At 57.3% G+C, this 109,831-nt stretch overlaps 31 protein-coding genes across 31 annotated transcripts; 14 read left to right on the top strand and 17 right to left on the bottom strand.

The window, feature by feature from the left end:
* Positions 1–622: 622 nt before the first annotated feature.
* Positions 623–1,245, top strand: SLS55_008828 (uncharacterized protein; the record flags this gene model as incomplete). Its single annotated transcript, XM_066780233.1, has 3 exons — positions 623–730; positions 789–1,186; positions 1,242–1,245. 3 exons carry the CDS (start codon positions 623–625, stop codon positions 1,243–1,245), a joined length of 510 nt encoding a protein of 169 aa, XP_066629462.1.
* Positions 1,246–6,205: 4,960 nt separating this feature from the next.
* On the bottom strand, positions 6,206–8,294 carry TFB1 (RNA polymerase II transcription factor B subunit 1; the record flags this gene model as incomplete). Its single annotated transcript, XM_066780232.1, has 2 exons — positions 6,206–8,067; positions 8,156–8,294. The coding sequence occupies 2 exons, from the start codon at positions 8,292–8,294 to the stop codon at positions 6,206–6,208; spliced, it is 2,001 nt and encodes a 666-aa protein (XP_066629461.1).
* Positions 8,295–12,918: 4,624 nt separating this feature from the next.
* Positions 12,919–13,913, top strand: SLS55_008826 (uncharacterized protein; the record flags this gene model as incomplete). Its single annotated transcript, XM_066780231.1, has 3 exons — positions 12,919–13,001; positions 13,055–13,499; positions 13,563–13,913. The coding sequence occupies 3 exons, from the start codon at positions 12,919–12,921 to the stop codon at positions 13,911–13,913; spliced, it is 879 nt and encodes a 292-aa protein (XP_066629460.1).
* A 265-nt stretch (positions 13,914–14,178) lies between these two features.
* Positions 14,179–14,518, bottom strand: SLS55_008825 (uncharacterized protein; the record flags this gene model as incomplete). The annotated part of the gene is made up of 2 exons (XM_066780230.1): positions 14,179–14,282; positions 14,350–14,518. 2 exons carry the CDS (start codon positions 14,516–14,518, stop codon positions 14,179–14,181), a joined length of 273 nt encoding a protein of 90 aa, XP_066629459.1.
* Positions 14,519–15,311: 793 nt separating this feature from the next.
* On the bottom strand, positions 15,312–16,229 carry SLS55_008824 (uncharacterized protein; the record flags this gene model as incomplete). The annotated part of the gene is made up of 1 exon (XM_066780229.1): positions 15,312–16,229. One exon carries the CDS (start codon positions 16,227–16,229, stop codon positions 15,312–15,314), a length of 918 nt encoding a protein of 305 aa, XP_066629458.1.
* Positions 16,230–16,759: 530 nt separating this feature from the next.
* SLS55_008823 (uncharacterized protein) lies at positions 16,760–19,270 on the bottom strand (the record flags this gene model as incomplete). The annotated part of the gene is made up of 5 exons (XM_066780228.1): positions 16,760–16,791; positions 16,928–17,286; positions 17,350–17,559; positions 17,818–17,861; positions 17,912–19,270. The coding sequence occupies 5 exons, from the start codon at positions 19,268–19,270 to the stop codon at positions 16,760–16,762; spliced, it is 2,004 nt and encodes a 667-aa protein (XP_066629457.1).
* A 1,345-nt stretch (positions 19,271–20,615) lies between these two features.
* On the top strand, positions 20,616–21,762 carry SLS55_008822 (uncharacterized protein; the record flags this gene model as incomplete). Its single annotated transcript, XM_066780227.1, has 2 exons — positions 20,616–20,728; positions 20,916–21,762. The coding sequence occupies 2 exons, from the start codon at positions 20,616–20,618 to the stop codon at positions 21,760–21,762; spliced, it is 960 nt and encodes a 319-aa protein (XP_066629456.1).
* A 3,011-nt stretch (positions 21,763–24,773) lies between these two features.
* On the bottom strand, positions 24,774–27,564 carry SLS55_008821 (uncharacterized protein; the record flags this gene model as incomplete). Its single annotated transcript, XM_066780226.1, has 3 exons — positions 24,774–24,798; positions 25,309–26,201; positions 26,473–27,564. The coding sequence occupies 3 exons, from the start codon at positions 27,562–27,564 to the stop codon at positions 24,774–24,776; spliced, it is 2,010 nt and encodes a 669-aa protein (XP_066629455.1).
* A 1,043-nt stretch (positions 27,565–28,607) lies between these two features.
* Positions 28,608–33,215, bottom strand: CDR1_5 (Multidrug resistance protein; the record flags this gene model as incomplete). The annotated part of the gene is made up of 2 exons (XM_066780225.1): positions 28,608–29,031; positions 29,086–33,215. 2 exons carry the CDS (start codon positions 33,213–33,215, stop codon positions 28,608–28,610), a joined length of 4,554 nt encoding a protein of 1,517 aa, XP_066629454.1.
* A 2,724-nt stretch (positions 33,216–35,939) lies between these two features.
* On the bottom strand, positions 35,940–38,653 carry SLS55_008819 (uncharacterized protein; the record flags this gene model as incomplete). The annotated part of the gene is made up of 2 exons (XM_066780224.1): positions 35,940–38,347; positions 38,401–38,653. 2 exons carry the CDS (start codon positions 38,651–38,653, stop codon positions 35,940–35,942), a joined length of 2,661 nt encoding a protein of 886 aa, XP_066629453.1.
* A 1,113-nt stretch (positions 38,654–39,766) lies between these two features.
* CDC24 (Guanine nucleotide exchange factor for Cdc42p) lies at positions 39,767–43,069 on the top strand (the record flags this gene model as incomplete). The annotated part of the gene is made up of 5 exons (XM_066780223.1): positions 39,767–40,291; positions 40,346–40,906; positions 40,959–41,247; positions 41,381–41,518; positions 41,577–43,069. 5 exons carry the CDS (start codon positions 39,767–39,769, stop codon positions 43,067–43,069), a joined length of 3,006 nt encoding a protein of 1,001 aa, XP_066629452.1.
* A 2,130-nt stretch (positions 43,070–45,199) lies between these two features.
* Positions 45,200–46,857, bottom strand: SLS55_008817 (uncharacterized protein; the record flags this gene model as incomplete). Its single annotated transcript, XM_066780222.1, has 2 exons — positions 45,200–45,640; positions 45,724–46,857. 2 exons carry the CDS (start codon positions 46,855–46,857, stop codon positions 45,200–45,202), a joined length of 1,575 nt encoding a protein of 524 aa, XP_066629451.1.
* Positions 46,858–47,400: 543 nt separating this feature from the next.
* On the top strand, positions 47,401–47,868 carry SLS55_008816 (uncharacterized protein; the record flags this gene model as incomplete). Its single annotated transcript, XM_066780221.1, has 2 exons — positions 47,401–47,711; positions 47,766–47,868. The coding sequence occupies 2 exons, from the start codon at positions 47,401–47,403 to the stop codon at positions 47,866–47,868; spliced, it is 414 nt and encodes a 137-aa protein (XP_066629450.1).
* A 335-nt stretch (positions 47,869–48,203) lies between these two features.
* Positions 48,204–49,377, bottom strand: ALG3 (dolichyl-P-Man:Man(5)GlcNAc(2)-PP-dolichol alpha-1,3-mannosyltransferase; the record flags this gene model as incomplete). The annotated part of the gene is made up of 5 exons (XM_066780220.1): positions 48,204–48,209; positions 48,397–48,540; positions 48,598–48,876; positions 48,948–49,192; positions 49,257–49,377. The coding sequence occupies 5 exons, from the start codon at positions 49,375–49,377 to the stop codon at positions 48,204–48,206; spliced, it is 795 nt and encodes a 264-aa protein (XP_066629449.1).
* A 1,893-nt stretch (positions 49,378–51,270) lies between these two features.
* On the bottom strand, positions 51,271–51,771 carry ATP9 (ATPase complex subunit 9; the record flags this gene model as incomplete). The annotated part of the gene is made up of 2 exons (XM_066780219.1): positions 51,271–51,623; positions 51,705–51,771. 2 exons carry the CDS (start codon positions 51,769–51,771, stop codon positions 51,271–51,273), a joined length of 420 nt encoding a protein of 139 aa, XP_066629448.1.
* Positions 51,772–55,177: 3,406 nt separating this feature from the next.
* RBT1 (SERTA domain-containing protein 3) lies at positions 55,178–60,980 on the bottom strand (the record flags this gene model as incomplete). The annotated part of the gene is made up of 4 exons (XM_066780218.1): positions 55,178–56,844; positions 57,124–58,054; positions 58,253–60,783; positions 60,965–60,980. 4 exons carry the CDS (start codon positions 60,978–60,980, stop codon positions 55,178–55,180), a joined length of 5,145 nt encoding a protein of 1,714 aa, XP_066629447.1.
* Positions 60,981–62,549: 1,569 nt separating this feature from the next.
* Positions 62,550–62,962, bottom strand: TRX1 (thioredoxin trx1; the record flags this gene model as incomplete). Its single annotated transcript, XM_066780217.1, has 3 exons — positions 62,550–62,745; positions 62,806–62,910; positions 62,958–62,962. The coding sequence occupies 3 exons, from the start codon at positions 62,960–62,962 to the stop codon at positions 62,550–62,552; spliced, it is 306 nt and encodes a 101-aa protein (XP_066629446.1).
* A 2,578-nt stretch (positions 62,963–65,540) lies between these two features.
* Positions 65,541–67,850, bottom strand: SLS55_008811 (uncharacterized protein; the record flags this gene model as incomplete). Its single annotated transcript, XM_066780216.1, has 1 exon — positions 65,541–67,850. The coding sequence occupies one exon, from the start codon at positions 67,848–67,850 to the stop codon at positions 65,541–65,543; it is 2,310 nt and encodes a 769-aa protein (XP_066629445.1).
* Positions 67,851–70,336: 2,486 nt separating this feature from the next.
* Positions 70,337–71,884, top strand: NUF2 (kinetochore-associated Ndc80 complex subunit nuf2; the record flags this gene model as incomplete). The annotated part of the gene is made up of 4 exons (XM_066780215.1): positions 70,337–70,411; positions 70,468–70,734; positions 70,788–71,702; positions 71,765–71,884. 4 exons carry the CDS (start codon positions 70,337–70,339, stop codon positions 71,882–71,884), a joined length of 1,377 nt encoding a protein of 458 aa, XP_066629444.1.
* Positions 71,885–73,223: 1,339 nt separating this feature from the next.
* SLS55_008809 (uncharacterized protein) lies at positions 73,224–74,662 on the bottom strand (the record flags this gene model as incomplete). Its single annotated transcript, XM_066780214.1, has 5 exons — positions 73,224–73,257; positions 73,308–74,046; positions 74,101–74,263; positions 74,318–74,526; positions 74,596–74,662. The coding sequence occupies 5 exons, from the start codon at positions 74,660–74,662 to the stop codon at positions 73,224–73,226; spliced, it is 1,212 nt and encodes a 403-aa protein (XP_066629443.1).
* Positions 74,663–75,420: 758 nt separating this feature from the next.
* On the top strand, positions 75,421–78,173 carry RDI1 (rho GDP dissociation inhibitor; the record flags this gene model as incomplete). Its single annotated transcript, XM_066780213.1, has 5 exons — positions 75,421–75,520; positions 77,509–77,624; positions 77,681–77,884; positions 77,937–77,985; positions 78,043–78,173. 5 exons carry the CDS (start codon positions 75,421–75,423, stop codon positions 78,171–78,173), a joined length of 600 nt encoding a protein of 199 aa, XP_066629442.1.
* A 937-nt stretch (positions 78,174–79,110) lies between these two features.
* On the bottom strand, positions 79,111–83,328 carry RPO41 (DNA-directed RNA polymerase; the record flags this gene model as incomplete). The annotated part of the gene is made up of 1 exon (XM_066780212.1): positions 79,111–83,328. The coding sequence occupies one exon, from the start codon at positions 83,326–83,328 to the stop codon at positions 79,111–79,113; it is 4,218 nt and encodes a 1,405-aa protein (XP_066629441.1).
* A 655-nt stretch (positions 83,329–83,983) lies between these two features.
* On the bottom strand, positions 83,984–86,106 carry MDV1 (Mitochondrial fission protein; the record flags this gene model as incomplete). The annotated part of the gene is made up of 3 exons (XM_066780211.1): positions 83,984–84,259; positions 84,314–85,954; positions 86,011–86,106. The coding sequence occupies 3 exons, from the start codon at positions 86,104–86,106 to the stop codon at positions 83,984–83,986; spliced, it is 2,013 nt and encodes a 670-aa protein (XP_066629440.1).
* Positions 86,107–86,462: 356 nt separating this feature from the next.
* Positions 86,463–87,397, top strand: ARO7 (chorismate mutase aro7; the record flags this gene model as incomplete). The annotated part of the gene is made up of 3 exons (XM_066780210.1): positions 86,463–86,533; positions 86,624–87,239; positions 87,320–87,397. The coding sequence occupies 3 exons, from the start codon at positions 86,463–86,465 to the stop codon at positions 87,395–87,397; spliced, it is 765 nt and encodes a 254-aa protein (XP_066629439.1).
* Positions 87,398–87,874: 477 nt separating this feature from the next.
* On the top strand, positions 87,875–88,682 carry SLS55_008804 (uncharacterized protein; the record flags this gene model as incomplete). The annotated part of the gene is made up of 2 exons (XM_066780209.1): positions 87,875–87,882; positions 88,229–88,682. 2 exons carry the CDS (start codon positions 87,875–87,877, stop codon positions 88,680–88,682), a joined length of 462 nt encoding a protein of 153 aa, XP_066629438.1.
* A 467-nt stretch (positions 88,683–89,149) lies between these two features.
* Positions 89,150–89,767, bottom strand: POA1 (ADP-ribose 1''-phosphate phosphatase; the record flags this gene model as incomplete). Its single annotated transcript, XM_066780208.1, has 1 exon — positions 89,150–89,767. One exon carries the CDS (start codon positions 89,765–89,767, stop codon positions 89,150–89,152), a length of 618 nt encoding a protein of 205 aa, XP_066629437.1.
* A 335-nt stretch (positions 89,768–90,102) lies between these two features.
* Positions 90,103–91,046, top strand: RIP1 (Cytochrome b-c1 complex subunit Rieske, mitochondrial; the record flags this gene model as incomplete). Its single annotated transcript, XM_066780207.1, has 4 exons — positions 90,103–90,388; positions 90,496–90,584; positions 90,638–90,788; positions 90,865–91,046. 4 exons carry the CDS (start codon positions 90,103–90,105, stop codon positions 91,044–91,046), a joined length of 708 nt encoding a protein of 235 aa, XP_066629436.1.
* Positions 91,047–91,625: 579 nt separating this feature from the next.
* SLS55_008801 (uncharacterized protein) lies at positions 91,626–92,698 on the top strand (the record flags this gene model as incomplete). The annotated part of the gene is made up of 4 exons (XM_066780206.1): positions 91,626–91,698; positions 91,774–91,813; positions 92,034–92,137; positions 92,205–92,698. The coding sequence occupies 4 exons, from the start codon at positions 91,626–91,628 to the stop codon at positions 92,696–92,698; spliced, it is 711 nt and encodes a 236-aa protein (XP_066629435.1).
* Positions 92,699–93,612: 914 nt separating this feature from the next.
* Positions 93,613–94,961, top strand: SLS55_008800 (uncharacterized protein; the record flags this gene model as incomplete). Its single annotated transcript, XM_066780205.1, has 4 exons — positions 93,613–93,768; positions 93,830–93,949; positions 93,996–94,295; positions 94,347–94,961. The coding sequence occupies 4 exons, from the start codon at positions 93,613–93,615 to the stop codon at positions 94,959–94,961; spliced, it is 1,191 nt and encodes a 396-aa protein (XP_066629434.1).
* A 2,161-nt stretch (positions 94,962–97,122) lies between these two features.
* SLS55_008799 (uncharacterized protein) lies at positions 97,123–98,268 on the top strand (the record flags this gene model as incomplete). The annotated part of the gene is made up of 2 exons (XM_066780204.1): positions 97,123–97,255; positions 97,391–98,268. 2 exons carry the CDS (start codon positions 97,123–97,125, stop codon positions 98,266–98,268), a joined length of 1,011 nt encoding a protein of 336 aa, XP_066629433.1.
* A 7,133-nt stretch (positions 98,269–105,401) lies between these two features.
* On the top strand, positions 105,402–106,622 carry SLS55_008798 (uncharacterized protein; the record flags this gene model as incomplete). The annotated part of the gene is made up of 3 exons (XM_066780203.1): positions 105,402–105,577; positions 105,625–106,458; positions 106,511–106,622. The coding sequence occupies 3 exons, from the start codon at positions 105,402–105,404 to the stop codon at positions 106,620–106,622; spliced, it is 1,122 nt and encodes a 373-aa protein (XP_066629432.1).
* Positions 106,623–109,831: the final 3,209 nt, after the last annotated feature.

Below are 109,831 nucleotides of genomic sequence, written 5' to 3'. Positions count from 1 at the left end.
GGACACGCAGGCCTGTTGCCAGTGACAGCCACAGGGTCCCGAGGAGCTGGTAGCTTGTTTCCTGGGTGGGGTTCTGAATCTCGCGTGCCCGTTCTGCCGCGCCCAGCAATGGAGACGCAACCCAGGGGCGATTTATCTTGGGCAAGCCACCAATGCTTCGTCTAGTGAGCGTCACACCTGGAGCACTCTTGGTCATGGAACCCTATCAGGCCACCCTGAGGCAGGCACGGACCGCGCGGTTGGTAACCCTCTCAATGTGTAGCTTGGGCGTCGATGCATCCATGTCTCTGGATCAGCTGGATAACATCCTATTGCTCATCATGGTCGTCACCCGTCGGGAGCGGTAGATGCTGCATGGTCACGATCTGCGGATCTGCATATGCGTGCTGGACCAATATGGCAGCGGCTGCCCCGTTGCTGCCGGCCGGATGTTTTTAAGCGCAGGGCGGCACGCCCGAGTTGAGCAGTGAGACGAGCGAGTGCCTTCGCAACTGCACGCTTCGGCTGTTCGCCAGGAGGTGCAGCAGACCACCATTTAACCCTCAGAGACCACGCACTCGGCTTCAGACGGCACACCGGAGCCTGGCAGCAGCAGCGCTCCCAAGACACACCCCACAGCAACATGGCCTTGGCTCGACTCGCACCAAGCAGGACGAAAGCAGACTTCTTCCAGAGGTTGGGCCTTTCGGAGGACAACCCGGCCCACAAGGAGCTCTACGAGCTGATGAAGGTGCGCAGTGCACGGACGGGTTCCTGGCGAGGCGGGACCTTACTCATCAGACGTGCAGGAAGAGGCGGCCGAGGGACGAAGGCGTACCAGCCAGGATCCATCGAATCTGGTGCCGCAATGTCGCTCCGACCCCACGGTGCAGCCGCCATACTCGTCGAACCAGATAACGGAGACAGCGATGCACCGCGAGGTGCTGAATGTGTACCACGCGGCGAGCGCGCGGACGCGGCCGTATTACCAGCAAGGCCACTACATGGACGGACGCAACGAGGACAACTGGATCATCCGCTGGCTGCTGTGGCACGTCTTCCGATACCGTGACAACAGGAACCGGCACCGAGGTAGTGGCGCATCGTCCAGCGTGACTGCCAGCGAGACTGACGGCCCAGGTGCTGCAGTGCCATCCCAGGGCGGATCTCCGGACGGCAACAACGGCGGGGGCGGCTCGACGGGTGGGTACATGATCGCGCCGGAGAGGCGTTTCACGTGGCGTCGGGAACAGACAACGCAGCTAACGCACCAGGCAGAGATGTATGACCCCGTCCGAGATCTATGAGGCCTGCGGGCTGGGGTGCGACGTGCCTGGGGCTCACCGGGCGCAGGGCGGCGGCAGGGTAGGCTTCCGGGGCGGGCTTGGCGGGGTGTTTTCTGCGGCGGGCGGATGGAGGTGCAGCGCACGCGTTCCAGGACTGTCCTTTGCTTGTTTCTATTTCTCTTCTGTCTCCTTGCGGTCGTTCTCTCGACTCCCACTCGGCACGATCTCTATGGAAAGGCGAACTTCAATGGCGCGTAGGAGCTCTTACGAATGCATGGCCTTCTTTCGTCCCACTCGAATTCCTTGCTCCTGCATGCATCACTTGGCCACAGTCCATGGCCGGGCGCGGCTTCCGTCGTCTCTGGCAGGGAGATGGCGCAGCAGCTGGTCGAAGGCGCGGGTGGGTGTTGAGACTGGAAACGGGGGGGTGGACTAACTGGAACAAAACAGCAGCCAGGTTGGAAGCTTGGGATCGAAGAAAGGCAGCAGAGGGCTCGAGACGAGACGCATCGTGCGGCGGCGGACTCGGGCCGGCGGGCTCAGGCGCAGGTGGACGGGCCTGGCGTCGACCCACCCTGGCCAAGTTCCAGAGTTGGGGACCGTTGCTGCTGAGGGCCCGGCACCGAGCTTAAATCAACTTCGGCGCGCCAGAGCCCGCAGCGCCTCGCCGACGCAAGGGCGCCCGCGGTGCTCTGCTCCATTGCGGCGTGGCCTGGCGCGCCTGGCAGGAGCGGGTGAAGGGGTCGGTTGAGCGGAGCAGGCGTGAGTGAGCGGAGGGCCGGCGAGAGGTTGCTGGCAGCCTGGGCGGTGCCACGGACGCTCACTTCTCAGGCTGGAGGGGATTGCGGGCTTCTGACGTCGGTGCCCGGTGGCTTGTGAGAGGTGAGGCCGGGATAGTCGTCAGTGACGGGCGACGGCCCACCCGTGTCGCGGCGAGGCAGGCACGCATGCCCCAATGCTGCACCCGCCGAGCAGCCTGCGGGTTCTCTGTGCTGCTCGCATCTCTCGCGGCGTGCGCACTGGCAGCAGGCGGCGCTCAATCAGTAGCAAGAGAGGGCTGCGCCTGCTCTGGTGGGCCGGCGCCAGCAGACTCGCCCCTGCCGCAAGCACTCGACCACACCACCGTCCCATGTGCCCCCGGCCCGGCGTCTGCTGCTCAGCAAACACCATGCTGCGTCCACCGCGCTGCCGCCGGCGTCACCAGACATGCCAAGCTCAGCACCCCAGCCAGGCGTCGTACAGAAGCAATGCGGTCAGAACGCAGCAGGGGTGCCACGCGCAGCCCGGCATTTTGCTCGCCCATGTCCGCCGCACAGCGCCTTCGCCCCAGCCGTTGCGCCTGCCTGCATCCGCCCACAGCCCCCGGCGGCCCTACCATGGCTCTTATTTCCGACCCTTCTCGCCGCTCTCCATTGGCTCCGTCCGGCGCCGACGACAAGGGCGCCACGCGGCCGAACCCGTGCTGTGTGCTTTCCCACGCGTGGGCATGGACGGGGCGAGCCTGAAGCGGCCCGTTGCCTCCGCGTCATGGCAGTCGCCTGCAGTGAGATGCGACCCGAAGCTGCGGCCTCCGGGACGCCTCCAGCACTTCCCAGTCCACGGCCAGCACATGGGCCAATCCGAGGGCCTCCTCAGATTTGCAGGGGCAATTGCACGTTCATGGCACGGGTGATGACCTCAGACATGCAGCCCGCCGTTGGGCGAGGCGTCCAGCCGACCCGGCTCGCCTTCCAGAGGGCACGTCATGGCTGCTGGGCACCGTTCTGTTGGCGTCAGTATCGAGGTGGGATGCCACTACGACCGCATCCATGGAGTCCGACAGCGTGCTGGCGCGGGCCAGCACGCAAGCGGTGTGGGGTATCTGCTTGATGTTTCTTTTTCTCCTACACGCCGAACTTACCGAAACCGTTTGCTGTCCACCGCCGTCTCTGGGTCCTGACAGCCGCTGCTTGGCCGCCCGTCCGTCTCCCACAAACCGGCCCCAGGCTGCCCGGTTGGAGTGCGCGAGGGCAGATGCTCACATGCTGGCACGAACGCAGCAAGTCTTGCGACGGCCCGACGTGGCGACACATCGCCGATTGCTGACTTGGAAACAACAAAACAACAACATTGCGGATGGGTAAGCGAGAATCGGCCGGTGAAAACGCCAAAAGCGTGGTTGCTGCAAACAACGCCGCAGCATTATTGCCCTCTCCGCGCATCCGCGTCCCCGTGCCCGTCAAAATGAGCATTATATCGAGCCACTAGTGCACATCGAGCCCACTTATCGACCCTCTCTTACAATATACAGCGCACATATCGTCTAGCCTCCAACAGCCTACGCGCGCCAATCGACTCACTCGTGAATACTCGCTCCTTCCCCCCATCCTTGTGGGACGAATGTCAACCATGGCTCAAGTTTCCAAAATCGGAGCGTATCGACGTACGATTAGAAACAGTTAGATCGCACTACCTTGTGAGAGCTGTGGTTGGCAGTGCGCTCTGGTGCTGCATGCCGTACGACATGACGGACAGGGAATCGGTTGCACCGTGCATCTAGCGATTCAGTACCTCGCAGACTCGGTGGGGTCATTCCCAGTTGTTGTACCTCCCCTTTGGGGCATGCAAAATGCTTTTATCCGCCATTGGAGATCCGGAGGAAATCTTGTACCACCAAGTCCGAAGGTCCGTCTTACTGCCGCCGCCGTTGCCCCGCCCAGGAACCACTCGCACAGGACTCTGGCCTTTTGTTTTCTGACACTGTCAAGGATCCAACTGACTTGCTCCAGACTGTCATTATGTTGATCGCAGTGTATCGCCTTTCTGTGCCTCCAATTGGCAAAAAAGCCTGCTATAATCACCAATGAATATGATGAAGACAGCTTTAGCGAGTGACGCTGCATCGTCTAAGCGAAGCACAGGTCACATGCTAGGCGGCTGCGCCGCACCGCTCTATCTACCTACCGGAAGTCGAGATCTCGGGGGAAAGGCTATGTAGAGAGCTTGTGTTCGTACCTTGGCGATCGTGGGTTTCGATCAGCCGTCCAGGAGAAATGGCTTAAGCTGAGGAAGCCTCAGGCGCAGCGAACTGTGAGTCAGTCGATACTGTACAATACCGCCGCCTAAAGCTCCTGTCCTTACCTGGTCCTGCGGCAATAACATCTCGGGACCATCCTCTCGCCTGCAGTTGGCTGCGCGTGTTTTGTCCCATTATCGTTGTGATGCAACAAAATTTGGCCGCGTGACCCAGCTGTTGCTGTATGTATGGTCCCACTCTGCTCTGACTGTTACATTATGTGGGTCGCTAGAATCCTTCCTGCCAGTAACGATCTTGCTCTCCAGCTCAGCGTCGTCACACATGCATCCATTTCCTTGTCACAAAGGTCTCTTGATGCGTTTCAAGCATGAAATAGCGCAATCAACCTGAACCATGAACTCGTATCCCATTCCTTCCTTTCCCGAGTGTTGTAGCACTCTCCCATTGCAGAGCTGGCCCACACGCATCTCAGATACACTAAGATCATGCATCGTGGAGAATGTAATGAGATGCATCAAGGTAACTGTTTCCACCTCCTCCGCCAAAGCGTAAACGTTTTCTGCAGATTCTCCGCGGAAATCCTCTTGCCGGCGATACTCAGCTACCCTCCGAACTACGGTCCGATGCCGGTGCTTCCGTAAGAGTACCAAAGTCACCTGATTAGACATGGAAATCCGTAGCAAATCAGAGCTTTCCAGTTCTGGTCTCTCGACTTGTTGCATGTTTGTATGCAGTGGATTATTCATCTAAGGGGCAGTTCGGGGTGGTACGAACATATGGGACAACACTATGCTAAACCACTCTTGGATCCCCTGACCAGACCATTTGTTTGGCGATGCTGGGGGATCTTCAACCTCACAACGACCTCACAACCTATGAGAAAGCAACTAGGACAACGCAGCGGCATGTTGTAAGACTCTCAGCCCCGCCAAGTAAGTGGTCAATGGTGATTTTCCCATGTGGCTTAGGGTAACATGTCTGTTCTATGTTAACTATAGAATCTCGAGGGGCAATCTAAGGGAGCAATATATTGAATTTACGTATGGTGGTCTGCCAGAGACACTACGTGGAGATGCCCATCATTCTTTTCCTTCTTTTCTTTTGATTAGCCTCTAAGCCTGCTTACCTGCTCGGAATACCTATTGGATCCTCCAAAAATCCTTTACTATCATTGAATATAAGATAAGCTGCGCGTACTGGCTTAAACAAAGTATCGTAAGATGCAGATTGATTTTCGTCCCAATTTGGTCTAGCTCGTTAATAAGCGACTACCCATACCATCCCCGAGCTCGACGACACGTACTGTCTACATGCCTACTTGCCACCAAGGCGCACAGCTGACCGTAACCCGTGACAGTGAACGATGCCCATTGATCTTGAAGAAGAAAAGGCCCACATAACAGCGGATATAAAGTGGGTGCAAATCCCCAATTTTCTTTTATTGTCATTAAGTGCCATTTCGCACGCCTATACTCATACATTTAAGGACTAGGAAGGCAGAGGGTGTTTGATAACCTTATACTCCCCACAGCGTCGACGAATTTGTTTTCGACACTTTATTGTAAGAATAAAAAACAAAAATATTGGGGTAGCCAACGCCTACGCTATGCAAAAGAAAGGTAGTAGGAAAGAGATGCTTTGTGCGCTGAGACTAGACTTAGTAGAGAATAAGCCTGGGTAAAGGAGCCGACCTGAGTACAGGTAGTGGTTTGAGCAGAGGACGTGACTTGATGTATGGCAGCAGTAGATGGCCCAGCGTGTGAAGAGGAGGCAGTATGGAGAGCTGAAGCCACCAGCGCCCCCGCGTGACCCGTCCACCTGTCGACGCCTTTTCTCCGCCTCCTGAGCTCGCAATCGCCACATTGCCAGCCATTGTATCGAGAGGACGGGAAGCTCGCAAAGCCCAAGTGATCCCCGGTGCCTTTTACGCCACCGCCGCACCCGTAGCTGCCGCCTGGGCCTGCTGCGCGAGCACCATCTGCTTCTTCAGCTCCTCTCTGTACGTGTTGACAGCCTTCTTGACAGCCTCGATCGTGGGCCGCATGACGCTCTCGACAGCCGCCCTGCCGCCCTTGAATGCACGCTCGTCGAATCTTGCCCGGCGGCCGGTACGCGCCGCCTGCTGCTCGGCCCTTTTCTTCGCCTCCGCCATCGTCAGCTGGCGTTCTTTCTCCGCCTCCTCCGCCACTGCCTTGACCCGCTCGATCGACCGCTCCAGCGTTTCGACCAACGTGCCTAGCTCGCCTGCGCGGTCCGCATCACCACTGGCGTACACGGCCCAAAAGTAGTGCAGGAACTCAACCGTCGTGTTGTGTGTCAGCGTCAGCGCGTTGATCGACCCCTCGCTGAGTCCGTACCCCGTCTTACCGAACTCGACCACCGCAAACGTGCCCAGCGGTGTCGAAATGTCGTTGTTCTGCGCGCGGCGCTGCTTGACGGCGGTGAGGATCTGCGTCGTCGCCGCGCTGCGCGCTGCTTTGGTTCCAATCCGTTCCCGGGCCGGCTTTTTGGCGTCCTCGTCACTGTCACTGTTGTCGTCCACGTTGATGACGCCTTGTAGATTGATGCCATTGCCACCGACTTCAAGGCTTCCGCTATCGAGTTCGCGACGAAGCGTCTTGAGAACATCCGACGGCGCTTGCTTTGCGTAGAGTCGCGCCTCCGCAGACGACTTGTTGTCACGGGCGAAGAACTGCCTCTGATCCTTGATCTTGAGCATGACGCGGTTGTCCTCATCACTTCGTTGCAAGTCTTTCAGCTGCAATTGCTCCCAAGTCGCCTCGTCCATACCCGCTGGTGCATGGGGGTCCACATCTGCCGGTGAGACGTCTGCCATCATATGCCCACTGACTCGGTTTAAACTTCTCAAAATGGGAACCTTATCATGCCCGCTCGGCCGCATGGTCATGTCTGGTTGGTTGCCCTTGCGCTGGCTGTGATTCGACTCGTTGCCCTCAATGTCCAAGAAATGGGGAAAGTTCTCCACGCTCAATAGCTTCGCCTTCTCATTCTCCTCGGTATCGTTGAGGTACTTGTCGAACTTGGGGTTCGTCGGGTCCATCTCCGTGATCTTTTCTCCCTTCAGCCTCTTGTACAGCCTGCTGGCAAAGAAGGCAGCGAAGAACTCGACCTCGCCCATGGGCGGCACCAGGTCGTTGTACGCCTTGCGCACCAGCGGGTGCTGGTTGAAGATGGTCTGGATCTGACCGCGCGTCAGCGTCGTCTGCGGTGTGCCATCGTCCCTGATTTTGAGCTTGATGGCCGACAGCGCGTTGATCGGGCCGTGCTGCTGGCTCAGCTGCACCGCGTGCGCCCGTAGCAGATGCGCCCGCGTCGACCAAAACTGCTTCGAAAACTGCGAATGCGAGATCGACTCGGGCTTGCCTTTGAGCGCCTCGTAGAACCGCTTCTGCGTGCTCAGATCCTTGCTCAGTAGCGACCGCTGCAGCTCCACGTCCCCCAAAAGTTGCACATCCGTGTACATGGCGTCACCGTTTCCCCTTTCCGCGCCACTGCTACCGCTGCCGCTGCTCGCCTGCCCCGACACGGCCTTCGCGATTGCCATAGCCGACGGCGGGCCTGCGTTGTCGGGCGCCGGGACTGGCGTCGGGGCATTTGAGGCTGCCGCGCTACGCGCCTTGGCGGCTTCGATGGCAGTACGAAGAGTATTCGTGATGGCGACTTGGTCGTCACGCGCAGTCGCGGAGGTGAAAGCGAAGACATGGGATTCCGTGGCGACAATTTTGATGGAGACTTTGGCGCTCGTGGCGGGCGTTTGCTGCAGGTCTGCACGCACAGAAGCTCTCGGTCAGTATGTACTAACAGCGCCTCTGCTGCGCGTCGCCGGCAGCACTTTGTCAAGGGCGGGACGCACTGGTGATGTCGGACACGGCGATGGTCAGCGACGGCGGGGCGCCGGGGGGAGCGGCGGGGGTCCAGAGGACGGTCCTACTGTCCTTGGACACGGAGAGAACGCCATCCTGCTTCTTGTACGAGGCGGACACGCGGGACATGCTGTTTGGGGGGAGAGGTGCAAGTCCGCACGGCGGGCCTGCGATTGCTTTGTCTCGGATGCTGCGAGCTCGACTCAGGCGGACGCGTTGCGGATGATCTGCGGTCTAAGGCTGATATTGTCCTATCACACGCGTCATAAGTGGCTGGTGACCCCGTGAAAGTCGTGGCCGCTGAGACCCTGCTTGTCGGCGACCACCTCACAGCTTCCATTAGCTGATGTCATGAACCATGGCACGCAAGGCAATGCCTTCTTGATTGTTACGCATTAGGCAGACGCTCTACCACTTCACATTCTTAGAGATCTCTCAGTACCATACGTACACCCAGACCCTCCAACCGCTAGAAAAAGGCAGCAACAGACTTCAGCCACCGCAGTTACTTCAGGAAAATGATTCCAGGGCTCGGATGGTGATCCACGAGATCGTGGTGCGAATAGTCCACTCCAGGTCGCGAAGGTCACTTCGGACATTGCCGCAAGCTTGCGCAATCTTCGTCCTGTGAGGTCTAGCTAAACTTGCTGCACCTTGCCAAGACTGTTTTACTGCAAGGCACATAAGAAGCATGTGTAAGCAAGCCAGGGTAGAAGTGACTAGTGCTCCGCACCCGGTGAAGCCAAACGCCACATGAGTACCAGTAAGGCACTCGTCCAGAAAGTTTGGACGAGGGTATTCGAGCAGGCTTCCCACGAAACCAAAGCCGGGAAGATTCTTGAGCTGTCGAGGCGGTTGCCAGTCCATTAACAGGAAGGGCATCGTCTGCGGAATAAACAAGTAGAGTCCGTAGTGGACCCAACAAATGCCATGGAGAAAGGTCTCGAACAAGACGCCAACGGCGAGTTCGATCATAAAGGACACCGTGCGGTCAAGGTAGTGGCCGAATGGTGCGAGACATGAAATGCCAGGCGAAGCGGTAAAGAGAGGTACGTTGCCAGTGAGAATGGCAAGGTTTTGCCACATATGATGGCCCACCGTACGGGAAAGAGCATAGAAGGCATCACGCTTCCTCCAGGCCGTACGAGAGTAGTCCAAGATGAGCTCTGCTCGGAGGCTCTCAAATAGCAGTCGGATGAATGTCGGAAGGAATGCCTCGCGCCAGTTGTTGAGATTGAGTAAGGTTGTGAGACTCTCGGAATAGGGCCACAGCTGGAAGACGACGGTGATGACCGCCAATAGTGAGCTGAGTGTATCAAAGTTTGTCCCAATCCACCGCAACATTGTTGAAATCATGCGCCTGCCAGCGTCGCGAGTTGTTGCAAAGGACCGATACGACCCCATCATGACAGCAGTGCACTGACACCAGACGGATGTACAATGCTCAACATCGTGGCTCTTCATGTTCAGAGCCGTGCACATACTGCTGTAGTTGGTTGTACCATTTGTGCGTCGTGTTCCGTCAGTATGCCACCCCATAATGAACGAGTCGTCTTCCCACAGTGAGAAGCACAGATGGCCATCCTTCCCATCCCGACGGGAAACTTCTTCAAGAATTATTGTTTGCAGAACACTAGTCACATTCAATGAAGTTACGTCATCCGAGAGAAGCACTCGAAAGTCAAGTGGCATGTGGATGACCATCTTCTCTAAGCATGGGAATAGCAGAGAGAGTTCAACCAGACTGGCTAGGTCCGTACGAAGGATTGCCCGGTTATCTGATGCGTTGGTGACGTGACTCGGGTCGCTCAGGAAACGTGGAAAGTACTGTATCTGACACTGTCGGAGATGGTTGAAGAAGACGGACGGCTTGTGCATACTGAGATTTGGGATACGCTCGGTGAAGAGACCGCTGATGTACATCTGGACGGGGAATCTGGCGCAAAGCTCGTGCACGAACTCTTTTTTGATACGAGAGTCCATGGTCATGATGGCCTTGGGATATTGCACTTGAGTCTTCGGGGCAGGTCCGAGCCAATACTCAATGTTGGCAGCAAGTGTGTCTCCCCGTTCACGTCGACCCGCGCGACGAGTCATTTTCCAGGGGCAGTCGATGACGGTCCAGGTCCGTTCGTATACCATAAGTCGTATCTCCGCCGGTAGACGCATAAATGGAACCGGGTCCTGGTATGGCGGTGGTTTCTTTGATAGTGAGGACAGGATTTTGCGTACTGCGGAGGGAGTAGTCGCGAGGTCATTGATCTTTATTGAAGCTAATGTGGAAGAAAGCGGAGTAGGCCGATCGGAGGCTTTGGCATCTGTTGCTAGGCGCTTTTGAGTGGAATATGTAGAAAGCGAGTCGAGCTTGGCCAGGATTTCCCTCGGCGTGCCCTTCGAAGACTCTTCAGTTCGTCTTCCGAATAGCTGGAGGCCTCCGCTCCGGGCTTGGTTGTTCGTTGACGGGGCCTTCCCAGTGTTACCGCGCCTGCGACGCATAGGAACCGCAATTTCGTTCATATCCGTAGCTGTGTGGCTGGACAAGTCTCCCATGCTGGCATCGCTAGAGGACGGCAAAGTAGCTATTGGAGTGGCTGTTCCCGAGACTGGCGGCGCAGCGTAGCGGTATAAGGCGAGGTGGATGGGGTCGAAGTGGCAATGGGCAAGCTGAACTCCCACGCGTGATGGGTTGCTCGTGCCGGAGGCTGGGATAACGAGACCACGCTGTCCGGAGGCCCGTATCCCAGGAAGAAACGCAAAGTTGGGGTCGGAGCCGGGTAAAAGAGGAAAAGTGTCTTGTGCGAGCAATGCCACGGTGGAAGAGATTGGAAACTGCGAGACGAAGCTGGTTTTGATGGGAACACGCCGGGGTGACAGCGCGAAGCTTTGCCGCCCCACCAGGAAAGCACATGGAATGGAAAACGGAAGGCGCCACAGCTCTGAGCCACTCCGAAGCACGATGTTCCTGCATGGGCAGTTGAATCCAACATCCGGACGCATTTGCGCGCGTTCAAGGCTCGCACCTACGTCCGGATATTGGATTCAACTACCTACATAAGTAGAGTATAATACCTCTCAGGAAGATGTGCGTGGGCTCAATTCTTTTGCAATTGGTGTGGCGCGCCTCTTTTAGCCACCCGCGGATCCCGCTTCGCCGGCAGCAAGCTCAAGGATGTGCTTTACCCATTCTCTCTTCTGATGCTCTGCTATTACCATGCACATTGCCGTGGCAATAATGCACTGATATAGCTGTGTTTTTGCCACCTGTTCTGGGCTCCACGGTCCTCTTCCAACACTGGTTTCAGCGACATCATCATGCAGTTCCCGCTGGATTTCGACAGTTTCATACTGGCCTGGGAAGTACAGACTCAAGAGCCAAAGCAGTTCGCGGTCACGAACTTCCAGAGTCCCGGACTTCCTAGCTGCCGGTGAGGACGTGTAAGTAGCTAATACAACTTCTTTAATCTCTTCGCCGCCTCCACACTTGTTCGTCACTTCGTCCATCCCAACAGTATGGTCACTTTTAGCGACCGGCTCCAAGTCATGAGATTCAGATGCGGGAACCCTAACCGTGAGCTTCAGATGGTTGAAACGGGTGAAAGCGCCGCAAAAGCCTGGGTGTTGGACGGTTCCAGTACCCTTCCAGCTGAAGTCCAGGTTCTCGTAACAAAAGTTGTATCTCCGGGTACGTGGTGAAAACGGAGAGTCCCAAGTAAGGTTGATCACAGTGGAGACTTCCAGTGGCTTGCGTTGATTCGAAAATGAATGCTCACCTTCTCTTCTTCGCTCGTTGACAGATCGATGGTAGTTCTTTCCCGAATCCCCCCAAAACCTCCCCTCTCTCACTGGATAGCCCTGCACAAAGCCACTGGAGCCATAGCCCCCTTGCTGGACGGAGTCGCGTCTGTTCGCGTAGCCGTTCTCAGTGCCGACCACCCCCCTCGGATCCACGACACCCGGCTCATCCAACCCATCACAAAACTGGATTTGCCATCTTCGCCACAACCACGAGTTGTGGATGAGACAGAGCGGGGCACCTAGCTTGGACTGGCCAAGTCGAAGTGTTCGTGGCGGATGACGAAAGCAAACGCGAGGCTTGTGGACGAAGAAGCCTGGCGCCTCCGTTTCGGAAACATTTGCGTTAGGCGGGCGTGATTTCTCCAGTGTCTTCTTTTGTCGCTGCTCTCTGATGTATTCCCTTGTCTCCGACCAGGTTGGCCATGGTCTGTCCTTGTGGTCGTCACGCTCCGGGGTAAGACGATGGTGGAACTGACCGTTGTGGTAGACGTGGTAGACGGAAACGTGATTCTCGAGCTTTGGCAGGGTGCGAGAGATGAGTGGAGTTTCGGGGCCTGCACGTACCACAACAGGCTGCTCCTCCTTCTTCCCCGTCACCCTTCTCCAGAAGCGTGCCATGGCGTATGCTCAGCAAAGGCGAGAGAATCGTGTCGACACCGACGTGGGTGCAAGTGCTGCAATGCATCGGCTGGGATCGGGGCCTGATAAAGGCGCGGGCATGGTTGCGTGCGGCGATCAGCAGGCATGGCGGAGGATTCTAGCGATTGGACGTGGGTGTGTCTCCAGCTGCACAGCCGCCGCCAAAGCTGCGATTAATAGCAGCGGCTGAGTAGCGACCCGACGATCTGGAGGAGCGGCGATCACCTCCGCAATCTTGGCGTGATTGGCCAGTGCGAGCGAGACAAGCTTGCCGGCCACACAGCCCGCACACCTCGCAAATACACCTCCGCAGCCCACCATGTCTCGACGCATTGCGACCTCCTGGAGCAAGCAGCTGCCCCAGTTGCTGCAGACCCAAGCAGGCACAGTCTCATGCCTCCCGTGCGTGCTAATCGAGGCCCCGCCTCTGCCCACCGCTCACAGTAATCTAACAGCACAAGGGCCAGAGGTGCCTCCGCGACGTCATATCACTTCCTCACACTCACACCCGTGCCGTCTCCGCTGCCTTCTCAACAGCAACGCCGCCTCCTCTCCGCCTCGCCGTCCCTCCGCAAGAAGACCGGCAAGTCGAACCTCTCCAACGCCCGCTCCGACAGCTCCCCCCCGGTCGACAATGCGCACGTGGCTACGGCAACCGACGATGCGTATGACCTGTCGACCATGGAGTCACAGATCCTGCGCGCCATGGAGCGTCTAACGCATGACCTGTCGGAGCTGCGCGCCGGCGGCCGCTTCAACCCGGAGCATCTGGAGAAGCTCAAGGTCACGCTGAAGCCGACCGGCAGCGCCCTCGACGCCAAGGAGACGCACCCTCTCGGCGACCTGGCTCAGGTCATCCCCAAGGGCCGCATCATTACCGTCGTGGCGGGTGATGAGGAGGTATGAGGCAGAACTATCATGTGCTCGAGGAAGCTTTGCTGATTTAGCGATCTTGCTGCACAGTACATCAAGCCCCTTATGACGACCATTCAGGCCTCGCCCTACTCTCTCACGCCCCAACATCCCAAGCCCGACGCGCCGACCACAATCACGGTACCCATCCCGCCGCCGACGGGCGAATCGCGCAAGAAGGCACTTGAGGCCTGCAAGATGGCCGAGAACAACGCGCTGCAGGCGGTTCAGAACGCGCGGGCGTCCCACCAGAAGAAGCTGCGGGCGCTCGAAATCGATAAGAAGGTGCGGCCGGACGATGCGAAGAAGGCGAAGAAGCTGATGGACGAGACGGCCAAGAAGGGCCAGGACGAGGTCAAGCACATCGTCGAGGGCGCGAGGAAGGTGCTGGAGAGCCAGTAGAGCGTAATCCGGCTTTTTGTATATCTACGCACAAGGATTACAGAGCTTCCGATCTACATTGCACGGTAGTAGCAAGGTATGTCAAGCGGACTTTTTGTTATTGTAAGAGAAACACCATACGGGACAGCAGCAGGCCATAAATCAAATAATTCATTGGGTATACCGTATGAAAATCCACAGCATCATCCCGTCACAACTGCATCGTCCTCACTCCATCATCCCCACTCCATCATCCCTTCTGGGTCATGCCTACTACCCCAGCGTCTCAAGCGCGTTTCTTCTGTCCGATCGCGCCGCCACCCTGGCGCTGCTGCAGAGCGAAGAAAGCGAAAACCGCGGCGGCAATAATGCCCAGGATGACAATATTGTCTGTAAGAACATCAGCAAGGCAACATTCACAGCAAGAAAGGGGGAGGAATATCGCCGGCGAACTTACGCAGCAGGAACGAAAGCGCATCCTGAACCAGGCCGGCCAGCTGCTGGAAGAAGGTGAAGATGACGGCGGCGACGGACTGGAAAGCCGAGAGGATGCCGTTCAACACATTGCCGATCAGCGCGAAGAAGGAAGACAGGAGGTTCTCAAACGACTGGACGATGCCCGTCATGGTTGTTGTCGTCGCTTCGGAAGGTTTGTCTTGGTTTAGGGATTCAAAGTGTGGTGAACTTGGTTGTAGGGAGTAAGGTTGCTTCGATGCGGGAGATAGGCGAGAGTGAAGAGGAGGTTGAAGAATGCGGCGGAGTGGAGGTATAAAAGAGAATACGCTGCGCTCTTGTCGCACCTACCAGGCACCTGGGTGGAAAGGGCGAGCGCGCATGCTACGGCAGAATTATGTCATTTCTCTGGCCTTGGTAGCCACGACCTTGACGCGTTTTCAGCTGTGACGAATGAGCGCGAAGTCACGCGCATCGAGTTGGGAAGGAGCGACGTGCACATACAATACCTGTTTTCATCGGAGGCACGCCGTTTTGTTGTCGCAAACTGGTTGGCTTGCATTGCGACAGCAAAGGAGGGTGTGACGTACATAGGGCTGGAGATGAATGTTTCCGAATGGATGGAACTATGAGCAAGGATACCGGGTGGAATGCGGGAGGGTTGCGCTAATGCCAGTGGCGTGCTAGCTCAGGAACAAAGGGTCCGACCGATCAGTCAGTAGGTCTTATCACAAGCATCTTCACTCATGGAAATCCAGACATCAGATTCAACGACCTACAGAAGTTGGTGTATATTCGGGGAAGCTCATTCTTTTCGCAGGCGATTGCCGACAGCTCATTCCACAGGAGTCGAGGCCCAACAGTAGATATTACGAAAACGGAAGAGATCCGAACTAAGTAAGGACACTCCAGAGCGAAGAAAGGCCCAGCGCAAGCTGTGATCATACATACGCTGGAAGCTCATCCTCAAACCAGAAACTCCTTGATATTCCTCACCACCTCCTCCGGCGCCTCCTCTGGGATGTAATGTCCGCTCTCCACCGCCCCGCCACTCACCTCCCCCTCACACACCTTCCCCCACTCCTCTAGCGCCTTGAAGAACCTCTCAATTACTCCCTTTTTCCCCCACAACACCCTCATATCACACTTAATCTTTCTTCCCGTCTCCCTATCCCTCCTCTGCTCTTCGCAATCCACCGTCGCAGCGGCACGGTAATCCTCGCAATATGCCGTGACACTACCCTCCCTCTCAGCGGCGCGCACGTACTCCTCGAAGGCCTCAGGCTTGAAGAACGCCATCCCTTTACCCTCGGGGTTCTTCGCGCCCACGGTGAACATGGCCAGCCACTCGCGCGCCCTCGTCGCGGTCATGAACTTCTCGGGCGCTGGGTGCTGCTGGATGAGGAAGAACCAGTGCCAGTAGGCCGTCGCGAAACCGGCGTCCGTCTGCTCGTACATGGCGAGCGTGGGGCAAATGTCCAGTAGTATCATCTTGCTGACGGCGTCCGGGTGGTTCACCGCGAGCTGGTGCGCAACACGCGCGCCGCGGTCGTGGGCGCAGACGAAGAAATGAGAAAAGTTTAGGTGCTGCATCACTGCGATGCAGTCGCGCGCCATGTGCGTCTTGCTGTATAGCGCGTGGTCGGCCGTCGGCGGCGGCTTCGATGAAGCCCCATAGCCGCGGATGTCGATGGCGACGACCGTGTACGAGGACGTCAGCTGCGGCGCCACCAAATGCCAAATGGCATGCGTTTGTGGGAAGCCGTGAATGAGGAGTAGAGGAGGACCCTCGCCGCCTTTGATGCCGTAGATCTTGATATTGTTGACGGCATCTGTTGCTATCTCGAAGTGCGTGAAACCTGGGAACAGGGTGTCGGACGTCATTGTGTGGAGCGGTCGTTGGCGGATTAATTGGGAAGGTTGATCGGCAGCGTCGTCTATCGCTCGATCACCGCAGTGCGCCGGGGTTATTATATACCTACTGCATGTGTCGTGAGGAGACGGAAGGCCGACTTCGGTATGACGTGCGCTTCGGCCCCTGCGGTTGGATGGTGGGGTCAAGCATTGCCCCGCTTCATCGTTGAGCCGAGGATCTCACACTGTGCGGGAAAAGGTACCACCGCTGCTGACAAGCATTTCCACGCAACCTATGCTCTCTACGGCGTTTCTTCCCAGCGGAGAGTATAATAGAACATCGCCATATTTACGGATCCGGCGTCAAGCGTCAATTTTCAGCCGGTGGTGTGTTTGAGCATCTGTCCTACTGACACAAATGTCAATGTCTTACTTGATCTCTTCCTGACAGGTACCAGTTATTCTTGTGACGGCGGGCTTTCTGGTTTTAAGGCCTCCCGCCGCACGAGGATTGAGTTTTCGCGGATATGAGCCACAACTCTTAGCCCTTTGGAAGAGACTCATGCAGTAAATCCGTTGTATGAGAAGTCACCTACGAAGAAACGTGTCAGTACACTTTTGTGCTATGAGCCAAAGTCGAAAGAGTGAACTGGGACCAAAATAACGCAAGGTAGGCACGTAGACAGGGAACAAATGAAGAATTATCACGGAAGTCGTTGCTGGCTTACCGTTCAGTGTTCCCCAGGCGACCGAGCCGAATAAGTCCATTTCATTGACAGAAGGATCGTCTAAAAGCGGGTCCTCAGCTTGAGTATCCGAGAATGCGGTGTACTCGGGATCGCTAAAGATACTGTCGACTGAAAAGTTCTGTGGTTCAACGCCAGGGGGTGTGAAGATGAAGTGGCTGGCCGAGAAGGGCTGGGCAAATTGCTGTTGAGGAGTCGACCCTTGAGAGCTCGAGCGCTGGGAACCGTCTGGAGACTGATGAGAGCGGCTGTGGTGCATAGTTGCAGCGATATCTGGCATGTTACTAGGATTTCGGCTGCTTGCCATGCCGTGATATTGGTTGTGAAGTTGCGAGTGTTCGCTGTGTGATACCGTCAGCCTCCATTGAGTCGCGATGGGAAGTTCAAGCCGTTCGGAGACATACACGTTGGCCATGTATTGCTTCGAAACCCGAGCACGTTTAATGTGCTCCGAGTCGTCCGATCCCGACCTCTTTCCAGGATTTGGGTGAACTTTGGCATCATGACTGTGCTTGAGCTCGGCAAAGAGCCTCGTTAGAGTCTGGTAGTATGTCATGGCACTCTTCCAGTGATCCTTCATCAGGCGAAGGAGCCGGAGGCATTGAGAAATCTCCCTTCAGAGGAAATTAGTACCAAACTCACGCTAGCGACATGTTGCCATGTTTCTGTAGACCAGAAAGTACCCGGGGCAGGGACTTACTTGAAACCTTTCTCTACGGGGTAGAAATGAAGTTGGCAAGCAAACACCAAGATGAGGCCCGCCATCCAACCCGCAGAGAGCAGTTCAGGAAGAAAGAAAGGCTGTCGTAGCTGCAGTTGCATTTCTAACGCGCTGATGATTGTCCGACTTGCCCCAATACATGCCTGCATACTTGCAAGGAATTCGGGTGATCTTGTTGGCAAGGATAGACATGGCCTATTGACAAGGAGCAGCAGCTGCTGGTAGAGTACTGTGAACAAAGGGACAAAGCTGGGCACGGACTCGTCTGAAGGCTCTCCACGAGGAAAGATAACGGTGTCTGCAGAAGTGAGCTTCATGGGCAGCGAGTTATACCAGCTGTGAATGTCGGCAGTAATGTAGAGAATTTTGGAATGGTCGACTGAACGAACATGAATGGATTTGTGGAAAAGCTCGATTGCGCGACCCGTAAGCTGGCTGTAGCCCACCAGGCCTACGAGGACGACATCTTTGTGAGCGGGCTCATGAGTATTGCCTGGAGTATCACTTCGCGTTGCTGTGTTGGCGTAGCCAGAACGATCACTCCTACAGGCCTCGTGGTTGGAGGGCGGCTGTTCGTGGAGAGAATTCGAGGACATGCCCGACGAGGCAGAATGCTCCCGTGAAAGACCATCTGAGGCGTTGGACGAGTAGGACCTCAGTGAAGGAGGCTTATGGTTCTCCCTTCCCGGCATGCAAACATCAATGTCTGAGTCCTGGAAGCCGAGGGGGATGCCAAGTCCTTGGCTCAGGTAACGATCCAGAATGTATGCGCTCCAAAAGATACGTTTCCGCAGGTCTCTGTCGTGTTCTGAGACCTGGGAGTAGCGATTCGGACACCTGTGGAGGCCGGCGTGGAACAGGGACTTGTTGAGCATGCCGCCGACAGCAGAAGCCGATCTGAATGAACCAGCGCAGACAAAGTACAGTTGTGCGGCAAACAGGGCTTGCAGGCTGTGGAGGTCCTGCTTTGTGGCCAGTGAGCTCAGAGAAAAGATCAAGCTCTGGGAAGATTCGATGCGCGAGTGACGTGGGAGGTAGTCTTTGACCATTCCGGCCTGGGCGACGTTGAAGATGCACTGGGCAATGATGGCCTGACAGCACCTGTGGCGGTCAGGCTCGTTGGCCGGCGGAGGAGGAGCGGGCTTGGAGGGGTCGTAGAGGCACTCGATTTCCCTGACGAACGAAGGGCCGTGGACGAAAGGAAACAACGGATGCCATAGCTTGAAGTACAGGACAAGCAGCTTCTTGGAGATCTGCGGGTCCGGGGCGCGGCCAATGCCGGGAGGGGCGGCATCGTACGAAGGGCCGCGGGGGATACAGGTGGTGGAGGTATGGAAGGGAGCGAGGCGGGAGGGAGAGGCGGAGCGGTCGTCGTCGGCGTCCTCGTCGAGCAGAAAGTCCTCGAGCGGATTGGGCCCCTCTTGCTCGGGGTCGTGCAGGGCGGGCGAGTCGGAGCCGTGGGCGCCAGGATCCTTGGAAGCCTTGAAGGCGTGGCGGACGGTGTTGACGAAGTAGACGCCGGTGGAGCTGCCCAGGAAGTTGCTTTCGTCATTGTCACGGGTGCGCAGGGTGCCCACCTCGACGATCTGCATTGGAGAGCCCATGGCTCCGCGGGCGCAGGCGGCGAGTGGGAGAGGCAGGGTCAGCGAAGATGCGGCGGGGAGGGCGGGCGGACATGCAGGGCTCGCGATGACAGGCAGACGCTACGGCGGCGACGTTTAACCTGGACTTGAGCTTGGGGAGCTGGGCGGGCTGGCCCGTGAGGAGGGCTGGCACTGGCACTGGCACTGGCACTGGCACAGATCGGGACTCAAGAGCGGCGCGCGGTTCGGCGGCGCGACAGGCTCTGCGCGCCAATGCTTTCTAACTCTGTCTTCCCATCTCCGCGGGCCGGGCAGGCAGGCAGCTGGCTGGCAGGATGCAGGATGCAGGATGCAGAATGCAGAGATGCAGACGCAGAATGCACCACGCTTCAACTTTGAGCCGCGCACGCCCGCCGACCAGGATGTCGCATGCCCTGCGGTGGGGAGAGCCAGGCCCGGGCCCACCCAAACGCACCGAGACTCTGTCTTGAGATCCCACAAAGAACAGCAACCCATCTGGCTGCGCCCGGCCCGGACGCTGCCCCAGCCTAGGTAGCCTCGCGCTGCCGCTGCCGCTGCCACCACTGCCGGTCGCGACTGGTCAAACGGAACCAAGGGTGGCGAACCGCCGATCCGTTACACGGATGCACCTCCTCCATCTCTGCGCGCCATGCGCTACTACACATACGACGCCGCCGCCCGCCGCTCCGCCCTCCACGTCGAAAACACGCTGTTGCTAGCGGCAAGCGGGCGGCGAGGCCTAGCCCTCCCAGCGCGCCAGCTCTGATGGGGGTAAGGCTACCATCCCGCAGATATTACACCACACCACACTTATTATAGGCAGCTGGATCCTACATCTGGACGCGTTTGCGCGTGTTCACTGGACATAGTCGCGCCGTCGATGGAGCTTGCCTGGACCTGGAGCCGAGGACGCGCCGGCTGCGGCCAGGACCCCGTCGCTGAGTAATGACCTTCCGGCCTGAGGCATCGATGAGGCTCCCAGGCACCGTGGTCCTGTCGCCTTCACATGCGCCGTGTGACGTCTTCGACACGGTCCCCTGCGTTGCGGCGGTCGGCAAACACAAGACCGATAAGGCGCTGGGGCGAGCCGAGGCTCACGATAACCCACGGGATCCAGTGCCCGAGCCATAGACAGGCCACTTCTTCTACGCCCGTACTTGCACCATTGCTTGTGATCTTCTCCTTCCCGTCGACTGCCTCTTTTCCCATCGTTGCTGCCCGCGTCTCTTGTCTCTTTTCTCCCCCATAGATTTCTGTTTCGTTTAGACCCTGCCCTCCCACGCTCGCCCAATAGCAGGCCAAGAGATTAGATTAGACATCGCCAACGCGTCGCCGACCACCCACCATGCCCTCCAAGTCTGGCGATTACGCCGCTGTCCGCGCGGACATCAAAAATCTCCTGAAGCAGCCCGAGTACGACGATGGCTCCGCCGGCCCTGTCCTTGTGCGTCTTGCATGGTATGCCTCCCTTCCCCCCGAACCTCCGCATGCCCGATTCCCGCGTTGCCTTGCGGCTCTTCGACCCTGCAAGTTGCTTGATCCAGGGGCAGCCGCTTTCCCGAACGTTCCAGGCTTTCGATTTTTCCTCGTTCTACCCGCACGTGTTCGCCCCAGCACGAGATTCTAACAATAGACCACGCCACAGGCACTCGGCCGGAACATACGACCTCGAGACCGACACGGGCGGCAGCAATGGCGCGGGCATGCGCTACGAAGCCGAAGGCGGCGACCCGGCCAACGCGGGCCTGCAGCACGCGCGCGTCTTCCTCGAGCCCGTCAAGGCCGCGCACCCGTGGATAACCTACTCGGACCTGTGGACGCTGGCGGGCGCCGTGGCCGTCGAGGCCATGGGCGGCCCCGAGATCCCCTGGCAGCCCGGCCGAACCGACTTCGTCGACGACAGCAAGCTGCCCCCGCGAGGCCGCCTCCCCGACGGCGCGCTGGGCGCCGACCACGTGCGCCACATCTTCTACCGCATGGGCTTCGACGACCGCGAAATCGTCGCCCTCAGCGGCGCCCACAACCTCGGCCGCTGCCACGCCGACCGCTCCGGCTTCGACGGCGCCTGGGTCAACAACCCGACCCGCTTCTCGAACCAGTACTTCAAGCTGCTCACCTCGGTCGAGTGGAAGGAGAAGACGCTGCCCAGCGGCATCAAGCAGTTTGCCTACTACGACGAGGACTCGGAGGAGGAGCTGATGATGCTGCCCACCGACGTCGCCCTGCTGCACGACGCCGGCTTCCGCCCGTGGGTCGAGAAGTACGCCAAGGAACGCGACGCCTTCTTCGCCGACTTCGCCCGTGTCTTCCACAAGCTGCTCGAGCTCGGCATTGTGCGCGACGCGGCTGGCGCCGTGCTTAACACCGACAACGTCAAGGGTGGCTACGTCTCCGCCCCGCGCAAGAGCCACCTGCCCGGCGCCCCCGCCAAGTCCAACGAGGAGGCCGAGCCGCTGCGGAAAGAGAATGAGCGGTTTAGAGCCAGGCTGTAGAGTGAGGAACGGAGGGAAGACACTTGTCCGCCGCGTTAGATTTCATTCGTTAGTTTTCTGCCTAGAAGAATATTATATAGACGCCCTCAAGAGGTCGAGTAGACGGGAAGATACCATCTAGATCCTAGAGCATAGAATAGAAGGTGATGACTACAATGATGACGTAGAGCTAGTTCGTCGCAATAGACAAATGTATAAGCTTCTTTCACGACATCAAAATCTATAGGCGCCGTGGATAGTTGCATAACTTGCAGTCGCTCAACTCCATAGGCAGTGCAAGACTATACCTGGTCATATCTATGTAATTCCAAAGCCTACATATGCGTCCGGATATTTGCTTCAACTGCCCACACTCGGAGGAGAGCAGTATCCTCCGTAGTAAGGGTGGTGGTTGTTAGAATAACGCTTTTGTCTCTTGCAGATCCAAGGTAGATCAAGCAACAAGTCCCTGGATCAAACTTGTGATAACATCCTCCGCCTTAGCCGACCTGACTGTGCAGCACCTTTAGTCGTCAAGCAGGAGAGTGCTTAGATGGCTGCATGTGATCATACAAACAGCGGTTAGCACATCCCAAGCAAATGTGATCTAGGCAAACCAAATCGAGAAATTGAAGGGCTTACAAAAGTGCAATCTCAACAGTCAGGACTGTGACGAATGCCATGGCGCAAGTGCAACTTCCAGTCGGTGCGCACAAAGCAGGCAAGCAAGGCTCGATGATCCCCAAGATAGTGGTAATGATCGTTCCCAGTAGTAGCAGAGTCATGAACGTGACGAGGGCTAGAGTGATGTTGGCCGTGACTTGGATGAATGCTTGGTTGAGCAGCGTCGGTACAAGTGAGCAGATCCCAGTAAGAGCCCATTCGATAGATCTGATACCATCTAGTGGACCTGTTAAGGACGGATCAAAGGATGAACGATCCCAAGTATATTCATCGAACATCAGGGCATGTCCCCTCCGGGGTATTGTGGTTGGATATCTGATGACGGAGTGACTGGTGCTGGGGATGATTTGCTGTCGACCAATCTCAGCCTCTTCACCCCAGAGGTCCGCGCTCGATCCATCTTTCCATATTCTATCGCAGTGAGGGCATTTAGAAACGTGAACATGGCCAAGGACAGGCTTGAGGTTGTGGGTTCTTTCACAGCCCCCAGCCCGGCCCTTCAAGCGTCCTTCCTTCACATCGATGATGAGGTTCCAAGGAGCCACCAGCAACGTCAGCTTTTCCAGGGTTTGGCGTGCTGCAGGCGAAAACATGGATTCAATGTCATGAAAGGTGCTCAGAATGATGTTCTCGGTCTCGAAGCGGCAGAAGCGAAGAATGAACGTGAGTTCTTCCAGCAGTGAACACGTATCCAAGGCGTTGATAAGCTTGCGAAGTCCGGTTCTGAGAAGAATGAGGTCGGCCTCGTTGTCATAATGGAAACGGAGGTTTCGGGCCCTCGTAAATACAGTAGGTCTGCACACAACCCATTCAATGTTGCAGCGGCGGACGTGCTCTAGGAACAAGGTCGACGGAGATTTGATAGGTCCGGCAAAGAGGTGAGGCCCATGCTTGACTTCGAAAGTGATGTTGAGAGGGAATTGCCGACACAGCTCACCCATGAATTCCCCCCTGATGAAAGAATCCATGTGAAGGACTACCTTCGGAAAGCATACCCAGGCGTTGAAATGAGGGCCAATCCAGGCTAGATCATTCGAAAGGATCCTTCGTTCGTAAGGACAGTGGGAGAGGTACCAGACCTGCTCGTAAATCAATTTGCGTACCTCTGGCGGCAGCCTCAGGAACAAGGCGGGATCTGGAGTACGGCGAATGTGCGGGAGAGGTGAAGATGGTGTGAGCCGGTGCTCTGTCGACACAACAGAGCCGTCTTTTGCTGTGGGCGGCTTTGCGGAGCGAACGAGTTTTGTGGTCAGCTTGGTGCGCTTGGAAGCGCGCTTCTCCGAGCTCGAGCGAGCATATCCAGGCGACTTCATTGCGATACAGACTCAATTGAGGGTGCGACCTGCTATGTGGGCTCGGTGAGTGGCGGGTGTTGGGGCGCAAGGGCGTTTGCAGAACGGGAAGGAAGTACATGCACGGCACGTGCACAAGCGTTTGGTAAAGAAGGAAGCCGCACGCTGGCAGCTCGCCCGGCCCATGCACTAGGTGTTACGTCACTGCGTCGCTTGTTACTTCCTATCGCCAATTCGAGAGCTTGGATATCAATTTTGAAATGCGCGTAGTCGTCAGTTTCATCCTTCCAGCCCGCTTTGTCTCCGCTGAACCAGAGAGAAACCCTACGTCCTTTGTCATGCATAGCTGTCTTCCGACTTTTTGGAAAGTCCAACTCACAGACGGTGGAGTCGATACAGTCCACCTTACCGGGTTAGGTGGCCGAATGCCTTTTTGCGGAATGCGTCGAAGAAATGACCAGAGCTGTAGTGGTGTGGTGCTGCTTTCGGTTGAACATTCTGCGCCTGATGTGACGAAAGGCACCGACGTCTACGTTCGACGTTGTGTCTCTACCCTGTCGAGTGTGTTGACAGTGAAGTTTTCTGAGGCCGTGAGAGAAGATTTTGAGGAACTTTGAGCTGCTGCTCCCCGTAGCGTTGAGCTTGGATTCGGGTCCACCACAGTTGAAAGCTGCAAATTGAGGGTTCCCCAAGGTGAAGAAGGCCGGAGAGTGTGGCAGCGCAGAAAAAGAATCTAGGTTGAATGAAGGTGCAAAATAGTGAAGCGCGGCCGGCTGAGAGAAGCCGTAGAGGTTGCCTCCGCGTGGGGGTACGGCGGGTGACAAGGAATTACCCACCCGCATCTGCCTCGTAAAAGAATTCTGATACGGGATGGATTATTGAATACATGATCCGGATGTAAATACGTATATTTACGTCCGGGCTTTGTATTTATCTGCATATAAATATCTTAATGCGGCACCTGTGTACGGTGAATAGAATGGAGGGCCTCGAGTACAATCCAAGATGTGGGTAGGCCACGGCCGGGTTGAGAAAGAGTCGAACCTAAATATATGATTAGCCAGGTAGCAGAGTTTCATTTCTGGACGTGTCGCGAAGTAACATGGGATATAGTGAGGGGCGATTTCTTCTCAATTGCAAGGATATGATGCGTTGCTAAAGTATGCCGATTCCCAAACACCAATGACCATACCACCTAACACCTGCATGATAGTGACCAGCCGTGAACCTAAAATCCAGCCTGCCGAAATACCATATGAACACCACTATCCAATGAAACCATCAAGTACAATCACCTCGCAGCCAGTACGATAGCACCGTTACTCAACACCCACCACCACCACCGCCGCAACCGCCACCGCCCCCACCCCCTCCCCCACCACCACCACAGCCACCACCGGCACCTCCACCACAACCACCGCCTCCACAAGCTCCAGCCCCTCCCACACCACCACACGCCGCACCCCCACAGCTACCACCAACACCCGCACACGCGCCACCGGCACCGATCATGCCGCCACACGTGCCCTGACAGCACCCACCGGTCATGCCCGACCCAGTCTCCGCGTAGCCCGGATCGCCGCCGACGTACCCAACGCCTCCGAGCGGGTACATGCCGTAGCCGTAGCCGACAAACGGGGCGCACGCGCCATAAGCGTAAGGGTAAGCGGAGCCATTGTCCTTACCCTTCTTCTTGTCGTCGCCGCTGCTGCCAAGGTCGCGCGCTGTGGGATCTTTGGCGGCGTGGGCGGCGTAGTACTCCTCGCGCACCGGCGGCTCGCGGCCCTCTTTTTTGGCGCGGCGGACGGCTGCGGCGAAGGCCTTCTCGAGGTGCGAGCGGCGGGAGGCGGACCAGGCGTAGCTGTTGTTCGTGCGCACCGAGTTGTGAGAGGAGATGTGAGGTCCGGAATGCGGGTCGCTGGGATGATCGGCGTCTGCCTCATGGAGCGAAGCGGAAGCGGAGTGGTTGGTGGTTCGAAATAGACGGGAAAGCGGCGTTGTGTGTGATTCGCGGATGGCTTCGCAGTACCAGCAGGTACACTCGGAGTAGGGCTCGCCAAACAGGCGTTGATACGTCTTGCTGGTCCATTCGAAGGACTCGTCGAGCTTTGCTTCTTCGACCTTGTCATCGTGGTCGATGAAGACGCCATTGCAGTTGGTCTGGCAGAAGTTGTAGTAGTTGGATGGAAGGGTTTGATGCGTATGCCAGGCGAGGTCGACGTCGAGGGTTGGTACAGCCATCTTCTTAGGATACTCTGCCATGATTCGGAAGAAATTCTTGTACTTCCTGAGTAGGCGTTCAGCGGTCGAGTAAACCGTTGGCGAGAAGAGCCAGCCGATGTTATGCATCTTCTCAATAAAGGTTCCCTGCCGAACCACTGCGCCGACAAGGTCGATGCCAAAGATAGAATGGTTCTTCCAATAGCGAGACATCATTCGGCGAACAGACACGCGCTCGCGCGGGGTAGGACGGCCTGCTGTGCCCTAGTAGCCTGTTAGTGATTTTCTTCTTTCACGAGAAGCCATGGTTGCGACAAACCGAGCTCCATGAGGAGGTAATTGTCCTTGTGGCCAGTGCGTCTTGAAGAACGATTCTCACAGTGTTCATATTCGCACCGGGGTCGCTCTTCAGATCCGTGGCCTCGAGGAGTTTTATATGGCATGCGGGTTGCTTGATCCAGCCACTAGCAAAGAAGGTAGGTGGATTGAAATTTCTCTTCGGACGAGGAGGTGGCCGGCCCTGGTAATCTAACACCGTACCACCCAATGGCACATCCTCCCTCAGAAGGCGTGCGATGTCTTGACGGAACTGCCATACCTCCAGGGTGTCAGGCGTAATGGTAGACTGACAGCTAGGGCAAGTCTGGGCGAATTCACCGTCGGAATAGCCGTTTCCAGGAGCAAACTCGACATCGTGGCCATGGGGAAAGCCTGCGCCGCGTGACCAGGGAATAGACAAAAAAGTCGCTTGCGTGCAGAAGGGGCAGCGAATTTCCTTGTCAGACGGATCGTCCAGATTATCCCAGGAGAGTTGGGTGTTGTGCCTCCACATGGCCTTCACGGGCTCACCGACATCGTAATCAAAAGTGGTATTGTCTATGCAGGTATTGATGTCGGCCCACGGTAGACCAGTGGCCCAGAAATCCAAACAGCCATGGCGCAGGCAGTCCTCGAAGAAGATGCGGGGGTTAAGTGTATGCGCATGCCAAACCATGAGGACGTCAAGCGGTGGTAGGTTCTCCGGGAAAAAGTTCCGAAGTCGCTCGCCCAGGAAACCGGCGGTTTCATGTAAGGTGGGGTCTTCGAGAAGCCGAGTGCCGGTGATGGGACCTTCCATCTTGCCGCCGGTAAGCTTGGGGATATGCTCGAGGAACCACTGCTCATAACGCTCAACGGCACGCGAGACGTAGACTGCCCATCTCTTTTCGCGGACCTGCTTGATCTTGTACTTCAACTCCTCGTCGACGGTGCCGTCTTCGGGCTCATTCTCCTGGTCGGGCGCCGTCTTTTCGTACTTGGGGGCCTCGGTGGGAGGGGTAGGGGTGGCGATATCGAAGATGCCCTCGGAGGTTTCGACGTCCTGGCGGAGATTGTAGAAGGCTTCCAGCAACTTGAGATGCACAATACATTCGTCAGGGGCGGGCACGCCTTGCCTACGAAGCGGGTCGATATTCAGGCTCTGCAGACGGGAAGTGAAGTCTGATGGCAAAGCAGGAGCCTCGTTCGACGGACCATCGGTCTGCTGCTCGCCATAAGCAGGCGGCGGCACGGCGGCTGAGGAGCCGGAGCGAGAATGGCTCGAGACAAACGAGTCGCGGGGACTCTTCTCCGTTTTGAGAAGCGGCATAGTGGTGCGCGGAAGCGAACGGGCAGTTAATCCATAGGTGTTCGCAGAGGAGGGCGATTGATTTTTCTGCGAAGGGGGCATGCCAGCTGGCGGGATTAAATGCTGCGAGGGTCGCGGGTGCCGTTCGGGCACTAGTGGCGACGACGTTTGCGCTGTACATGATGCGAATCCTGAAGGAGCGGGGACGTGGTGGAGGGACGGACGATCGATTGGCGGATGGGGCGGGTGGGGGCTGAAACAGAGGCACCGGCACACCGGCGGCGACGAAACGAGCAGTTGCAGCAAGGCTTAGCAGCGGGTACGGGCGGGCAGCGCACCCCGCCGATCGCAGCGCTGAGCCTTGTGGCCTTGTGAGCCCTGCCAATTTTAGCTGCACCCCGGCCAGCCTTACGTGCCACACCGGCTCCTCTAGTCCGCACGGGGTCCCCGGTGTGGCACAGAGGCCCGTTTCTTTGTCTGTCGCTCCTTTACGTTCACGGCGCATTGCAGACGAATTGTGTACCTAGACATGATGCACCATACTAACGTGAGTAGTGGTATCAGATGTCTAGGTCCACTTATTGAGGTTTGATACTCACGTTGGCGTCCGCATGTTCGCTCCGACTGCCCACATGGGTAGCGTTCCACGTGGGGCACGGAAGGATCAAATATCCATTTCCCAACCAACTGTGAGTATATGACGTCATCTCATCACAGCAGCCCTCTACTGTGTAAGTTCCACCCTCCCGTATGAGAACATCTCAACGAGGCAGATGCGGGTGGGCCAATCTCTTTATCACCTGCAAAGAGAATGGCTGGTCTTCAATCATCTTTGGATTACCATCTCATCGCCTGAGATCTACCAATCTATAAGTCGGAAATGTCCAAGTAGACACAAGTAATAACCCTTGACGAGATCCTCCCAACGCCGCGCTGTACTTCGGCTTTGCCCCACATGGCGGGACTTGATGCGTTTAAAATTCATATCTTGAAAACAAGCCTGTCTCTCAGACACAGAAGACAGGGAAAAGAAAAAGAAAATCAACAGCCTCTCTAACCATCCACTACTCCTGCTTCTTCTTGTTGCTCTTCTTGGGCACGCGAGCGAGCCAGTAGATGAAGATGGCAGCGCAAACGTTGAAGACGCAGTAAATCCACATGATGCCGAAGTTCCTCCACGCATCCTTGAAATAAATGTCGACTTGCGCGAGGAACTGGTTGGTCGAGCTCATGGCGCAGTATTGGCAGTCAGACGTCGCGTTGGGGTTGAGCATGTAGCCACCCCCAGTAGCCAGGCTGTACGGCTGAATGTATTCGTAGCAGGTCTGGTCGCCCGCGGGATCGAAGCGAAGGTACTCGTTCGACGCGCACGTGACCTCGGAATCGGCGACTGCGGTGGACAACATGCCCGATACGAGATATGTGAAAGGCGACACGTAGTACATGAAGATCCAAAACCCGGGGAGCTGTTCCTTGGTGGCGAGGACACTGTGACACTGTTAGCCTCAATTCGCCATTAGAAGTCTGCACCTGACAACTTACCCGCAAAAGATGAGCGTCAGCATGAAGAGCAAGTTGGCCATGTTGCCACCAGCCTCAGCTGCCTCCATGCCAGCAATGACCATGTCGGTGAAGGTGCTCGTGAACATGAGGAAGGCCCAGATCAGCAAGAACATCAAGGCGCCACGCTCGGTAACAGCGCCCTCCGCATTCCTATAAAGCCCGATAGGGTAGTACCACGTGAAGAAGAGAAGAACAGCAGCCAACGTGTTCCAGGGAAGCTCAACAATGATCTGAGAGAGCATGAAAGCCTTCCACGAGTACGTCTTGCTCGGGCGTTCACGCACCTCATATAGCGCACGCTGGGTGACGAAGTGAGGCATGATTTGCTGGACGAGGTTGCCGAAGATGGTCATGAGCATGAAGATGGCGAACATCTGGTTCTGGAGACCCTGCTGCGAGTTCTTGGCCTTGAAGAAGGAGAAACCGACGAACAGACCCGAAGCAACGACCAGGATGAGCTTGGAGTAGATGTACGACGGCGTGCGCCAATACTGCTCGAAGACACGCTTGGTGACCTCCCAAAGCTGGAAGCCAAACGGCGCGGCGAATTCGCGGAAGCTGGCCTTTTCATCGCCGGATGAAGGCTGAGTCTTCTGTGGAAGCTCCTCCCTCATCTGCCTGAGCTCGTCCTTGACAGACTTGTACTCGGCGCTGTTGCGCCACGCCTGGTGCCAGTCGACTTCGGTGTGAGAGCCAGGAGCGGCGCCAATAACTTCGAGCATCCATTCAGCGGGATTGGCCTCGGGCGGGCAATGAGGAGCGCCGTTGCGCTCGAAATAGTTGGTCAACACCTTTGAGTTCTGTCCAATTTCGCCGAAGTAGACGGTCCTGCCACCCTTGGCCAGGAAGAGCAGACGGTCGAAACGCTGGAAAAGCATGGCCGATGGCTGATGGATCGTACAGAGGACGGCTTGGCCGTTCTTAGTGAGCTTCTCCATCAGGTCGCAAATAGCCCAGGAAGTCTGGGAGTCGAGACCGGAGGTGGGTTCGTCCAGGAAAAGCAGAAGCTGAGGCTTAGCCGCGAGCTCAACACCAATGGTAAGCCGCTTGCGCTGCTCAACATTGAGACCTTCACCGGGAACACCGACAACGGCGTCGGCATACTCCTGCATGTCGAGAAGCTTAATGACCTCTTCAACGTAAGCAAGCTTTTCCTCGCGGGAGACGTGGGCTGGCTGGCGGAGCAGGGCACTAAAGTGCAACGCTTCACGGACAGTGGAAGTCTGGAGGTGCAAGTCCTGCTGCTGGACGTAACCGGTCTTGCGCTGGAAGGAGGCATCACGCTGGCGGCCGTCGACAAAAGCATCGCCGGTAATGACACCCATGGTGACACGAGTTGCGAGCACGTCCAGAAGCGTCGTTTTACCGGCACCAGAGACACCCATGAGAGCAGTGAGAGTACCTGGCTTTACCCAGCCGTCGACGTGATCAAGAATGCGTCGGTCTTCACCCTTGATCTTGATATCATAACACATGTCCTCCCAGTGGAAGATGGCAGTCTGCCTCTGAATGATGGCATCGGCATTGTCTGTCTTTTCGGAAACGGGAACACGGCCTGCGGGCGCGCCTTCGACGTCATTCGCCGTCTTGGCTGTAGCGGGAATGTGGCCACGGCGGAAAAGCAAGACTTCACCCTTCGACTTCTTAGCCGAGATGAATTCAGTAGCAGCAAGATAGAAGGCGAGCAGGCCGATCATGAAAACGAACTCGATTCCCAGGTTTCGCCATTTATGTGCGTGGTAGTATGCGTACGAAGTGTTGATGTACGTATCACCGTCGACGAAATCCTGGCCTGGCTGTGCTCCTGTGGTACCGCAAACCATGTTCGATGGACCAATGTTCTCGTAGCCCGGAATCATCCGGCTTGGGACAAAGGCCGACGGCTTGCAGGTGAAATTGCGGTTGTGGAACTCGTTGATCATCAGAGACTCGAATCCATACGAGATGGGATCCAAGTAGTTGATCCAGCGAGACCAGCCCAGCATGTACCGTGTCGGAATAACAAAGCCAGTGTAGATGACGAGAGCAAGAATAAGCACAGCTGCCGGTGCCATGGCCTGGGACAGTGTGCGGGAGACGGAAGCGATGGTGCGGAACATCATCGACATAACCAACGTAAGGATGAACGAGATGAGGAGGAAGAAGAAGAACGCTCCCGGTTCGCGACGGAGGTTAGTCATGAAGTACAAGATAAGGTTAAAGCATATCGCATTTCCAATCTTGTAAGGCATGTCCGTAAGCATCGACGCATAGGCCTCGGCCGAAGGATGGTACAGTGCGTATCGAGAATGCTTCTCCACAATCGGGCGTTGGGCATAGAGTGTCAGAATTTCCAGGGCGGAACCGAAGGCGTTGAACAGAACGGCGAAGAACAGGAGAGCACCGCGAGAGTAAAAACTCGAGGCGTCATCTGGAAGGTTGTAGAAGACGGATCCAAGAATAAGCGCCATGACCGTGTTGCCAAAGATTTGGGTGATGGTCAAGCTGGGATCGCCTCTGAGACGCTGGAAACCACGCCACAGACACAATTTGATCTGGCCGTTGTATGATAGCGTGTACGGCGACTTCACGCGTTGGCGCTTTGACTGTTGTGCCTTGCGAGACTCCTTGAACTTCTCAAGGTACTCGCCTCCGATGGTATACTTCTTGTCGTACGCTTCGATATCCTTGAGCAGCTGAGCGCGAGTCTGGCTCTCCTTCCAGCGTGCGGCGAACTCTTCGGGGGTGCGGGGCACCCTGTTCTCCCAACCGGGACGAACAACGCGCTCCTGGGCAGAAGTCATCGAGGTCAAGAAATCGGCAGTGGTCTGACGATCAGGGCAATCGAAGCCCATGTCGACGAAGTACTGCTTGGCCTCGCCGCAGCGGCCAAAGAAGATCTGGTAACCCTCGTAGAGAACGGCGACCTTGTCAAAGGTATCGTAAGCAGATTGGGGAGCTTGGTAGATGGCAACGCAAGCGGTGCACCCCATAAGATCAGTCTGCATGCGCAGAGTCTTGCAGAACTCAATGGCGTTTGCTGAGTCAAGACCACGAGTCGAGTTGTCCCAGCACTGGAGAGGGGCCTGGCTGAGGGTGGCCTCGGCGATAGAGACGCGTTTGCGCTCTCCACCGGAGACACCGCGGACGAAGTCGTTACCAACACGGGTATTGATTGTGTGGGAAATGCCGTACATGGCCATGACAACGTCACGCATGTGGTTAGCATAGGTCCAGGGGTCGACGTCTCCGGGGGTGCTGCGGGGAGCTCTTGCGCGAGCGGCAAAAGCGAGGGTGTCGCCAACGGTCATGTTGGGGAAGTGAACATCGACCTCGGCAGTGTAGATGGCCTCGCCACGGAAGTAGTTGTGCATTTCGTGGGCGGAGATGCCCTGGTAGTTGATGTAGGAGTCCTTGTCGATGTTGAATCCGTGCGTCTCTCCAGAGATGGTCTTCAGTAAGGTGGAGCATCCCGAACCAGGAGGGCCCAGGACGACAAGCATTTCACCGGCCTCAACAAGGCCCTCAAAGTCGCGGAGGATGTCGATCCTGCGCTGGCCCTTGCCCAGAACCTGGTTGACGAGGCCGGGAATGTCCATCAGGACATTGCCAACGCTTTTCTGATAGTCGGTGGCATTGCCGTGGCCAAAAACATTCAGGTTCTTGTAAGCGATGCCAGCGGTTCTTTCGGGGTACCTTTCAGCGTCGCGCGACCGGAGGTGAAGCAGGGCCTTGGCCCATGCGCGAGCGTTGAAGTTCTCTCCATTGGGATCGAGGGACGAGTTGGGTTCGGCCTCGGTGAAGGGGTTCTTGCCGATGGCGGAGTATTGCGAAGCATTGGTGTACTGGCGGGCCAGAGAAGTGACCTGGCGGACACGCTCGTTCTCGGATTGGCTGTCCGAGTCGGAGCCGTTCTTCTCGTCCTCAGCGGCCTCCTTGGCCTTGGCCGAGGCGGGGGTGCGGCCGCGGGATTGGGATCGTGTTCTCGTGGTGGCTAATGTGGTGGCCTCGCTTCTTTCGTGGGCGATTTCCTGCTCGAGACGCTGCGGCGAGGAAGATGATTGCATGGGGGCACCGGCGCGCTGCTCGGTGCCATCGTTGCTGCCAAACGCGCCCATGAACGACGACATGGTGGCGGTGGAGCCGTGGGAGCAGTCAGGGCTCCCTTTGTATTAGGTAATTAGTGGTATGGGGGGCAGGTGGTGCAGGTGGGTTGAAGCCGAAGCTGGCGGATCTGGGGTAGCGAGAGACGAGAGAAGCCGAATGTATTTATTAGGATGGGATCGATGTATGTACACGCGGGCCAGGGAGCCTCGCAGGCCTCGGGAGGAGCGACCAACGCTCTCCGGGCTCGCTTGATGTGCGAGGATGCGCCGCCGAACGGATGGCGGAATCAGGCCTCTCCGGGACGCCACTAGCCCGCGCGCTAGCCGTGCAGGGACGCCGCGCCGTGCTCGAGCGTTGGCACGGCAGATGACAGAAGATTCAACAAGACACCCTCTTTCCGCATCTACGTGGGCAGCTGGATCCAAGATCCGGACGAAAATGTGCGCATCCAATCCCGACTTTCACGTCCGGATCTTGGATTCACTGCCCGTCTCCAGGAGACAGATGCTCTTGCGGCCCCTGTGCTGGGGCCCGCGAAGAAACCACGCCAGAAACTTCCGCTGCACGCATCCCGGCCGCCCATCGTCGGGTGCCCTGTGCGCGGCCGGTTCCTGGACATCCGGGTCCGCGGTGAGCTCTAAATCCTCCAAGGCAGCAGAGCTTGCGAGCACCCGCAGAAAACACCTCACCGACCCCCCCGGGCCGCCTGCTGCTCCCTCGCTATCACCGCGTGTTGTCCGCCCCACGCATACTCCCTCCGGGTCAGCACCACCCGGTCCCGCGCTGATGATTCATTGTGAAGGACTGCTACATGCAACCTTCAGCTTACTCTGCTCTCGTCCGCCTTGTCCTCCGCAACACAAGACTCCGGGCCGCCCTATTCATATCTCTCTTTTCTTGGCTATACCTCTTCTTCGCCCTCTCGTCCGGGCCCGACATCGTGCTTTGTCCCTGCCATTGTCGAATGGTGAGTGAGTCCCGCACTCGACCAGCGCCTTCTACCTTTTAAGCTTGTCTGCACCTCATCGGCCAGGCCGAAAGACTCGCATTCGCATTCCAGACCCTCTCGCTTTGTTGGTCCCACGCGGACGAAAACGGCGCCAAAGGGGGGCCGCCCCACCCTAGCCCTGAAGGCAGCAGGTCAACTGCAGCCGCGCTGCTCGCGTCTGGGTCCAGATCGGACCCGTGAGTCAGTGCGCCAGTGTCAATGCTCGTACTCTTGCGCCTCTTATTGGCCAGCGGTGCGACTGCCGGCTGCGCTGGGGCAATCATCTCTGAGCTTTTCACAAAGCATTTCCCTCGTGGCTTGTTGTGAAATTGGCGTATCTCTTTTCCGTGGAGAACTGCGCCGTCGGTGTGACAGTCGCGCGCAGGCTGCGGTCCCGCCGTAAGGCTGACTTGTTGCATGAATCTGCAACGTTACCGGGGCGGCTCTTGGAGATGATGTCAGCCCGCCACTTTCAGCCGCGGGCGCACGGATTCCGGCCCTAGCTGGGACAACCGTCTCGAGATGGCAACCCTTGGCCCCTCCGCAGTAAATCGGAACAAAAGAAGGTTTGTTCGAGAACAAGCGCCCCAAGGGACAGGCGACGATCCGGTTTTTGCGGCGTTAGGAACCGGGTAGATCCTGCGCGGCATGCTGTCAAATGACGCGTGCTGCTGTGGCGTCCGGCTGCCGGACCGTCGTGTGCCGAAAGGTGGCATCTTCCGAGCTACCAAGACTTGTCGCTTCCACCGCCCTGGAATTCCGAGATCTCTGCCCTCCACGTTGAGAGGAGTCGGCGGCTTGTTGCGGTGACGAAAGGGGCATCTCTTCGTTCATCCCGCCACCGATGCGCGCACCGGCATTGACATTCGACGATACGCGCATACGACGCATGAACATCTGGATATGCAGTCGATCGTGGATCCGCATGGTGTTCAGACAAGCACAGCGGGTTGCAAAAGAGTTGAGCCCACCTATGCGTGTCTCACAGAGATATCGAACTATGCTTAATCAGGTAACAGGGTCCTGCGTCTTGGCGTGTTTGTACGACTTTGAACTCCCATCTGCGTGAGAGAACGTATGGAGCGTCTTTTGTGGGGCGTGGGAGGGATTGACTTCTCCTTTTTTTTGGTTTTTGGGCTATTCACTGTACAGGCCAGATCTGCCGCGAGTATACTTTTTTTTTTTCGGATCTGAACTCCTTCGTCCCCGTTTCTACCCGCCCTCCATTGACTTCGGACGAATATTGCCGGACATTTGAGCTTACTCATGAGATATCGGAGTAGGATTACAGGGGAACATCCACCCCACCAAGGCTTGGAAAGTTCCATGAGCGACCACCTCGGCACCGGATACTTTCTGATGCGTTGGCCGGGCTCCATCATTCGCGCGCATCTGCTCCAACCAGCCTGAGAGGAATATATTACTAGGTAGTCGTAGAAGTGGACACTAAGCAAACTGGGCTGGGACAACCCCGTGCATGCCACTACTGCTTTTTGGTCAAAGTTGAGACAGGAAGAGTAAACGGCGGCAGACGCTACCTGCCCTACAAACCGGAAGCATGATTCCGTACTCCGTCCCGCGAACCCCTTATCCAAGCAGAGGTGTCCTAAATCCTCAAAATCACAACAGAAACACGAGACCGTACTAAATGGAAATCATGCAAGAGCCCTCCCATTCCCTCAACTTTTCCTTCTAACAACTTCTTCTCATGACAACAAGACATTGGCCCCGGCGGTAACCCCGACCGTGGACCTCATTGCTAGAAACCTTCGCCGAAGAACCTGCTCGCAGCTATAACTTCCTGGTCGCCGTTGGCAAAGTCCCAGCCAACAATAGTCGGGTCTTGGCTGCAGCAGATGATGCGTCGAGAATCGAACTGCAACTTGAAAACACGAGAATTGCTGCCTGTTGGGTTCACTGTGCCGCCTACAAGGGGGACGTGGTGATGGTGATGATGATGGTGACCGTGCTGCTGGTTACCATTGTGTGCCGGTTGCGCAGGTGGCTGCGCATTGCTACCAGGTTGAGCGGCCTGTCCCTGTGGTGCTTGCAGGGCCTGTGCTTGCTGTACCAGCTGCTGAGCCTGTTGTAGCTGCGCAACTTGCTGTTGTATCTGCTGGATATTTGCTGGCTGGTTCGGTGCGGCGCCGTTCTGCTGCTGCTGGACTTGATTCTGTGCTGCTTGTGATGCTGCAGTCAGGGCCGCCATTTGCTGTTGCAATTGATGGCTCAGACGTGCAGGGGCAGGGCCTCGTCGTCTACTTCCACCAGCATTGGCAACTGCCTCGCTCTGTAGTAGGCGTTTGTGAGCAACCCATTTCCCGTCCGGAGCTTTCTTCCAGATGATTATGCTCTCGTCATAAGAGCCGGAAACAATGCGTCCCCAGCGGCTACCCCCACCACCGGGCGGAAGTTTTGCGCCATATGCAAAAATCTCTCTGGGATCCCGCGATCCCGCGTTCCTCCTGCGACGTTCCTCCCGGGTGAGTTCCGTCAGCGCACCTCTTGCTCTAGCTTCGAAGTACTGCTGGTCAACAGCACGAGCCTCGGCCTCGAGCTCTTCCTCATTGCCCGGCATGTCTCCAAACTCGGCTTGCACGGTGCGGACGAGATTGGCGTGGCCTCGGAGGCAAGCCACCTCTGCCCCAGTAGCCCTGTCAAAGATACGTACTGTCTCGTCAGAACTGCCAGTAACAATGCGACGACCATCAAATTGTACGCATGCGATGCCTTTGGTGTGCCCGGGAATGGTCTTCAGGCAGGCGCCTGTATGAACGTCCCAAACCTTCACTGTGCGGTCGCCAGAAGCAGACACAATCTGGTCGTCGTAACACTGTATGGCATTGACTGCAGCACTGTGGCCATCGAGAGTCATTAGCAAGCTGAATTCTTTGAGCGGCTTGAAATTCAAGTGCTGGTTTTCGAGTTCCTTGTCAATGTTGACAATGTAACTAGGGAATCGAGCACCACCATTGCTCATTCTTGGGTAGTCTCGGTCAGTAGGAATGAGTTGCCTGCGGTTCCATACTTTGATGGTTTTGTCCTTGGAACAAGTGATCAGATAACGATCGTCGAAACGCAAGTTGAGAACAGACTCGCTGTGTGCGCGCTCCAACTTCTTGATCATTTGTCCGGTTGAGAAACGCCAGATGATGACGTGGCAATCACTGCCACCAGAAACCACGATATCGTGCTCTGGTCTTTCGTCGAATTGTAAGCAGAGTACAGAAGCATCATGGCCTGACAGCGGAGCCACAACCAATCTCTGCGTTTCTAGATCCCAGATGCGGATGGTTTTATCGCGGCTGCCACTGACGACGTGCTTGGCTGAATGTTGTATGGTGTACACGCACTCTTTGTGCGACTCGTATGGGTGTGACGGATGAGGCAGTTGGAAGTTGGTGTACCTGCCAGCACCCCAATTCTCTTCCAACCTGCGTTTCTGCTTGTAAAGATACTGCCAATTGACCATAGGATCGCCGAACGAAGACAATATCAGGGAGGGCCTGATTGGCGGATAGAGAATGTCCGCAGGTGGTGGTGAGGCAACATCTTCGATGGCAAACTGTGGACGAGACTCCAACCGCCGAGCGAGGTCGAGAACTCTTTCTTCTGAGGGAGACTCTCCCGGCTGCTGGCCGTCGTAAGCAATGTCTTGCATGCCGTCTTCGCTACGTGCAGGGCTGTCATCAGCCTCGACAACGCCATGCTGTTCTGCCCAACCTCTTGCATCGCCATCAGCCACGGTAGCGACAGGCCCGCTCTGTGAGCCGTCACCGAACAAGTGCCGCTCTCTGATCCGCTTTTTGGTGTGCATCTGCTCGAGATCGGCGTCACCGCCACGGACGCGCGATTTGCGTTCCTTCATTATTGACCTGTTCGCTTTCTCATGCTCCTCAAAAGTCCTAATTTGGCGAAGGTTGGCTGTCCAGCCTTCCGCACCAAACATGCACTTCCACAACTGGCTGTCCAGAGCACGTCCCCGCCATGCTTTCGACAGTGTCGAAGTCTTAAGCAGGGTTTCTGGCTCCAGATAGGAGAATATTTGAAAAGTGATCTCGGGCGGAAGATACAAGACCGGGTCGAGATGGAGTCGGGAGTTCAGTCGTTCGACAATGGCGGCTATGGATGCAGTGCGCAGCGACCGCAGGATCTCGAGGGCGAATTCTGGAACTTGTCAGCGTCAGGCAGCCTTGCGCGAGCACGGGCACGTGGCATACCTGATCTATCATTCTCCGGCAGACTCAATATCCAGCCGGGGAGCGTGACGCCTGAGGCACTCTCCTCCGCGGCTTCGGACAGCTGGGGCTCGCTGCGCATGGCGGTGTCGACCTCGCTTTGGCTGCGCGTGTCCTCGGAGAAGCCCTCATCGAGTTTGAAGGGGGTGCCCATCTTGGCGCTGGTATAGTCGTGGAGGTACGGGGCCTGAGAGGTGAACGGGCCTTGGTTCGGTGTTGCGGGCTGGTCGGCCATTGTTTGGGGGGTAGAACGGACGGAACGGTTGCGTTCAGAGGCCGCCGAGTGCCCTGGGCTTCGGTTCATGCAAGCGGATGTGGACGACGCTGGCGGCGGGCTTGGTGGGCGAGCAGCGGTGCGCGACGTCACCGGGGCGCGGCGCAGGGCTGGTGGAGGAGCGGGAGCGGGCGGGCTGGCGCGGCGATAGTAGGGCGCGGAGGGTGAGTGCTGCCTCCGTGCATGGGTGAGGCCTGAGGCAGCCAGGGCCAATCACAGTGGCAATGTCAGCGGCGCCGGCGAGCGTAATGCGCCCGGTCGCGACGGCAGAGCGCGGTGAGCGAGAATAATTGACGGCGCGTGAGAGAGAGCTCTGGCCAGCAAGCGCACGCGGCAATGGGCAGCAGTGGGCAGCGGGCGCGCGATCGCCGAGTCGGATGAGGGCACGAGTTGCGTCGGGCAGAGAGCCGCTGGCTTACTGTGTACTACGCCCGGCAGCGGCTGGGCTCTGCTCGGGGCCATGGGCGGCGAGCACGCGACGGGGCGTGTTGGGCGCGCGCTCACCTCGCAACCAGCGGTCTGCAGCAGCGTCTCGCGGCCGCCTACGATCTTTCGCCCTCGTCGCGCGCGCTCTGCGTCGTCTGCCGCTGTTTGCGCTGCCCGCGGCCACTGCCATCCCACCCTCGTCTTGGCGCTAGGGCCCCATCGCACAGCTTTGATCCCTCGGCGGCTTGCACTCCCAAGGGGCACGCTGAAACCGCGGCGCTCACCCGTCCAGGCCAGCACCAGCAGCACCTCATCCCCTACCCTACCGCTGCGCTCGTCCATCACCACCTCGCCGCCTGCCCGCCCGCTCGCACCCACGCGCCCTGCAGCAGCCCCCAGCTTGACCGCACGCCTGCGACCCCCAGCGACCTCACCGCATCGCCGACTCCGACCTGGCGTGAAGGCGCTGCCCCGGCGCCCTTCCGCTGCGAGGTCTCACCTCACCACCGCACCTCAAACCTCATTCCTCTCACCCCAGGCACGGTGATGATGGAGGTTGGAGTTCATGGGCCTTTGTCTCGAACCCACACCACACCCATTTCGACTGCGCATTCCCGCCTCCACAGCGCCGGCGGGCCCACACCCCTCATGCCGAACTCAAACCATGCGAGCTTCTCGACCTATTCCTCGCGGACGTCCGACTCGTCCCAGGGCACCTCCACCTCGACCCTGTTCCCCCCGCCACCCCTGCCGACATCAGCTCCTCCCGCCAACGGCGGGCCCATCGAAGCCGCCAACAATGTCCTCAACAAGCGCGGCGACAAAGAGGCCTCGCTGTTCATGATTTGCTTGACATTGTCGCGTCGACTGCGCACCGTGCCCGGCTTCGCAGACATCATGCGCGAGGAGGAGGAAGCGGCCGACGAGGACACCGACCCAGTCACATTGCTGTGGAGGACATTCCGCAAGGGCTATCCCTTGATGACCATCTACAATGCCCTCGATCCCGACGTGCGCCTCGAGGTTGACAAGAACAAGGTGTCGGAAAAGAAGCGCGAGCAGGCCGCGACCTACAAATTCCTGTCGGCATGCATCAATTCGCTGAAGTTCCCCTCGGATGAGTGTTTCGTGATCAGCGACCTGTACGGCGACGACACGACCGGCTTTGTCAAGGTATGTGGATTTTACAGAATCGCGCATCGTGTGGCGTGATCTAACATGTACTAGGTGGTAAGGGTCGTCAACCGCGTCCTCGACATTCTCACCAAGGAAGGCATTATCAGCGGTGACATGGGTGCTGGAGACGGTGCCGATTCTGACACAACTACTACGACGAAGCGGACGCAACGCCAGCACATCATTGACGAACTCGTCAAGACCGAACGGACCTACGTGCAGCATCTCGAGCTCCTGCAAGAGTTCAAAAAGCTGGTGGAAGAGAGGGGAATAGTCACCGGCGATGCTGTCCACTCCATCTTCCTCAACCTGAACGCCTTGCTTGACTTCCAACGCCGCTTTTTAATTCGCGTCGAGCAGACAAATGCGCAACCAGAGTCGGAGCAGAATTGGGGCAGGCTTTTCGTGTTATACAAGGAAGCGTTCAAGGTGTACGAGCCGTACATTGCGAATCAGAAAAAATGCGAAGAGACGGCAATGGCGGAGTTCGAAAAGTTGAAGGAAACTGGCGGTACTGCAGAGCTTCGTCAAATGGTCGAGTCGCCGACTCATCTGACATCATTCTTGCTCAAACCCTTCCAGCGCCTTGCCAAGTATCCTCTGCTTTTAAAGGTGCGTATTATCTCCCGCTCTGGCGCTGGGCAAAACACTCATTGTTTCACAGGAGCTTAGAGACAAGGGTGACCTCGATGAGGAAAGGCGTGACGACATCTCTACCGGCATCGAAGCCGCTTCTGCTGTGCTGAAGAGAACGAACGAAGCTGTCGACCTGGAAGACCGCAAAGAGGCACTTGAGGAGTTGAAGAGCCGCGTCGAAGACTGGAAGGGTCATCGCATTGAAGGGTTCGGAGATTTACTGCTCTATGGCACCTTTACCGTTCTGAAGGGTGATGGAGGAGGTGGCAAGGACCAAGAGCGAGAGGTGGGTCACCCTACCCTCGAAACACTGGAACGTTGCAATCGAAGTCCATCGCGAACTTTCTCGATACTTCTGCAGCCGTTCCCAAGTCTGATTGGTGACTGCTGACAACGACGCTTTTTAGTACAAAATCTTCCTGTTTGAAATGATCCTGCTCTGTTGCAAAGAGCTCAATCCCAACAAACAGAAGAACAAGCTCATGAGCAACAAGCAACTATATGACAAGAGGGGAAAGCCCAAGTTGCAGCTCAAAGGTCGCATCTTCATGCAAAACGTTACCGACGCGATCTCAACAGCGAAGCCAGGTAAGGCTTCCGGATCCGGGAAGCCATGTAGCAGTCAGCTTACACCTGATCTTTTTAGGGTCGTACACATGTCAGATTTTTTGGAAGGGCGATCCCGGTATTGAGAACTTCGTAATTCGATTTACCACCGAGGAGACCCTGAAGAAATGGGTGCACCAAGTCGATCAACAGAGGAGACAGTTCAAGGACACCCAGAGATCGAGCAGTACCACCAAACATTCGACGACGTCGGCAACAGAATTCACCTACATCAGAGACCAAGGTCCCATCGAAAACCCCTATGCCGAAAACGACGAAGACGATGAAATAGACGTTGCGGAAGTCACGAGCGGCTATCCTGGGCAAACCGATTATTCACTCGCTCAGAACGAGTCGACTATTACGGGCCGGGCCCGATCCGCTACTGGCGAGAGTGGTGTCAACCCTCTAGATACATCTCGGCCTTCAGAGCCTACAGGTGCGAACAACCGCGCTCCGCCACCTCGATTCCCCATGGGCGCTCTGCAGAATCCGCCACTCACTCTTCGCACTCAAGCTCTTCATGCTGGTCACATTTCACCCGGCACCGGTGGACCCATGGACTCGTACTTCTCCCCTAGCCTCGAGTCCCCCATGTCGACGCGCACGAGCTCCTCATCCGGCATGTTCCCGTTCCCACGCCAGCAGCTTCCCAACGGGTGGCATGGGGACGACAACAATCGTTTCACCGCGCCCGCCATGGCTCGACACGCCTCTCGCGACGCTTCAAGTGGGTCTCACATCAACGGTCGGAACGCAGTAGGACGACCATCTCTGCCACCAAATGCAGCTTCCCAAAGTGCTATGAACTCACAAATCCGCCTTCGTTCAGCTAGTAGTCCCGACATTCACAACCACCTTGTCGGCGCACAGCGACGTACTCCAGGCGGCTCCGTACCAGACGTTCCCCCCTTCCCTACCCACTACGCTTACAATCCTGGCTTGGTGAACCGGAGCCAGAGTAATTCCCCGAACATCCCTACATCCATGCCCCGCCAGCAGTCCCCGAACATCCAGAGAGAAAAGCAAGCGCTTCGTACGCCCGGTTCCGAGATCAACCTCCACTTCGATTATCCCGATGCCAACGCGCGGCAGGATTCGCGCATTACGCCAGGGTCGTCAAGAACTGCGACGCCAGCATCGTCGTTTGAACAGGCAAGGGCGCAGACGCCGGCGACCGAAAGGCCGGCCTCGCCGACGCTGCCGTCAGCCCAGCCATCTGACCTTCCGATTCCCTCACAGTTGAAGGTTAAGGTGCACTGCCCGTCGGCAGGGTCAACCATGACGCTGGTCGTCAGCACCAACATCAGCTTCCAGAGCCTCAAGGATCGCATCGATGCAAAGTTGCAGCGCAGTACCAACGTGAGTCTCAGTTCTGGACAAGTAAAGCTTAAATATCTCGACGACGAGGATTACGTCAGCATTCAGTCGGACGAGGATGTCCAGATGGCGTTTGAGACGTGGAAGGAGCAGCAGCGAGATCAGCTCCTTTCCGGCCAGCTCGGCGAGATTGAGCTCTTCTGCCAGAAGTGAGCTGCTCGGGTACAATAGGCACTCTACCTTTCGATCGATTCTCCTGCGCGCGTTGCTTTTCTATCCGCGATACGCTCCTCATTTTCCGGCGTCTGGCTTCGGGTGGCTGCCATTGCAGATTGCATCATTTTCCGGCGCTCAACGGGCGCTCTGCGGTTGCTGTTTTTCTCTGCGGTGTGTCCTTTGCTTTCTTTTTTTTTCCTTCTTCGCCAGCTCGACAATCTGACTTTTTCCCGGGCGGACGTCGTCACTTCGCCACTGGTCGATCTATGCCGGAAGATTATGGGCTCATCGCATGAAGAAAGGGGTTGTGTTCCAGGGAATCCGGATTATCGACGCAAAAAGAGATACCACTTATCCGGACATGAAGTATGCACGGGACGGGGATATGAGAGCCTTCATCAGCATCTTCGGCTTCATTTTTTATTTTCGCTTTTCTACGCGACCTTCTCCCGTTGAGTCGAAGTTTGCTTTCCTTCTTTCCGACACGCCGCGTGCCGGACTGCTCGCACTTATCAGGTCGCGGCTTCCGCATGGTCTGTCTTCGGTGTCGGCCTCGATGGCCCACCCACCGCTGGACGTCATCCACAACGTCCGTATGAGGAAATTCTTGGATTCCGTGGGTCGATGGAGGATGCAGAAGATATTCGAAAGCACGATGGGTGCTGGGAGGCGAGGGGATTCGAAGTAGAAAGGGGCCCGAAAGCGGGTACGCGGTGGGCTGAATCGGCCCTTACGGAAAGCGAATGAATCGCACAGAGATACGGCCATTAGCGGAAAGCTGTGATGAAGTGATGATGAGATGAAATTCATGGGTGTTATTTGCCAGACTCCGGCGTCGCGCGCATGTCTCTGTCGTCTTACCATTCGCTTTCCGTTGTTAGACCCGTTCTTCGAGAACGCTGCGTCATCACTCCCAGGAGAACTGTCGACTCCTGAACGGCTGAGGGTAACGGTGTTTGGTGATCTTGGTGCCTGGCCAGTTGATTTTTCCATCTCATTTACCGGCATCTTTGGCTTCTTTCTAACCTCAAGGTGAAAGATTTCAAAAAAGAAAAAAAAAATTGTACCTGTTATTTTGGAGCCACGTAGAAGCTTAATAGTTTTGTTAAACATACCCTTCTGCTTGCTTTGACTGCCCTGCTTCATGAACATGCTCCCGTGAAGGAACATTGGTGCCACGGAGTGGCTCGGATGAGAGTGGGAGGGGCTTGCCTACCGCTCTCCATTCCACGAGGTCAGAGCGAGGTCGATCGGATACGCAGCCATGCCGGCGGGCCCTCACATATATATCCTTTCCACCCCACGGCTCTACCGGAAAGCCGATGTATGCGCTGCCGGCGGCGTTTCCGCCATTAAGATGCGTGTCTTAGTTTTCAATATTCCACCGAACGCGAATGTTTTGTGTTATTTATGGGAGTGATACTGCACAAGCCACGGATTTATTGCTCCAACTAAGAATGTGAGGGTTGGATCTGGCGGGCATGGAAGTACGAAGATGCAACTCTGAAATGGTTGAAAATCTCCAGTACCACGCGCATCTGCTTCCGTATCTTTTCTTCATCAGGAGAAACCGGTGGAATTTGTTTTGCTAATGGGAACGGGCGCGTGAATCGAGACGAGTGAAGTGCCACGCGTTGGGCGTGCAGTGCAGCTCATTCGGATCGATCATCACGGCCTCTTTCATTAGTGCCAAGAAGGAAAGAGGAAGAATCATACATAAGATTATCTGCCGCACAGGACCGAAGTCAGGGAGCGAATGGAACAAAACAGAACAGGCGTCTTGTACGCTCCTTCATCGAGTCCGGACTAGACACAAAGCGCGTACCAGGTGACCCTAGTGCCCGACAAAATTCGCACAACGGAGCTGATATTGCCAAGAAAACTAGACTGGCTCTGCTCTTCGGGCCATTGTTGTATATATGCTTAGAAAATTTGTCTGCCCTCCAATGGATCCCGGCATTGCAATACTTGCAGATGTATGGCGCGTAGTATGTACATACGTTGATTGACCACAATACTTACTTCCCCTTCTCTCGTCAATATTTGAAAGCTTCCTTTCCCACGAAAGAACAATTTGACGTACTCCACGGAGCCCAGATCCTACAGCAAACAACTCCCCCGTCAGCCTCAGTCTCGCGACCTCTTCACCTTCCCCGTCGGCAGCGCCCACCAACACCCCACCATACCCACAAACGCCGCCACGCAAACCGGGTGCAACACCCACGTCCCGCTACCCCTCACCTGCGCCAGGGCGCCCGTCGCGAACGGGACGACGGCGCCGCCGCTGCTCCCCGCGCCGGCGATAAAGCCGACGCTCGCCGTCATGATGTCGCGGCGGTCGACGAGCAGGCGGGCGAAGACGGTCTGGGCGCACGGGTAGACGGGCCCCAGCAGCAGGCCGCAAAGCGCGACAAAGATGGTGTTGGAGATCAGGTTGGGGACGAGCCAGACGAGCAGGTCGAGGGCGAGCGCGCCGAATGTGAGGACGACGACGGCGAGGCGCTCGCCGCCGATGCGGCGGTGGTGGCAGAAGGGTGCGAGCGCGAAGCGGCCGAGGGTGATGCCGCCCTGAGGATGGGGAGTTTTTGAAGCATTAGATCGACGCGGTTCCTCTGGAGATGGGGGAGGGCAGGAGGTGGTGAGAAACTTACAAAGAATCCAGCAGTCACGTAGCCGACCTGCGCCGGGTTTCCACCGCGGTAATCGATCAGGAAGGAGATGACCCACCCCGCGATGGCGACTTCGGCACCTTGGTACATGAAGATGAATAGCGCGCCCACAATAGTAACCCGGTCCCGCAGCGCCTGCTTCAGCAGCCCCCGCTTTGACGGTTTGCCCTTCGTCGTGTGATGCTGCTGCTGTTCGCCCTGGGCGTTCCCCTGCTCTCCATCCACGCCAGTATCAGTCCCCAGCTCTGTCAGTGGGACAGCTTCGGTGACGCTATCATCGCCGTTCTCCTTTTCATAGTTCCAGAAGGCCCAGGCGTTGAAGATGACGCACACGACACGCACAGCCACAGACAAGAAGTAGAACCTACTCCACAAAACACCCGATGCAGCCAGGGCGGTGGCGACGATGGGGCCAACAGTGCCGCCAATTCCATAGCTGCCGTGGGCGAGGCCGAGGATGAAGGTCGAGCGGGCGAGACCGGAGCAAAAGACGTTGTTCAGGGCCAGGTTGATGGCGCAGCCGAAGCCGAGCAGGAAAAAGGCGACGACGACGCCGGCGAAGTGCGGTGGCGTGCACACGATGACGATGTAGCCGGCCAGCATGATCAGCTCCGAGACGACCAGGGTGCGGGCGCGGCCCAGGCGGGCCAGCAGCAGGCCGTCGGTGCAGAAGGCAGCGGCGACGAAGCCGGCTGCGTTGGCCACGAAGATGAGCGAGACGACGGCGTAGCCGATGGAGTAAAACGTCTCCATGTACGGGATCAGCGCACCCGGGGCCGAGTCGGACAGCCCGTTGCCGAAGTAGACCAGACAGGCGCAGAGGACGCGCCATTTGTTCATGGGCGGGTTCCAGAAGGTTTGGATGGCGGGCCGGACTGCTGCTGGGGTGGTGTTGCTGCTACCTTCCAGCTCGCCCGGCGTCTGCGAGATGGCATTTTCGGCGCCGCTCTTGGTGTGCGTCTGTGGTGTCGCGACGGGCTCGCCGAAGATGAGGTCATCGAGCTCTTGGTTGGAAGGAGGGCTGCGGACGGAAAGGGACTGTTTGCGTGAGAGGGGAGGTGTGGTGATGCGCTTGGGATCTTCAATATCAAAGAGATTACCAAATGCGTGAGCCATGTTACAGGAGTAAAGGCTTCGAGAATGAAGACTGCAAGAATGGTCGCAAGTCGTCAACCCAGCACACGGCGGGATGCTGTAGAAGAAATAATCCGGGGCTGCGGGGAGCGGCCATGGTGCTTAGCAATCGACATTGGTTGTGCCACGGCAGGGTGGAACCAGACAGTGTACTGTGAAGGGTCAGGTAGGAACAGCGATCAGATAGCCGGAGCGGGAAGCATTGCCTATTCCAGCAATACTCTCAACAGACGATGATGAAATGGAAAGAATCGAGCCCACCCGCATCTGCATCACCAAAGTGCTGCACCGTACTTACGCGGGCAGTTGAATCCAACACCTGCATTCGAGACTCACATCTGATATCCAATGTAGGACGTGTCGCATCCTCGATGGAGCTGAGAGCACAGAGGGCTCGTAAGCCCCGGCAGCATACGGCCCGTGCGCCGGTCCCGCTGTACATGTGAAGAAAGCAGAAAAAATGTCACTCCGTCCACCACCGCATCGCCTCCGCGCCTCACCCGCCCCAAACATATACCCATCACAATGGGCCGCCCAAAGCGCAACCTCCACGCCGTCGAGGCCGAAACCCTTACGCCGCCCGACGTCCTGACCGCCATGCAGACGATCGCGAAAGTCTCCAAGGCCGAGGGCAACAACCTCTACTCGGTCGAGCTGCCGGACAGGACCGCAACGCTGGTCGAGCTGAATGCCAAGTTCCGCAGCACCATCTGGGTCAAGCGCGGCACCTACGTCGTCGTCGACGCTGGCACCCTGGCCGAGCGCGACAACAAGCTGGGCGGCGAGATCATCAACGTCGTGCGCGACGAAAAGGCCTGGCGGAAGATGAGCTACTGGTAAGGGCGCGCCGAGGGAAACAAGGTCGAGGGCTGACTCGCCATCCATTCCAGGCCGCCGCACTTCAAGAAGCAGTCCGCCTACCCTGAGGACAGCGACGACGAGCAGTCGACCGTCGGCAAGATGCCGCCCTCGGATTCCGACGACGACGAATAAGTGGTCATTGCGCGCTCAGAAAAAAAGACGGAAAGGGTGCTTGTACATGGCAGACTACTCGGCATGCTGGTGCTGGTGATGATGCTGCAGCTCCACGCCGCCCTCGAAATCCCCGTGCGTCCCCCACCACACGCCACCAACCTGCAATGCCAGCGCGCCCACCACGACTGCCGAGCTCGTCGGCGTCGACGGAAACACGTTCCATGCCCACTCCTGCGCTGCCCACAGCGCGTACTGTGCGACCGGATGCAACCCCGCGCGCCACGCCAAAAATGGCGTCGCCCATGCGATCCACGCGTAGAACTGGTAGTGCAGCGAGCGCGCGCACAGCACCCCTACTGCTACCGATGCCAGCATCGCCGTCAGCACGAAGCGCGGGTTGATACGCCGCCCGATATGCAGCTGGTCGAGTGGCTCGCGGAAGACCATGCCTATGTTGTCTGCGAGGGAGGGCCGCTGCGCCGGCTTGAGCCAGCGGGTCACGGCGAAGACGATCAATAGGGCGGCGTGCAGGGAGAGCAGGGCCACGGAGAAGGGCTTGGAGAGAAAGGTGGCTTCGGATACGAAGCGCCAGTTGACCGTCCACTTGTAGAGGAAGACGCGCGAGAATTCGAAGGCGCGCGAGAAGTAGTTCTTGGCGTTGACTTGGAGAAAGGGGAAGCCAAGGAGCAGCTGTGCTAGACATCAGTGGTTTGGGGATTTGACGATATATACACTATCAAAACGTACCTGCAGATAGCCAATGATGCCCGCTTGAGTGAAGGCCCTATCCTTGCCGATGGCCTGCAGCAAGACCAAGCCCACGGCCGGCAGCGCGAGCAGGGCGCTCATCTTGACGCCGACGGCCAGTGAATACAGGATGGATCCCGCGGTCCACATGCGCCGTTGGTAGGCGTAGATGGCCAGGAAGAAGAAGAAGACGGCGAAGCCGTCGTTGAAGCAACGCAGCACGAAGATGCTGTGCAGCCGCTTGGACAGGACCAGCATTGGGAAGACGTACGGAGGGACCTTCGATCCATGTTAGATATACAAAATGGTAGGGACTAGGGATGGAAGAAAGAAGGAAAGAAAACCCGCACCTTTGCTAGCCTATAGCAGGCCATGACGACGAGCAGCGAGGCGAGGTAGAGGCCCGCAAAGGCGATCTGGGCCAAGGCGATGTCGCGGCCCTCGTGGGTGAGAGCGTACAGGGCGCGGTAGATGTAGACGTGGGCGGCCGGGTAGACCAGCGGGCCGGTGCCGCCCTTGATGGCGGCGTAGTCGCGCTCGCCGGCCAGGTACTGCGCCACCTGCTCCATGTAGGCCTTCCAGTCAATCTCCGTGTCTGTCCCTCGGGCGTTGTTAGCGTAAAGCAGGCCAGAGCAGACGGCGTTGCCGGCTAGACGCACAGGGGATCTTCCACATGATGAGGCCGCACAGCGCGGCGTCGCCGATGAGCAGCAGCGGGCACAGCCATCGGGCGTACTTGGGATTGGTGGCGATTGAGAGAGCCTGCTTGGCAAGATGCATGTTTGCTTGCGGCGGGCGAAGGGGCAGGAGGTGTGAGGGCGCTGCGTTTTCGCACTCGGCTGATGACACGTAATATCGCGAGGTCACGTGCGCGCACGCGTCGTGGTACGCAATCGCGGTTACAAGGCGCCAAAATTGGAGGGAGCGATTGTCGTGACCTGCCTCGTGGTGTTCTGGGGGTTCGTGTTCACGGATGGATGCGGCAATCGGCAACCGACTAATGACGATCCTACGTCAGTCTCCAAGGGGCACGCGATAATCCCCCTGCCTCGCAACGCCGACCGTCCCACGGGCTTCTGCTTTGCCAATGGAGGGGCTCGAGAGACTTGTAATGCTCTTGATAGAGCGGCATGATGGCTGGGGAGATACCCGAAACCCTGCGTTCCGTGCGAGGGGTCTGCATTCCGGATCTGGACATGGACTCGAACGTGCGATGAGACGTGACCGTTGGCTTGGATCTGTATGTTCATAAAACAACTATGCGTGGGTGCGACGTGTGAAGGCGCGATGGCACTCTATGCACCGCAGTGTCAGGTCCCGACACCTTCTGGCGCAAATTTTTCCACGCCGCATTCCAGAGTTGTTGAGCAGACAAACTTTACCAGGCCGCCGGTTCGGCTGTTCGTCTACCTTGCGGATAATGCCTGCACTGCACACCTTTCTAATTCAACGTCTCCATTCGGATCAATCTCGGGGACTGTCCGGACGAGGGCGGACACTCCTCTGCCACCAGCCGCGGACGAATGGAGAACGCTCCTGGCGAGAGGTGGGAGGTGTCCATGATTGTTTCGAACAATGGAGCTCGTCGTGTTGGTGCCCACTCACCACGCCATTCGACGCCGCAGAGGACCAACAGGCCTGCTTTGTCGCTTCCGGACCGGGTCGACGATCCGAGGAACAGGGAACAATAAAAGCATATGAGAACAGCGCGTGTGAGCTGGAGCGTCGCGTACATGCAATTCCAGCCCGACACGCCCACCATGACTCCACGTGCCCAGATCAAACGGAGTTGGGCGCAAAGCAACCAGCAACAAGGTTGCCAGCCGGGTAGCCGTGTTGGCTGACCCCGGAAGACTTTGATTCCACGAACGGTATGTAACGAGCGGGAGTGTGATCAAGTCATGGCCATGGGATAGCAATCTAGTATGTGGAAGATAACGCCCGAGACGAGCCATGGCGACGGACGACTTGCCTGATGAAGCTACCCCGGTACTTCGCATCGGTATGTCTAGGTGTTGTTCTGATCGGTCACGTTAGCATGTTTTGTGTTGCCCGTGGTACCCGCCACACGACTCGCTAGCAACACTGAGATGATGTTCGCTAGGGCGGGCGGGCGGGCGGATGATGCATTGTCTCCGTCGTGGGCTCATCAGTCCACTCTCCGTCCGTTTTGCGATTGCGGAGAAGAACCGGTTTTGCGGGGGAAGGGGCACTGGAGGAATATGGGGAAAGCTCTTCAGCTTGCGCAATCCGAGCTCGAGCTCGCTCGATTCGGAGGCCACGGTGGAGGGATCGAGAGCTTTGGTCGAGGCCGGGCCATTGAGCGTGCCCGAAGCGCTGGAGCTGGTGTTGTTGCGCAATCCAGTGCACATGTTCCGACGCGTTGATTTACATGATTATAAGGTACAAGCGGCGGAGAGGAAGTGGAAAAAAGGAATCCCTTCTATGAGCAAATACCACGAAGATGTTCGATGGCTCTAATGCGGTATTTTTTCGTACAGGTACATTTCCATCGCTCTAAACCACCGACGGTGTCCATTCCACCACGATGACTGCATCCCCTGTTCTCGTTTCCAAGCAAAGACGAGTGATGGGCACACGAGGCCCGATCTGCCAATCAGAGTTACCCAACGCGGGCCCCAATCGCCAATGCCATCATCCCCTGGCAGACGTTTACACGAACTTGGCCATCATGGCAACCATCAGGTCGAAAAGACCGATGGCCTCGACGAAGGCGAAACCAAGAATGGCGTAGGAGAAGAGCTGGCCACGCATGCTGGGGTTGCGGCCGACAGCGAGGATGAGAGCACCGAAGACGACACCAATACCGATACCGGCACCACCGAGACCAATGGCGGCGTTACCCATACCAAGGTTCTGCGAGACCTGGACGAGGGCGTTGGCCATCTCGGAGCTGTAGGGGCGGGCGGTCTGCTTGTTGAACTGGGCGGCCCTGAGGATGGCAGAGGGCTGCTGGCGCTTGACGGCCTGGAAGGGAGTGACACGCTTGGCAGCAGGGCTGGCAACTGTTCGTGATGGAATTGACTCAGTACGGGATGCACAATTGATGGAAAACTTTTGCAACGAGGGTGAAGGTCAGTCTGTACCGGTGAAGGCGCGCTGCTGAACGGGAGCGCGGAAGGCGGGGCGGGCGGCCCTGGTAAGGGTGGCCATCTTGGGGGTGATGCGAGCAGCAGCCATTGTGATGGAGTTGATGGAATTGAAGCTTGGTTGATGAATTGAAGCTTCGAATGGACGGATCGATGAAGAGTCGGAGAGAAGGAGAGGAAGAGTTTGTGAGCCGGATTGAAAAAAGCGAGGGAGAGCTTCGGCGCTGGCTGGTCCGTGACCGCAAGCTCTGGCACATTGGGAAGGGCAGCGCCGGGCACACACACAACGCCGATCTTGCAAGCAACCGCCGGCGAATTCGCTCAGCGCGGCCCAATCGCGGCGCGCCAGGCCGCCGCAGGCCCACCGCTCTCGGGTAGCGCGCGGTCGGCCTGTCACCGTGAAGCTCCTGGTGAGATGACAGGCACGGCGCACAACGGCCACATAAAGCGCGTGCCCACCCTCCGCGAGCAGTCTCTTTCGAACCCTTTGGCCCTCCGCGGCCTGAAAGCGCGTCCGCCCGCCGGCCCCCAGCCGCGCAGCACGCCGACCCCGGCGGACAGCTCTGCGATGTGGTGGGCCCGAAATTTCTGGCAGGCGGTCACGAAAACCTGTGCCGCCTATCCCGGCACGGCTAGCGCAACCAGCCAACAGCGCAGAAAGCAGCCCTATGCCGACGCCGCATGGCGCATCCCTGACGACATGCGCGGCCGTCCTGCTGTGCGCTGCTGGCGGCGGGTGTTGCAGCACAGCGGGCATCGCAACAACTGTCCAGAGTGTTTGCGCGCACGACGCGCTCGGGCGCCGGAACGGCGAGGCTGTGGAGTGTGGCTTAGGGCACGGCGGGTCGTGGGCGTGGGAGAATTTGCGCAACCCGGTTAGTTCCGACGCGGTGAGATAAGAGGACACGATCGCGCAGCAGCAGTCCCGTGGACGCCGTCGTGTCTGAAGGCCGTCAGTGCGGGTCCATGCTCTAGTCAGCGGGAGCCTGTTACTCGCTAGCTCCAGGGCAGATGGAAGACGCGGGTGGGTCGCGCTCTGGATCCGGCTTCGGCCATGAGGCTGATGCCGTGCTCACTCTCAGCTTCCCGTCAGCCGTGGCACCGGCGAAAGCAGCGGCGGCGGCCCTCCGCAGCGCCGCCGTGGCCCGCTAGCATCACGACGGGGCCTTGGGAGCGGAAAGGCCGATGCAACAGGCTCACGGCGGCGGGTGGGTGGTGACGTCGTTGGGGCTGTTTGGGTGGCAGCCATGCGAGGTCGAAAGGAAGTGAAGTCGGTCCGAGGGCGCGCAGGGATGTGTCGCGCCAACCCCGTTGCGGCCGGCCCAAAATCTCTTCGCGCTGCCAGGCACAACCCGCTTGCACAACCCCATCCGCCGTCCTCACCACACGGCACTGTGCGGGCCTCCAGACTCCCACAATCACACGGACTCCACGATCTCCAGATCTTCCCGCCACGCCAGCTGCCTGAGAGCGGGGAGGCGCAAACCTGCCCAAATCTGCCACCTGTCCCACTCCCACTCGGACACTTGGCCGTGAAGTCATCATTATCGGCTGTCTCAGCCAGAGCAAAGTTAGACGCCCAGCCGTCCCAGCCCTTGATTCACACTCGCCAACCGAAAATGAACGCGTCTTGTTCTCTGGCTCGCACCCGCTCCGGTCTCGCTTCCGCCACCTCACTATTCGGCCTTGCCTCTCACAGTAAGCTCGGGCCTACGCACGGGAAGTCGACCCCCACATGCACCATCTCACGCCTTCCGACAAGCCAATGTCGCTTGCCGCCTGTGGCTTTCGTTTCATGCATGTGATGAGACATGGTGCCCTGAACGCACGCCTCAGCTTACTACATCTCGCCCAACGTGTGTCCCATCACTTCTATCTTGTCTGGGAAGTATAGCAGCTTTCTCGTTTCGTGTGTTGGCAAGCTCAGCGTATCGAAGCTCTGTCTCCTGTTTTTACATGTGCTGTTCATATCAAACCCGGCTTTTTGAAGCAGGACAAATGCTTCATTAGGTCTGTGCTGAGGCTCCTTGGCCTGCCACCGAGGTTACACGACCGTTTTTCAACGCCTGTACCGCCGACCGATCACAAGAGGGTATCGTAATCAACAACGAAGTCCCTGGTCTCTGAAGCGATGATCACCCTGTACTCGTTGCCACGTACGCTAGTCTGAAGGGCAATGTGAAGCTGCGCCCATGACCCTGTCCGATGCTCTCAAGCGCCGATTCAGAGCCTCAGTCTCATAAGAGCGGGCACATGCCAGATCCTTTGCTCTTTCTTTTCCGCTCCGATTGTGTGATAACTACCCGCACCCCAAGGATATATTGTGCTTCCTCCCGCCGTTCCGCTTTCGTCTCGATTCAACTCGCACTCTCGAAGTGAGAAATCTTCGCTGAATCATCTCCACGCCGTTTTGTGTCCTGGCTCATCGTCTCACTGGAAAAAATGGAAAAGGAACTCCCCCCAAACCTTATAGCAATGTCGGGGTTGACAGCTCACATCCAGGCCGTAAGAAGATGTCCAGAGACTAACTCTGAGCTCCATCCAACAGTGAACACCAGTCTCCCGGTCACAAGACTCTCAGGGCCGGAGAAATGGGCCAGTTCCAGCCCATAGTGGATGGGTGCGAGGCGAGGCGCTTCGATGGTTCCTGGTGTCAAAAACGTCAGAGTTGGCATAAGGCTTACGCGGGACCGCTGTCGGCCAGACAGGCAGCCTACCGTGGATCACCAAGCGGCGTGGCGGATACCATGTCACGCGAGATCTGCGTCCTGGAACCTGCCTCATAGCATTACCCCATTCTCTCTTTCGACACCAGTCATCTCACTGCCACGCTATTCGGGAACAATACTTTATCGACTGGTTTGAATATCCGCTTTGGACCATTTTCCCGAGGTACGAGATTGGCCGGCAAGCCTCTGGAACCAGCACGTGAATGAAGATCCGTCTGCTGCTAAGTGAGGCCTCATCCTCGAGTGAGCAATTGACTGTGCAGGAGCCCGACAGGGCATGGTGTCATGCTTCTGGTGATTTATCGCCCGACAGTTGTCTGAGGAGGAGAGAAAGTCAAGGAACGACCTAAATTACTACCCTTACGCTACCGAAGCGATTTGTTTCAGGGCAACTTCTGCCCTTTCCACCATCTTCGCTCTGCCCAGAAGAAGCGTCAAAGCCTCGGAAAATACATCAATCATGACAAAGAAAACGTCGCCAAATGACTGCCCAGTGCATCGCACAAGATCGTGGACCACCGGTAAAGTGTGACTACACTGATCCTCCTTCCTTTCTTTTCCACAAATCCTCCTCCAGTAATACAAATTGAGACATGCAAAGGCGAAACAAAGGAAAAGCCTCGGAGGAAGTGTACGGTCCAGTCCAGTTCGATCATCGTCAGTAGTGAAGGCGGACCGCCGATGGTTTTCTTTTTTCTCCCCTTCTCTTCTCTTACTACCGATCCATTTCAATTCCAATTACTATCCCACGACAACCCACGCTACCGCACCTGCAACGACTACAACGAGCCATTGGGCATCCAATGGCCTCGCCATCGCCGCGCCCGCGTTCTCCCGCGCCGATGACTCTTTCGGCTTCGAAGAAGTCTTCGACGGCTTCGTCGCTGAAGGCGTCTCCGTCTCTTTCGTAGAGTTGCCACCCTCTTCGGTGGGTGTAGCCTGCTCCGACGTGGTGGGCCTGGGAGTGCTTGGAGAGTAGTACCCGGGAGTTACTGGAGAGAACGTCTCAGCGGGTGGTCCGGCGGATTCGATTGGAGCAGATTCGTTCGGAGCGGGCTGCGACCCGGCAGGCGGAGATTCCACAGGCTGCGACTCGACAGGACCGGGATGCGTCGGCAGAGGCTGAGACTCGGCAGGCTGAGATTCGGCAGGGCCATGCTGCTCCGGCACTGGATTAGACTCCTCGGGCTGGGATTCGCCAGGTTGAGAGGCTGCGGGCTGCGGGCCAGTAGGCTGAGAGGAAGCCGGGCCCGATGGTTGAGGCTGCTCTCCAGGACCGGTCGGTTGCGGGATGGGCACTTGAGTGGTGCCGCCCGTTGATCCCTCCGTCAGGGTTGCGGTCTGCTGAGAACATGTAGAACATTCAGCTGGGGGCTGCTCTACAGAAGGTTGCTGAGATGGAGGTTGCTGTTGAGCAGGGGGTTGCTCCTCCGCCGGAGGTTGCTCTTCGCTGGGAGGTTGCTGTGCCGGGGGCTGTTGAGCAGGGGGTTGCTCCTCCGCCGGGGGTTGCTCTTCGCTGGGAGGCTGTTCTGCAGGAGGCTGTTCTGCAGGAGGCTGTTCCGCGGGAGGTTGTTCCGCGGGAGGTTGTTCTTGGCTAGGAGGCTGCTCTTGGCTAGGAGGCTGCTCTTGGCTAGGAGGCTGCTCTTGGCTAGGAGGCTGCTCTGTAGGAGGTTGTTCTGCAGGAGGCTGTTCCGCAGGAGGTTGCTCTTGGCTAGGAGGGTGTTCCGCAGGAGGTTGCTCTTGGCTAGGAGGTTGTTCCGCAGGAGGTTGCTCTTGGCTAGGAGGTTGTTCCGCAGGAGGTTGTTCCGCGGGAGGTTGCTCTTGGCTAGGAGGTTGTTCCGCAGGAGGTTGCTCTTGGCTAGGAGGTTGTTCCGCAGGAGGTTGTTCCGCGGGAGGTTGCTCTTGGCTAGGAGGTTGTTCCGCAGGAGGTTGCTCTTGGCTAGGAGGTTGTTCCGCAGGAGGTTGCTCTTGGCTAGGAGGTTGTTCCGCAGGAGGCTGTTCTGCAGGAGGTTGCTCTATCGGGGGCTGTTGAGTAGGGGGTTGCTCGTTGTTAGGAGGTTGTTCTGCAGGAGGTTGTTGAGACGGAGGTTGAGCGGTAGGTACCTGCGGCGGAACTGGCACGACAACAGTCGTCGAGCCACCCGAACAAGTGCTACAGCTTTGCGTTTCCGTGATAACTTCAGGCGTGGGAATACTTGCAGGGGCCGTTACAACAACGGTAGTTGAGCCACCAGAACAGGTGCTACAGCTTTGCGTTTCCGTAATAACTTCAGGCGTGGGAATACTTGCAGGGGCCGTCACAACAACGGTAGTTGAGCCACCAGAACAGGTGCTACAGCTTTGCGTTTCCGTGATAACTTCAGGCGTGGGAGTGCTTGCCGGAAGCGTCACGACAACGGTTGTTGAGCCTCCAGAACAAGTACTGCAGCTCTGTGTCTGCGTAACAACTTCGGTAGTGGGGGGGACCACTGGAGCCGGTACAATTACCGTTGTGGAACCGCTAGGGCAATCACTGCAACTTTGTGTTTGCGTGATAACTTCGGTCGTAGGGGAGGGAGCCGGTACAACAAGAGTCGTCGAGCCGCCAGGGCAATCACTGCAACTTTGCGTGATGACCGTGGTGGTGGGGCTGACCGAGGGAGCCGGGACAACAACCGTTGTTGAACCGCCAGGGCAATCACTGCAACTCTGGGTGATGACCTCGGTGGTGGGGCTGACCGAGGGAGCCGGGACAACAACCGTTGTTGAACCGCCAGGGCAATCACTGCAACTCTGGGTGATGACCTCGGTGGTGGGGCTGACCGAGGGAGCCGGGACAACAACCGTTGTTGAACCGCCAGGGCACTCACTGCAACTCTGCGTCTCTGTGACAATAGCAGTCGTGGGGGCCGGTGTCAACACCGTCGTCGTGTAGCCGCCGGGGCAGCTCTGGCACTGCTCGGTAACAGTAACCTCTGTGGGAGCAACGGGCGCCGTCTGATCGCTTGTGGTGATTGTAGTGTAGCCTCCAGGGCAGCTCTGGCATTGCGCCGTGATGGTGATCATGCCGGTGTAAGTAACAGACACCGTCGCAGTCCCCTTGTGCAGTACGGTGGTCGTGTAGCCTCCAGGGCAAGTAGGGCAGGGCACAGTTATGGTAGAAGGTGCAGGTGTTTCGGTCTCCTTGATCTTGACGGTGGTAGTGTACCCACCCGCGCAAGTTTCACACTTCTCCGTCAAAGTGATGTAGTTGTTATACGGGACAGTCTTGATCTCAGTCTCCCTGAAGGTTGTTGGCACGGTGAGAGTGTTGTTCCGCTCGCGTGTTAAGTACTGTGTCGTGCCCGTTACCTGTGTAGGGAGGGTGTTCACGGTCGTCGTGAATCCGCCAGGACATGTGGCGCATACAAGAGTCTGTGTGAATTCCAGAGTTGTTGGGACGAGTGACGTTGAGACCTTCGTCATGTAAACCGGTGTCTCGATGATCATTGACTCCGTCCTTGTCCCGTACTCGGTTGTGGGAATGAGCGTAGGCGTCATGACTGGGTACGACTCCGTGATGTACTGCGTCTCCCAGTGCGGAACAGGCGTAAGTACTTCGTAGGTCTCGACAGGAGTGGTAGGGTAGTAGACTGGTGTCTCTATACAAGACAGACATGTCACAGTATCCGGAACTGGCGACTGCGGCTGCGGCTGCTGGCTGCATGGGCAAGGCTCGGGGCAAGGTGTTGGGCAGGACGGCGTTGACTGTACAGGAGGCTCGGGTGAAAACACAGAAGGCTCAGGGGAGAACACAGAAGGTTCGGGTGAAAACACAGAATACTCGGGTGAAAACACAGAATACTCGGGTGAATACACAGGAGGCTCTGATGAATACACGGGAGGCCCAGGTGAATACACGGGAGGCTCAGGTGAATACACAGGAGGCCCAGGTGAATACACGGGAGGCTCAGATGAATACACAGGAGGCTCGGGTGAATACACAAGAGGCTCTGATGAGTATATGGATGGTTGCGAGTACACAGGCGGCGTTGAGTACACAGGAGGCTCAGGTGTATCCACCGGCGGTCGTGGTGTATCCACAGGCGATCGTGGTTTTTGCTTCGGCACCCAGAAATGGTGCTCCTGCTTCTCCTTGCAACTTATGCACGTCGGACGGGAGAATTCGATCTGAGCGCAGATGCCATTCTCCTGGGTGGGCTTGTATGTGGCAGCTCCAGCGCGAGCCTGCATTATCGGAGGTTCACAAGTGTCACACTCGGGGGTACCTGGGTATGTGCCAGTGCTGGCAACCACACGGGTGATTACGCAGCTCTTGCAGAGCTTGGCATAGTAAAACTCAGAGCCTCTTGGCAGCCAGTAGTTTATCTCGTGTTGCTCAAATCGCTGCTGGATCTTGTACGGAATTTCGTCATGAACGTCGGGGGAATATGAGAGAGACCTGGCAGCACGGATCTTGTGAAGAACGGGGCCATCCCGCTCACTGATGCCCTGGTTCATGTTGTTGACAGGCCCGTTGATATTTGTCGCGCAGGGACCAGTGATCTCCCCCGTATAGTGCCAAGTACACGCAGGGGTAGGCGTGATTTTTGTACACGATGTGCTTATACCGGGGGTGGACGAGGACCTCCCGGTAGTCACGGTCCTTATGTTGCTGGGAGGAGGTTCGACGACCACCGTAGAAGCTGACGCTTCAGAGCTGGGCGGAGGCGGAAGAGAAGTGGGCGACCTTGTCCGAGTACGAGTACGAGTTAGGGTCCTGGTATCCGTCCTGGTGGCAGTCCTGGTGAACGTTCTCGTAGACACCTCAGGTCCTTCAGACGTGCCACTTTCAGGTTGGGAGGTGGGCCCGTCAACGTCGGATTGCGTTACTGGAGAGCGAGTGGTGGGTGCTACGGAGTCTGTCGAGCTTGGTTCTCCGGATCCCGAGGGCTGAGTCGTGGCGGTAGACCGTTCGGGTTCTGTGAAGCGTGTCTGATTTGTGGGTCTTTCAGATTCCGTGGTGCGGAAGTCGTTTGTAGGTGATTCAGCCTCACTTGAGCGGGTCTGGGTAAGCGGCCCATCAGTTCCACTTGAACTGGTCTGGGTGAGCGGCCCCTCAGACTGCGTGGGACGGCTGTCGGTCGTAAGCGGTTCAGGTGCACTTGAGCGGGTCTGGGTAAGCAGCCTCTGAGACGTAGATGTGTCGGATCCCGTGTCAACAGTCCCGGTTGTAGGCTGTTCAAACTCGCTGGAGGCGGGCCCAGTCGTGAGTTGTTCAGACTGGATTGGGAGAGTCTGGGTCACAGTCCCCTGGGATTCAGCAGGATCAGACGTCGAGGCACTCGCCGACTCCGGAAGCTGCGAAGTAGACTGCGCGGGGACAACCACGACTGACTGTGTGGTAGAATCCCCAGACTCCGGAAGTTGCGAAGTAGACTGGGCGGGGACAACCACGTCCGACTGTGTGGTGATAACCACGTCCGACTGTGTGGTGGCATCCCCAGACTCAGTCAGAGACGACGTCGTTACGTCCCTGGCATAGATGCCTATTCCGCCCGGCCGGTTGGTGCGGGTGCGACTGCTCATCCTGGTGCGGGTGCGAGTGTGAGTCCTTGTGGTAGGCCTCCCCAACCCACCGCTACGGGTGCGAGAACGTGTGGTGCCATTAGTAGCAGGCCCGTTACCGCCATCGGTAGACGCCGGCTCGGTCGCCGGTGGGTCAGCGGCCGTGGTGCTTGTGGCCGTTCCAACGGTAGACGCTTGGGCGCTGGTCAAGCCTCCGTCATTCGAAGAGTCCTGACGCCTCGCGCCCCAAAATTTCGGATTAGGCACGCCCAGATTGGCCTGGTCCTTGATGTAGCAGGGCTTGATGCGCCCCTCGTACGAGTGGTCGTAGGCAACAGCACCGCAGTCGGGGTAGAGGTCGCAGGTGGCGAGGCAGTCCTCGAAGCGGGCGACCCAAGCCGGCCCGCGCCCCGGTGTGTCGCCGTACAAGTAGTCGAAGCCGCATTCGATCGTGTAGGCTTTGCCTCCCGGAGAGTTGCGCGTCTGTTGGTTGTCTGCGCCGCAGGTGATGCCGGCGGGCGTCGGGCGTCCTTCGCCGCTCCCTTCCGAAGTGGGGGACGCATCAGGCTCGGAATCGTCGTCGCGGACGGCACTCCAGACGTCGGTGCTTCCTCCCGTGCTGCCGATTGCGCTTTGCAGGTGGCAGGTGCCGGTGTCCGAAACAAAGGCCACGCCTTTGCAGCGAGGCTCTTGGGAACAGGCTTCCAGGCACGCCTCGTATGAGTCGGCCGCGAAGGACGTGTAGCGGTCGCCAGGATAAACGACATTGCACCGGATCTTCAATTTGACGTTGTTGGTCGCCTCATAAATCGCACCGTTGTCTGTTGGACACTGAACACCGCTCTAGAGAAGCGTGAGTTTCTTGGGTGGACATTCGTCATATCAGTGTTGTGGCATCACATACCTGCACGTCTCTTGCGGAGAGAGCTGAAACGCCCCACAGGATAATGTAAGCCCGCCTGGTTCAACCCTAACATGCGAATTTGAGAAGCACATACCTACTGGCGGAAACGCCCATGCCCCGGCGGACAGGAGCGGCAGGCCAAGGAGCCCTACTCGGACCATCGCCGCGTCGTGCATAGCAACGGATGCAGCAAGTGCTTAGAGTGTATCAAAAACGACCGGAAAGAATCAAACGGGTGCAAAATGAGAAGTTTGGATGGAAGAGAAGAGAAGACGGCCTTTTGTGCTACGATGTATTCCCCAACATCTCGTAACTTGGTACACTAGATAACTCAGGCGGATTCGTGCAGATACTTGGCGTCGTTTCTCCTGTGCATACTACTCCGAGAGAGGTCATTGAAGGTGTCATCCTGAGTCTTTTTTCCTTGGAGGGGTGTGAATCTGGGGAGATGTAGCAAGGAGGCGGTCATACAGTGGTTGGACTTATGCACAAGGGCGCCGATTTCCATGGAGACGAAAGAAGTGCGGGGATGCGCGCATAATTCAGGAGAAGGGAAGAGATCTGGAATGAGGAGATACCAGGCCGTTGCTGTGGACCCAATCACTTGTAGGAGCACCTGTCCACCATCAGTAGAAACGAGCTACGGACGGCTTGCCGCCTGACAGCTCCACCCATCACAACTGTTGCTGCGCATGGATAATGAATGGAACTTTGGTTGGGCTGCCGTTGAAAAGTTGGATCTCAAGCCATGGTTTAAGGGACGGCCCGCTCTGGTCGAGAGGAACCGCCCGTACCACAGTTTGCCGCAAGCAAAGCCGAATTTGTCGAATAATGGATACGGACGCCGGCAGAATAGCTGAGGAGCCCAGTTCCTCTTTCTTGATTGAGAATCGCCTTCCAGTGTCCTCACAAAGCAAGGAGAGCTGGAGTGGGTATGGGCCGTGAGCCACGGTCAAGGAGTTGTTGAGGCTGGACAGGGATACTGACCATCATCAGTACATTATTGACGCACGGGCGAGTAGCTTACGGTCCGAGTCCGTGAATAGTCGTTTGCACGGTGGGTCCTAGACTGCGCGCAACGCCCCACGACTTCGAATGTCTCCCACTCAACCAGAAAGGTACCACGTCAAAGTTGTTGTCGCTGTCGTACTAGCCGGCAACAGCCTGTTGAGATATCAGCAGAAGTGTCGACATTTACCAACAAACTCGAATATTCCGATAGTTGAAATGATCGCATAGGGATTGTAATCATGCTATCTACTGGTCTTTTATAGACCTGGATGCTGATTGCAGGCAAATAAGCTAGCAATCAGCATCCAGGTCTATAAAAGACCAGTAGATAGCATAATACAATCTCTATGCGATCATTTCAACTCCGATGGTGCACTCCTCGATGCTCGCCTCACGTACAGCACGTCACTCACTAACCCGGTCCAAAAGGTTCACTTGAGCAAGCCTCCAATTGCCGACTAAGGGGGATATCTAATCCATCAATGCATTGCCGGGAGTTCTTGCACTCTAAGATGATCTGTTCGACCATATGAACCGGATGGACACGGCCGCCATGGCTCCACAGCGAAATTGCACCTACAAGTACCAGGCAGCCGGGCCGAAGACTTTTCTCTGCCATTAAAATTCCTCCTAACGTCACCGTGCCGTTCGTCGACGATGGGTGGCATGCATTTAAGCCTCGCCGAGCTGCTGCTTGATGGCAGCCTCGAGAGCCTTGGGGTTGGCGCCGACAACCTCGCCGACCTTCTCGCCGCCCTTGAAGAGGAGGAAGGTGGGCATGGCACGAATGCCGAGCTCCTGGGCGACATCGGGAACCTCGTCGACGTCAAGCTTGTAGAACTTGGCGTTGGGGTACGCCTCGGAGAACCTGGCAAAGTCATGTCTCAGTACATGAAATTCGTCCGATAAAGGACGGATGCGTGCTTACTTGACGACCTGGGGAGCAATGACCTTGCAAGGACCGCACCACGTCGCGAAGCAGTCGAGGACGACGAGCTCGGGCTCCTGCAGGGCCGAGTCCCACTCAGTCTTGCTGCAACACGGAACCCATCAGTATTTGCTCATGTTGTATAGACGTACGTCATGTCGACGGACGGGTCGAGGGTGGGGGTCGAGCGGGCAGCACGTACTTGGAGAGGTTGTGCACACCCATTCTGGAGGTTGAGGATTGGAATAGTCTCTTGGAGCAGATGGCAGGTCGGACGCGGGGGGCGTTGAAGAGAGGTGGACGGGCGACGGTGGAGACTGGAGCACGCAGACGCAGCGCGGCGGTAAGCAAAGGCCTTCTCAAAGTTGCAGCGCTGAAAGACATGTGGCAGATGAGGGCGAAGGCGCGGTTAAATAGTGGTGACGTATGTACACAAAGAAAGCAGATGATAAATCTGTGTTTTGGAAGATGCTGGATGGGGTGGAATGCGGATTGTTCAGCGGAGGTCGAGCGGCGGGCGAGGCGTGAAATTTCGCCGCAGCCGCAGCCGGGCAGGCAGTGAGGGGCAGCGGGCGGGCGGGCAGGGCAGGCAGCGCACGCAGCGGGCGGGCGCCGTGGCAGCGCGGCAGGGCAGGCGCGCAGGGCACAAAGCGAAGGGGAAGGGCACTCACAGTCTGCTCGGTGGGGGGTGAAGTTCGGAGATGGAGCGTGTCGCGAGAAAGGCGGCGTGTTGACGGCGGTGATGGGCGATGCTCGGGCGCAGGTGTATTTCAAAGCGGCCGACCAGCCAGACCGACGGCCGCCCCTCACTAATGACGTGATCCGAGAGCGCGCTGTCTTCTTCCGGTGCTGCTCGCAGTGCTGATACTACTCGCTACTCGTAGCTACTCCAACGCCATGCCGACCATTTGTCGTGCATGTGCCCTGCCTCGGCTCTGCTGCCCTGCGCTGCGCTGCACTGGGCTGATGCAATGTCATGTCTTGGTAATCGAGCACTGCTGCTAGCTAGCAGCACCTCACAGCTCATTCGCCTCAACCCGGTCTCTGGGTCCGTCCAGTCAGCCGCCGTGAGGTCACCGCGAGGCCGATCTCCAAGTTCCGACGACGGCATGGCCGACCACGTGTGATTAGCAAGCATCCACATACCTCGTTTGCCGAAATCGGCAGTGACAACTCCGTGGAACACCCATCGAGAATCGACAAGGCCGAGCATGCCGAAACTCAAAGCTGCTGAGCCTCTTATGGGGGGCGAAGAGGCTTATAACATCTCGGCGCCCCTTCCCGGCCTCCCGGCCCCCCGGCCCTGGAACCCACCGTCGGCGTAGGAATATGACAAGAGATGAATAGATAGTGTTGTGTCGTCATTCGTGTTCTCGACCCTCAACGACGCGTCTATCTATCTGAAGCATACCGGGGTGTTTCACTCGCTGTAAAACCATCGGCTGAAGCCAGTCAACCCCCGCTAGCGTCATCGCCCCGCCATGGCTGCCTTACCATGCGCGTTAGAAGGGGACCCTGGCCGAGCTCCCACGGTTGTACACAGCACATCACCACGACTTTGGGTAGCACGGCTTACGAAATCCACACTCTATTCAAAGTAAGCCACCTCGCTTGATTTGGTCAAATGGTGTGAGATCAACGTCATTGTGCGCTGGGTCCATCGTCCGCTCACCAAGCTATAGCTCCATGCCTTGTCTTGTGCGTGCAAAATTGATTCAGCCGTAGCAGTTTCATTCAAAGGGCAGCTCTGCGAAACTAGACAAGAGGGCTAACGAGGAACGCGGGAAAAAAGGTACTACGACTACAACTACAGATTTTGTGCGACAATATTCGCAACAGAGGTATCCTCAAGCAAAAGCCAAAACATCAAAGACCACAATCCTTTCCCTCCCAGCTTATCCTTCCAGCTGTATGAACTCCTCCCAAAAGCGCTGGAAACGGTGTGTAAATGCCGATCAGCCTATTGCGGAAAGAAAGAAATCAAATCAGAAAACTAAACCGCAAGAGCTCCTTTGCCGTCTAAAACCCGCTAATAGCAGAGTAGCAGCATTACGATACCTCTACCCCAACCAGTTTGAAAGACGCGGTCATGACAAAGGGAAAGCGCTTTCGTGTCAACGAATGAAGTGTCGAACGACCAGCCAGCAGCAGCGGGCATGCAATATGCACAGTCGCTTGCTCGCCCAGAGACCGGCTAGAGTAATGACAGAGCCGCTCATGAAAAAGAAAAGAGAAAAATAAAAAAACACGCCGCTCCAGATCCTCCCGCTGAAACGTCAGGAAAGGTACCAAAGTAAATGGCAACAAAGGTGATAATTGCAGATGAAAAAAGATAGCCGCCATGGAAAGCTCCAAAAGACAAATAAGCCCACAGCGCAACAATGTGATGCTAAGAGGTGGTACGACCGCCGCATGCCATATCCTCGCCCAGTCAAGACGAATAGAAGTAGTGTAGATGTCGGTGGTGGTAGCTCGCCAGAAGGCGGGTGTTGGGAATATCAGACAGGACCTTTTTTTTTTTCGAGCTTTCGGTGATGTAAGAGAGTATTGGTCTTTCAGAGACACAATAAAAAGGAAATGTTTAATGAGTGTCTCGGGGGTCAGTCCTGGTGATAGTAGCCAAAAGCGGCCAGATTGAGATAAGGAAATGTGGAACGAGTGACATGTCTGATTTCACCAACACTCCACCTCAAGGCGATTGATCCAACTTTGGACACTGCCTACGACTGTATGTCTTATGACTGGGGGTCGGGGAAAACTTGCGAGGTTGCGCTCGCTCTCTTTGCGTCAATTGAACTGCGGCTGGACCTGATGTCCAGGAGTTTCGCGCTGCTTCCGCTGAATTGCCGAGCGTGTCCCTTAGACAGGTTGACACTCGAAGCACGGTGTACCGTGACCTCGGGACTTTCGTCGAGACCCGCTGGGCTGTCTGACCTGTCACTGACGGACGTTGCAGGAATAACTCCTTCCATTGCCTCGCCGCCAGCCGCAGTGTTTTCTGCCTCGTCGGGGAAGAAGCTAAGGAGACCTTCCACGGACTTGGCACGCGCCTGGCGATGCACAACCGTGGGTTTCCTGACAATGGAGTCATGCACGACTGTCTCCTCGGGGCTAGGCTCATCGTCTTCGTCTTCATCATCTTCAGCTCCAGCCTCGGTGTTGTTTGCGAGAGCAACGCTGCTCGCCCTGCGCTGGACCTCGTGATTTGGTACATTCCAGGTTTCTTCTGGGCCGGGGGTAAGTCTACGGAAGTACTCGTCATCGGGGATTCCGAGCTCCTCGTAAGATGCGTTCCAGTCCTCTCGTGGTTTCCTGAACGACGAGCCGTAGCTGCTACGCATGACCCTAGAGCCGCGCTTGGCGGGCTTTCCAGAGAGCCACGAGCCTTCCGAGTCGACCGAAGCAAGAGAGGTCGACATGAGTGCCGACGTCCTACCAGTAGGATTGATGGGCGAGTCAGTCCGGAGCTTGCCTGTGCCATCTTCCAGAGATGTTGGCCCTTCAAGCTCATGGGTATCTGGAGCCTCGGAAAGGCCTCTACGCGCAGCGAGAGCTTTGGCGGAAACAACTTCGGGGGACTGTACCCTTGAATCAGGCGGTGAGAGCGGCATCCTCTCGGGGAGGTCCTCGCGAAACTTCGACATGGTGCGCACCGGGGTGCCAGATACCTTGCGGACAGGTTGGTGCACGAGATGAGCAGGTAGCGCCTGGCGACCCATGGATTCTCTAGATGTGTTGGAAAAAGAGATGTCCGACGGCGCAGTAACATTAGTAGTCTGATCGACCGACCTCCTCTTCAGCAGAGCCGAAGGACGGCGTCTGAAGGTAGACCACCAGCCGCCGCGTTTGCTGACCTCGGAACTTCGTCTACGGCTGAGTGAGGAGTTGCGGCTGATGGTGGACGGTTGCATGGCAGACGGTGTGACCTCCTGAGTCAGCTCGGGGAGGTCTGACACGTTCGAAGAGCCTCGAACATGTTGGTGAACAGGCGAGGTCGGGGGAGACAGAGTCTGAGAGGCCTGCGGATAACGAACAGTCCGATCGGTATCTACGACAGTATCATCGACTGGCGTCTTGACGGGCGACGAGGTCGTTTCGACGGGTGTTGGTGGCGGTATCGCAGGCGTGGTGGTGTCAATTCTAGGAGCGTGACCATCCCGAGCCACTTCTTTACCAGAACTCCTATCTTCAATCCCGAGTCCCATCGCCGCATCGAGCTCAGCATCGGCCCTTGCAGCGGCCGCCTGCTCTCTGTTGGACTCCTTCAGGCGCTGCTTCTCTGCTCTCTTCTCAAGCTTCCGGCGTAGGCGTTCTTCATCCGCTTTCCTTTTCCGTTCTTTTCTTCTTTGATCCCTCTCCATCAATTCCCTCAACGTCCCGGCATCCATGTCATCCGCCAAATCGTCTATGGTCTTGCTCTCTTTAAGAGCTTCCTTGCTGATTCTCTGTCGTTGCGAGTTGGATCGCGAAACGTCATTGGCACGTTCGGCGGCATGATGTTGCCAATTGTAGACAGGCGGGCTGCTCGAATAGCGGATAGTGGGTCTAGGGGCGAAGACATCAAGCGCGCTGACCTTGTATGAGGTTGACAGCATTTCCGAGCTACCCGTCATTGACGACTGGATTGAGTCTGCCACAGGTAGGGAGACATCGGAGGTGGGCCGATTTTCAAAGTGTCTGCTGAAGCCTCTGCGGATCTTCTTACTGTCGCGGCGCATCATATTGCCGGACTGGGGTGCCGGTCGCTTGATGGCAATGGGGGCGCTCATAGCTCGGATCTCCTCCTCGCGAACGTGGTCGTCCTTACGTTTCTTGGTTGACTTTCTCCTCGGCGGATCGTCTTTCGAAGTGCGCTTCTGAAGCTTGGATCGGTGGCTGCCCGAAGGCTGTAGACTTGTATGTGAGCCAGCTTGCATGTGAGCATTTGGTTGGAAGTTGTAGGGTATGTCGGCGTCGTTGCGCAGGGCCGGTCTGAGGTGAGGGCTGGTGTGAAGCGCATGGGCGACTGGCAGCGCGGTGATGTCGTCGGGACTGCTTGAAGCCATTGGGCGATGCTCGGCATTCAATTCGAGGCGCGACGGCGCAGCAGTTGCCCTCTCCTTATCCCGCGTGCGTGACGCACTGCCACTGTCAGTGGAGGCCCTCCTTTTGGTCCGTCGCCTTGATCTCCGGCTCGGGCGTCGCGCGGGATCATGGGGGTCCGTTGTTAGTGGGCCTGGGCCAGGCGTATATGGGCTTACAGGCCTCTTCCCTTCAGGCACGGACACAGGGCCGTCAGGGTTAGGCCTGGACCGGCGCGCCTTCCGCCTGCCGAAGGGCCAGACTGGCATGGAGACGGTCGCTGGCGGCGCGGCGATCCCGGGGCGAGAGGAGGTCGAAGCATGCGCGGACTTCAGGCGTCAAGGCGAACGAAGAGGTATGATGTAGCAGGGGAGCGCGGTGGGCGGAAATTGGCAGTTGGCGGAGTGGCGCACTCTAGGGCATGGCGCGCGGAGGTGGTTCATGTGACGGAAAGCTGGGATGGCAGAGGGAGGGTAGCATGCAGCAGGTGGAGGCGAGAACGAGCGTGGGTTGCGTATGTGGCGAGTGTGGATTTGTAGGAGGAAGTGCACTTGGGGGTGCACGCATGGTTGAGACGTCGCAAAGCAAGGGCGCGGCGACAGGCGAAAAACAGTCACACTGCAAGGGCAAAAGCAAGAAGAACGGCGGCAGACGAGTCGGCGCTGGCCAGGCTGCGCGCTGCGCTCCAGAGCCCCGTCTGCCAGAGAGCTACACAGTATGATCGCTGTAACGATGGCGCCCCAGCACGCGGCCCCACGCCCAAACGCTGCAAAGCCCGGCCAGCCTTCTGCTGACATCGCGCCCAGCCATTGGCGGCGTCCGGCTGCACTGCGCTGTACCGGGCCCAAAGCCAAGGGAAGGCTCCGCGTGCACTTACTGCCCCGTTCACGCCCGGTCGCCGTTGCGAGCGCATTGTCGCGGCGGCGATCGCGAGCCCGCCGCCATCCGCCTGCGCCTGCCCTCGTACCCTCGCGGTGGTGGCGCCGTGGCGCGCCGGCCGTCCGAGGCGCTGCTCGCGGGCGGGCTGGCTGATACGGGTGGAAGAGCTAGGCGCGGGCGCGGAGGCCATGCCCTCAGGTGGCGAGCAGGCGCCGTGCCTGAGCAGTCTCGTGCTGTGCGACTTGCATCCTTGTCATATGTACAGCCAGGAACCGCTCTGCATGCCTGCTGCCAATCAGAGCCAGCCCGTGGCCCGGTCCGCCCAGAAAGGAGCACAAATCTTGTCGCGGCCCCACTGCTGAACGGCAGAGACTCCAGCCATCAGGCGTCCCTGAACGCGTGCGATACCCCTGGATCGCGGCCTTCTAGGAGGCTGGGCACGGGATCGCGCAGGCGGGCCGAGCACTACTCCATGCCAGTTGCGACCAGCAGGCGTATCGCTGCCAGCGGCCCAGCGCATGCGGAGAGCGCTGCCGCCGGCGCCGGCGCGCAGAGTGGCATGCGAAGAAACCCCAATCCCTTCTCAGCCCAGGGTCTTCGAGTGACGAAATGCGCGCGAAGGCTAAGCGTCCGTGAGGCCGCAGCCTGGCTCGACCGTCGCGCTTGTAACGGCCGGTATTGGAGGCGCGGTCGCGACCGTTAGCAAGGCAGCGCCGGTGACAGCACGTCACGACGGGACGAGGGTACCCATACGACCTCACGCTGCAAGAGCGCTCGCTTCAGGCACTCCTCCGTCACTGCAGACCGAGCTTTCTGGACCCTCGTGCGGAGAAAAGCTGCAGCCCACTGGCAGGCTCTGACTCGCCCGATCGTAGACGAAGACATGCTGGCGGTGCAGCGCTGGCCACGCACGCGCGCAGACAACCGCCAATGTGACACCGCTCGGCAGCTTCCCGTCTGAAGCAATATTCCGTCTGCGCAGCGTCGTGGAATCGCAGTGCTGTGCCGTGGGCTGAGAGGCGCCGGCTGCCACGAAGAAGCAGGCGGCGCCCACAGAGACTGCAATCAAACTCTGATCTGCTCTCTGCAGCCAAGGATTAACACGCAAGTGACGGTTGGGCTGCGGTCTGGTTCCAGCCGGAACCTTGGACTCGGCCGCCCGGCGGGAAACGCCTTTCGTCAAGCAGAGCACCGGATTGCCCCGACGGGAAATGATGAGCTCCAGCAGTGCAACTGTGTACAGCGTACGTCCGCCGTGCTGGCCGTGGGCCCGTTCCAACGCTGCAGATGGGCCAGTGGACCAGAATGTTCGCCGGTTGCGATAGATCGGCTTCCATGCGTCTCCGTCGGCTGTGCCGTCGGGGTCAGATGAGCCGGTCCTCGGGCGGAATCTCAAGTCACGTGCAGCAGGTTGTCCGGTCGGCCTGGCAGCACGGCCGTCGGTTTAGGCGAAAAGTAAACAACAGCGCGGCTGACCCCAACAACGCAACTGACACAAGCTTGCGCAGATACGCGCCGTCTCGGCCTTCTCCAGCTACCCCCACAGCGAACTCGCCTGGCACCTCCTCCGAGTATGGATTACAACCCGCGCATGAGCATGGCGCGCGGCTCCAACATGAACAATCACCGCAGCCGTCAGCATGAGGAAGACTCCTTCATGACTTTGGTACGGCGCATGCTCGCATTGCCCTCAACTGCGCATGCAGCTAACAGCGAACGCAGCCCGACCGTGAAATCGCATCATGCATCAGCGACATTGGTATCAACTTCAGCATCGCCGACCTCCAGAAGCCCAATCCGCAGCAGATCCAGAAGGTCTTCGAATGGTTCGCAGAGCTGCTCATGAACACGACGCGCGAGGTCGTGGCCCCAGCAATGAAGGCCGCTGCGGACGACATGGCGGGCGAGGATCTGGCTGACCGGATCTTTACCCCGGATACTCGCGACCTGATGGGCTTCTTTGTCATCATGAGAAAACTGCTGATGGAGGTGAGTAAGCTTGGCCCGGCTCTTCGAACGGGGCTTTTCTAACTGCTCGCCAGTGCGGTATCCATGACTTTACATTCCAAGACCTTTACAAGCCCACGCGCGAACGCCTGGTCAAAATCTTCTCCTACATCATCAACTTTATCCGTTTCCGCGAGTCGCAGACGACCGTCATTGACCAGCACTTCAACAAGTCGGAACGTACCAAGCTTCGCATCGAGCAACTGTACAATGAGAATCAGGATAAGGAGAATCATTTGCACGAGCTCGAAAGGAGCCGCAAGACAACCGAGACGCAGATGGTGGCCAAGGAAAAGAGGCAGAAGGAGCTCAAGCAGCGCCTGCTGGACCTGAAGATGGGTCAAGAGAAGGTCGTTGAGAGACTCGAGATGGTCAAGGAGGAGCAGCGGCGGCTCAAGGACATATTGGAGAGCAAGACTGAGCAGACTATGAACGTGCGCCAAGACGCCGCGAAGCTGCGGCCATACACGACTCAGAGCCCAGCCGTGCTGGAAGCATCGCTTAAAGACCTCAATGCGAACTTGGCTGCCGATAAAGCTGCGATCGACGCGCTCGATCGTCGCGGTCGCGCACTGCAGACCTCCACGGACACTTTCACGGCTGTCACGCAAGATGTCGATGCCTGCACACGCCTCTTAGGGGATCTAGCGCAAGATATCAAACAAGAGCAGGAAGAGTTGGCCAAAGCCGATCGGCACAGACAGGCGCTCAGCGAGCGTTCGAACAATGTCCGGGATGTTGAGCGTCAAGAGAAGCTGCTCACGAAACAGTTGGCCAATGTTAATGCGCGCACCGAGAAGCTGCGCAAGAACGCTGAGGACAAGGCGGAAGCTGCTCGCGTGCGCATGGAGGAGTTGAAGTCCGTGCACAAGAAGCTGGCCGACGAGCGAGGAGAGAAGAGCCGGGATGTGGAGAGAAGAAAGGTCAGAATCGAACAGACGGAGAAGAAGGTAAGCTACCACTGCGAATCTGGATTCTGCGTATGAAGAGAACTGACAGCGATACCATGTAGATGGCCGATCTCAAGGAGAACATTGAGAACGAGATCAAGAACACCCATGATCAGTACATCCAGCTGGAGTCCCACATCAGACTTTACATTACTGAGATGGACCAAACTTTCAACTCTTGATCGGTGTTCTTGCTATTCGATTTTCATGTCTGCATCGGTCACGATCAACGATGTTGGATGTTTTTTATGGGTTCTTTACGGAAACAAATTTGGTTAGGACGGCGAGTTGGCGTTCATTTGGTGATTGGGAGGATTGATACCATTGGTGGACTTGAACAGTTGGAAAGACGCTTTTTTCCCCTTTCCCCTTGTTACTATTGAACTCGTTTTCTCTGCCACGAGAAATAGTACAGATATTTCCCCATTTCCAATGGTTCGTGCGGGTTGCTCCAGCAAGTCATGTAAATCCGCGTCCAGATGTGTAGATTCAACGCTACACTCCGGTCTCAATATCTGCTTCAGTTGTCTGGTACATGATTGTTCCAAGGGATGAGTTGCGCACTGTGAGGCCTTGCAATTGTGCCGTACACCAATTGGGAAAAGAGCCAAATATGATTTGCTGAGCTTTAAAATCCGCCAACATGTTACCGAGCACCGCGCTCCATACGTTCTTCCGCATTCCCCACTAGGTAACGCCCTTGTCCCTCCCCCCATTCCACGAGCGCTGCAAAATCCTGGGGCAGCTCGGCGCGGAATGAGGGCCGGGGGCGATACACAACTCTAACCCGGCACGAGCCTTGCATATTCTCCGACTGCCGGCAGCTATGCTAGTCATGCTAGTGGCCAACTAGCAATGCAATTGTTGCTTGCGCTATAGGTATTTCGCTGCTAGCGCCCGTGCGTCCCGCCAATAGACCCAACACCAGACACGCAGTCAGTAAAGTCTATGAGCGACCAGAGCAGCTCGGCAGCAATAACGATTTACATAAGTACACATAATTCTCTACTGTTGAGGAAGGAACGAGTGACGACAGGCGTTGGTGGAGGAGAGGGAACGAGCGGCGCCGGCACCGGCATAAGCCTCGCATACGAGTAATAAGGTCGGCATCCTTTCTGATTCATGACGTCTTTGTAAAATTAGTACCCGGTTGGGGGTTCCTGTCAGTTGCAAGGTGCCTTTCTATGAAGCAGGGAGAAATGAAGAGGAAAAATGGGGAAGTTAATAAGACCATAGACCGGATAATAGCTGATGACAGAACCCTTGCGCGCCACTTGCCCTTTGGGAAAAGGTCTGAGAGATCGTGCCACCCGCATTCCGCGCACATTCCAATCCTAACACGTTTGACCAACAACGCCCCGGACCAAGTTCAAGAAGAAAGAAGCCGCAGAGCGGAAACTCGGGCTAGCCCGACGAAGCCTGTCTTGTGGTATCAAGTGATCGCAACGATGGTGTTCCCATATGGCATGCTGGCATTTCAGCCAGGCTCGCCTATCACGCCTCGACGCGTATACGACAAGACTACAGCAGGCTCTGGAAAAACGGAATCATCGCACTGCAGCCGCGTTAGTCAGAGGCCTCTTTTAGTATGATAAGGAAACAAACCCAATTGCCAACGTTGCACTCAGTCCCATGAACGCCTTCGATCTGACCCTTTCCTTACGAAGCTCCTCTTCCAGCACCTTCGTCTTCTTGACTGGCTGCACTTCCATGGTGCTCTCGTCGACATCTTCATCCCCGGGCGCGACTTCGTCTGCCTTGCGCTTCTGCGCGTTCCTGCTGCCCTCGGCTTTGTTGGCTTCCTCGACCATCTTGCGTGCGTTTGCGATCATCTCCTCCGGACTCTCAGGGAGGGGCAATTCCGGGTGGTCGGCAGGCACATCAACCTTGACAGCAGTTGTCGTGGTTTCAACATCCCCCTCCTTCGTCACTGTCTCGTCCACTTCGACGCGAACCTTCTCAGCACCAGCCGAAGTACCCTCGCCATTGACAGATTCTGCCGGCTCCGACGGTGCGGGAGTGGACTCGAGCTCCTTGGACAGGGTACTAGGCGTCCCCTCACGCGCCTCCCTCGCGCTCTTCCTGGTCGTGCGAGGCTTGCGGGGAGAAGCGATTTTGCGTGGGGATGACTTGCTGGGTGACGCGGAGCGCAATTCCCTGCCGCGTGTGCGTACTGTGGTCGCCGAGGCCGGCGGAAAGAACTGATTCTTGTCCGGAACGATGAACTTTGGAGGAGTAGAGATCTCGTGTGAGCCCTTGTCCTTAGTACCCTTCTCAATGGGTGCGGGATCCACAAGCGCCACGATCCAAGCCTTCATGCCATACTCCTCCGCAAGCGAGAGAGCTTCCAACCATGTCAGCGATTGTGCTAGCAATGCTAAGAACAATAAGGACGTACCGTCATCGGGGGAGATCCAGACGTTGCCCGCCACTTCCTCATCCCCAGCGGTTGGCAGCGACTTGTGGTGGGTGCGCTCGGTCTCCTCCTCTGCAAGGGACGCCCACGGGAACGCGGCTTTGAACATGCCGGTCGCGCTGATGTAGCCATCATTGCTGCGGCGCTGCGCATCTCCATCAGCGTCTGTCCAGCACCCAGGCGTCCCGGGAAACCTTACCATTAGAAAATATGACTCCGGGTAAGCCTGATTCTTCTGCAAGTTGAAGATTCCCGAGCCTTTGAGGTCCTTGGGCAGCGGGACGCGCAGATGGGCGTAGTCAAATAGGCCGAGATTCTCGGCTTTGGTCGCATTGGACACGCCGACTTGGCCCGGCTTGACGTGCAGGTTGGTCTGTCCCAAACGGCGGCGCTCGATGAGGATCTCGACTGCGCGCGAGTTAGTGCAGCTCAGACGGAGGGCGGAGAAGGGCGCATTGGGGCGCGGGCTGCACGTACGCGGCGGGGTGTGCTCGGGCAAGACGAGCGGATTGCGCGCTTCGGGAAGGGAGCGTGTGGAGGCCATGGGGGAGGCGGACTGCTGGATCAGGCGGTGGTTGAGCTCACTGACGGACGCGCCGCAGGCCGGAGTGGGAGTCTGTCGAGAGGTGGCAGGAGAGCGACAGCGGCGGTGACCAGCGCGGGGAGCGGCTGTGCGAATGCGGGCGAAGAATGCGATGCAGATGGTGCTGAGGGGGGAGACGACGCGAACGCGAAATGACCAGAGTTGCGGTCGCGACGCAGAGGGCGAGCTTTGATGCTCCGCAGTCCGGCCGCCCCTGCTCCCGCACACCGTGACTTGCACAAAAGGGGATCGAGCCGAGCCCGCGGCTGCACCAGAGCTGCGCAGGGCTGGCGCCGCCATTGGACGAGCGCCGTCTGCATGCTCGCGCTGCCGAAATGCCGCTGCACCGCTACGCTCAGTCGAAGCGCAGCGGGCGCGCAGCTGCTACCTGGCGACGATCACGTGAAGATCGCGTGCTGGCAATATCGCCTGCAGGCAGGAGGAGCAGGCGCAGCGGGCGTTGTTTGGCGCAGCTGCGTGCCCTCAGCGTCGGCGGCGTGCGGGCTGGCTGCAGAACGGCACGTGACGCGGCGTGCGTCGGGCTCGATTCTGGACTGCGGCGGTGAAGGCTGGCCAGGGCTCGCCAGCGTGGGGCAGAACGGAGCAACTCAAAACAGAGGGGCTCTCGAGCTGGTGTCGACTCTCCCCCCTCAATCAAGCACACCTCCCCTCCCTCGCCCCCATCGCACCGCACCCGCTCCTGTTGCATCTCCGACATCATGTCCAGCGCCGAGCACCACGACGACGAGCTTGCCCCCGAGCACACCGAGGGCTTCAAGATCGGCGAGAAGAAGACGATTGACGAGTATCAGCAGTTGGGTGAGTAGACGCCCCCTCCATCTCATCCATGTGCTTCTCTGTGCCGTGCGGACCCTCTCTGCCCGCCTTCCCTGGCCCGCTGGACGCCCCGGATGCGCTACTGGGAGCAGCATGCCATCGCTGGCCTGCCTGCAGATCGCCCTACTTGAGCCTCGATTTGGACCTGGATCTTCCCGTTGCGACCACGTCCGAGGCACAGACCTGCGCGGCCCTCGCCATGGGTTGCTGCTGCTGCTGCTGCTCCTGCTGTTGCCTCCCGCGCTGTTGCGCTGGCATGCTGGTTGCGATGCGCCTGGCTGCGGCGCGTCAAACTTGCCGTTTGGGTTAGCTCGCCCGCCTCGATTCCCCTGCGAGCTGCAAGCGCCTGCCATCTCCGGACCACTGTTCCCATCGACGCCATTGGAGCGATGCTGAGAAGAATTGATCTGCCTCAGAGGCTCCATGCTTATGCAGGTGGTTGAATCCAGTATCCGGGCTCAAGTGCGAGGCTTGAACGCGCGCAGGATGCGTCCAGATATTGGATTCAGCTACCCATGTAGGAAGGGCTCGAATCGAATCTTCTGCCACCTGCTGCCGGCCTACTATTGTTGGGTTCCCAGCTGTCCGGGGTGCCACTTCCTTCCTTAGTGGCCGCGATTGAAGCAATAGGCGACCTCTGCTTGCTTCTGAGAAGGGGCCAGCTCAGGAAGGATCGCAGCACGCGTACCGTCGTCTTCCTACGCTTTCGTTCTGCTCCTCTCTTCTCTCATCAACATCTGTCTCCATCGGCTGCCTGTCAATCGGCCATTGTTACGCACAGCCTTTCTCTAGCCAAATCTTACTGCTGCCCACCCACACCCAACTATTTTTCGTCTTTCCTCCACTTCTGAGAGCTGTCCGGCACGCCCTGCATCAGAGGAGGTTTCTCTTTCTTCCATCTACAGCTCCGCCGCCGCCATGGAGTGCCTCCCTCGGCTGCAACTCGGCTGTCAGTGCGATTCCCAGCCTTTACAGATTCCACTAAAGCAGAACGGCGCTACTTCTCAAAATGCGGTTGAGTTACAACGGCCAAGTACTTCAGCTTCTTCCTTGGTACCGACTTTGGACACCGACGCAATCTCGATTTTGCGTTCGCACGTACGAGGTCTTCGATCCCTCCGCTCTGTTCCACGTAGATACCGGAGCCGGGTCTGTAGAGTCGGAGGCGGACGCTCCTCGTATATTAAACCATCTAGAACGCAAACAAGAGGAGCAACGTCCGGAGAGGGAACAACGTCTCTGGAGGGAACAGAACCCATCGTCCCGCAGCGATCGCTTGTTCCAGAGGGGCCCCCGAACGCCGCATTCAGAGCGTGCCACTACAGATCCGCCAGAGAACCAACAATCCTCGAACCCGTTGAATCAGCCACAACCACATTCTTGGTTCCGAAGATTCTTTAATCGAATATTCCATCTTGATCAACCACACAATCCTCCGCCGGGCCAATATGAGGACAGTCCCCAAAACCAGCTACAGGGCCAACCGGAGAACAATCCCTCTTCAACCCCGTTGAACCGATCACAACCACAGTCTTGGTCCCAGCAAGTTAGAGGTCGAATGTTGCGGTGTAATCGGCCGCACAATCCCCCGTCAGGCCAACAAGAGAACAATCCCCAGAACCAGCTACGGGGCCAACCAGAGAATCAGAATCCTAGCGCAACTTGTCCAGTTCACAGAGTCAGATGGAGAGGGGAATGACAAAGAGGTATGACCTTATGGGTTGGAAGGAAATTGTTCTGGATCTGGAAGCTCAAGAAAAAGCTTTGTTTCAATCTGAACAAGCCCGTGACCTTCGAGCGGATGAGCACTCACTCGGTCTTGCCATGGACTAACAGCATTGACATTGGAGGCTGTGGATACTCCTCCGATTTTACATCTTTGACTGCCACGGCACATGGGAAAGCACATGGAGAAACACATGGAGAAGCACGTCTTGAACAGGCTAGTTTGCTGATGTGATTCTCCACAGATCAGAATGACGAGTCGCTTCGCAAGTGGAAGGAGTCCTTGGGCATCGGTTCTGGCAACACTCTTTCGGACCCGAATGACCCTCGTACTGTCATCATTTTGTCTCTTGGCCTTGAGGTAGGCATTCAAGTATGGGTTCTCGTGGTGTTCACTACATGCTGAACTCTTTCAAGGTCGAGGGCCGTCCTGATATCATCATCGATCTTTCCGCACCCGGTGCTGTTGATCATTTGAAGGAGAAGCCTTTCTCAATTAAAGAGGGAGCTCAATTCCGTATGAAGGCTATCTTCAAGGTCCAGCATCAGATTCTTTCTGGCCTGAAGTACATTCAGGTTGTCAAGAGGATGGGTGTGAGCAACAAAATGCAGGAGATGATTGTAAGTTCCGAAGGCGCGATTCAAGTCCGCCTCAAAGACTGACTATTCGCAGGGCAGCTATTCTCCCAACACTTCCGATAAGCCTCACTACGAGAAGAAATGTACGTGTGATGTCACACCGAGACTTTTTGTTCATATCGTGCTTACGCAAGTCGCAGTCGAACCTGAGGTGGCTCCTTCGGGCATGATCGCTCGCGGGCACTACACTGCCGTTTCCAAGTTCATTGACGATGACAACCAGACGCATCTCAAGTTCGAGTGGGCGTTCGACATCAAGAAAGACTGGTAGATGTTTTTAAGGGCGCAAAAACGGTCAAATCCGAATGGCAAGGAAATTGGATGGAGACAACTGCAACGCTCTTTCCTGTCTTTCCTCCCTCTCTGCCGTCGACCTTTTTCTGGTTTGATGGATGGGAGTGGAACTTTCCTCACTACTAGTTATCACTGAGCACAGCGACTTAGCATTCCTTCTGCCAGAGACTATCGTGAGAACAATCATCCAATGGGAGGTGGCAATCCCTTTTTTCTTGCATGCGCTCACTCTGACCATCCCTACTGTGACTTTATCATGCAACGCGGTCAGAGCGAACTTCGAACCAGACGGCTCTAGAAACTAAAATTACAGCAGGTAACAGAACAATTGAGCCACCCAACATCCATTGACGACGCTACCACTCTTCCTACATAGGTAGTCAAGTTACTCGGCCCGCCCGCATCGCGGTCGCGTATTCGAAGAGAAGTCGCGGGCGAGGAGAAAGACGGCTGGAAAGCACATTAGTTACTTAACGCGGGCCGCGGGTTCTCTTAGATCTCTACCCCCTGGCGAAGAAGAGTTTCCAGGAGATGACAATACTATCCGTGTCTTCTTAAAAGGTCTATTGAGCTGCGTTATTTTCAAATACACTATCGACTACATTCTATGAAATGGCCAAACCGCGATGAAACTAAGTTCCGGGTTCTTCGACTGGAGTGGAATTCCCTCATCTATACCACACACTAGATCCTTTGTTCTATCCGATCCGACAGGTACTCCGTGAAATGCTTTACCAACTCCAAGCGCATGAAAACAACCCACCCACCCAATCTTTCCGAAGGTTGAAAAAACATGAAATAAACTCCAAATTCGTGGCGTGGCAGCCCAGCCTGTACAGCGACACTACCAAAATACGCCTTCCCATTTTATTCACGCATCATCTTCGTCTCCGCCTCCGAATTTCTCCCCTCCTTTATGAGAAGAAGTACGTGCTTTCCTTCAAGCGGGTGACGTCGAAATCACCTTTCTTGGGCGCGTCCGGGAACTCAACTGGCAGCCAGAACTTGACGGAGCCGACCCTGGCCGGCGACTTCCGCTTCGGTTTCTCCTGCTGCTGCTGCTGCTGCTGATCTCCGGCAGCAGCGACAGTGGCTTCGTCCTCGGCGGCGGTGGCTTGCTCAGCGGGAGGAGGAGCGGATGGATGCTGCTCCCCCATGACGTCCTCGAGCATATCGTCGCCGTCGTCGTTCTCTTCTTCCATCGCGTCCGTCTCGTACTCGGAAGCGCCTTCGGTCGCCACCGCCTTCTTCCTGCGGCGCACTGCGGGGTTGCCAGCCTCGTGACTAGACGTGTCGCCCAGGCGGTTGACGTGCACCTCGTCATCGGTGCTGATCTCCACCGCGGTCGTCTCATCCTCGCGGGCGGCGTCGTAGAGCGATGCGGGCGTGATCATGGCGCGGCCCTTGGCGCGCTCCTCTTCGTCCTCGCTATTTAGCAAGCGTTGGCGCTTGCGCTCAGTCAGTAGTTCGTCGAGCAGCATCTGATAGTTCTTTGTTTTCTTATTGGCAGCGGCCGCGTTTTCCTTGCGCAGCGCCGAAATGCGTCGGCCGAGCGGCGAGCTTGGCTGCACCGATGCGAGGTATATGCAGTCCCGATACCGGATGGTGAACTCCTCGTGCAGCCGGCCCACGATGTCCTCCGAGTGCATACGCACGAAGGCGTCGCGCAGCACGCGGTTCATGAGCGGGATGTCGGCGGCGTGCGTCCAGAAGGAGTCGTGGACGGAGGCGAACAAGAGACCGATTTCGTTGCATTTGAGCGCCGAGAGTAGCATGTGTGTGGCGTCGAGCGAGTGAATGAAGTTTGGCGGGAAGGCTTGGAGTTGCTTGCGCTTGTCCACGGTGTCACTGGTCTGGGGTTGGACGATTGTAAGGTACTGAAGAACAGTGCTGATCTCGCGGGTTGCTGCCCGGCGGTAGGGCTGCACAACAGGCATTTTGAGGGGCGTGGTCCAGATGACGGTAGCGCGGAAGTGCGACATGATGTCTTTATTAGTCATGCTCTTTTTCTTCGCCACGCTCTTTCTCTGACGGAAACGCGGGTCAGAGGTCCCTTCTTCGCTTGCGCCGGACTCTATATGCGCTTCGATCATGTCGATTTGTTCGGGTGTGAGGGCTGTGGCGATTCTGTTTGCACATGCTCCTAGCCACTCCTGGATATCCTGCGCACCGTTGAACATTTTGCCTAAGGCTCGGAAGATCAATCTCGCGATGTATCCGCCCATTTGGAACACCCCCGCTGTTTTTTCCTCCTCAGAGAGGATATCCTCGAGTTGTTTTGTCACCTGTAAGCGCGCACCCGTGAAAGTGACACCGTAGACATTTGTCATGACTGTCTGCTTGACAACTTTACGGCTGATCTTCCCGTCTAAGATCTTTGCATACTGGTCACCCGCTTTCGCGTCAGCGGCAACATAGTTCTTGACGAGCCCAGCCACAGCAGAGTAGATATCCGAGGGCTTGTCACCGGGTTCCAAATTGACTTGTGCGGCGCCGACCTTGTCGCCCCCAAGGGCGGCGTAGTGCTGAAGGCCGTTGCAGGTTCCGTCCTGGTGAACCGGTAGATAGGATACATATTTCGAGGGATCGGGGGAATCTAAGGCGTGCTTCAGTTCGAAGCAGGTGGCGAGGCACTGCCAAGGATCTTCGGCTCGGAGCCACCATCTTCGCCCTGTCAATGGGTTCGCGCAAGAGTCATATATGTCCTGGATGTGTTCCATGGCGAATGCTTCTCGATCTGTTAAGCTGGCCTTGTCGTATCCGAAAACGTTTGCAAGATGGATCTTGAGCCATGAGAGCCCCACGGCACCCAATTCCTTGCCCTTTCCGAAAGTGAGCAGGCCGCGTGCAAGATCGGCACCCAGATGATTGAGCAGCGGAGGAATGGGATAGGCGCGGCCACGGAAGTCCATGTTGTGCGGAAAGTAGAAGATTTCGTCCTTGAAGGCGCGAGCGACCTCGAGCTGGAAGTTCTGGAAACAACGTTGCGAGTGGTAGCCGCTCTTCTCGTTCTCGATCTTTCGCTTCACCCCAATCCAATCCGCAATCTGTCTCTTTGTGGCTTCTGGGCCTGGCTCTGGTGGGACATCCATCTTCGGGTTCTCTGGGGCAATCCCCGCAACCGGCTCGCCCGTATTCCAGGCCTCGACGACCACCTTGAGCACATCCTTATTGACCTTCCACGGCGTTTTCCCGAGCACGCTAAGACCGGCTAAGACCTGATTCATATCGCCCTTTTCGATCGCTGCCTTGGCATAGATTCGCTGGGAGTCGTCCGATTTCTTCTCTTTGATGATGGGCTCCGGGTAGCGAAGAAACCCTCCTTTTCTATACCCTGTCCAGGGCAAAGGCTCCACAACCATAGGATACTTTGTGCCAACAGAACCACGGAGAGGCTCCCTCTTGAGTTTATCCAGCACCTTATCATGCATTCGGATCATGCCAGACCTTCGACCAGCCATGTACGTCGTGACATGATGGAAAGCTGGCTCAGTAGAAGTAAGCTTCCTTCGAGTCTCTTTCTCTTCACGCGTAACAGCAATCTTGGTAACCTCCAGAACCTTAGACAAGCACACAGCCCCTACCTTGGCCTTGATCATAGGCGCCCACTCCAAGTCCCCCAAATCCTCGTAGTTCTTGGAAGCACCCTCTCCGTCCTTGGAACCATCCTCTACGTCCTTGGTGTCGTTCGAGGGCTTCGTCTGGTCCAGATTAATCGCCTTGGAATACTTGAGCAGAGTTCTCAGCCGGCGAGCGGATGTTTTCTTGTAGACAGAATGGTTAGATTGAAGGCTCTGGGCTACCATTAGTTTGTGCTCTGTTGCCAGCTGCTTTCCGATGGCCATGACCAAGTTCGAAGCCTTGATGCTGTCGACATGATCGGCGGCACCGAAAGCCGAAACTGTGACAATGAGCGACGTCGCGGCCAGTTTCTCCGGAGTGAAAGATTCCAGAAATGGTCCGGTAACCATGTGCTCGTCTCTACTATCGCCAAACTCCTTCCCTTCGTAGGCCTTATTGATGTTTTCCAGCTCCTGCTTGAACAATGGTACCATGTCGCTGAACCACTGCCACATGAGAGCCTCCATGGGCTTGGTTTGCAACGCCGAGGTGATACCCAGCTTCTGCATGTTTTTATGCTCCTCATGCCACCGTTCAATGGCTGCATCCACCGTGTCCTCTTCAAGACGATCTTGCCGCATGCGCGCATATACCTGATCCTTCTCTTCCTTCGTGTATCCCTGGAGATCGTGGGGATAAGGAAGAGACCTCTCGACCTCTTCTTTATTCGAGAAAATCGATAGAGCCGCCCTGACCGTGATCAGGCCGAGCCCCTTTTGCTCCGCAGCCTTAATTTCCGGGGTATCATTGTCCATGGGAGATGGCCCAGGCCCAGGCACAGTCTCTCTAACAAAGTCGCCACGTCCCGGCTCCTCCGAGTCCACCGGCAGTTCCTCCCCGATCAGGTCTGGTCTAATCTCTGCCAGTATCCCGTACTCATCATCCGACCATGCCTCGTTCGTGAGCACACTATCCAGCACCCCGGACTGTTCCGCAAGCCACAAGTACCGTCTGATCAGCCTTTCCCTCTTGGGTCCATCCAGGGTTAGGATTGCAGTGCGCAGCATGCACGTGTATGTCACCGAGTCCGGCGGAATATCGTTGTCCCTCAGCTCATTCTCGAACCAGGCGCTCAAAGTGTTTATCGAGTACCCAGGCTGCTTGGCTAACACGCGCTCCATCACCTGCAGCATGTACATATTGTTCGCTTCGAGCAACTCGGGCGCGCTGGGGATATACAACTCTCGCATCCGCCGTAACAGCGCCGTAGCTCGGTCGAGGCGCCCGACGCGCAAGCAGGCTTGCAGGTTCGAGTGCAGCTCGGCCGGGTCGCCACCGATGCCATTGAAATAATTGAGGCGTGGAGGCGGCGCAATCGTTGAAGTTTGGATGATCAGCGGTTGTGCCTCCTTCCATTGGAGCAGTGGAGAGGAGTCGGAGGGAGTCTGCGAGCCTCGCGCGTGGGACAGGCGGTCCTGAGGCATTTGGTCGAAGAGGGGAGAGGCTTTGATCTGGCCCATGGCTTCGGCGGCGGCGGCGGTGGCTAGGGTGCGAGAGTGTGAGGCCGCCATTGTGCGTGATCTTTGTGGCGTGGTGCGATTATCTAGGTCGCGAGCAATAGGACTGAGCGAGGAATTGCCTCTGGACAAGGCCGGGCAGAGCCCCGCGAGGTAAAGCTGGTTTGCGACGCGCGAAAGGCGGCGGCATGCGTCGCGCCGTGAGCGGCGTCGCGCAACTTGTGCGAGCATATTGGCGACGTTAAAACGAGGAGAAAAAGCAGGCGCGAAAGTGACAACTGAGAAGAGAATGGGTATTGTATATGAGGAAAAGGAAGGGCAACACTTGGGTGAGGGCAAGTGGCGGGAGTTCCCTGGACGGGGAAAATGTATTGGCAAAAAAGATGCAGACGAGCTCGCACCTACCCGACCCAAGCTTCGGCCCGTCCACACGTGATGCTTCAACGCCAGGGCCGCTTGGCATTCCCACCGCACCCGCACTACATACTATGGTACGTTCGCTCGCTGCATCAAAACTCACAACTGTGCATGACACAGACTTTATGTGCAAAAATAAAAATAAAAATTTACAGCATGCGAACGGAGGATCTTAAAGCGTCTCAAATTCGTACAAGTAAGCATGTTGCCCCGCTAATGTACCCACAGCATCAACGACGCCTAGAAAAATGCCCATTGTACTGTACAGATCCTCGCATCCCGCCAGGCCGATTTAGCAGGACCAAACGCCAACAACGCCATCCTTGCGGCCTTCAATCAGGTATCCTTCCTTGATCTGGATCTTTTCGATGGCCGAAAGCGGCGCCGCCGGTTCCTCCTCTACCGCACCAGGGCCGCAGTTCCAATGTCTACCGTCCGTCTTGTCATACACCTTGACCACATCCTCACCGGCTGCCGCCACGATTCTCCGTGTGTCGAACGCCATGCTTGTGACAGGGTTGTCGTACGCATATGCATCAAAAATCGAACCAGTCCGGAGATCCCAAATCTGCTTCCGTTAGATATCGTGTCTCGCATAACTGTCTTTTCCATGGCGACTTACCCGAATACTCCTGTCAAGACTGCTGGTCACCAAGTGCACATCATCGAACTGGAGCGCCGTCACTGGACCAGTGTGGCCCACAAGGCTCCTGTGAACTTGACCGCTCCTAAGATCCCACAGACGAACCATGCCGTCTGCAGTACCGCACGCCAAAGCCGCATCAAAGCACTGTAAAGCGCCAACAAAGTCCGCAGACGCATCCGGCACACGACCTGTTTGTCGCCACCCATCTGTCGGGGCCATGGTGGATGATGCCTGAGCAGCTGCCCACAGCACATCCAGCGTTTGCACACATCGTCCCTTCGTCAGATCCCACTGGCGCAGAGTCTTATCAGCCGAGCCTGACACTAGGGTATCACCCCTGAAGTGCAGAGCCGTGACCTCCGCGACGTGCGCATCGAGAGTGAACAGAGGGCACTCCTGCATGCTGGTCGGTGGTGGCGGTGGCGGGGCATCTTCAGGGTTCTCGAACCCCAGTGCATCCTCGTCATCCTCCTCTCCATCCTTATTGATGCGGTTGTCCCGGGGTGCGTATTCGGCGCGGCTCAGATCCCAAAGACGGATAGTTGCATCCATGGATCCAGTCGCGACGATGTGATCTTCGACTTGCAGACAGCGGACAGATGACAGATGACCATCCAGCATTCCCATACAACGCCCAGCGTGCAGGTCCCAAACGCGTACCGTGTCGTCCAAAGCGGCAGTCACCATGGTCCCGAAAGGCATGTCAAAATCCAAAGCAGTCACGATATCCGTATGCCCGGCAAGTTCCTTAATCTTCGAGCCAGGCTCCAAGTGTTCATGCAAGACGGGCATGGATATCCGTCGGTGGGTTTTCCGCTTCCTGCCAGTCCTGGGAGATCGCGACGGCAGCTTCTCATAGATAGACTCCGACATGAAGCCGGGAGATCCCTCGTTGCTGTGGTCCGAGTCCGGTGCGACTGGCGTCACTGGAGACTTTTGCGAGAGAGCGGCCTGGTCCTCAAGCTCCTCCTGCACGTCTTCAAGTTTATTCTCCACATCATTGAGCTCATGCTCAAGCTCCGCTTCCTCCCCCTCCAAAGCTGCAAGCCTGTCAAGAACTATCTTGCGCATTGTATTCAGGTTGTAAATCTTGTTGTCGATTTCCCGGATTTCTGTGCTGCACATGTTTTTCCGCACACTCATCATTTCCAGACGATGAGCCAGCCCTGACTTCTCATTCTTCAGCTTTTGCAGCGATGGCGGCACATTCTCCTCATCGGTGTCCTGGTCGCTAATCAAGCGCTGTCCTCTTGAGTTATGACGCGGTCCGTGCCTCTTCTTTTGTGCTTTTTCTTCCTCGGGCAAGGTAGCCTGGAACCCTTGGAAAAGCGAGTATGTCGGATTAGATTCCGGTATGTCTGCGAGGAGTTCGTCGGGGAGATAGGTCAAGGCGCGTTGTTGGATCTCAGAGACGGACAGCTTTGAGCGCACGAGTTCTCTTGGTGTAGCCTGCGCAAGGTTGAAGACAGACCGTTGTATGCCAGGTCGCCGTAGCTCACGATGAATTTCGCCGAGAGCATGGTGGTAATGCTGGCTAACGCCGGCTTCTCCCAACGGGCCGATGAGGTGGTTTGCGGTCGCGGTGACTTTTCGCCCAAAAGCTTCTAGATGTCTTGACTGCTGTGACGTTAGAGGGCAGCACGCGCAATTGAGTCTAGCCGCAGGGCACATACGGTCGAGCCGAAGTCATCATCATCATCAAAGTCCTCGGAGAGTGCTCTGGGACGTGTGCCTGACCTGCCCCGATCCCCGGCGGAGGTGTTTGCCATGGGCGGCGGTGGGATGCGTGCTGAAAAGACACAGGGTGGCGATGTGCTGCGGACTCAACAGGCGGCGAACATGGCTCCTCTCGTGGTCGCGGGACAGATGTGTGGGGGCCACGGAGGCGCCTGGCGTATGCGGAGGGCGTGTTGGTGGTGGTTGCAACAGTAAAGCTGGCAGGCCGTCAAGCTGCACCCATCCCGGCCTCGGTCCCGCCTGCCGCCCTCGTGCGCGCGCGACTCGCTCGGCGCGGCACAGAAGGCACCGCGCAACAACATAGGTAGCTGGGTACCCGCTGCACGCCCGTCATGGTCCACAGCCATTCGACGACATTCTCCGCGTCCGGCCGCTGTCTCTCCCAACCATGGACACCGCCGTAGGTCTGACCAGCGCCGACGAGGTCTTGGACCTGGCCAACATCCGCTCGACTCTGATGTGTGTAAAATTCCCCACAATCTGAGCGCCCGCCGCAATCGCAGCCACGCCAACCCGACACTCCGGCGGCTCGCTAACCCGCGTTCGCAGCCGTCTGGAGGATACCATCACCATCTATCTCATCGAGCGCGTGCAATTCCCGCTCAACCGCTCCATCTATACCCCCGGCGCAATCCAGGTTCCCAACAGCCCTCTAAGCTTCTTGGATTGGCTCCTCTGTGAGCAGGAGAAGGTCCACTCGCGCGTCCGCCGCTACCAAGCCCCGGATGAGTACCCCTTCTTCCCCGAAGCTCTGCTCTCGCCGATCCTCAAGCCTTTGGACTACCCGCCCGTGCTACATCCTAATGACGTGAACGTCAACGGCAGACTGAAAGAGGTGTACATCAGCAACATCCTCCCCGCTGCCTGTGCAAAAGTCGACGGCAATGAGTCAAGCCAGCACTTGGGCTCGACAGCGGTGAACGACATTGCCTGCCTGCAGGCGTTGTCACGCCGTATTCACTACGGCAAATTCGTCGCCGAGTCCAAGTTCAGGAAGGAGACGGACCGCTTTGTGCAGCTTATCAAAGCAGAGGATCGGAAGGGTATCGACGAGGCTATCACCGATGCCGCGGTGGAGAAGAAGGTGTTGGAAAGGCTCCGCAAGAAGGCAACCAACTACGGAAACGACCCTGAGAACCCCACCGCTGCGCCGCCCAAGATCAATGTGGATGCTGTCGTGGCTATGTACAAGGCGAGCAACTATCCAGAGCATCAACAGAAATCAATCATTGACAATCACAACAGGATTATGTCATCCCGCTTACGAAAGATGTTGAGGTGGAGTACCTGATGCAACGCCTGAAAGGCACTCAATGGGAATAGCGGGGCGCTCTATTGTTGAGTCTATGCGATCTTGCTATAGACAAAGATGGAATTCGCGAAAAGCATGAGGGGCCCTGGTCTCACGATGAATACACGACTGTTGAAGTGACATCACTAGCAGGGTAATAAGATGCAGAAACAGAAGAAAACAGTCCAAAACAACGCCTCAGAGCAATCCAGACGAGCACCGACCGGATCTGGACTGAGCAGCTGAACGCATGTCGATACTCATAGAGGATGCAAATACTCCTTTTCCTTTATCCCGTAGCGGCCGAACAGCAAAAAGGCTAGGTCCAAATAACTTGCTCGCAAAACCATTCTGTGCGCCTTTAAACAAGTCCTAAGGGCTACTTCTCAACAACGCGCTAGGTAGATACGAGCAACTCGTGACACGATGTAGCTGGGTTGCCGTGGAAGCAGGCCGAAAGTACAAGTGTGGCGGTGCACAGCGCTTCTGCGTCATTACCCGCCCTCGTCATGCGCCAGTTACCTACCCAGACATCCGACCTGCAGGGCACCACCAGTTCGCTCCTCTGACGACCTCAACACTGCCGACCGAACCGGGTAATCTGCACAACCCCATAAAGCCGTCGTTATGTGCGGCTCTGACATATTCCTGGCCCTTCTGGCCATCCTCTTCCCACCCGTCGCAGGTCAGTCTCTCCACCGAGCATACCCGCTGTCGCAACCGCGCACAGGCACCCGCATCCACAATCAGCGCACCCGCCACATTCCTCTCTTACACCAACTACTTCCGCTCTCATGGTTCAAGAGGCCTCGGGATTAACGCTCACCGGTGCTAACAGTCTGGGTCAAGCGCGGCATATGCAGCGCTGACTCGCTCGTCAACATCGCCCTCTGCTGCCTCGGCCTTCTCCCCGGCCTCCTGCACGCCTGGTACATCATCTGGGCGTACCCAGAGCGCGACGAGTACGAGCGCGTGGCCGACTCGGAGAATGGCAACGTCACCTACTACTACGTCGCGCACGCCAGCACCGACGGCCGCCGAGGTCCCCCATCGCGGGGCAACAACCAGCAACAGTACCGCAGCCACCCGGCCGGCCCGAACTATGGCGCGGTTCCGAGCCAGCAGTTTCATGGACAGCACAATGGCGTCGAAAACCCCTGGGCCGAGGAGGGAAGGTCGGTGGCCAAGCAAGGCAGCAGCGCGCCGCCACCGCGGGCATCCCAGCCTGGTGATGGTGGTGAAGGGAGTGCGAGCCAGCCCCCGCCGACATATGCGGAGGCCGTCAAGGGCGACCACAAGGTTCAGACGCACGACTAAGGGCCATCGTCGGCGATCAGGCAGACAACGAGAAACCAATGATAGTGGCAGGCGGCGTAAGCGATTAGGCTCTGGAATAGGAGTTCTTTGAGGCGTTGCACTCCAGCCGGTGTGGATGCATAGTCTGTTGCTATTTTTCTATTTGCATCCAGCATTCTTCGGAGGTCTAGGTTTTTTATGAACGATACATCCCAATTTTTGCCGTTCTATGCTATGCTATGCACTAATCAGATGCTTTCAGCGAAAATCGGATATCACAAGAACACTTTATTCCGTCGTATGCCATTGGCGGGAGGATTTGAGCATGAACGTGATACTGATAAATGCCCCTGGTCGTGAAAGTGGTCATGAGAGGTAAAATTCCTGATATTGAGACTCATTATATCGTGATAGCTCGCTGCTTCGGAACTGTGGGTATCCAACTGCGCTCGGTCGTGAAGTCCATCCCAGAGAAAATAAACAAGGCATCAGGGTCTCTCAAAAACCGTAACGGTAGTAGGCATTCCCTGCTCAAGCTTGATGTTCCGCAGGACCTCCAAAGTATCCTCCCACGGTACTTGGAAAAGCCCAGAGTTGATCTTACAAATACGCAACTCAGTGATATCCTTCACCTTGCTTTCTTCGGCAATCTGCCTAAGCAGATTTTCCATCGCCGGGCCCGTGTTCTCCAGAATAACCTTTGGCGAGTCCCTCTTTTTGCCGAAGTATACGCTGGTGAAGAGGCAGCCGACATAGTGGCGGCACGGTTGAGCGTCCACAGGTGAGATCAGCTGCGCAGTTGCAGTGGTGGCTTTGCCGTTTCGGCCTTTTTTGCAGAAGTCTTGGTGAGCCTTGTGGGCTGAAGGGTAGTGCTTCTTGAAGGCAGCGGCGATGCCTGCGCCCCAGTCACCGATGCAGTTGCAGGCATGTATGAGCACGGCGTTGGGCGGCGCATCAAAAATGTCGCCAAAAACTTCCTCCACATTGAGAGTGCCCAGCTCTGAGGAGTCTGCGAAGGCATTGTTTTTCTTGTTTTGGGAGGCTCCTAGAAGGTCGGGTTCGTTGTCGTAAGCGCTGACCTGCTGCGAGGCTGTCTTCGGCGGCATTGTTGAAGGCCGGGTTGTAGGCCGAGATCTTCTGGAGCAGGCCCGAAGGCGATGCGGGAAGTTAGTCTGGAGAGCGACTTTGTGCGATAGCAGTTCAGTCATGTGTCCGCAGGCGTGAAGCAGCGGTGGTTTAATGCTCCCGTCGAGCCGGAGCAGGGCTGGGTGTGAGAGGGACGTGCGCGCACCAGCCAATGAGAGCTTGCACGATCAGCGCCGGGCACCGGGAGAAATCGTAACCTCTTGCCATTGACACCATTGAACTCGACCTCGAGCGTCGCATCCCCATCCTCCGCACCACCCGCCTCCATCCAACCCCGCCTCTCCGCTCAACCACCATGCCGGTACTCGCCTCGACTGCCAGCTCGCTGGCCCGCACCGCCGCGCGCTCGCAATTGCCTGCCGTGCGCGCTGCCGCCGCAACTGCCGTGCAAGCCCGCCCTGCCTCGTCCGCCTCCTTCGAGAACCCCTTCAAGGGCGCCCAGAAGACCACCAGCATCCCCACCACCGCCTGGAAGAAGTACCGCTCGAGCAGCGGGGAGACCGGCAACAGGGTTATCCAGTACTTCATGGTCGGCTCCATGGGTGCGCTGTCCGCCATGGGCGCGAAGAACACCGTGCAAGGTGGGTAGCACTCCTGCACCGGGGATATGGATGCCTGGGAACGACGTTTCATGGATTGGAGTGATGGGACACTGCATTGGAGCTGTGGCTAATCTGACGTCCGTCAGACTTCCTCGTCAACATGTCCGCCTCTGCCGACGTCTTGGCCCAGGCTAAGGTTGAAATTGACCTCGGTGCCATCCCCGAGGGCAAGAACGTAAGTGTGGCAAGCTTTCCCGTCAGGGCATCAGTTGTTGAACCATCGCGCAGGTCATCATCAAGTGGAGAGGCAAGCCCGTTTTCATCCGCCACCGTACCAGCGACGAGATTTCGGAGGCGGAGGGCGCCAAGTGGGAGGCTCTTCGGGATCCTCAGCCCGACAGCGATCGTGTGCAGAAGCCCGAGTGGTTGATCATGCTTGGTACGTGAACAGATGATCGGAGGCGGCTAAAACCCCCGAAAATTTTGGGACAACGTTCGACTAACGTTGTTTGCAGGTGTCTGCACTCACCTTGGATGCGTCCCCATCGGTGAGGCTGGCGACTTTGGCGGCTGGTTCTGTCCTTGCCACGGTTCTCACTACGACATCTCCGGTCGTATCCGCAGGGGTCCCGCTCCCCTTAACCTCGAGGTTCCCGAGTACAGCTTCCCTGAGGAGGGCAAGGTTGTCATTGGTTAGGGGAACCATCCTGGGAGGCTTGATTTTCAAAAGCACGTAGACGGAGGAAGACAGACGTGTGTTGATAGCTGGGATGAAAGAGGCCGCCCAGCCTTGGTCGTCATGCTTCTGCTACTCTTCTCCTTGGCATCATAGAGCGAGGAGGAGTGGGGGGATGCATTTGTATAGTCATATCACTTTTTTCCTTTGTTGGCGTGCATTTACTCGCGTGAGGCTGCTAAAGACTGTACACGACGAGTTACTGGCACATTAATGGCTCAATTAGACTCAAGATCCCGGCACAATGCAAGCGCCCCTGGCAAATTGCGGTAAAGCGGCTGCATGGTGCTCCTCGAGGGATTCTTTCCAGTGCTGAACAACCCCGAAACAACATTAATAGAGAAAAATATCAATTGAGTGCACCATGCACGTGAGGATTGCGGCCAATCAGGTCGCGGCAGCACCCCGCGCTAAAGAATTTCAGGCAGTGACCATAACCACACCTTGCGGTCCGCTCCACTTGGTCTTCGGACACCGACCCCTTCCCTTTCTTTCGGACCAACACCTCGAAGCAGAGAGCAGGACACACGCCTGCCCAGCATGGTCTACTACTTCACCAGCAATGCCGTGTCGCCGGCGGCGTTCATCTACGTCGGCAAAGACAAGGTTGAGAGTACGTCGCTCGCGATGGCCAGCGTGACTTGCGGAAAGCGTTTGAGATGTCGCTGATCGGATCGCTACTGAACAGATGAGGAGCTGATCAAATTTGGTTGGGAAGAGGATGTGTGGTGAGTTTATGCTGCTTTTTGTGGTGTCTGCAGTGGTCGCCTCTTACTGTATCCACCACCGGTGTGCCTCACGGCTCGAAGGTCACTGCTTGTTCGTTCAGGGAATACGATGTGAACTGACATGTTGTAGGGTACGTCATATCTGGTGATCGCGAGTTCTGTTCTTCTGTGTAATGCCAACATGGTTGATTCCTTAGTTTCACGTCGACAACCTTTCCAGTGCGCACATTTATGTCCGCCTCCGTGAGGGCGAGACATGGGATAACATTGCTGAGGAGCTGTTGAAGGACTGCGCACAGCTGACCAAGGCAAACTCCATTGAAGGTATACTCGTCCCCCTTGCACAATTTATTTCTATAAAAGTTGTGGCTACAGTTACTAAGTTTCGTAGGGAACAAGAAAAACAACATCACTGTCATCTACACGCCATGGTCCAACCTGAAAAAGGACGGCAGCATGGCAGTTGGCCAGGTCGGCTTCAAGGACAACAAGAAGGTCAAGCGCATCCATGTTGTGGAGCGCGAGAACCCTATCGTCAACCGTCTCAACAAAACCAAGGTTGAGAAGTTCCCAGACTTGCGGCAGGAAAGGGAAGATAGACAGAGTGAACTTAGGAAGAAGGACCGCGCGTCGCAACAGGAACGAGTGAGTTTATGCTTCCTCAACCTGCAGACATGCTTGGCGCGCTCTCGCTTGACCCCGGACAAACACCTTACTAATACACTTCCGCCGGTGCAGAAGAAGGAGGAAGCCCGCATCGCCAAGGAGCGCAAGGAGCTGGCATGGCAGAGGGATCATGCTTACGACGATGTGCACGCGGACGACCAAGTGGCGCAATCGAGCAACCAGGACCGCGATGAGGATTTCCTCGACGACTTTATGTAGCTGATAAGCCGCTCCAAATGGAAGCCATCCGGCAATGCTCCCAAGAGGCTGCATATTGCAAGACAAACGCTTGTACCAATAAAGTGAGCTCCGCGAGCTACTGGATGCACATACCCATTGTCTCATTCAGCATGCGTATTTTATGGTTGAAAGGGTCGTAGATGGTCCTCGCAATCCTGATCTCATCTCTAGTCCTGTTTCGGGCGTCAACAACCAGCCTACACCATGCAATGGGGGGAAAGGTGGCGCACCTGCCAGACTTCCAGGTGTTCAAGTATCGGTCGCTGCTTCTCCAGCCATGTTCGTGCCACCATACATGTATCAAGCGCTTGACTATGCGATGTTCGAGACCCCTCTCTCGCGTGGCGCCGCGGAGGAATTCAAGGGTGTTGTCAATGCGGCGCTGGTCGAACGACGTGCGGTCGTTTGTACGGAAGATGCGTCGTAGTCGGTCCCGGAGGGTGAAGCGTGCGGGCATCGAGTACTGCACGGCGCGGAGACCCCAGGTGTAAAGGCGTCGGTAGGCACGCAAGATGTCGCGGTCGGTGGGCGGCATTGCTGATGCAGCGCGACTGAGGACCTTGGTGGCCGGTGTTTGGCTGTGTGGCTGCGTCGACCTGATGCCGGAATTAGGCCGCGTGCGTGCACGGCCAGCCGCGACCCGATGGTCTACTCAAGCTGCGAGCCCGCCGCAACCTACTTCGTCTCACCTCCACACACCTCTACACCTGCTCGCTTTTCCCGCTCGCCACCGCCGCTTCCGCGCGTCTGACCTCGCCGCTCTCTGCTTGCTGCGAGCGCGCGCAGTTGTCGGTCGCTGAGCGCTGCTGCAACAAGCCCTCTATCGTGTGTCTTGCCCACTAACTCACCCAGCAGCATCCTTGCCCAAGGCCGAATGTTGAAAAGTCGCCATTATGGGAAGAATACGTAGTCGCGCATCGTCGGCGCACCCGGCAGATCGCTCAGCTTTGCCCCCCTCCAGGCAGCAGCCGCACAAACGCCGAAGGAAGAACGCCTACAAGGTCGTTCTGGAGTCGGTGACGCAGAGGAGGAAGAAGCTCCGTTTGACCGTCCGTCCTTTTATCTTCCATCCCTTGTGCTCCCGCGCAATCTGATCTTGTCGTCGTCTAGGCCACCTTTGACCAGCAAGCCCCACCTGGCTACACATTCATCGGCTTTGGGAACGCAAAGCTTACGGCGCAGTGCAAAGAATTCTGTCGTAAGCGTGGCGAGCTGGCTTATTCTGTTTCCGTAAGGATTCCGCCTTGACTTCCAAGCGGCTTGTTAACACGCCAAGGCGCCTCCGAAAAACAATGCCACTGCGGACCCGGAAAAGATCTCGTTCCACGTGAACAGGCTGGGCTTCTATTTCCCCAATAAGATCGTCGACCTGGCCATGGAGTGGCTTGGCATACATGTCAACGGGGCCAGGCCGCGCTCCAAAAGCGGCTCAGGCTTTACTCGCGGCCTAGGCCGCAGACTCAAGCAACACACCAATCTCAGCGAAGAAGACCAGGTCCGAGCAGCTATGAGGGACCTGTTTCCAAAGATGCCAGAGGATTCGCTGGAAGCCATCGTAGAGCATGCCTTTGCTGAGGTATGAGCCTCCGTCTCCGTAAGTTCGCCGTCCACTGACCTTTCCTGCCAGGGTGCCAAACGGGTAGGTAACGCGACAAACCTCTCTTTGGAGCGGCGCGTGCAGATGGCGGTGCTTGCTCACGTGCGGCACAAGCACACCGAGTACGACAAACTACTCAAAGAAGTTGGTTACATCCAAGCTCGCAAGTCTGTGGAAAATCCATGCATCGAGAAAATCCTCACATGGCGCGGCGAAAATCTAAACGAGGACGATGACGTTGTCGAGATGGAAGATGACTTTCGCGAAGTCATTGTCCTCGACGACAGCGACGCCGGTGACGAGCAAGACGACGACATGCAGTCTGACTCGGAGTCGAGTGAGGAATATGCACCGCCTCCAGCTACCCGCCCATCCGTCGGGAACATGCCTCGTGGCCGTCTTCCAATGGCCAGCATATATACTACTGCAGCGCCTAGACCCAGGTCACTTGTTGAACCGCTATCTTCGCCGAGAGTCGGCTATGATCGGCTGCATGAGAGACCCGTCTCTTACTTTACTACTCATCACCAAGAAGCAGCACCCTCAATAGCATCTCCCCTTGTTACAGTACCTCGGATACCACAGGCATACGATTCTTACAACCGGTGCGTTCAGCGCTCTCAGAGCAGCTTGGGTACCGGCTAAAGTTTTCTAACCTTTCCGGCAACAGCGAACCTTACGAGTTGCCTTATCGTGAACGAATCCATCCAGCCCAGGTGAGTGATGTTTCGAATCGACCGTGCAGCATTTCAAGCTCCGCAGTCTTGCGAAATTTCTTGCTCACAAGTGGTACTCACAACAGCCTTTCGCTCGCCCCCGCAACGCTGGACAAGAGCATTGTGATGAAATCCAGCTGGTGAAGGCTGCCAGGTACGCTGCCGAGCCCCCTCGTGCACAGCATGCCCCTCACTACCTCAGTGGGCGTCTTCCCGCAGTAGAAAGCCATAGATCTCATGTGGCTGACAGGGTTGAATCTGGTTCGCGCCCCCGTGCCGAGCCTCGCCCTGAGGATGTTGTTCCTTCTATAGAGAAGGATGAGTCAAGCTCAGCTCCTCCGACAATGAGCAACGAGACGCCTCGCTATGTCTCACATCAGGAGCGATCTCTCATGCCAGATCCCGCTATGCACGGGCGGACGATTCTCCCGCTGTATCAAAAGACTCAAGCCGTGGATGAAACTACGCGGCGCATGCCGCAGGGAAACGTCATAGATTTGACAGACAGCCCAGGACACGCACCCAGATATCTTCACATGAGCAGCCGCCAGCCCGTCACAGTGGAACCTCCTGAGGCTGGGCGCACGCAGCCCAACAGCCTTTCTATTGATGAGAGGTATCGCAGCCGTCGCCATATGGAGCACGATGCCAGCCACAAAGTCAGAACGGTAGGGAAAAATGAACCGTCCCCTTCCTATTCTCCCAACCATGCAGGGCAAGCAGAAAGCCGTCGCGAGCTCGAGACTGTGTTGCTAGGCGGTACCCCTGGTAACGGAACGGGAAGGTCACAGCAACCGAGTTTCACTGGCGATCTTCTATCGAATGCTCCAGTACCCTTACGTCACAATGCTGACCAACAGATTTTTGAGCAATCAGTTCCCTCGAAGCGTTGGTCCGGTGACTGGATGCCGGGCCAACTCAACGGACATGATAATCGATCTCCGTATTCTGTTCGCAGAAGGATTGATGAGGGACCTTCTGGTCCCGGTCGTATGGTAGCAACAGTCGATTCTCCAGGTCCATCACAAAGGTCTCGTGTTCCAGTTGTGCCAGAACGTCTGATTGCCAATCCTTATGCGCGACGGGACCATGATGTTGCTCTCAGTCCAACTCGCATGAGGGTCGCGCACACGTACCATCCCGGCACAACGGGAACCCGAGTGCAGCCCGACAGCGGCCATGAGTATCGAGCGCCGCCCCGGGCTCATTACCATGATTACCGGCCCGCAAACGGAAATGCTTACCGCTGAGCCGGTTTGTGCTGGATAGTCTCCTTATTCAGCATGATCATATCATCAATCCACGCCAGGCTCTTATTACCCTGTCCTGCGAATTGCTACTGCTACCTTTACGACACTCAAGACAGTATATCCAGACTGTTCGGTGAGAATAACGACCCGATCCCACTCCATTAATGAGGGTCTTAGTTCAGACTAATTGAGTTTCTCTATTACAGACATCTTGTATAGCTAGCACAACAGCGCGTGTAGCCGGTTTGCATCACACTTCTCGCGTTCATATGCGTCAATCCGAGGTAAAGAATACCGATACCGGAAAGAGGACATGCCGAGAGGATAGAAATGGAAGCCGATCACTTGTTGAAAATCAGGATGGCTTCGAGTCTAACAGTCTCAATGGGCGCTTGCTTCTCTCAGTTCCGGGTAATGAATGATCAAAAGCAAGAATCATGCAGTACCAGGGCTTTTGTTCAATGCAACAGCTGCTTCGGTTAGCCAATTGCTCCCACAGAAGTCCCCACAATTGTTGAAGAATGTTGAGAAGTATCGAAGTTAAGCCTACGGCATACACAATAGGATTCAGGGGCCTTAAAGGTCCATAGAAACAAAAAACAAAGAGCACCGAACAACCCATGGCTAACACTGACAAGCACGCTCGGGCACAAACCATTGTTCCTCTGCTTCGTTGATACACAATACCATTGTATTTATTTGCTCAGTATAAAAACCTGCTTGTATTTCTTCCGTACCTCAACGCTCGAGTCTTGTCTTCCTTGCTTGCGAAAGATCGCTCACGAAGACACTCGTCAGTCCTAATACAGGAACGGTTCACGATAGCAGGGCATTGCAGGTATGTCTGAACCCAAACACTCAACCAAAGATGAGTTTCTTGCCCATGGTATTGAGATTCCTGCCGAAGAAATTCTCGCATCTACATGCGACCCCGAGGCACCTGCCGGTAGGACCGCTTGTGTCTTTTTCCCCGGTGAGTTCTCCCCCGAAGGCAACACGGAACGGCTTGTCTGCCGAGTCACTTGTTCGCACTGGGAGGGAAGTAGTTGCATTCAGTGTGTCTGGGACAACCAGTTCCCTTTCTGGCGTGCACGCCTCTTCGCAATAGAGCCGGAGCTGGAGCCGTATATCGGGTTTGAGGTCGAGGACCATTTGGATGACCTCGACTCCGTCTCATCCAACGGAAGCCAAGGAGAGTGCATCTCGCGACTCCAAGCCGCCAACCACGCCCAATACCTGCGCCTCAACCAACTGACCTCCGCGCATCCGCAGGCGCGCTCCATGTACGAACAGCTCGCCTCGCACCATGCGTGGGACCTGGATTGGCACCGCACGCTGCACACATACGCCCACACCCAGTCGCCCGCCAGTCCCGGCGCCATCCCGCGCGGCTCAAACCTCCTGCCCCACCCCAGGCGGGCCACCACCGTCCACGACCCCCGCCCTTACCTCCTCATCCCGGCCTTCGAGCTCGTCTGCCCCCGCGACGTCGCGCCGCTGGTAGACCGGCCACCCCTGCAGGGTGTGTGGCTGTCCGTCCAGCCCGACGCCATCGCCGTCAACTTCATGTCCGCGCTAGAGGCCTTCCAGGCAATCGACATGCTCGTGCTGCCCCCGCGGCAGGGGTTCGAGGGCAACGGCTCGGACGGGAGCACGGAGACGCTGCGGCGCGAGTGGAACGGCCTCTTCACCGAAGCCATCCACGACGTCGTCCGGTGGTGCGCCGAGCACATGGCGGAGATGTGGCGCGCCGGCGAGCTCGAGGCGCGGTGGACGGCAAGGGCGGTCGAGTCGATCAACAGGACCGTGGAGCTGGAGCATGGCAACCGCCCACCGCCCCGGGGGCTGGAGCGCGCGGTGGTCGCGTTGGTCCAGTTCGTCGTGGGATGGAGGGCTGTAAGGGAGGTCGAGGTCTGGGAGAAGCTCGTCACCGATGAGGAGGATGGGGCGCACTGGGGGCTAGGCCAAGGCTTGGGCTTGCACTGAGTGCTCCCTCTTTCTCCTTCCTCCCTCATTCTATCCCCCCTCACTCTGTTCTTCCATGAATGGTACCTTGTCCTCATCTTTTGTTGGTCTTGACTAAGAAGCTGGACAATTTTTGCAGGGTAGTTTTCCTTTGTCCTTGTCTGCATTTGTCCTCATTGAAATGCCGAGGAGTTCTTTTGGTTAAAATGTCATGTTTTGTTTGATGCCTTGATTTTGACGAATCGGTCCAAGTGTTTAACCGTGTGAAAGTAGCTACCTCGCTGTCGCTGTTCATGCTTGTAGAAAAACAAGTGCAATCTGCCCGACTAACACTCGTTCTCTGTCTCAAAGTGGCGCGCCTAGCTAGTCAGCATTTGAAACGCGTCTCCGACCATTCGGGTTCAAATGCTCCCGAAAGAAGTTCGACGATCGTGAGCGGATCGACACCTAGTCGTTGATCAGGTACCTATAAGTAAGTCTCGTGAGTTCGCAGAAGCTGGCGCTACACTAGATGGAGGATATGATCAACGGAAGGAATCCGACGGGTGTTCTGCAAATGAGTTGGTCTCATAGCAGAACTTCCGAAGTGGAAATGCATTTCTGCTAAATATAGAGCGCCACCATATATAAGGCTGGACGATCAGACAAGGTGAATTTTGCGTACGTGAGTTCACGGGCTTGAAGAAGGTCAGCGTAGAGCCAGAACTGGACGATCCCCGCAAAGGCACCGACGAGCCGCGACACGGTCCAGCGCCCAGGTCTAGGCTGGTGGTGGCTCGAATTGCCGTGCATATTGCACACGACACTCATAAGCACGCCCCAGTTCGGGACCAGCGAGGTCGATGCTCTTCACAATATTTGCAATCGCCAGCGCCACACGAGGTGCCCCTCCCTTCGCCCTGTCATTGCTAGAGCATCTTGGCGGAGTTTCGGATGTTCCACGCCCTTGCCCCCAAAGGATGATGAGGATTCCTGAGGCACGGTCCACGATAGTGGTTGAGCCAATATGTCCAGCATGGGGAAGAATGGCGTCGGCAGCTGAGAGGGGGTGCCTAGTGTGCGCACGAACGTACAGTGCTTCCAGATCTGGACTACATCGGAAAGCAGGAGGGCATGGAGCGAAAGGGCTGGGAGCCGCAACCTCCATCGCGCATTAGCCCCCTGCGGCAATCCCAAAAAACAGCACCCCAAAAAACCGCGCGGGCGACACGGCATCGACAGCCAAGAAAAGCAGGTGCAAATCTTTCAGCTTGCCTCCACAGCTTCTGCCGTGCCGCTTGTCGCTCAGCTCGACGCAGTAAGAGATGTTCGACCTAACCCCCAGCTCCGACGTCACCTTAGAGATGCATACATACTCTGGTGAGCTGCACAAGTATTCCAGTTTGCCGGAGCCATCAGACCGCCGCTATTTTTGCTTCGCCGCCGCCTCCCTGTCCCTTTCCTCTTGTCGCCGCGTTTCACCCCAGCAGAGGCAAGCGACCGCGCCGCCGCCGTCGCTACGCTAGGCTCCGCATCGCACCGCGCCGCGCCGCACCATCCAGTCGGACGGCCTTTTGATCAAACCCCATCATCAGCCGTGAAATGTAGGGTGACGAGACTAGCCGCCATGCACATCCGGCGTGCGACCAACTTTCAGCCGCTCTTCCCGGGGGCTGGCTGGGGCTACGGTATTGGGTAGGCGAAAAGTGGAGATCACCATATCTGCCATATGCCTTTGCTTTCTCAAACGATAGCGCGGTGCCTGCTTACCCCTATCGTTGTTGTTCGCGATATATGCAGATGGGGTGTCGTTGGGGGACAAAGCTCCGGGGGCGGCGTCAGCGCTAAGCACGTAGTATGCTATCGTCATGTTGGTTCAATCGCCTTTTGTTTTCGGGCCCTTGGGCTCAGTACCTTCATTCGCAGAGGCACTGAATGGAACATGGGAGAGCAGACGGGAAGTACAGGACGTCTTCCTGGTCCGACGTCACATTAGGACCTGCTGGCCCATCGCATGATCTTGACCTGAGATGCTCTCGTTTACTGTCTTTATTTTTCCGGTGGCTGATTTTTTTGGACCTTAGGCTGCGCGCCTTGCGAGCGCTTTCTGGTTTCTCCTTCCCTGTTGTCCATTTCCCCGTCTCCGGCCGGCGCCGCTCGGTCCTCTGGCTTATGCTGTCCAGTCCGCCGGCGATTACGCGTGGCCTCGTTGGGAAGAGCGGTTCGGCGGTTCGCAGTATTGGGGGAACAACGGATGGGACTGGAGATCGGGATCGGGGCGTTTAAGAAAAAAAAAAAAGAATGGGAAGATGGAATTGAGACACAGAGCAAGAGGAAAGAGTGTGGAACGGGGGAAGGGAATCTGGGGTCAGATCAGGGAATGCAGGGGGTGGGAGCGAGAATGGAGGTGCACAGAACGCTGACCCTGTAGGAGGGGGCTGAAGGTCGCCGCACGAGTCGCGCGCTCGACGTTGGCAATGCCGATGGGATGTTTTGGTGAGTGAGAAAGAGGAGCAAGCCCGTGGTTCTCCGTTGTGCCGTGTCGGAAGCCAGGTACTATGCATATGGTCCCGGCAGTTTGGTAAGCACCCTTTCTATTGACTTCATTGTGCTCTGCCTCCCTATCGCTCGCGTGGCTGTGGGCTGGTGCGACGCGCCGCAGCTCGAATAATAGTACGTGCGACTTTCATCATGCCTGAATGCGGCGGTATGTATTGGCGCTTCAGGTTCGGCTGGCAACGGAGAATTTCGTTGCTTTTGCCCCTCTCCGCACATCGCGCAGATCTAACTCGATGGCCATGCGATACGGTGTAACCCAGTGTGGACAGGCCCGTGGTAGGCGCTTTCCGCTTGCGGCGGCAATGCATCGGAGAGTCGCACGCGTTGGCTGGCCCCGGGTTCTCACGCAGCCAGCAAGATTTTGGAGTTCACTCGGTTGCAGCTTCGCGAGATCTGGCATCGCCGCCGTCAGAGAATCAGCAGAGCCGCATCGTCATGGCGGCTCGCGGACGTAAGCGAGCGCACAAGTCCGTGGCGCGGCGCTGGGTCCGGTGGCCGGTGGACGGTCGACATGCGTTGCCCCTTCCTCTGGGGCTCATGCTGCGCAACGCCTCACTCTTTTGATTTTCATTTTCGATCCCTGGGTTCCACGGCCGCGCCGGTGCGTCTGTCAGTGAGAGCAATCATAGCGCGCCGGGCTGGCGGATTTCTTCATCATCTCTCAGGGTCCTCAGGGGCCCGGGGCCGAACTAATGGAAAAAGAAGCGAATGCGGTGGGTTAGGCATTCGTGGCTGCTGCTGGCTGCGGGTATTTCGTCAATAGCGCGCGCCGTCGCTCTGCTGATCCTCTCGTGATTCTGCCGTCAACGAGAGGGGGGCTTCCGGACTGGCCATTGGGTTGATGGAGCAATATAGCTTCGGGCTCCGCCCAGTATAAGGGGCCGGGCATTGGAAATAACGATGGCGCAGGCCACGGCAGTTGGCGACGCGGAACAGACCCAAGGCAGAACATTTAAGCGCAACCGCACCGCTGTCGCCGTCGCAAGCCCACACGCGCGCGGCGAGCTAATTTTGCGGGAGCGGGAAGGGTACCAGCGAAAGGACGCGCCTCTGGGGAACACGGACGCTGCGCAGTGCCCAACGCTCGGCGGACGGGCGATCGCTTCAGCAGTCGGAGCATGCCGTGCCAATAGAGGAGACGGTGGTCGTTGCTGTATTTGTTTATACACGAGGCCCAGGGCGGCATGGATGTGTATAGCGATGCCTTGAGCGATGACGACGGGAAGCGTAGGGAAGCGGGGGCGGGAGATCGGATAATGCTCCGACAGGAAGGTGAGTGGCTGAGCGGCAGCGCGGCTTGGGCCCGGCATGCGGGAAGGCGAGCTTTGCGCGCCAGCGGCCCCCGGCTGGCCGAAAGGGTGGCCTAGCGTGCGGGATCCAGCCCGCCGGACGGAGGACGCTGCCGCTTTGGGCCCCCATGGATTTTCTGGTTCACCCAGGATGCGGGTGTGCGCGGCTCCGCTGTGCTCTGACTGCCGCCGCCGCCCCGCCTGCCCGGGAGCCGGCGCCCTGACTCGAGCTCCAAGAAACGCCACTGCAGCTGTGAAACATGCACGCCGGCACCACCATGAGCCTCCCACTCCTAATGATCCAGCGCCGCGCATGTTAGCATCTCCTCGGAACCCTCGCGCCTCTTGCTGCTTTCTGGAAGCCCGCCTGCCCCGTCTCGCGTCGGCGCCGCTGTCGTATGCCCAGCCAAGCCAGTAGCACGTCCGATTCATGCTTTCGCTTTCCTCCACGATAGCCCATGGCCTGCAATTACCGTAGGGCTGACTCTCAGGCTTCCGCCTTGCTCACCGACACAGCGATCCAGAACGACGACTCATGCCCACATTTGGATCTGTTGTACTTGCGTAAGCCGTCCAGCGCTGCGACTCGTGCGGCCGCAGGCCCTCGAGCTCTCGTACTCGCTCCTGCCTGCCGGAACCAGTCTCCGGTGCGGCGGTCGATGCTCGAGGCCAGCACGGCAGGCGGTTAGCTATCCTATGCTCTTTCGTGCGAAACATGCGTCTCAGCCGGCTCATCTTTTTGGCCGCCAGCCATCCGTTGCTCTGCTGTGCCGCAGCTTTGGATCCGGTATCGTGTGCTCCGCAGCGCTGAGTCCAACCCATGGTCCACACGGCTTCCCGAAGTAGCATTCCGTTCGCCGGAGCCCGTTCGATTGCATGTGAGTGTTGAGGGAGATGCCGCCAATCTCGCAGTTGGAATGATCGGCGTGTGCATACATCAGGCCTCGATGGTTTGTCGGCCGGAGGGGCATCGACGCACTCTTGGAGCCAAGGTGTTGCACATCGCCATAGCCGTTCATCAACTTCGAATTGCATCGGTAAATCCGCCTGGGCGAGGGAGCCCTGGAGACGTGACCGACCCTGTTGTTCAAGCAGGTCCTCAGCCACATGGGCGCTTTCATCCGCAGGCCGGGGGAGCCAAAGCAGAAGAGGAGCCCGAAACAGCAACAGGGACCCCAGGGCAGTGCTGAATCAGGAGCTCGCGTCGGCCCTGAACCGTCTCACAGTCTGGCGCCACGCCCGGTCGAGGGCCAGTTTCCCCACCATCCCGAAGGGAGCACGAAGAGCGTCGAGATAACCAGCCACATCATACGATTCGAGAAGCTGAGAGCCTGAAACCTGGCTCCCGCAACGCACGGAAGCAAGCGCTGAGATGCTGCGCGGTGCTACAACTCACACAATTTCGTGGTTGCTGCTCGCGCCTGGACCCCGGGCGCACCCCTGTACGATCAGCTGGCAGTCTTTCGGCCCGGAAACGCAGCGCCAACCAACAAGAGCTGAGGGCGCCTTCCCCACTGTATGGGTCCCTGGGTGAGCTGGTCAGAGTTCGCCCAGGTGGTCGGATACGGAGGCCGTGGGAATGGTTACTGCGCCCGGCATTGCGGATGAACTCAACAGCAAAAGCAGAGGTCAGATCTTGATGCGCCTCCCCGGACGAGTGCTGCGGCGCCGTCGCGCAGCCATTGTGCCGAGATTGCCTTGATTTGCTCTCCACGGAGGATTTGACGGTGAGCGGCACAGCGACGAGAGCAGGCGAGCCAAGGCAGAGCGGGCCTGCGGCGCAGCACAGCTCGCTCGTTGCTTCATCGAACCACGCTCCATTTCGCTTCCACCTTCTTGAGGCTCTCTCATCAAACCGAGCTTACGAGCTACGTGCGACGAGGCCAGCCGCCGCGGGCTGAGGTTTCTGCGTTTTCCTCTCTTTTTCCCCGCTGCCTGGCCCTCGGGACCACCGGCTGCAAGGGAATGCTCGTCCGTGGCATCGTCACCAGGCGTGCGCCCGCCCGCACTTGTGGCTGCACCAGGAGGGCGCGCACAGAAGCTGTGAGCTGGCAGCGCGTCCACCACGTCGCCGCCCTCTTCGCGCTAATTGTTGCCGGCGTGCGCACGCAAACGTCGCGGCGGCATGCCGGCAGTCAAAGAGGGCAAGCTGCGTGTCTTTGGATCAGCAGGCGTGCTTTGTGCTCGGTGCGCGGGTGCATGATGAAACCGAGCCTAAAGGCTGCTGTCACTCGCTGCAGAAGCCGCGACAGCAGCCGCCCCGGTGGCACAGGCTGCGCGAGGAGAGAGCGGAGCGGCGGCTTGTTGCGAGAGCCGGCGGGCGTTTGCTTGTGCGGGCGAGGGAGGAGCGGGCACTGAAAGGCGGCAAGCCCCTGCTGGGAAGGGTCCTCACACCACTGGTCGAGATCTGGTGCGAGGGGCGCACGCATTTCGACAAGGGCTCTAAGTACTTCGCGTGACAGCATCATCCGTGGAGGTTGAATGGCCTGGACTAGAATGCCCCTCCGCGCAATGCCCGGGCAGGGAATCCGGTGGATAGGCGTGGGCGCGAAGGGAAGGCCGTCCGAGAGGCAGACGGACGAGACTACGCCCAAGGCGGGGCGGCCACCGCGTGGTGCTGAGCGCTGGGAGCAAGTCGCCCGAGGCCCAGAGCCTGCCCACCCGCAGTGTGTGCCTCGCCGCGGGCCGCGCGCTGGAGCTCCTGGGGCCCGCTGCCACCGCCCGGCGGGCTGGTGAGGTTCCTGTCTGCTCTTTTTTGCCGCGGAGCCGGGCATGCAACGGGCAGTGGGCGGGGAGCATGGCAGCGCGCACCGTTGGATGATCGGCTGGGACGAGAGTGCTGGGAGCGTGGGTGCGTGCTTGAGGGCTGCGACTTGTGCTGATGAGTGCACAAGTGGGCCAGGGTAGGGATGCCTGCAATAAGTGGAGTCGCTCGCTTGTGGCAGCAGAGGTTGCGTTCCCGACAGCGTGGTTAGCGTGCCCGCTCCGAGCTTTGGGGCCTTAAATGGTCCAGCGCCCCATGCAAGAGCTGGACGGTGCTCGCCTGCGCAGCCTTGATAACCCACCACTCCCCTTCCGCGGCCGCACGAGGATCCACGACTCCTCGCGTCCACGTCAAAAGGTCCCTTTGAACACCGCCACTAAGGAATTGGCAAGCTCATCCCGCCCCATCGTGCCTGCCCGTTGTAAAGGAACCCCCATCTGCATTTGCTTGCGTCGCCGCCGACGCCCTACTACATGTCCGGATAGACCGCATCCTATCTACCACCATTCGTTGTCTCAACCATCCATCCTTGGATCTCGTCCACCTGGAAAGGAACCCTCACCATGAGCAGTCCCGCTGAGGAAACGCGCCAGGAGGCTCTTCACGAGCGCCGCCAGAGCATTGGCAAATATGTGAAGAGGCTCCGCACCGTGTTGAAGAGAGGCAACTCGAGCAAAGAACGCGTCCCAACAGCTGCATCTTCCGCTGAGAAGAAGCCTGAGCCTGCTGCGTCGACAAGGTAGGCACCTCTCGCCTCCATCTTCTTCACACCACTGACAGACCTAGCGCCGCCGAGCCCAAGCCCGAGTCCAAGCCCGTCACCTCGACAACGGGTCAGGTTAGCTACCCGCGCAGCGCCGCCCAGCAGGAGCGTGCTCGTGCCCTCTTCGCCAAGTACGGCTTGACGCTGGAGGCCCACGAGTGGATCACCACTGGCACCGCCAACGAAAATGTCCAACGTGTCGAGAAGCCCATCCGCATGCGCGTCCACCGTCAGTGCCACCGTTGCCAGACCACCTTTGGGGCCGACAAGGTCTGCCAGAAGTGCGAGCACACTCGCTGCAAGAAGTGCCCTCGCCACCCGGCCAAGAAAGAGAAGAGCAAGGGCAAGGCTAAGGAGGGCGAGACTGCTACTACTACTACTGCTGCCGCCGCCGCCGCCGCCGCCGCCGCCGCTACCCCGTCCGCTGCCAAGATCGGGACAAAGACAGGCAAGAAGCAAGAGTACTTGACAATCAAGAGCCGCACTGGCGGTCCCGACTTGGAACGCCGCCCGCCCAAGCAGCGTGTCCGCCGTCATTGCCACAAGTGCCAGAACCTATTCGTCCCTGCTACCGCTACCATCTGCACCCACTGCCAGCACACCCGTTGCACCAAATGCCCCCGCGACCCGGCCAAGAAGAAGAAATGGCCCGATGGTTACCCTGGCGATGTTCCTGGCTCTGATACCGAAACGGATGCCGAGATTCTACCCGCCCATCAGAGGCCGGAGCGCGTCTGGCGCAAGCCACGTATGAGGATCCGGTGGAGCTGTGAACAGTGCAATACCCTCTTCATGGAGAAAACCAAAACGTGTGCCAACTGTGGGCATGATCGCTGCCAGAGTTGCGTGAGGCTTCCGTGAGTAGTCCGTATCCAAACAAAACAATTTGATCACTAACAAACAGTGCAGCCCGAAGAAGGCCAAGAAGGAACCTGACCCAGCCGTCCTCCGTTCCGTCGAGGAAAAACTGGCACGTTTCAAGATGGAGGGAGCTCCGTCCGGCACCGAGTCGGCTGCTTGAGTGGATGTTCCTCCCCACAGCATCACGAAAGCCCCCATCATGATTGTGTTCTTGTTCACCAGCATCGATCGCGTATTCTATTCGAAGAGATGAGGCTTTTTTCGCTTCTGATGACAGCGATTCAATACCATTCGTCACGGAGAGGGGGGGCTTGAGCTCGGATGAGTAAGAGGAAGGCTGTTGATAGGATTGGGCACTTGCTCTTAGGGCGGGCCGCTACCTTTGCAATGCTATGATTTTTGGCAGGGCGAACACGCTTGATTGACCAGACCAGTGCTACATCTTCCACGCTCGAAGCAACACGCACACGACGTCTCATCTTCCAACAGAAGCCTTGATGCTCACGTCACAGCAGACAGGGACCCCGTCCGACGTTAGACGTCATACCACCCTCACACCACGCGACATGTGCACCCTCGCACTGCCCAGGCTAACCCCGCAGTTTTGTCGCTGTTGAAAATTGACCCGCAGTAGTTCCGCGGGCCGGATCGGGCAAGGCAGTGGTTTCTTTTTCTTTTTTTTTTTTCGAAAGAGGGTCGGCCTTGTTGGGTGCGACAATGGCGTTTCTTCCGTGCTACCGTGGCACCGGCGCTGGTTCGCTTGACGCGATGCACGACCAGCTCACCGTCTCTTCCAGCTGCAGCAAAGCACGCCCGCCCGCCCATCCCTTACCGCGCCCTCGGAATGCCAGGCAGGCCAGACGCTTTTCTCCGCCCGCGCTTCGACCGTTGGAGCAAAACAAAAAAGCGGGCTCGAGCCGGCGGTTGGGGTCATCCCAGCTTGGGAGAACAGGGGTGCAGCACGTTGAGGATGAGCAATGGTGCTCGCCTGGGAGAAGGATGTACCGGCTGGGCGCGCATTCTGATGGCAATGACGGGCGGGCGTATGGGGACCATGGCAGCAAGGTGGCGACCGGCGGCGCTGCCAATGCTAGGACTCGATCGGACTCTGAGCTCTCGAGATTGCCGGGAAGCATGTGCGGGTAGCCGTGCATTCGGTGGGCCCTGATCTCATCTCAGCATCACCCATCAGCACACGCCCATTTGCAGCTCTCTCGACCGACCAACACAGGCCGGTGGTGGTGATGACGGCGTAGCGATAGTCGCCGCCGGGCAGGCCAAGTGGAGAGAAGCGAAGCCAAAACTGTGTCCTGATGCTCTCGCCCTCGCTCTCGTCTAGTTATCGGCGGATGCATGATGGCCGCAGCGCGCCGCATCGGCACATCAGCAATGCAGCGGCAAGACATGTTTTCTGTGCGACGGCCGACGAGGCTCCCGTGGCCTGACAGGAAAGGGCTGTCGCATTGCATCTGGTGCCGCTGTCTTGCAATCGACTTGACACGGCACACGCCACGTTGTCTCTGCCCACAAGAAGTCCAAACCACGCCCACAGAACCGGCATTGCAGCGGGGAAATCGTACGATAACCGCGAGCAAGCAGGGAGAAAGGCAGACTGCCGGCGAATCGTGAGAGTGGTTGCACGCCGCAAATACGCGCATATGCGCACGCACAGCTTGAGCCATTGGCGTTGTGCGAGTCTGGAAGCAGCAGGCTGACTGGCTAGACAGCCGGTGTCGGCCGCCTGTAGTTACTGCTGCTGCAAAGACGACAGCCGGCTGGCGGGCGGACTGGACGGCTCAAATCTCCGCTGCCGCTCGGCTTCCAGCGTCTCGTCGGATGTATGCCGTGCGGCGGGGTGGCACGGGGGAGGGAGCGGGTGAATGAGGCTCCCCCAATACTGCCCCCGCCCAGCGTCACATCATGCTCGCGTGGTGTGATGGTCCACTGCGAAGAACCGTCGTGGACAGGTGAGCCAATCTCACATACAGCGGAGCACATCGAATCAGTCCTCGGGCTCAAGCGGCACCAAGACGCATGGGTAGACTTCCCAAACGAGAAGGCCACGCGAACCGCCGGATCTCGATCCGGCAACACCGTCTTTATCTTCTTCTTCCCTCCCGACTATCTCGTTGCCCTCGCCATATACAATCGTGGACCGTGCAATGCCGGGAGGGTTTCTTCGCCGCAGCCGTTCGGCCAAAGGCTTGAAAGAAGTCAAAGGGACAAAAACAACGATCAAAACCTCTCCACGCGCAAACCCAAAAGCAAAGACGATGACATGTGAGCAGGACTTTGTTCAATCGCGTTCCTGGTTGACGGGTGGGTGATCCTCACGTTAGCAGCATTGCTTTTTCCCGCTACTCCCCTTCTTCTTCTTCTTCTTCTTCTTCTTCTTCTTCTGTCTCTACCTGCCTTTGCTTTTTCCCCGCCAGCCAGCCACCAAAGCACCTCACAGTGTGCAAGATGGACGAACCCGGGAAGTCAGCTCCGCGAAACAGGGCCGAAACCAATGTCTGCTTTTTTTTTCTAGTGCCGTCGTTCTCACCCCTTCGTGCTTTACCTCCGGTTCTAATTGCTGCCCCTTTAGCACCCATATAAGCCGCGCCGTGGGGAGACGCAGGTGCGTGTTCGTTCGCGTGGCAGCGCTGAGACTGGGTGGGGATTTGCATCTCAGGTTAGTCGGGTCCCTGAACGGCCGTAAGCGTCTGTGATTTGGTGCTCTCGATCAGTGGGAGGTGTTTCTCCAGGCTGACCGCGCGAATGAGGGCCTAAGGACAGGAGCCATTTACTGGGGTCCCACAATGCCCTACCTACCTCGTCCGTTCTCGACATCATGTCCGTGGTGCAAAAAAGTCGCGGAGTAATGATTCGCAGCCATTTGAATTCCACCTCTCTCTGTGTGCGGATCCACGGACGATCGCTGGGACGGGCCGGACGTAGCCCTGGTTGAAGTCGAGACCCCACCAGTTGTTCTGGCCGCGATGACGTTGCTACTTGGCTCGCCACATTTCATCTTGAGACAGAGGTTCTTCCTGGCGTGCGGCGTTGGCTGCGCGCTTGTGGGAAGCGTCGCGGAGGCGCACGGGGTCAAACCGGTTTTCCCGCGGCGCAGGCACCTAGCGGGCAGCAGGCACACGGCTCGATGACCCGCAACGCTCCCCCGGTCGCCCAGGTGCCATCGGCATCGCCGGCTTGCTCGCCTCCATTGCTGCTTCGAGGCCGCGGGAAAGCCAGGCCAGACCTCGCCCTTCGGCCGTAGCCCTCTTTTTAGAGCTGGTGATCGCTTCACGCTTCTCCAGCAGGCACCACCAGACATTGGTTCACGACTCGTCAATGTCAATTTTGTGGTCCTTCTGCCATGAGCCAATC

This window comes from Diplodia seriata (genome assembly GCF_021436955.1).
Source record: "Diplodia seriata strain FDS-637 chromosome Unknown scaffold_9, whole genome shotgun sequence".
NCBI lineage: Eukaryota > Fungi > Ascomycota > Dothideomycetes > Botryosphaeriales > Botryosphaeriaceae > Diplodia > Diplodia seriata.
Note: the sequence above shows the minus strand (reverse complement) of the source record. Positions and strands in the feature narration are given on the sequence as shown.